We start from the raw sequence: 144,179 nt of genomic DNA, 5'->3' as shown, positions 1-144,179 counted from the left end.
AGGAAATGCTGCTGCTTTGTGGGGATACAGAGAGGAAAGAGAGAGAGGGGGTCAGACAGAGAGTGAGAAACAGTAAAACACAAAATACAGATAGATAGTAGATCAGTGTCAGTGAGTGTTTCATTGTGAGGAGAAGAAAATAGTTAGATTTACAATAGTGTGATAGAGAGATAGGTTTTAAAGAGAGATAGGAGTCAGTCAGTGTCAGTGTGTTAGTTAGGCAGGACAGGCAGACATTGCTGTGAGTGAGTGCTGCTGCAACTATACAATTCTTACATTAGTTTGTGAATCACCAATCTTCATCACATCATTCACAAATCTTCTTCAATGATATTAATCCCTGTGCTGATAGCATGCCGCAGCTCTCTGAAACAGACATCACAGATGTGATGTCACTCATTATTTTGCATATATCTAATAGTGCCACCAAAAATTATCTGTGTCCAGGTGACCATTTGTTTTCAAATAAATAGATGATAAATTTAAATCCTGGTGGTGATAGCGTGCCACTGCCTGCTTACACAGGCGTCACGGACGTGACCTCACTCATTGTTTTGCGTGGGGGATGTCCAGCTGTCGTGGTCCATGTCGGTACCAACGACAGAATAAATGGTAGGTGGAGGAGCCTTAAGAATAATTTTAAAGAACTAGGCTACAAGCTGAAGGGAAGGACCTCCAAGGTTGTATTCTCAGGAATACTGCCTGTGCCATGTGCATCACAGGAAAGACAGCGGGAACTCAGGGAGTTAAATGCATGGCTTAAATCTTGGTGTAGAGGAGAAGGATTTGGGTTCCTAGAGCACTGGGCTGACTTTTCATTGGGGTACAAACTGTATTCTGCAGATGATTTGCACCTAAATGGAAGGGGGTCCGCTGTGCTGGGGGAGAGAATTCTAGCTGGGGTGGCGGAGTATTTAAACTAGGGCTGAGGAGGGAGGTCAATGGGCTGAGGAGGGAGGTCAATGTAGAAAAAAAAGGGGTAGCCAGGTTAGAGAGGGGTCAGACTATATTGATGGGGGGAGAAACAGAATGTGGGGAGAGGACTAGACAACAGGATAAGGAGATCCTTTTGTTACAAAACAGCAGTGTAAATAAAAATGCCCAAATAATGTCAAATCACATTTCTGATAATAAAAGTGAAAAACTGAAAGGCAAGTTAAAGTGTATGTTCACAAATGGCAAAAGTCTAGCAAGCAAAATGGGGGAGCTGGAGGCCTTGGTACTGGAAGAAAATATAGATATAGTTGGTGTTGCTGAAACATGGCTGGACTCTTCACATGACTGGGCTGTAAATCTACAGGGTTTTACACTGTTTCGGAAAGACAGGACAAATAGGAAAGGCAGTGGTGTATGTCTGTATGTGAGAAGCGATATGAAGGTGAGTGTGAAAGAGAGAATAGTGGGTGAAGACTGTGAGGAGGTTGAAACCTTGTGGGTGGAACTAGAAAGGGAGGTAAACACTGAAAAAATTACTTTTGGTGTAATCTATAGACCCCCCAATATAACTGAGGAGATGGAAGGTCAGCTATATAAACAGATGGAGTAGGCTGCACAGGTGGGTACTGTAGTGATAATGAGAGATTTTAATTTCCGGGATATTAATTGGTGTCATGGTCCGGCTTCAACTGCAAAGGGGAGACATTTTCTCGACCTGTTGCAGGAAAAATTTATGGGCCAGTTTGTGGAAGACCCGACTAGAGGTGAAGCTCTGTTGGATCTGGTCATTTCTAATAATGCAGAGCTTGTTGGGAATGTCAATGTTCGTGAAAACCTCGGTAACAGTGATCACAATATAGTTACATTTTACCTATACTGTAAAAAACAAACGCAGGCTGGGAGGGCAAAAACATTTAATTTTAAGAAAGCCAATTTCCCCAGGATGAGAGCTGCAATTCAGGATATGGACTGGGAAGAACTAATGTCAAATAATGGAACAAATGATAAATGGGAGATTTTCAAATCTACTTTGGGTTATTATAGTGCAAAATTTATTCCTATAGGTAACAAGTATAAACGACTCAAATTAAACCCCACATGGCTTACACCTTCTGTGAAAGGGGCAATACATGACAAAAAAAGGGCATTTAAAATCTGTAAAAATGTAATAAAATTAGCAAAAATACAAAATGAAAGGCAGGTGGCCAAGGATAGTAAAACAAATCCCAAAAAATTCTTCAAGTATATAAATGCTAAAAAGCCAAGGTCTGAACATGTAGGACCCCTAGATAATGGTAATGGGGAGTTGGTCACAGGGGATCAAGAGAAGGCAGAGTTACTAAATGGGTTCTTTAGCTCTGTATATACAACTGAAGAAAGAGCAGCTGATGTAGCCGGTGCCAGTGCTGTTAATATATCAGTTGATATAATGAATTGGATGAATGTAGATATGGTCCAAGCTAAATAAAACACATGTACACAAGGCCCCGGGACCAGATGGGTTACACCCTAGTATTCTTAAAGAGCTTAGTTCAGTTATTTCTGTCCCCCTTTTCATAATATTCAGAGAATCTCTAGTGACTGGAATAGTGCCAAGGGACTGGCGCAGGGCAAATGTGGTGCCTATTTTCAAAAAGGGCTCTAGGTCTTCCCCGGGTAATTATAGACCAGTAAGCTTAACCCCTTCGCGCTCAGGTCAGTAATAGTACGTCCTGCTAAGTAGAACGTTCGCGCTCAGGTCAGTACTATTACTGACCTGAGTAAACACGGCACCATTTAATCCCGGCGCGTGCTTGAGCTGTGATAACTGCTGTTTCTGACAGCAGGCTATCACAGCTTAGTGTGCAGGGACCGATCGCGGTGGTCCCCGCCGATTAACCCCTTAGAAGCCGCGTTCAATAGCGATCGCGGCTTCTTAGGGGTTAAGCTGCCATCGCCGGCCTGCTACACGATAGCGGGCCGTGATGGCTACTATGGCAACCAGAATCCTAACAATGGACTCTGGCTACGCCATCGACGGAAGCCTAGTGGGTCCCGACAAAGTCAGGACCCACTATGCTTGCTGTCAGCGAACAGCTGACAGCTCTAATACACTGCACTACGTATGTAGTGCAGTGTATTAGAATAGCGATCAGAGCCTCCTGCCCTCATGTCCCCTAGTGGGACAAAGTAAAAAAAGGGTGAAAAAGTAAAAAAAAGTTGTGTAAAAATAAGAAAATAAAAGATTTAAAAGTAATAAAAGTAAAAGTCCCCCTTTTTCCCTTATCAGTTCTTTATTATTAATAAAAATATATAAATAAACAAATAAACTATACATAATTGGTATCGCCGCGTCCGTAACGTCCTGAACTACAAAACGATGTCGTTATTTATCCCGCGCGGTGAACGCCGTAAGAGAAAATAATAATAAACCGTACCACAATCACAATTGTTTGGTCACTTCACCTCCCAAAAAATGGAATAAAAAGAGATCAAAAAGTCGCACGTACCTAAAAATGGTACTGATCGAAACTACAGTTCGTTACGCAAAAAATAAGTCCTCGCACGACTTTCCTGATGGAAAAATAAAAACGTTCTGGCTCTTAGAATAAGGTAACACAAAAAGTGAATGATTGTTTACAAAACGTATTTTATTGTGCAAACGCCATAAGACATAAAATAAAACTATAAACATCTGGTATCGCCGTAATCGTATCGCCCCGCAGAATAAAGTGAATATGTCATTTATAGCGCACGGTGAACGCTGTAAAAAAAATGGAATAAAAAACAATAGTAAAATTGCTGTTTTTTTAGTCACCACGCCACCTAAAAATAGAATAAAAACTGATCAAAAAGTCGCATGCACCCCAAGAAAACTACAATGGATTCCTCAAGGTCTCTAGTTTCCAAAAAGGGGTCACTTTTGGGGGGTTTCCACTGTTTTAGCACCACAAGACCTCTTCAAACCGGACATGGTGCCTAATAAATTAAATTAATTAAATGTCACCTCTACTTTGCTCTAAATTCCTGTGAAACACCTAAAGGGTTAATAAACTTTTTAAATGCTGTTGTGAATACTTTGAGGGGTCTAGTTTCTGAAATGGGGTGTTTGATAGGGGTGTCTAATATATGGGCCCCTCAAAGCAACTTCAGAACTGAGCTGGAAACTAAAGAATAAAATAAAAATGAGGCAATACTTCGCTTCTTACATTATACTCATAATGAGCCGTGCCCACCCCGAGATGACCCCAGTTTTGACCGTTTGTATAAACGGAGACCCCTATTAGACCATTTCAGTGCCCGGTTTTCCCAAGCATTCACCCCCGAGAAGTGTATTTCTATAGATGAATCCCTGGTACATTTGAAAGGGAGGGTTCAATTCCGCCAGTACCTGCCGGGTAAGAGGGCAAGGTATGGCGTGAAGATGTATTAGCTGTGCGAGAGTGCATCAGGGTATACCTACAAATTTAGGATATATAAAGGGAAGGACACCAGTACTCAGCCCCCAGAATGCCCCCCCCCTTACTGGGAGTTAATACAAAAATTGTGTGGATTTGGTGCACCCACTGCTGGACCAGGGTTACCACCTCTACCTGGATAATTTTTATACCAGCGTCCCACTCTTCAACTGCCTCGCTTCCAGAAGTCCTGCGGCATGCGACACTGCTAGAAGAAATCTGAGAGGCCTCCCTAAGACTCTGCAGGGCAAACGCTCAGAAGGGGTGAGAGCAGGGCACAATCTAGCAGCAACATATTGTGTGTCAAGTACAAGACCAGGGAGATGCCACACCAGTACCCATGTACCTGTACGAGGTACCAGTACAGAGACCCCCAAACCAGACTGCATCCTGGACTACAATAGGTACATGGGAGGGGTGGACTTGTCAGATCAAGTCCTGAAGCCTTACAGTACTTCTGGAAGCGGGGCCACAAGCATCGTACCAGGGCAACACTTTTTAGGAGAAGTTCCCCAAACTGGCAAGAAGGGAAAAAGTCAAAAGAGGTGCAGAGTCTGCTATAAGAGGGGGATAAGGAAGGACACAATATATCAATGTGACGCGTGTCCCGAAAAACCAGAGCTCTGTATGAAAGAGTGTTTTAAAATTTATCATCCATCCCTTTATTTTTAATTTACCCCAGTTTTACTCGCTCTGATCCACTTCGCACAGCTTACCCCTCCTCATCTTTCCCCTCTGAGCCCTGCTGTATGCCCAGGCAGCTGATAACAGCCACATGTAGGGTATTGCCGTACCCGGGAGAGCCAACATTACAGTTTATGAGGTGTATATCTCCGGTGACGCATGCTGGGCACAATATATCGGACACTGAATTGGCATATATGTATAGAAAATTGCAAATTTCACTCTGCACCAACTGCTGCACATTATCTTTTACACAATACCTGTGGGGTCAAAATGCTCACTACACCTCTAGATGAATGCCTTAAGGGGTGTAGATTTTAAAACAGGGTCACTTCTTGGGGGTTTCAACTGTACTGGTACCTTAGGGGCTTCTGCGTACAAGACTTAGCACCAGAAAAGCTCCAGTAGGCCAAATGGTGGTCCTTTCCTTCTGAGTCCTGCCGTGTGCCCAGGCAGCTAATAACAGCCACATGTAGGGTATTGCCGTATCCGGGAGAGCCCACATTACAGTTTATGGGGTGTATGTCTCCGGTGGCACATGCTGGGCACAATATATCGGACACTGACATGGCATATATATATAGAAAATTGCAAATCTCACTCTGCACCATCTGCTGCGCATTATCTTTTACACAATACCTGTGGGGTCAAAATGCTCACTACACCTCTAGATGAATTCCTTAAGGGGTGTCGTTTTTAAAACGGGGTCACTTCTCGGGGGTTTCAACTGTACTGATACCTCAGGGGCTTCTGCACACACGACTTAGCACCAGAAAATTCCCAGTAGGCCACATGGTGGTCCTTTCCTTCTGAGCCCTCCCATGGGCCCAAACGGCAGTTTATCACCACAAATAGGGTATTTCCACACTCAGGACAAATTGGGCAACAAAATGCGGTATTTTATTCCTTGTGAAAATAAGAAATTTTGAGCCAAAACTACCTCTTATTGGAAAAAATATATATTTTTTTAATTCACAGCCCAATTCAAATAAATTCTGTGAAAAAACTGTGGGGTCTAAATGGTCACAACACCCATAAATAAATTCTTTGAGGGGTGTAGTTTCCAAAATGGGGTGACTTCTGGTGGGTTTCCATTGCTTTGATACCTTTGGGGCTCTGCAAATGCAACATGGCACCAGAAAACCAATCCAGCAAAATCTGGGCTCCAAAGAACACATAGCGCTCCTTTCCTTCTGAGGCCTCCCATGGGCCCAAACGGCAGTTTATGGCCACAAATAGGGTACTGCCGCACTCAGGACAAATTTGGCAACAAAATGGGGTATTTTATTCGTTGTGAAAATAAGACATTTTGAGCCAAAACTACATCTTATTGTAAAAAAGTTTTTTTTTTTAAATTCACAGCCCAATTCAAATAAGTTCTGTGAAAAAACTGTGGGGTCTAAATGGTCACAACACCCATAAATAAATTCCTTGAGGGGTTTTGTTTCCAAAATGGGGTCACTTTTGGTGGGTTTCCATTGCTTTGATACCTCTGGGGCTCTGCAAATGCGACATGGCACCCGAAAACCAATCCAGCAAAATCTGGACTCCTAAGAACACATAGCGCTCCTTTCCTTCTGAGCCCTCCCATGGGCCCAAACAGCAGTTTATCACCACAAATGGGGTATTGCCGCACTCAGGACAAATTGGGCAACAAAATGGGGCATTTTGTTCCCTGTGAAAATAAGAAATTCTGATCAAAAATGACATCTTATTGGAAAAATTGTCATTCTTTTAATTTCACAGCCCAATTCAAATACGCGCTGTGAAAAAACTACGGGGTCAAAATGGTAACAATAACCATAAATTAATTCCTTGAGGGGTGCAGTTTCCAAAATGGGGTCAGTTTTGGGGAATTCCTACTGTTTTGGCACCTCAACACCTCTCCAAACCTGGCATGCTGCCTAAAATATATGCTAATAAAAAAGCACCACCAAAATGCACTAGGTGCTTCTTTGCTTCTGGGGCTTGTGTTTTAGTCCACGAGCGCAGTAGAGCCACATGTGGGACATTTCTAAAAACTGCAGAATCTGGACAATACATATTTAGTTGTGTTTCTCTGGTAAAACCTTCTTTGTTACAGAAAAAAAAATAGAATAAAATTGAAATTCAGAAAGAAAAACGAAATTTGCAAATTTCACCTCCACTTTGCTTTAATTCCTGTGAAATGCCTGAAGGGTTAAAAAACTTTCTAAATGCTGTTTTGAATACTTTGCGGGGTCTAGTTTTTAAAATGGGGTGCTTTATGGCGGTTTCTAATACATAGGCCCCTCAAAGCCACTTCAGAACTGAACAGGTACCTTAAAAAAAAGGCTTTTGAAATTTTCTTAAAAATATGAGAAATTGCTGTTTATGTTCTAAGCCTTGTAACGTCCAAGAAAAATAAAATAATGTTCAAAAAACGATGCCAATCTAAAGTAGACATATGGGAAATGTGAACTAGTAACTATTTTGGGTGGTATAACCGTCTGTTTTTCAAGCAGATGCATTTAAATTCTGAAAAATTCTATTTTTTCTAAATTTTCTCTAAATTTTGCAATTTTTCTCAAATAAAGACTGAATCTATCGACCAAATTTTACCACGAACATGAAGCCCAATGTGTCACGAGAAAACAATCTCAGAATCGCTTGGATAGCTTTAAGCATTCCGACGTTATTACCACATAAAGTGAAATATGTCAGGAGAAAAAGTGGAATGATCCAGCGCTGAGTCCAGTCAGAGTTTTAAAAAGGAATCGATGTTCCCATCTTTATTGGGGTGAATGTATAAAATAGTGTAGAGACGCAATCCCAAAGAAGAGTGAGTAGGCAGTAGTGCCCTAGCCTACGCGTTTCGAGCAGCTCCTGTGCTCTTAATCATGGCAAATTTTTCTTTGCCATGATTAAGAGCACAGGAGCTGCTCGAAACGCGTAGGCTAGGGCACTACTGCCTACTCACTCTTCTTTGGGATTGCGTCTCTACACTATTTTATACATTCACCCCAATAAAGATGGGAACATCGATTCCTTTTTAAAACTCTGACTGGACTCAGCGCTGGATCATTCCACTTTTTCTCCATTGCACATACCGCCAGCCGTAGCGGAGATCCGAGTGAGGAGTCAAGAGACGCAACAAACTGGTGAGCTGGAGGTTTCCTCCCTTTACTATTTTCTTCTGAAATATGTCAGATTTGAAAAATGGGCTCTGAGCCTTAAGGCCCAAACTAGGCTGCGTCCTTAAGGGGTTAACATCCATCGTGGGGAAAATGTTTGAGGGGCTATTGAGGGACTATATACAGGATTATGTGACAATAAATAGTATTATAAGTGACAGCCAGCACGGTTTTACTAAAGACAGAAGTTGTCAAACAAACCTAATCTGTTTTTATGAAGAGGTGAGCAGAAGCCTAGACAGAGGGGCCGCTGTGGATATAGTGTTTTTGGACTTTGCATAGGCATTTGACACTGTCCCCCATAGACGCCTAATGGGTAAATTAAGGACTATAGGTTTAGAAAATATAGTTTGTAATTGGATTGAGAATTGGCTCAAGGACCGTATCCAGAGAGTTGTGGTCAATGATTCCTACTCTGAATGGTCCCCGGTTATAAGTGGTGTACCCCAGGGTTCAGTGCTGGGGTCACTATTATTCAACTTATTTATTAATGATATAGAGGATGGGATTAATAGCACTATTTCTATTTTTGCAGATGACACCAAGCTACGGAGTAATGTTCAGTCTATGGAAGATGTTCATGAATTGCAAGCGGATTTAAACAAACTAAGTGTTTGGGCATCCACTTGGCAGATGAAGTTTAATGTAGATAAATGTAAAGTTAAGCACATGGGTACGAACAACCTGCATGCATCATATGTCCTAGGGGGCGCTACACTGGGGGAGTCACTTGTTGAGAAGGATCTGGGTGTACTTGTAGATCATAAACTAAATAACAGCATGCAATGTCAATCAGCTGCTTCAAAGGCCAGCAGGATATTGTCGTGTATTAAAAGAGGCATGGACTCGCGGGACAGGGATGTAATATTGCCACTTTACAAAGCATTAGTGAGGCCTCATCTAGAATATGCAGTTCAGTTCTGGGCTCCAGTTCATAGAAAAGATGCCCTGGAGTTGGAAAAAATACGAAGAAGAGCAACGAAGCTAATTAGGGGCATTGAGAATTTAAGTTATGAGGAAAGATTAAAAGAATTAAACCTATTTAGCCTTGAAAAAAGACGACTAAGGGGGGACATGATTAATTTATATAAATATATTAATGGCACATACAAAAAATATGGTGAAATCCTGTTCCATGTAAAACCCCCTCAAAAAACAAGGGGGCACTCCCTCCGTCTGGAGAAAAAAAGGTTCAATCTGCAGAGGGGACAAGTCTTCGTTACTGTGAGAACTGTGAATTTATGGAATAGCCTACCGCAGGAGCCGTCACAGCAGGGACAGTAGATGGCTTTAAAAATGGGTTAGATAATTTCCTAGAACAAAAAAATATTAGCTCCTATGTGTAGAAATTTTTCCTTCCCTTTTCCCGTCCCTTGGTTGAACTTGATGGACATGTGTCTTTTTTCAGCCGTACTAACTATGTAACTATGTAACTATGGATGTTGCACTCTGGGTAAATTTAGAGGTGGGAATCATGAGGGGGGCAAGGAGCCCCTGCGATGGCGGACATAACATTGGTGCAACCTGTTGTTACCACCAGTTACCATCCTTTTACCCATAGCTATATATGTTGCTGTCACTTTGACATTATTAATGCAGTCTTGGCATTAAAGAGCTTGAAAGGGGTTGACTACCGTCTTAGAAGACCTCAAAGTGTCATACACAACTTTTCAGGGCAATCGGGGCACTTTTAATTTGCAACTAATTTATTGGGCCCAAAATGGACCCAAAACGAATATCGGAAAATTCGCTCTTCTCTTTTAGTGATACATCTTAGGAGGGGACCCCCAATCACATTTTTTCCCTGGAAGGAGAGCTTTGTGATCATTGAGGCATATCAATTGGGAGGACATGTACACCACTAACTAAGATGCATGAAAGGGTGCTTACTGCTTATATTATTCCTTTTATTATCTTATCACATATATTGAGTCATCTGCTGTTGTGGTCAACCACAGCACTGGTCTCCACAGGCATCACATGTGGGAGCTTTCCGTTGGCTAGTCTTATGATAAATCTGTATATAGTTTACCCTTTCTTGTGACTGTTGTTTATCAGCTTCCTCACATAAGATTGACTAAAGTAAATTACCAAAATTAATTGTGAGCAAAGACACTGCAGAGAATTTTGTGGTATTTAAATATAAGAAAGATAGACAGATAGATAGATAGATAGATAGATAGATAGATAGATAGATAGATAGATAGATAGATAGATAGATAGATAGATAGATAGATAGATAGATAGATAGATAGATAGATAGATAGATAGATAGATAGATAGATAGATAGATAGATAGATATTAGGTAGATGATAGATAGACAATATGTATTATATAGAATATATATTCTCAACGCTTTAACTCTGTTGAGGTAGATGTAAAAAGTGTATAACCATCCATCTCACCTCTTCATAGACAGCAGATATGATGTGTGACAATGTTCTCCTCTTTTCAGCCAGTGAATCTCCATTCTGTTCTGATGAAATTTTTTTCGGACTCGTGAGGAAATTAAATTTTGCAGCCGTTACTGGCCATAAATGAAAAAGCAGATCTTATATTTACGAAGCTTATGTGACTGGTGAAAGTAAATGAAATCCACGTAAAAAGTTTCCTTCTCTCTAAACCAGACTCTTACTGTTAGCCTAGAGGATGAATAGAGCAACTCCTAATACGTAGATTTAATAATCTGAAGGGATTTATTAAGTGGAGAGACGGACCTATGGACAAATGAATTTTTGTAGCCAAAAATCAGGTCCTAGCCAAGTTTCCAAAACATTTTGCTGGATAAACAGCCCATTGCCAACATCTAAACTCAGTTCTCATTCCATCTGTATTATGCTTAATTATGGAAAAAATAGCCTCTTGCTGCCAGGCTTATGAGGGCAATGAACACGTTCTTTGATAAGACTGTTATTGTAAGTCTGGTGGGATTTTGTCTCCTGGACGGAACTATCTAGATGAAATTCCAAGGGCTAACCCAGTATTACTGTCCTCAAATTGAAGCTCAATTTTTTTTATTTTAGCTTTGTGTTCCTTAAGAGATTGAAACTGGTGAAGCTTATGCGTCTTGGCTGCTTCTCAAAGGGAGATCTATGAGAGAATGTTCCTCTCCATGTGTCTACTGTCCATCTAGAGGATTAGCCGGATAGTGAATTTGATTTCATCCAATTAATTGAAGCTCTCTAAGTGCAGAAGCAGGAGCTCACGTCGAAAGTTTTCAGATGTTCAGACATTACTTCATGTTGGACTTGTAGAATCATTCATTTTATTTAAGATAAAATTAGATGGACCATCTCACGTTGATTTGAATCTATTCAATTTGTGAGATTAAAGGGGTTGTCCAGTTTCGAAGACCCACATTCATACACCCTATTAGGGAATTCTGAGTAAATAGAGGGGGGGGGGGTCCTCTGCTCAGGATCCTCATTTCTTTACCAGTGTGGAGAGCGGGTACAAAGAGTGTTTCCCTCTCTGGAGGACCTGTCCTGCATTACACAGACAACACATTGATATCAATGGACACTGCGTAATGATTAATTTCTCCTGTGGTGGTGCTGCAGGAAAACTGAACACTTACTGCCAGGTTTCCCCACAGATAAAAGCTGATTGCTGAGGGCCCAGCAAGGGGACACTGTGTGATCTGGATATTGTACCAAAGGTGAGTGAATGTCTCGAAATTTGCTTCAGGTCCGATTTGATCGAATCGACCATCCGATTCGGTCTGAATAAATTGCCCTGATAGCCCTGAAAACTCGTGTCTGACTCTCTTATGTCTTCTAGGACTATATCCAACTCCTTTCTGGCTTTTTAACATCAAGTCCGCATTTCTTGACCAGAGTGGAGAGCGGTTACAAAGAAAGTCTCTCGCTCTTGAGGACCTGTCCTGTATTACACAGACAACACATTGATATGAATGGACACTGTGTAATGATTAATTTCCGCTGTGGTGGCGCTGCAGTAAAATTGAAGACTTACTGCCAGGTTTCCCCACAGATAAAAGCTGATTGCTGAGGGCCCAGCAGGGGGTCTGGACCATATCCAACCCCTTTCAAGCTTTTTAACATCAAGATCGCATTAGTAAGGTTATCCACATATACCCTCATGATTGGCTGTCCTAGAGGGAAGGATAACCGCAGTGCATTTTGGGAACGCTGTCTGAAAGGCATTATGGGGAAGAACGCCCAATGTTATGTGATCCTTCTTCTAATCTGTTATATTACGTCTGGCACTTGCTGGCAGTCACATTTTTGCTGTGATTTGTGCGCCGTGAACCCCAAAAGATTTGAATCCGAAACTTTTGAGAAATTTGGATAAAATTTGATAAGTGTAGAATTGATCCGCTCATTTCTACAAGGAACCCTTCGAATAAGTAGGGACTGTCCAAAGAGGAAAACCCCTTTACAGAGGTTATCTAAGCTAGACAAATACCTTACAAAATGCAGCTGATCACTGCAGTTTGCTTAAGGCTTCGACATATGTCCAATGTAGTAACCTTAGGGTGGAGCATGTGAACTTTTTCTGCCCTGGACCACCAGGGACTTTAGCCTTAACCCTTCACTGTTTAGGAATTGTATGGTGGTATTATTTAGATACTGAATAGCAATTTTGATTGGTCTTTGAATGGCAGTATTGTGGGGGAAATATATGGCACGTCCTTTCGGCATACGTTTGGACGTATGCGCCGCCATTCCCTTTTTTCATCTTCTCAAGGAAACATCTAGTGCACAGTATGCAGATTTCTTGAATGGGACCTTATAGGCGACATATGCCACTGTATGGTATACAGTGGCATATTCAGGGATTTATGTTCGGTGCATATAACAGGAGATTTCCCCGACATATGTGCTGAGCATAAAGCCTGAACGCTATGTGAACATAGCATTTTTTTTTTGTATTAAATGCCAGTTTTGTTTATACATTGAAGGCAGTGGCGTAACTACCACCGTAGCAGCAGTAGCGGCTGCTACGGGGCCCGCGGCATGAGGGGGCCCGTGTCGCTCGCCGGCACGGGCCCCCACCATGGCCGGAGGCTCCGCTAGCAGCCGCTATGGCTGCTACAGCGGGACGCCACTGAACAGTACGGCAGAGCAGGGAGGTATCTCCCCGCTCTGCCATTAAAGAAAAGACATGTATCCCCTATGCACAGGACAGGGGATACATGTGTGATCGCTGGCATTGATAGGGAGAACGGGGGACTGAAAGTCCCCTGAAGTTCTCCATCACAAACCTCGGACTTCCGGGGTCTGTGTCGGCAGCTCCGTAGAAATGAATGGAGCGCCGGTCCCGCTTGTGCGCATGCGTGACCAGCGCTCCATTCATTTTTACAGAGCTGCGCAGACGCCGGAAATCAGAGGTTAGTCATGGAGAACTTCAGGGGGACTTTCGGTCCCCCGTTCTCCCTATCGCTGCCAGCGATCACACATGTCTCCCCTATCCTGTGGATATCCTGTGGAGAGGGGATACATGTCTTTTATTAGGACACATTGTAGGTCGCATTTTTTTGGGAGGGGGGACGCTGTATGGCGTTCCCTACAGGGGGGACGACGCTGTATGGCGTTCCCTACAGGGGAGACGACGCTGTATGGCATACCCTACAGGGGGGGGGACGCTGTATGGCATTCCCTACAGGGGGGGGGTGCGCTGTATGGCGTTCCCTACAGGGGGGGACACTGTATGGCGTTCCCTACAGGGGGGGACGCTGTATGGCGTTCCCTACAGGGGGGGCTGTATGGCATTCCCTACAGACCCCCCCTGTAGGGAACGCCATACAGACTCCCTGTAGGTAACGCCATACAGTCCCCCCGTAGATAACGCCATACAGTCCCCCCTCTAGATAACACCATACAGCCCCCTCTGTAGATAACGCCATGCAGTCCCCCTGTAGATAGCGCCATACAGCCCCCTGTAGATAGCGCCATACAGCCCCCCTGTAGATAGCGCCATACAGCCCCCCTGTAGATAGCGCCATACAGCCCCCCTGTAGATAGCGCCATACAGCCCCCCTGTAGATAGCGCCATACAGCCCCCCTGTAGATAGCGCCATACAGCCCCCTCTGTAGATATCTACAAAGGGCTGTATGGCGTTATCTACAGGGGGGCTGTATGGCGCTATCTACAGGGGGGCTGTATGGCGTTATCTATGGAGGGGGCTGTATGGCGTTATCTACGGGGGGGGCTGTATGGCGTTATCTACAGGGAGGCTGTATGGCGTTATCTACAGGGGGGCTGTATGGCGCCATCTACAGGGGGGACTGTGTGGCGTTATCTACAGGGGGGCTGTATGGCGCTATCTACAGGGGGGCTGTATGGCGCTATCTACAGGAGGGCTGTATTGCGTTATCTACAGGGGGGCTGTATGGCGTTATCTACGGGGGGTACTGTATGGCGTTACCTACAGGGGGGCTGTATGGCGTTATCTACAGGGGGGCTATATGGCGTTATCTATGGGGGGCTATATGGCGTTATCTACAGGGGGGCTGTATGGCGTTATCTACGGGGGGGCTGTATGGCGTTATCTATGGGGGGGGCTGTATGGCGTTATCAAAAGGGGGGGTTTGTAAAAAAGGCACTATCTACAAGGGGGGGGGGTTGTGTGACACCCAGCGGAGGGGGGGCCCCAGTCAAAAGTTTGCTATGGGGCCCAGTCTTTCCTAGTTACGCCCCTGATTGAAGGACACTATTGTGTGGGAAATATATAGTAGTCTTATGTGGGCAATACATGGTAGTATTATTTGGGTACCATACAGAAGTATTATTTAACATTGTGTGCCATTTTTCAAGTATAAACATTCAGGTAAAATTTTTATATGTATGTGTGTTTTATATATACAGGGTGGGCCATTTATATGGATACACCTAAATAAAATGGGAATGGTTGGTGATATTAACTTCCTGTTTGTGGCACATTAGTATATGGGAGGGGGGAAACTTTTCAAGCTGGGTGTTGACCATGGCGGCCATTTTGAAGTTGGCCATTTTGTATCCAACTTTAGTTTTTTCAATGGGAAGAGGGTCATGATACACATCAAACTTATCGAGAATTTCACAAGAAAAACAATGGTGTGCTTAGTTTTAACGTTACTTTATTCTTTCATGAGTTATTTACAAGTTTCTGACCACTTATAAAATGTGTCCAAAGTGCTGCCCATTGTGTATATGTATATATGTATATATATATATATATATATATATATATATATATATATATATGTATATATGTTCTTTGGCATGCATTATACGGTTGCAACAGGTCCAAGAGAGGCAGGATTCAGTTCATATAATGGGAACATAAAGCAAGTTAAACTCAATCTCTAGTTAAAAAGTGAAATCTTACATCCCCAAGTATTCCTTAGTGAGAGTGCCCCAGATCTGATGTGTCATATGGCATCGGTGGCGGATTATGTAGACCATTGGCCCTGGGCTGTTACCCAAATTTGGGCCCCCCTTCTCCACCGCTGCCCTGCCGCGCCGTAACTATTGTTAACATGACCTTTTTGTGCAAGCATTAACAAATGGGTGTTACGATTCCCCATGTCAAAGGGCTGTGTCCCTACATACTGATAGTCTCCAACTATCGCTGAGAGGGGAATGGTAACACGCATTTGTCTATCTAGGGCTGGCCTTAGGGGTGTGCGACTTGTACCATTGCACAGGGCTCATCACTCGAGTAGGTGGTAGGGGGCACTGCGCTGGCTCCCTTCCCCTGCTTGTTTCAGTAGCGCCCGGGCCCGGCGACTCAGCAGTCGCCTTTCCGCACGGGCGCTTCTTCAATCAGTGGCGTCACTACCGATGTAGCAGCCATAGCAGCTGCTAGCGGTGACACCGGGCATGAGGGCGCCTGTGGCGCCCTACCCATTGACAGCAGCACCGCAGCAGCCACGATAGCAGAGCAGAGGGGTATCTCCCTGCTCTGCTATCTACTAGTGGCCACTGTATTCCACTGTATTCTGGGATTCCGCTCCTGGACAGAGTGCTTGATGTCTCTGTCCATATATGGACAGTGACATCAGGGGCATCTCCTTAAGTGGAATCCCCACCCACAGCATTGCCGACTCTGTGACCGGGCATTCCACTCCAGGAGAAGCTTTTGACGTCACTGTCCATAAATGGACAGAGACGTCTGGGGCTTCTCCTGGAGTGGAATCCCCGATGCTGTGACTGGGATTACACTCCAGGAGGAGCCAGTGACGTCACTGTCCATAAATGGACACAGACGACAAGGGCTTCTCCTGGAGTGGAATCCCCGGTCATAGCGTCGGCAAAACTGTGGACGGGGATTCCGCTTCAGGAGTTGTCCCTGATGTCACTGTCCATATATGGACAGGGACATCAAAAGGAGCACTCCAGGAGCGGAATCCCCATCCACAGGGGGATTCCGCTCCTTCAGGGAACTACACTGGCGCTATCTACAGGAAGGGGGGTGTGCTATCTACAAGGGGGCTGTGTGGCACTACCTACTATGTTACTGTGTGGCACTACCTACAAGGGGGCTGTGTGGCACTACCTAAAAGGTGGCTGTGTGGCACTACCCACCAGGGGGCTGTGTAACGCTACCCACCAGGGGGCTGTGTGGAGTGGCACTACCTAATGGGTGCTGTGTGGAACTACCTACAAGAGGGCTTTGTGGCACTACCTACAGGGGGCTATGTTGCACTACCTACAGGGGGCTGTATGGCATTACCTACAATGGGGCTGTGTGGCACTATCTACAGGTGGCTTTGTGGCACTACCTACAAGGGGGCTGTGTCACTACTTTCAGGGGGCTGTGTGGCGCTATCTACAGGGGGCTGTGTGGCACTACCTACAAGGGGGTTGTCTGTCACTATCTACAGAGGGAATCTGTGAGTGGGGGGCTGATAGTCATTTTAATGTGAGTGCTGAGCTGATGGTCATTTTACTGTGAGTGGGAGCTGATGGTAGCTAAAGGCTCATGGGCCCCAATGCAAAAATTCTTACTGGGCCCCCCCCGCAAACTTCTCATGGCCGACGGTCCGCAGCTTTCAGCTGCATCGCTGGGTCTCCTAAGTGACCCAACAATGCAGCACTAGCAGCCGGGGGCGTCACTAAGGCTGGGTTCACACACCCTATTTACGGACGTAATTCGGGCGTTTTAGCATTGAATTACGTCCGAAAATGCGGCTCAAAAGCGTTGGCAAACATCTGAATGGGTCTTACGATGTTCTGTGCCGACGGTCATTTTTTTTACGCGCCGCTGTCAAAAGGCGGCGCGTAAAAAAGACGCCCGCATCAAAGAGGTGTCTGTCACTTCTTCAGACGTAAATGGTGCCGTTTTCCATGGACTCCATAGAAAAACAGCTCCAATAACGTCCGTAATGGACGCAGCGAAAGACGCCTGCACATGCCATTACGGTTGAAATTACGGTGCTGTTTTCTCCTGAAAACAGCACCGTAATTTCAGCCGTAACGGACGCTGCCGTGTGAACATACCCTCAGGGCTTAAAATGTCAGGGAAATAGCCCCAATACATATGTGTCCGCCCAAAAAAATGTGTGTATAGGAGACAGCATAGCATATCTATAGCACTACGACCCTATAAACTATGGATAGGATTAGATACAGTGGCTCAGCAGACAGTATCACACATGATAGGATTAGATACAGTGGCCCAGCAGACAGTATCACACATGATAGGATTAGATACAGTGGCTCAGCAGACAGTATCACACATGATAGGATTAGAGATAGGGCCCAGCAGACAGTATCACACATGATAGGATTAGATACAGTGGCTCAGCAGACAGTACCACACATGATAGGATTAGATACAGTGGCTCAGAAGGCAGTATCACACATGATAGGATTAGATACAGTGGCTCAGCAGACAGTATCACACATGATCGGGTAAGATATAGGGCCCAGCAGACAGTATCACACAAGATACGATTAGATACAGGGCCCAGCAGACAGTATCACACATGATTGGATTAGATACACAGCTCAGCAGACAGTATCACACATGATTGGATTAGATACAGGGCCCAACTCGCTGACATTGCGGCTCCAGCGCTGGACCCAGGATAGGTAAGAATAATAATTTTGCTTCTTTATGTGTTACTGATTATTTTTGTGTGTTTGTGTTTTTTTTACAGGTTCGGTTGTTGGACTTCTGATTCGAGGACTTCAATGACGGCGTTTTTTTATTCTCAATAAAATGGTTAATGAGGGTTGTGTTTTTTTATTTCAATAAAATATTTTTTCTATGTGCTTGTATCTTTTTAAACTTTATTATCACCGCCTTAGTAAAGGCCGCTGGCTGATTGACAACCTCCATTACCAAGGCGAGGCTTAATGTTAGCCGGTGCAGAGGCTACACTAAGCCCCATTATTACCCCGATACCCACCGCCACCAGGGGTACTGGGAAGAGCCGGGTACGAACCAGTACCCGACCATCTGTAGTGATGGGCAGGCACCGGGGTGGCCGCAGGCTGGTAGTATTAGGCTGGGGAAGGCCAAAAACAGTGGCCCTTCCCACCCTTGTAATGCTGCCTGCTGCTGCTGTGTTGTATCTGGCTGGTTATGAAAATTGGGGGGGACCCCACATCGTTCTTTCCAATAATTATTATTATTTTTTTTAAATGACGTGGGGTCCCCCCCATTTTTCATAACCAGCCAGATACAATAAAGTAGCAGCAGCCTAGCATCACCAGGGTAGGAAGGGCCACTGTTTTTGGCCTTTCCCCTCCTGACAATACAAGCCTGCGGCCACCCCAGTGGCCGACCATCACTACAGATTGTCATATACTGGATCGTACCCGACTCTTCCCAGCACCCCTGGTGGCGGTGGGTACCGGGGTAATAAAGGGGGTTAGTGTACTGTCTGTGGGACCCTGTATCTGAGCCTATCTCAAGGTAGGCTTAGAAACAGAGTCCAGCAGACAGTAATCTTATACAGTATAAGATTACTGTGTGCTCGGGCCCTGTATCTAAACCTACAGTGTGGTAGGCTTATATACATGGCCCATCAGACAGGATCACACATGGGCCATGTATCTAAGCCTACCATGTGATTGGCTTAGATACAGGGCCCAGCAGACAGGTTCATGCATGGGCCATGTATCTAAGCCTACCATGTGATTGGCTTAGATACAGGGCCCAGCAGACAGGATCACGCATGGGCCATGTATCTAAGCCTACCATGTGATTGGCTTAGATACAGGGCCCAGCTGACAGGATCACGCATGGGCCATGTATCTAAGCCTACCATGTGATTGGCTTAGATACAGGGCCCAGCAGACAGGATCACACATGGGCCATGTATCTAAGCCTACCATATGATTGGCTTAGATACGGGGCCCAGCAGACAGGATCACACAATCTGTGATGCTGTCTCATGGGCCCCCTAAGCCTGCTACATCGAAGGCTTAGGGGTTGTGCAGTCCCTAAACATTGATGGCCTATCCTCAGGATAGGCCATCAATAGCTGATGTGTCTCTCGGGACCCGCAAATCAGCTGTTTTGAAGGGGCCGCAGCACTCGTACGAGAGCTGCTTCCCCTTCATTTCACTACTCGCCCACACTGTGAATCGCCGACACGGATTCACAGTGTGACCGGAATGAAGTGACAGGAATGAAGGGGAGCAGCTCTCGTACGAGTGCTGTGGCCCCTTCAAAACAGCTGATTGGCGGGTCCCGAGAGTCGGACCCCGCCAGTCAGGGCTAACCTTACCTTTCTCTTCGGCCGCGGTGGGAGTTCTGTCGTCTCGATACTGTGCGCGGCGCATAGCGCTGTGACGTCATGCGCTGCGCACAGCGCTTGACGTCAGGACCTCCGCTGCGATCCGGAACCAGGAAGGTAAGTAAAGTATGTTACTATAGTAACAGGGGCCCGCGGCCCGAGTTACTATAGTAACTTTTTATTGATGTGGTGCGGGGGGCCGTGGGCCCCCTGGCTTCGGGGCCCGGTCGCAATTGCGACCGCTGCGACCCCTATAGCTACGCCAGTGGGAGGGGGCATTATACTGTGTGGGGGCTACTAAGCGGACTTTAAACTGTGTAGTGGTACTACAGGGGGCAATAAACTGTGTGTGGCACTTAGGCAGCATAATACTGTGTGGGCACAATTAGAGAACAAAATACTGTGTTCTTGAAGGGGTTATATTATATTATTAAATATTATTATTGTACTGTATGGGGGGCACTAAAGGGGCATTATACTGTGTGGGCACTATATAGGGCATTATACTGTGGGGGGCATTATACTTTTTTTATGGGTAATTTTTTTTATGATGAGGTGGGGTGCCGAAAGATAATTTCACACAGGGCACCATCTATCCTAAGGCTGGCCCTGTGTCTATCAGTCCTGGACTGCACAAAAACTTTTTGTGAAAGACAAGGATTTTCAATAATAAACATGTCAGGAGAGGTGACAGATTCTCTACAAATTCAGGAACACACAGGTGACATCTTCTCAGATTCTAGAAATTTTGTTCCTCTTTTCTTCTCCATCAGGTCCAGACTTCATGACGACTTCTCCCGGCCATGACCCATTTCTGAAGAATTTGCCACTCAGATGTCTCCCGCTCCTCACTTCTCCAACATTTCCACACCTATAAAATTCTCATGGTGCCACACACTTTGCCTCTAAATATAATAATAACCATACAATGCGCCCCATAATAAAAAAAAGTACCAAACACTGTGCCACTGAATATAATTGTGTCAAACACTGTAAAGTAAAGCACCACACACAGTGCCTCCTGTAGATAGCGCCACACACAGCCCCCTGTAAATAGGGCCATACACAGCCCACTGTAGCTAGCACCACACACAGCCCCTGTTGATAGCGCCACACATAGCCCTTGTAGATAGCTCCACACACAGCCCCTGTAGATAGCATCAGACACAACACTATAGATAGCGCCACAGACACTCCTTCTGTAGATAGTGCAACAACCCCCCGTAGATAGCACCCCCTTGTAGATAGCACCACACACACCACCCTGTAGATAGCGTCACACAAAACACAGACCTCATGTAGATAGCACCACACAGACCCATGTAGATAGTATCACACAGACCCCCTGTACATAGTGCCACACAGCCCAGTGTACATAGGGCCACACAGCCTCCTGTAGATAGTGCCACATAGCCCCCTGTAGATAGTGCCACACAGCCCCCTGTAGATAGTGACCCACACACCCTCTGTAGACAGCATCAAACACAGCTAACATGCAGATAGCGCCACACCCCAAATAGGTAGCGCCACACACCCCGGTAGATAGCATCACACACAGCCCCCAATAGATAGCACCACACACACACCCCTGTAGATAGCGCCACACATACACCTCCTACAGATAGCGCCACACAGCCCCCTGTAGATAGCATCACACAGGCCCCCTGTAGAGAGTGCCCCACAGCCCCCTGTAGATAGTGCCCCACATCTGCCCTGCAGATAGTGCCACACAGGGCCGGCCTTAGGGGTGTGCGACCTGTGCGAGTGCGTGTGTGTATAGTTATCAGAGTGTGGTGTTACATTATCTGTACTCAGAGAGTTGTCACTGTGTGTTATCTGTGATGTTGCATAGGACTGCATGTAACATCTACTACTATCTGTACTCAGAGAGTTATCACGGTGTTATCTGTGGTGTTACATAGCATCACACACAGCCACCCTGTAGATAGTGCCACACACAGACCCCCTATAAATAGCACCACACAGCCCACCCGATAGATAGCAACACACAGACCCCCTGTAGATAGCGCCACACACTGCCCCTGTAAATAGTGCCACACAGCCCCCTGTAGATAGCATCACACAGAGCCCCCTATAGATAGCATCACACACCCTCCGGTAGATAGCGCCCTAAACGCCCAATGTAGATAGCATCACACACAGCCCCCTTATAGATAGCATCACACAGCCTCCTGTAGCTAGAACCTCACAGACCCCCTGTAGATAGTGCACCACATACCTCCCTATAAATAGTGCCACACCCACCCTGAAGATAGTGCCACACCACCCTGAAAGATAGCATCACACACAGCCCCCTGTAGATAGTGCCCCACACCCGCCTGCAGATGGTGCCCCAGACCCCCTGTAGATAGCTTTACACACCCCCCTGTAGATAGTGGCACACAAAAACATGACAAAACTAAGATGTGGTCTTTGGGCAGCCGTGGTCCACCCAGGAGCCTTGGGTGACCGCACATAATGGGGATCTGCCACTGTGTGGCATTGTATGATAAGGCGGCAGTCCAAAACGTACTGTGGAGGTATTTAAGACTGAATGCCATACCATACTTCATGAAGTCCTGCAACAATTGTATTCTACAACTGAGGAAAGTAGAGGGAGGGTCAGATGAGTCCTTTTCAGCCAAACCCCAACCTTTTATCCAAAACGGGGAGATTTTGGTAATTAAAAATCAGAAATCTGTGGTTTAATCAGAGGTGACATCTACTCATGTTCATATCTTCTAGGTAGATCTTAACCCTTTAGGCCCTGTTAACACTGCATTTTTTGGTGTTGATTTTGACGTGGAAACCGCGTTGGAATCAGCGCCAAAAAACGGCTGAAATCGCCCACCATTGATTTCAATGGGAGGCAGAGGTGTCTTTTTCCCGTGCAGCTTTTAACTACTTGCGGGAAAAAAATGTTGCAAGTTCTTTCTTGCCGCATTTCCAATTACAATCAGTGGTCCAAAAATGCAGTGAAAACCGCGGCAAAAAAAAGCAGGCAAAAAAGCCTTAACTAATTTATTAACTTTGACCTATGTTCGTTTTTGGTTGGGAAGGAGTTAAATTATTGACATAAACCAGTCAACTGTTACAAAGTTACACATCACAATGTTCCACTATGAGATGATGGAGACCGCACTTGAGGCATCTGCACCAGTTGTTGCCATATCTCACATCAATCTGCCACAACTGGGACTAAATGTTGCCATTGTTAAATCCCAGCTATAAGTGTTAGAAAATCAGCCAAAATGAGGATAACGAAGGAGTAAAAAGTTGGCAGCGTAGAAATACCAAGAATGTGACATTAAACTACTCTCATCTTCACTCACAATGAGCATTTGTGAATCACTCGGGCAGTAACTCTGTGAAGACCATGGCGGGCCTGCCCTCTACGGGACATTGTACATATGTTGTGTTGTAGATAAGGGATAAGAAGCTCATTCTCACCACTGTGTATAAAAGGGCAAAATTATCATATTTCTCTGCAGAGAGTAAAATAGTAAAAAAATAAAATCAGATTTCTTAATAGGTTACACTGAATTATGTGAATTAAAAGAAAATAAATGAACTAAAAATTGTTATCAGATTTGTAGCTACAACTTTATTTTGCATTGTAGCAAAGTTTTATGTTATTTGTGTTGTTAAAACTATTAATAACTTAAAGCATACTTGACAGTATAATGTTCTTTGCACATATCAGTGGCATATACTGTGTATATATATATATATATATATATATATAAAATGAAACTTTGCAATATATCTTATTAGCAGGGGTGTGATGGTGCCAAAGCCCGCCAGGGTGATGCCCTGGAACTTTTTTTTGGCTTTCAGTGCGCGCTTAAAAAAGGCCTCCTGCACCCTACTACTTTCAAGTGCGTCTGCGTCCGTGGGATGGGGATACATTTAAATACTATGGTGGAGCAGGGAGTCGATGGTTGTCTGCCTCACCATTCACTTCAGGACTGTGGCCTATGAGGCACTGCAGTTTCAGTAAAGGCCAGCGCGATGACGACACTGCATTGGGTCTGTAGCCTGAGCTGCTCCATACATCGTGGAAACGGGGTTAAGTGAGTATTAATTTTATGACTATAATTGTACACGGGCACTATTACTTTGTGAAGGGCAGTGGCACTAAAATGGGCACTTTTACGGTCTTGGGGCTTAGTTAGGAGCACTATTACAGTGTGTGCGCACTAAAGGGGCACTATTAAAGTGCGGAGGGCTTTAAGGGGACACTTTTAATGTGTGCAGGGCACTAAGGGGTTACTATTATGATGTAGGGACAGTAGGGGGGCATTATTACTGTGTAGGAGAGGTAAGGTGCCACTAAGTCTGTCGAATTCCAAAACTTTTGGGTTTCCGCCGAACAAATCGTGGACACGGAGAGTGCCAACTGACGCTTTACAGATTAGAAAAATTGTCACATGACAATGCCTTGCAAGTAGCCTTCCCAGAATGCACTGCGGTAATCCCTCCCTCTACTCATATATGTTTCTGTCACATTACATGCTGGCTTGGCGTTAAAGAGCTTAAAAGCGGTCGGATTTTACTTGGATACCGTCCTAGAAGACATAAGACAGTCAGACAAAAGTTTTCACGACCAAATTGGACCCAAAATAAATTTCAGGACATTAGCTCTTCCCTAACTGTGATCCCTATTTAGCTGTAGAGGCAGCCGCCAAGAGGTGAAGAAGTAGAAGAAATAGAAGAATGTTGAGGATATTTCATAAATGGTTTTTGTTTATTGAACTTCCCCTTTAAGCATTCTATACTGCACTTTAACTATATTTACATAAATAGAGTGCTACTAAGGTTACAATAATGGTAAAAGCTGTAAAGAGCTAAAATATTTTGGATTAGCAGATTTTATACACATGTTACATATTTAGAAAAATCTTCCACTGTTCAATTGCTAAATCTTAAGATCCAGATGTTGTAACATGTTAATTTAGAGGGGTTATGAATATGTAGCCGAGACATGTGGTTCACATTAATTTTATTGTCAAATATAAATTTATCCAGACCCTAGTGCTCAGTGGGATTCAAAAATTAGATGTAGAACTTTCTAACAAATGTGAAAGAGAGAACTTTAAATGTTTTCCAGTCTTTACAAAGCATTTATGTGTTTTTAATTTCCAACTTGTTGGTGGCTGAATATCGAACAGAAAATGTTTGCAATGAATCACGCTGGATATTCACTTGCCTGCTTTACAAAGGGAATGTATCATCAGAAAATGCAATAATATTAAGACAGGTTTTATTATAAACATTTTTGATTTTTTTTTTAATATTTATGTGACTATCCATATAAAAAAAACCTGCAATTTTTCAGTTTCCACACTAATTACTAGAGCACATACAGCTGACAGTTCCAGTTTCCTGCAGCTCATTCGGCAGCTTTGCTGCATAGACTGGGACACAATGAGCAGTCATCTCATTATCATTAATGGGTGGGGATTTGGCTGGTCTATTGTGTTGCTGGAGGTCTAAATAATGCAGGATGTATACCATACACACAGATAAGGATGTATTCTATCCCTTCTGCATGACTGTAATAATCTATGACATTTCTGTCAATTGAGGGTATGTGCACACGATAACTGCATTTACGTCTGAAATTATGGAGCTGTTTTCAGGAGAAAACAGCTCCTGAATTTCAGACGTAATTGCTCGTACTCGCGTTTTGCGGGGCGTCCATTACGGACGTAATTTGGAGCTGTTCTTCATTGGATTCAATGAAAAACGGCTCCAATTACGGCCCAAGAAGTGTCCAGCACTTCTTTGACGAGGCTGTTATTTTACGCGCCGTCTTTTGACAGCGACGCGTAAAATTACAGGTCGTCGGCACAGTACATCGGCAAACCCATTGAAATGAATGGGCACATGTTTGCCGACGTATTGGAGCCGGGTTTTCAGGCGTAATTCGAGGCGTAAAACTAAAATTTAAAAATAAAAAATAAATAACTACAACTTTTTAAAAAAAACAACTATATGTGTACGTTCACAAGGGCTTATTTTCAGCCTCTAAACATCTGTCCATTGATTTCAATGGGAAAAACGGCGCTTCGTTCTGACGGGGCGTTTTTTAAATAAAATCCACCGTAAACAGAAATGCATGTCATTTCTTGAGCGGTTTTTGGAGCCGTTTTTCATGTATCAATAGAAAAACAGCTAAAAAAAAGCATCAAAAAACGTTTGATGCTTAAAAAACGGCTGAAAATCAGAGGCCGTTTTCCCTTGAAAACAGCTCCGTATTTTACAGCCTTTTTACTTAAGCGTGTGAACATAGCCTCTGAAACATTACCCATAAGAATAAATTCCAGTCTTACTTAAGACACTGCGTGATTTGTGAACATCTGAAATATACTTCTATATAAGCCCTGAATCAAGAGCACAGGACACGCCACCAAAACAACTGTTAAAATGCCTCCATGAACAGCACCATCACAGTGCCCCAAAGAAAAAGGCCAGTGCATTCTCCCTGTAGCAGATATTATGACCTACTTGTACCAGATATGGGCCTGCTACATTTCGGGAGCCCATTGGCTGGGAAGTCAGATGCATAATGCATGTCCTTAATGCAGATGCTGATGAATAGGTTGTGATTGGGAATTTCTATGCACCTTATTTTGGGCACTTAGCCATCAATAGACCCCCGTCACAAAAGGGTTTAATGCAATAGTCTTTGCATCGCTTAGGCCCCATGCACAAGACCGTAGTTTTCATTCATAATTACGGAACTGTAATTACTGATGAAATTGCGGACCCGTTGATTTCTATGGCCACGGACACCTTTCCATAAATTTACGGATGTGTGTCCGTGCCGAAGAAATGATCTGCAAAATATAGAACATGTCCACAATTGCGGAACAGACACCTCCATAGAAGTCTATGGGGGAGTCAAAATTCCAGATGGCTACGGAGGTACATCCTTAGCCGTCCGCAATTGTGAAAGTGTTGCTATGCAACGGAAGGGGATTTCCAAGGTTATTTTTTTGGCCTGCACAAAAGAGTAACCCTGGAGAGTGTCAAGAGTGTGCCAACATGTCCCTGACCAAAAGACAGGTGGAGCAGTTTAGGGCCTGTTCACTTCACCGTTCGCTTTCTGTTCCGGGGTTCCGTCAAAGGTTTCCGTCGGGTGAACCCCGTAACGGGAAGTCAAACTGAAACCACAGCTTCCATTTCAGTCACCATTGATATCAATGGAGACAGAAACATTGCTAATGGTTTCCGTTCATCACCATTCCGGCAGGTTGCCGTTTCTCCAACGGAATCAATAGCGCAGTCGACTGCGCTATTGATTCCGTCATTAAAGCGCAAACCTGCCAAATGGTGACGAACGGAAACCATTAGCAATGTTTCTGTCTCCATTGATATCAATGGTGACGGAAATGGAAGCTGTGGTTTCAGTTTGACTTTCCGTTGCGGGGTTCACCCGACGGAAACCTTCGACGGAACCCCAGAATGGAAAGCCAACGCTGATGTGAACAGGCCCTTATTCAAGCCATCCAGGACCGCCGAGACATATTGGATAAAAGGGTGGAGATAATAAGAGTACAAGGACACCTTATTGATGGACCAGGTGTGGACTGAGAGCTACTCGCAGAGGAATGGGAAACTGCGTCAAGAAAGCAGCGGGCCAAGCTATGTAAGTTGACACCCTAGCCCAAACTTTTTAACTTAAACCCCCCCCACCCTCTTGTTTTCTTTTCTGTTTTTTTCATACTTTGTTTTTTTTTACACAGGCAGTGCTGGAAAATTGTGGTGGAATACTTGCCGCAATCAATATAGGAGGGAGCTAAATTTGAAGGGGAAGAGCAGTGACGGGAGTCGTAGATTTTTTTTTTTTGATTTATACACGGAAAATCTGAGGTTCTTCATTGATGTGATAGACATTGGGTCATAAGTATATAATCTTATTTTTTTTAAAGCATGAGCCTATGCTATGTCACGCTGATACCTGTGCGACATAACATAATTTGATGTTGATCATTGTGTACACATAGGGCTATGCAATGTCGCACAAATACCTGTGTGACATAGCATACTCCCATCCGTCACATATGTGTAGCTAGGTGTGTCACTAAGGCTAGCTAATTTTTTTTGGAAATGGTAGGGCATAGTGCCAAAATATATTCTCTGTATTCAATCATAGAACTAGAGAGAGTTTTTAGGATGGGGAGGACTCCAATGAGAGTCTCCAGGTGCCGAACCCTCCCAGCCTGTTCAACAGCCGCTGGCAAAGGACCCAGAAGTTCCTGTGGACCCAAAAATGTACCCTACTCCACCCAGATCCAGAGGCCGCAAGCGGGGTCGCGGCCAGCAGGAGTCGAGGAACCTAATTGATGCCAGGTGCTGGCACACCTGTCCCGAAGATCTAAGGAGATGATGGAGGACACTTTTGGACATGTGGTGGCCATACACTTGAAGCAGGTGTCCCGTGACTGACAATTAAATTGCGAGTCGGCCATACTTGGGGTCCTGTAGGTATTCACCACCAGTCCTGTGCCGATGGAACTCCCTAATGCCATAGAGTTCCATCAGAGCAGGTTGGGTGGGCAAAACCCGTGAACAAACCTCCAAACTCCACCACCACCGAGGCAACCCTAACACAGGGGTTACTCCCACTCTTCTAAGCCCCTGTACTCCCAGGATAGGCCCATTTTTCAGACCCCCATCCCCTCTTATTGTTTTGGGCAATTTTCTAATTACCCATACTCAACACAAGGGTAGCACAGGGCAGGGTGGTGTTTGACCTTTAGGGTATGTTCACATGCTTAACAAAAAACGGCTGAAAATACGGAGCTGTTTTCAAGAGAAAGTAGCGTCTGATTTTCAGCCGGTTTTTAAGCAACTTGCATTTTTTGCGGCGCTTTTTATGGCCCTTTTTGGAGCTGTTTTTCTATCGAGTCAATGAAAAATGGCTCCAAAACCGGCTCAAGAAGTGACATGAACTTCTTTTTACGAGGCGTTTTTTTTACGCAGCGGTTTTTTCAAAAGTAAAAAATGCCCTGTGGGAACGGAACACAGTTTTTCCCCATTCAAATCAATGGGCAGATGTTTGGAGGCGTTTAGACCCGCATTTTTAGCCATTTTTCGGGGGGGGGGGGGGGGGTTTAGGGCCCAAAGGACTGCTGAAAATAGCCCGTGTGAACATTCCCTTAATATTTTTTTTATTATTATTAGTTATTTATTTTTTATTTTTATTTATATATTCTTGTATGAAAAAATGCTGATACTTTTATGTGTACGTATACTAGAATGTTTGTTTATATGTGCGCTGTATGTGTAATGTATGGGTACACGTTTATCCATCTTGGACATCGATATGCCATAAATGTCCAAGATGGAGAAACCCAATTCAACACCACAACACACCACACCACACCACACTGACCACATGTCTTCTTTTGAACTTACTTTAATCTTTCTCCTCGGTTGTTTTTTTAAGATTTTTTTTCCACACATTCTTTAGATATAATCAACATACATGAGGTATTGGTTTGTATATCTGAACACAATACCTATTCCCTTTTATTTTATTTTTTATTTTTTGTAAAGATGGTAATTTAAAAATATTTTTTAAAAAAATGGTTAAATATGACCAAAAAAAAGTGAGAATTGAAAAAAAATAAAATAAAATAAAAAAAAATAAAAAAAAAAATATATATATATATATATATATATATATATTGAAAATATGAAAAGAAAAAATTCAAAACAATTTTAGTTTACAATTTTTTTACAAAAATAAAAAAATTTAAAAATTAAAATAAAAAATATAAAAACATTTAAAAATGAAAAAAAAAAAAGCCATTGTGCAGAAATACTCATGCTCACAACCCACGTCAAGGGTTTCCATTCTCTTATGAGTCCATAACTAATAAATAAAACCAGGAACAACTAACTAGCTAAACAAAACATAAATTCCAGAACCAACACAGGAATGACAACTGTCCATATCCAACTATCTACCACCGTAGATTGCATCTATCTGCCAAGGAACCGCCCCAGCAGAGTACACAAAATAGTCCGCATAGAATTCCCGAGTCAACAGTCCAGCTGCTCCAGGTTTTCCATGCAGGGTGTTGTCCACATGGATGGTAGAAGTTGGAGGAAACGGCTCTAGGTCAATGTCAAGTGCAGGCTCATGAATCCTGCAGAAATTGTGAAGAATGACACTGGCTTGTATAACCAGCATCACGTTCTGTGTATCCATTTAAAGAGGGCTCTGGAATACCCGCCATTTGCTGCTCAGAATCCCGAAGACACACTCCACATACTGTCTCGCCCGGGTGAGTCGGTAATTAAAAATATGCCTCCTTTCATCCAAACCACAACACATGGGGGGAATGGCCGCAACACATGGGGGGAAAGACCAAAACCTTCATCTGCCACAATGACGTATGAGGCTGGAGACGCAGTCGATCCAGGCAGTTGTCTCAGTTATGGAACGGCGAGCTGGTTGGACTGAAGCCGTTCTCCCATTCTGGAAGCTCTGAAGATGCCAGCATCTGAAAAGCTTCCATAGGCCCCCATATCAACAATAACAAACTGGTAGTCGCTGTCAGTGAAGGCCAACAGCACCACCGAGAAATACTGTTTGTAATTGAAATATAGGGACCCTGAAGGAGACGGCTTCTTCACACGAAATTGGGAAACTGTGCTTAGTGGTAGAAGCCCTCAGCAATTCGAAGCCAATCTTGTGCCTTGGGCTGTGGCATCACTACCGCTCCCAGATGACATTGCAAGTCAGACGGATTATCTGAGAAATGATGGAGCACCCCAGCAGAAATTCAAAATGCAGGGATGCAAATGAGTTCCTTGTTGCCAGCAATCTGTTAAAAAAAGATAAAAAATAAATTAGTGCTAGCAGTACCAGGTTGACATTGCGGCAATGGGCATAGGTGACAACTACGGTTATACTACCTCTACCAGGGGGTGACATGGCCAAATATGGGCACAGGGGACGACTACTGTTATACTACCTGTACCAGGGTGTGACATGGGCAAAAATAGGCACAGGGGACAATTACGGTTATACTACCTGTAGCAGGGTGACATACCAGAATGGGGACAGGGGACAAATATGGTTATACTACCTGTAGCAGGGTAACATGGTGGCAATGGGCACAGGGGACAGGTGCTCTTTCCTGAGGGTGGTGATGTGCCATTCCTCCGGAGAGATGCACTGTCACATCGTGGTATCCTGGAAGGTGATTCCGGGACATAGGTCCGACAGCAGACGGTCAAAGCTTGCAATTGACATGCGGGAGAAGTTGTGAAACGTCTCTGGGTGCTGCCACAGGTCAGCGTACAGGGTGTGGAATTGCCCCTTGCTGGGCCTTTGGGAGACAATGGGGCAAACCCAGTACCTCCTCCTCTTCCTCAATGGTTTTTCTTCCAGCATAGCTTGCTGTCCGAATCGCCGAGAGACGAGCCAATCCAGAAGAGCATGATCTGCACGTTTGTAGGGCATCCTTGCAATAAAAGAAGCGTCAGAAACTAAACCTATATCAGCCCACAAATCCAACAGACCTCTCACAAACCACAAATGCCAGAGAAAATGTCGCCAGTGCGATCATGTGACCCTTTTTAAGGGGTTGATACATTTTTGTGACATAATTTGCAGCCTCGCTCTTATTTTTTCGGATCCGTTTGTATGGATGCACTACGTATGCACTACGGACCATATTTGTGGACACCGTGTCGCATATGCGGATGAGTTGCGGGGGACTTGCAGATGACTATGAATGACCACGGATGATGCCTTAAGCAACACTTGCGGTGCACCTCCACCATTAATTGTGCTTTTATTGGGGGGAGGGCAACAATATTACATTATTGCCTTCTATATGGCCCCATTTCTCCCTGATACTTCTCAAATGAATAATTTCCTTTATATTTCCATACAAAAGAGATTTCCAACATGAGGCTTTAACCCCTTCCCGCACACGGGCGTGACTGTACGTCCAAAATCTAAGTGAGTTCCCACACTCGGGCGTACAGTCACGCCCTGCAGATAAAGGAGCTGTGCGCGCTTTATCTTCAGCGGCTGTCAGCTGTTATACACAGCTGACATGCCGCTGCAATGGCTGCGATGGCTGTTACCGCCGATCGCAACCATTTAACCCCTTCAATGCGGCTGTCAATGACGTCCGCCGCATTGAAGTGGTTTACAGAGGGAGGGAGCTCCCTCTGTACTCCCCGGGCCTCCCCGCGATGGATCGCGGGTGGCGATTGTTGCTATGGCAATCAGGAAGCCGTTACTAGGCTTCCTGGTTGCCAAGGTACGGTAGCCTATTAGGTCCTGCCCGAGGCAGGACCTAATACGCTAACTGTCAAATGAAAAATGACAGTTACGATGCACTGCACTACATAAGTAGTGCAGTGTATTGTACCGGGGATCAGAAGACCAGAAGACCAGATCTTCAAGTCCCCAGGTCAGTGTAAAAGAAAAAGTGAAAAATGTAAAAAAAAATGTGAAAGAAAAATAAATAAATAAAAGTTAATAAATAAATAATAAAAAAAAAACACTTGCCCTGTTTCCCTGATCAACTCCTTTATTATTAGAAAAAAAATGAAAATATGAAAAAAAAACGATACATAATAGGTATCGCCGCGTTCGGAACGGCCTGATCTATAAAAATCTAAATTTTTTTTTACCGCACGGTAAAAGTGATCAAAAAGTTGCAAGTAACCCAAAATGGTACCAATAGAAACTACAGTTCGTCACGCATAAAACAAGCCATCCCGCAGCCATATCAACAAAAAAATAAAAAAGTTATGGCTGTCAGAAAATGGCGACACTAAAACATGATTTTTTTAGAAGAGTATTTTTATTGCAGGAACGTAGTGAAACGTAAAAAAACGATATCAATTTGGTGTCGCTGTAATCGTATCGCCCCGCAGAATAAAGTTAACATGTTGTTTATACTGCACGGTGAACACTGTAAAAAAAAAAAAAAGAAACGTGCTAGAATTGCTGTTTTTTGGTTTCCTCATCTCCCAAAAAATGGAATAAATAGTGATAAAAAAATCTCATGTCCCCCAAAATGGAACCAATAAAAATGACAGCTCGTTGCACAAAAAACGCGCAATCACACACGCCCTAACGGAAAAATAACACGTTATGACTCTCAAAACGCAATGATGCAAAATGATGCTAAATGACGGCCCAGACTCTTTTTTAGGTCCAGTAAAATTTCACTAAATACCCGACATCATCATTTGCTGGACCCCCCAGGTGGACCCCGTAGATGCAGCGGAGATGAGGAAACTTTAGGGCCTTGTGCGGCTTATAGGGCTAGTGAAGAAGTCAAAGATTAGGCAACACTGGAGCGCAGATATTTTGTATAATACCCAATAACCCGGCCTGTGCATAAAGGATTGGTTAAAAGTGACCACACCAATCCATGGATTATTCATTCACCCCATTATTACATCATTGTATTATGACCTGATGTACTCCGCCCAGTTTACATATACCCTGATGTACTCTACACAGCTTACATATACCCTGATGTACTCTACACAGTTTACATATACCCTGATCTACTCCGCACAGTTTACATATACCCTGATGTACTCCACACAGCTTACATATAACCTGATGTACTCCTCACAGATTACATATACCCTGATGTACTCCGCACAGCTTACATATACCCTGATGTACTCCGCGCAGCTTACATATACCCTGATGTACTCCGCGCAGCTTACATATACCCTGATGTACGCCGCACAGATTACATATACCCTGATGTACTCCGCACAGATTACATATACCCTGATGTACTCCGCACAGGTTACATATACCCTGATGTACTCCGCCCAGCTTACATATACCCTGATGTACTCCGCACAGCTTACATATACAGAAAAAATGGGACATTGATATCATCAAAAACCACAAAAAAGGCCATACTTACTAGGTAGGTGGGTGGGTGAAAACCCGTTCCCATCAGGACGCAGACGGGTCAAAGAATGCTGCAGAAGGAGTGTGCATTAAATAGTGATGGCCCCTCCCACTAGTCTTGAGGGGAGTGGCAAACTAAGTGCTCAAAGGTGTGCGATAAATGAGTGTCAGTGTAGTGCTAGGGTGTGAATGGATGGTAAAAAATAAATATGTATGTATGAAAGTGTCAGAACTGTAATAATGTAATAAAAATAAATAAATAAATAAATAAATAAAATAAATGTGATGAATAGGGGTCAGTGCTGTGAATAGTACATGGGGTGTCAGTACTATGTGTAATACGTGGAGGGATAATGTGCTGGTCGTCAGGCATGGCGTAACTTGCCGAATAACAGCCTATTTGTAACGCCGCTAGTGTTAGCTAAAGCGGGCTGCTCTGCATTCCAAACCAAACGCCAGCACATCATGCCCTCCCAGCATATAAGACCCGGCTGCGTCCTGAAAAAAAGTGTAGTATACGTAGTAAGAAATATCCATGAAACATGGGGTATTAGTTGTTATTTTGGCCAAAATACGCAAAGCTCGCAACCCAACGTCAAGGGTCCCCAGTGCCTTGCGAGTCCCTAACCAGAACTTTACGTTCCTAATTTAAAAACACAAACAGAAAAAATGGGACATTGATATCATCAAAAACCACAAAAAAGGCCATACTTACTAGGTAGGTGGGTGGGTGAAAACCCGTTCCCATCAGGACGCAGACGGGTCAAAGAATGCTGAAGAAGGAGTGTGCATTAAATAGTGATGGCCCCTCCCACTAGTCTTGAGGGGAGTGGCAAACTAAGTGCTCAAAGGTGTGCGATAAATGAGTGTCAGTGTAGTGCTAGGGTGTGAATGGATGGTAAAAAATAAATATGTATGTATGAAAGTGTCAGAACTGTAATAATGTAATAAAAATAAATAAATAAATAAATAAATAAAATAAATGTGATGAATAGGGGTCAGTGCTGTGAATAGTACATGGGGTGTCAGTACTATGTGTAATACGTGGAGGGATAATGTGCTGGTCGTCAGGCATGGCGTAACTTGCCGAATAACAGCCTATTTGTAACGCCGCTAGTGTTAGCTAAAGCGGGCTGCTCTGCATTCCAAACCAAACGCCAGCACATCATGCCCTCCCAGCATATAAGACCCGGCTGCGTCCTGAAAAAAAGTGTAGTATACGTAGTAAGAAATATCCATGAAACATGGGGTATTAGTTGTTATTTTGGCCAAAATACGCAAAGCTCGCAACCCAACGTCAAGGGTCCCCAGTGCCTTGCGAGTCCCTAACCAGAACTTTACGTTCCTAATTTAAAAAACACAAACAGAAAAAATGGGACATTGATATCATCAAAAACCACAAAAAAGGCCATACTTACTAGGTAGGTGGGTGGGTGAAAACCCGTTCCCATCAGGACGCAGACGGGTCAAAGAATGCTGAAGAAGGAGTGTGCATTAAATAGTGATGGCCCCTCCCACTAGTCTTGAGGGGAGTGGCAAACTAAGTGCTCAAAGGTGTGCGATAAATGAGTGTCAGTGTAGTGCTAGGGTGTGAATGGATGGTAAAAAATAAATATGTATGTATGAAAGTGTCAGAACTGTAATAATGTAATAAAAATAAATAAATAAATAAATAAATAAAATAAATGTGATGAATAGGGGTCAGTGCTGTGAATAGTACATGGGGTGTCAGTACTATGTGTAATACGTGGAGGGATAATGTGCTGGTCGTCAGGCATGGCGTAACTTGCCGAATAACAGCCTATTTGTAACGCCGCTAGTGTTAGCTAAAGCGGGCTGCTCTGCATTCCAAACCAAACGCCAGCACATCATGCCCTCCCAGCATATAAGACCCGGCTGCGTCCTGAAAAAAAGTGTAGTATACGTAGTAAGAAATATCCATGAAACATGGGGTATTAGTTGTTATTTTGGCCAAAATACGCAAAGCTCGCAACCCAACGTCAAGGGTCCCCAGTGCCTTGCGAGTCCCTAACCAGAACTTTACGTTCCTAATTTAAAAACACAAACAGAAAAAATGGGACATTGATATCATCAAAAACCACAAAAAAGGCCATACTTACTAGGTAGGTGGGTGGGTGAAAACCCGTTCCCATCAGGACGCAGACGGGTCAAAGAATGCTGAAGAAGGAGTGTGCATTAAATAGTGATGGCCCCTCCCACTAGTCTTGAGGGGAGTGGCAAACTAAGTGCTCAAAGGTGTGCGATAAATGAGTGTCAGTGTAGTGCTAGGGTGTGAATGGATGGTAAAAAATAAATATGTATGTATGAAAGTGTCAGAACTGTAATAATGTAATAAAAATAAATAAATAAATAAATAAATAAAATAAATGTGATGAATAGGGGTCAGTGCTGTGAATAGTACATGGGGTGTCAGTACTATGTGTAATACGTGGAGGGATAATGTGCTGGTCGTCAGGCATGGCGTAACTTGCCGAATAACAGCCTATTTGTAACGCCGCTAGTGTTAGCTAAAGCGGGCTGCTCTGCATTCCAAACCAAACGCCAGCACATCATGCCCTCCCAGCATATAAGACCCGGCTGCGTCCTGAAAAAAAGTGTAGTATACGTAGTAAGAAATATCCATGAAACATGGGGTATTAGTTGTTATTTTGGCCAAAATACGCAAAGCTCGCAACCCAACGTCAAGGGTCCCCAGTGCCTTGCGAGTCCCTAACCAGAACTTTACGTTCCTAATTTAAAAACACAAACAGAAAAAATGGGACATTGATATCATCAAAAACCACAAAAAAGGCCATACTTACTAGGTAGGTGGGTGGGTGAAAACCCGTTCCCATCAGGACGCAGACGGGTCAAAGAATGCTGAAGAAGGAGTGTGCATTAAATAGTGATGGCCCCTCCCACTAGTCTTGAGGGGAGTGGCAAACTAAGTGCTCAAAGGTGTGCGATAAATGAGTGTCAGTGTAGTGCTAGGGTGTGAATGGATGGTAAAAAATAAATATGTATGTATGAAAGTGTCAGAACTGTAATAATGTAATAAAAATAAATAAATAAATAAATAAATAAAATAAATGTGATGAATAGGGGTCAGTGCTGTGAATAGTACATGGGGTGTCAGTACTATGTGTAATACGTGGAGGGATAATGTGCTGGTCGTCAGGCATGGCGTAACTTGCCGAATAACAGCCTATTTGTAACGCCGCTAGTGTTAGCTAAAGCGGGCTGCTCTGCATTCCAAACCAAACGCCAGCACATCATGCCCTCCCAGCATATAAGACCCGGCTGCGTCCTGAAAAAAAGTGTAGTATACGTAGTAAGAAATATCCATGAAACATGGGGTATTAGTTGTTATTTTGGCCAAAATACGCAAAGCTCGCAACCCAACGTCAAGGGTCCCCAGTGCCTTGCGAGTCCCTAACCAGAACTTTACGTTCCTAATTTAAAAACACAAACAGAAAAAATGGGACATTGATATCATCAAAAACCACAAAAAAGGCCATACTTACTAGGTAGGTGGGTGGGTGAAAACCCGTTCCCATCAGGACGCAGACGGGTCAAAGAATGCTGAAGAAGGAGTGTGCATTAAATAGTGATGGCCCCTCCCACTAGTCTTGAGGGGAGTGGCAAACTAAGTGCTCAAAGGTGTGCGATAAATGAGTGTCAGTGTAGTGCTAGGGTGTGAATGGATGGTAAAAAATAAATATGTATGTATGAAAGTGTCAGAACTGTAATAATGTAATAAAAATAAATAAATAAATAAATAAATAAAATAAATGTGATGAATAGGGGTCAGTGCTGTGAATAGTACATGGGGTGTCAGTACTATGTGTAATACGTGGAGGGATAATGTGCTGGTCGTCAGGCATGGCGTAACTTGCCGAATAACAGCCTATTTGTAACGCCGCTAGTGTTAGCTAAAGCGGGCTGCTCTGCATTCCAAACCAAACGCCAGCACATCATGCCCTCCCAGCATATAAGACCCGGCTGCGTCCTGAAAAAAAGTGTAGTATACGTAGTAAGAAATATCCATGAAACATGGGGTATTAGTTGTTATTTTGGCCAAAATACGCAAAGCTCGCAACCCAACGTCAAGGGTCCCCAGTGCCTTGCGAGTCCCTAACCAGAACTTTACGTTCCTAATTTAAAAACACAAACAGAAAAAATGGGACATTGATATCATCAAAAACCACAAAAAAGGCCATACTTACTAGGTAGGTGGGTGGGTGAAAACCCGTTCCCATCAGGACGCAGACGGGTCAAAGAATGCTGAAGAAGGAGTGTGCATTAAATAGTGATGGCCCCTCCCACTAGTCTTGAGGGGAGTGGCAAACTAAGTGCTCAAAGGTGTGCGATAAATGAGTGTCAGTGTAGTGCTAGGGTGTGAATGGATGGTAAAAAATAAATATGTATGTATGAAAGTGTCAGAACTGTAATAATGTAATAAAAATAAATAAATAAATAAATAAAATAAATGTGATGAATAGGGGTCAGTGCTGTGAATAGTACATGGGGTGTCAGTACTATGTGTAATACGTGGAGGGATAATGTGCTGGTCGTCAGGCATGGCGTAACTTGCCGAATAACAGCCTATTTGTAACGCCGCTAGTGTTAGCTAAAGCGGGCTGCTCTGCATTCCAAACCAAACGCCAGCACATCATGCCCTCCCAGCATATAAGACCCGGCTGCGTCCTGAAAAAAAGTGTAGTATACGTAGTAAGAAATATCCATGAAACATGGGGTATTAGTTGTTATTTTGGCCAAAATACGCAAAGCTCGCAACCCAACGTCAAGGGTCCCCAGTGCCTTGCGAGTCCCTAACCAGAACTTTACGTTCCTAATTTAAAAACACAAACAGAAAAAATGGGACATTGATATCATCAAAAACCACAAAAAAGGCCATACTTACTAGGTAGGTGGGTGGGTGAAAACCCGTTCCCATCAGGACGCAGACGGGTCAAAGAATGCTGAAGAAGGAGTGTGCATTAAATAGTGATGGCCCCTCCCACTAGTCTTGAGGGGAGTGGCAAACTAAGTGCTCAAAGGTGTGCGATAAATGAGTGTCAGTGTAGTGCTAGGGTGTGAATGGATGGTAAAAAATAAATATGTATGTATGAAAGTGTCAGAACTGTAATAATGTAATAAAAATAAATAAATAAATAAATAAATAAAATAAATGTGATGAATAGGGGTCAGTGCTGTGAATAGTACATGGGGTGTCAGTACTATGTGTAATACGTGGAGGGATAATGTGCTGGTCGTCAGGCATGGCGTAACTTGCCGAATAACAGCCTATTTGTAACGCCGCTAGTGTTAGCTAAAGCGGGCTGCTCTGCATTCCAAACCAAACGCCAGCACATCATGCCCTCCCAGCATATAAGACCCGGCTGCGTCCTGAAAAAAAGTGTAGTATACGTAGTAAGAAATATCCATGAAACATGGGGTATTAGTTGTTATTTTGGCCAAAATACGCAAAGCTCGCAACCCAACGTCAAGGGTCCCCAGTGCCTTGCGAGTCCCTAACCAGAACTTTACGTTCCTAATTTAAAAACACAAACAGAAAAAATGGGACATTGATATCATCAAAAACCACAAAAAAGGCCATACTTACTAGGTAGGTGGGTGGGTGAAAACCCGTTCCCATCAGGACGCAGACGGGTCAAAGAATGCTGAAGAAGGAGTGTGCATTAAATAGTGATGGCCCCTCCCACTAGTCTTGAGGGGAGTGGCAAACTAAGTGCTCAAAGGTGTGCGATAAATGAGTGTCAGTGTAGTGCTAGGGTGTGAATGGATGGTAAAAAATAAATATGTATGTATGAAAGTGTCAGAACTGTAATAATGTAATAAAAATAAATAAATAAATAAATAAATAAAATAAATGTGATGAATAGGGGTCAGTGCTGTGAATAGTACATGGGGTGTCAGTACTATGTGTAATACGTGGAGGGATAATGTGCTGGTCGTCAGGCATGGCGTAACTTGCCGAATAACAGCCTATTTGTAACGCCGCTAGTGTTAGCTAAAGCGGGCTGCTCTGCATTCCAAACCAAACGCCAGCACATCATGCCCTCCCAGCATATAAGACCCGGCTGCGTCCTGAAAAAAAGTGTAGTATACGTAGTAAGAAATATCCATGAAACATGGGGTATTAGTTGTTATTTTGGCCAAAATACGCAAAGCTCGCAACCCAACGTCAAGGGTCCCCAGTGCCTTGCGAGTCCCTAACCAGAACTTTACGTTCCTAATTTAAAAACACAAACAGAAAAAATGGGACATTGATATCATCAAAAACCACAAAAAAGGCCATACTTACTAGGTAGGTGGGTGGGTGAAAACCCGTTCCCATCAGGACGCAGACGGGTCAAAGAATGCTGAAGAAGGAGTGTGCATTAAATAGTGATGGCCCCTCCCACTAGTCTTGAGGGGAGTGGCGGACTAAGTGCTCAAAGGTGTGCGATAAATGTGTGTCAGTGTAGTGCTAGGGTGTGAATGGATGGTAAAAAATAAATATGTATGTATGAAAGTGTCAGAACTGTAATAATGTAATAAAAATAAATAAATAAATAAATAAAATAAATGTGATGAATAGGGGTCAGTGCTGTGAATAGTACATGGGGTGTCAGTACTATGTGTAATACGTGGAGGGATAATGTGCTGGTCGTCAGGCATGGCGTAACTTGCCGAATAACAGCCTATTTGTAACGCCGCTAGTGTTAGCTAAAGCGGGCTGCTCTGCATTCCAAACCAAACGCCAGCACATCATGCCCTCCCAGCATATAAGACCCGGCTGCGTCCTGAAAAAAAGTGTAGTATACGTAGTAAGAAATATCCATGAAACATGGGGTATTAGTTGTTATTTTGGCCAAAATACGCAAAGCTCGCAACCCAACGTCAAGGGTCCCCAGTGCCTTGCGAGTCCCTAACCAGAACTTTACGTTCCTAATTTAAAAACACAAACAGAAAAAATGGGACATTGATATCATCAAAAACCACAAAAAAGGCCATACTTACTAGGTAGGTGGGTGGGTGAAAACCCGTTCCCATCAGGACGCAGACGGGTCAAAGAATGCTGAAGAAGGAGTGTGCATTAAATAGTGATGGCCCCTCCCACTAGTCTTGAGGGGAGTGGCAAACTAAGTGCTCAAAGGTGTGCGATAAATGAGTGTCAGTGTAGTGCTAGGGTGTGAATGGATGGTAAAAAATAAATATGTATGTATGAAAGTGTCAGAACTGTAATAATGTAATAAAAATAAATAAATAAATAAATAAATAAAATAAATGTGATGAATAGGGGTCAGTGCTGTGAATAGTACATGGGGTGTCAGTACTATGTGTAATACGTGGAGGGATAATGTGCTGGTCGTCAGGCATGGCGTATCTTGCCGAATAACAGCCTATTTGTAACGCCGCTAGTGTTAGCTAAAGCGGGCTGCTCTGCATTCCAAACCAAACGCCAGCACATCATGCCCTCCCAGCATATAAGACCCGGCTGCGTCCTGAAAAAAAGTGTAGTATACGTAGTAAGAAATATCCATGAAACATGGGGTATTAGTTGTTATTTTGGCCAAAATACGCAAAGCTCGCAACCCAACGTCAAGGGTCCCCAGTGCCTTGCGAGTCCCTAACCAGAACTTTACGTTCCTAATTTAAAAACACAAACAGAAAAAATGGGACATTGATATCATCAAAAACCACAAAAAAGGCCATACTTACTAGGTAGGTGGGTGGGTGAAAACCCGTTCCCATCAGGACGCAGACGGGTCAAAGAATGCTGAAGAAGGAGTGTGCATTAAATAGTGATGGCCCCTCCCACTAGTCTTGAGGGGAGTGGCAAACTAAGTGCTCAAAGGTGTGCGATAAATGAGTGTCAGTGTAGTGCTAGGGTGTGAATGGATGGTAAAAAATAAATATGTATGTATGAAAGTGTCAGAACTGTAATAATGTAATAAAAATAAATAAATAAATAAATAAATAAAATAAATGTGATGAATAGGGGTCAGTGCTGTGAATAGTACATGGGGTGTCAGTACTATGTGTAATACGTGGAGGGATAATGTGCTGGTCGTCAGGCATGGCGTAACTTGCCGAATAACAGCCTATTTGTAACGCCGCTAGTGTTAGCTAAAGCGGGCTGCTCTGCATTCCAAACCAAACGCCAGCACATCATGCCCTCCCAGCATATAAGACCCGGCTGCGTCCTGAAAAAAAGTGTAGTATACGTAGTAAGAAATATCCATGAAACATGGGGTATTAGTTGTTATTTTGGCCAAAATAACAACTAATACCCCATGTTTCATGGATATTTCTTACTACGTATACTACACTTTTTTTCAGGACGCAGCCGGGTCTTATATGCTGGGAGGGCATGATGTGCTGGCGTTTGGTTTGGAATGCAGAGCAGCCCGCTTTAGCTAACACTAGCGGCGTTACAAATAGGCTGTTATTCGGCAAGATACGCCATGCCTGACGACCAGCACATTATCCCTCCACGTATTACACATAGTACTGACACCCCATGTACTATTCACAGCACTGACCCCTATTCATCACATTTATTTTATTTATTTATTTATTTATTTATTTTTATTACATTATTACAGTTCTGACACTTTCATACATACATATTTATTTTTTACCATCCATTCACACCCTAGCACTACACTGACACTCATTTATCGCACACCTTTGAGCACTTAGTTTGCCACTCCCCTCAAGACTAGTGGGAGGGGCCATCACTATTTAATGCACACTCCTTCTTCAGCATTCTTTGACCCGTCTGCGTCCTGATGGGAACGGGTTTTCACCCACCCACCTACCTAGTAAGTATGGCCTTTTTTGTGGTTTTTGATGATATCAATGTCCCATTTTTTCTGTTTGTGTTTTTAAATTAGGAACGTAAAGTTCTGGTTAGGGACTCGCAAGGCACTGGGGACCCTTGACGTTGGGTTGCGAGCTTTGCGTATTTTGGCCAAAATAACAACTAATACCCCATGTTTCATGGATATTTCTTACTACGTATACTACACTTTTTTTCAGGACGCAGCCGGGTCTTATATGCTGGGAGGGCATGATGTGCTGGCGTTTGGTTTGGAATGCAGAGCAGCCCGCTTTAGCTAACACTAGCGGCGTTACAAATAGGCTGTTATTCGGCAAGTTACGCCATGCCTGACGACCAGCACATTATCCCTCCACGTATTACACATAGTACTGACACCCCATGTACTATTCACAGCACTGACCCCTATTCATCACATTTATTTTATTTATTTATTTATTTATTTTTATTACATTATTACAGTTCTGACACTTTCATACATACATATTTATTTTTTACCATCCATTCACACCCTAGCACTACACTGACACACATTTATCGCACACCTTTGAGCACTTAGTCCGCCACTCCCCTCAAGACTAGTGGGAGGGGCCATCACTATTTAATGCACACTCCTTCTTCAGCATTCTTTGACCCGTCTGCGTCCTGATGGGAACGGGTTTTCACCCACCCACCTACCTAGTAAGTATGGCCTTTTTTGTGGTTTTTGATGATATCAATGTCCCATTTTTTCTGTTTGTGTTTTTAAATTAGGAACGTAAAGTTCTGGTTAGGGACTCGCAAGGCACTGGGGACCCTTGACGTTGGGTTGCGAGCTTTGCGTATTTTGGCCAAAATAACAACTAATACCCCATGTTTCATGGATATTTCTTACTACGTATACTACACTTTTTTTCAGGACGCAGCCGGGTCTTATATGCTGGGAGGGCATGATGTGCTGGCGTTTGGTTTGGAATGCAGAGCAGCCCGCTTTAGCTAACACTAGCGGCGTTACAAATAGGCTGTTATTCGGCAAGTTACGCCATGCCTGACGACCAGCACATTATCCCTCCACGTATTACACATAGTACTGACACCCCATGTACTATTCACAGCACTGACCCCTATTCATCACATTTATTTTATTTATTTATTTATTTATTTATTTTTATTACATTATTACAGTTCTGACACTTTCATACATACATATTTATTTTTTACCATCCATTCACACCCTAGCACTACACTGACACTCATTTATCGCACACCTTTGAGCACTTAGTTTGCCACTCCCCTCAAGACTAGTGGGAGGGGCCATCACTATTTAATGCACACTCCTTCTTCAGCATTCTTTGACCCGTCTGCGTCCTGATGGGAACGGGTTTTCACCCACCCACCTACCTAGTAAGTATGGCCTTTTTTGTGGTTTTTGATGATATCAATGTCCCATTTTTTCTGTTTGTGTTTTTAAATTAGGAACGTAAAGTTCTGGTTAGGGACTCGCAAGGCACTGGGGACCCTTGACGTTGGGTTGCGAGCTTTGCGTATTTTGGCCAAAATAACAACTAATACCCCATGTTTCATGGATATTTCTTACTACGTATACTACACTTTTTTTCAGGACGCAGCCGGGTCTTATATGCTGGGAGGGCATGATGTGCTGGCGTTTGGTTTGGAATGCAGAGCAGCCCGCTTTAGCTAACACTAGCGGCGTTACAAATAGGCTGTTATTCGGCAAGTTACGCCATGCCTGACGACCAGCACATTATCCCTCCACGTATTACACATAGTACTGACACCCCATGTACTATTCACAGCACTGACCCCTATTCATCACATTTATTTTATTTATTTATTTATTTATTTATTTTTATTACATTATTACAGTTCTGACACTTTCATACATACATATTTATTTTTTACCATCCATTCACACCCTAGCACTACACTGACACTCATTTATCGCACACCTTTGAGCACTTAGTTTGCCACTCCCCTCAAGACTAGTGGGAGGGGCCATCACTATTTAATGCACACTCCTTCTTCAGCATTCTTTGACCCGTCTGCGTCCTGATGGGAACGGGTTTTCACCCACCCACCTACCTAGTAAGTATGGCCTTTTTTGTGGTTTTTGATGATATCAATGTCCCATTTTTTCTGTTTGTGTTTTTAAATTAGGAACGTAAAGTTCTGGTTAGGGACTCGCAAGGCACTGGGGACCCTTGACGTTGGGTTGCGAGCTTTGCGTATTTTGGCCAAAATAACAACTAATACCCCATGTTTCATGGATATTTCTTACTACGTATACTACACTTTTTTTCAGGACGCAGCCGGGTCTTATATGCTGGGAGGGCATGATGTGCTGGCGTTTGGTTTGGAATGCAGAGCAGCCCGCTTTAGCTAACACTAGCGGCGTTACAAATAGGCTGTTATTCGGCAAGTTACGCCATGCCTGACGACCAGCACATTATCCCTCCACGTATTACACATAGTACTGACACCCCATGTACTATTCACAGCACTGACCCCTATTCATCACATTTATTTTATTTATTTATTTATTTATTTTTATTACATTATTACAGTTCTGACACTTTCATACATACATATTTATTTTTTACCATCCATTCACACCCTAGCACTACACTGACACTCATTTATCGCACACCTTTGAGCACTTAGTTTGCCACTCCCCTCAAGACTAGTGGGAGGGGCCATCACTATTTAATGCACACTCCTTCTTCAGCATTCTTTGACCCGTCTGCGTCCTGATGGGAACGGGTTTTCACCCACCCACCTACCTAGTAAGTATGGCCTTTTTTGTGGTTTTTGATGATATCAATGTCCCATTTTTTCTGTTTGTGTTTTTAAATTAGGAACGTAAAGTTCTGGTTAGGGACTCGCAAGGCACTGGGGACCCTTGACGTTGGGTTGCGAGCTTTGCGTATTTTGGCCAAAATAACAACTAATACCCCATGTTTCATGGATATTTCTTACTACGTATACTACACTTTTTTTCAGGACGCAGCCGGGTCTTATATGCTGGGAGGGCATGATGTGCTGGCGTTTGGTTTGGAATGCAGAGCAGCCCGCTTTAGCTAACACTAGCGGCGTTACAAATAGGCTGTTATTCGGCAAGTTACGCCATGCCTGACGACCAGCACATTATCCCTCCACGTATTACACATAGTACTGACACCCCATGTACTATTCACAGCACTGACCCCTATTCATCACATTTATTTTATTTATTTATTTATTTATTTATTTATTTTTATTACATTATTACAGTTCTGACACTTTCATACATACATATTTATTTTTTACCATCCATTCACACCCTAGCACTACACTGACACTCATTTATCGCACACCTTTGAGCACTTAGTTTGCCACTCCCCTCAAGACTAGTGGGAGGGGCCATCACTATTTAATGCACACTCCTTCTTCAGCATTCTTTGACCCGTCTGCGTCCTGATGGGAACGGGTTTTCACCCACCCACCTACCTAGTAAGTATGGCCTTTTTTGTGGTTTTTGATGATATCAATGTCCCATTTTTTCTGTTTGTGTTTTTAAATTAGGAACGTAAAGTTCTGGTTAGGGACTCGCAAGGCACTGGGGACCCTTGACGTTGGGTTGCGAGCTTTGCGTATTTTGGCCAAAATAACAACTAATACCCCATGTTTCATGGATATTTCTTACTACGTATACTACACTTTTTTTCAGGACGCAGCCGGGTCTTATATGCTGGGAGGGCATGATGTGCTGGCGTTTGGTTTGGAATGCAGAGCAGCCCGCTTTAGCTAACACTAGCGGCGTTACAAATAGGCTGTTATTCGGCAAGATACGCCATGCCTGACGACCAGCACATTATCCCTCCACGTATTACACATAGTACTGACACCCCATGTACTATTCACAGCACTGACCCCTATTCATCACATTTATTTTATTTATTTATTTATTTTTATTACATTATTACAGTTCTGACACTTTCATACATACATATTTATTTTTTACCATCCATTCACACCCTAGCACTACACTGACACTCATTTATCGCACACCTTTGAGCACTTAGTTTGCCACTCCCCTCAAGACTAGTGGGAGGGGCCATCACTATTTAATGCACACTCCTTCTTCAGCATTCTTTGACCCGTCTGCGTCCTGATGGGAACGGGTTTTCACCCACCCACCTACCTAGTAAGTATGGCCTTTTTTGTGGTTTTTGATGATATCAATGTCCCATTTTTTCTGTTTGTGTTTTTAAATTAGGAACGTAAAGTTCTGGTTAGGGACTCGCAAGGCACTGGGGACCCTTGACGTTGGGTTGCGAGCTTTGCGTATTTTGGCCAAAATAACAACTAATACCCCATGTTTCATGGATATTTCTTACTACGTATACTACACTTTTTTTCAGGACGCAGCCGGGTCTTATATGCTGGGAGGGCATGATGTGCTGGCGTTTGGTTTGGAATGCAGAGCAGCCCGCTTTAGCTAACACTAGCGGCGTTACAAATAGGCTGTTATTCGGCAAGTTACGCCATGCCTGACGACCAGCACATTATCCCTCCACGTATTACACATAGTACTGACACCCCATGTACTATTCACAGCACTGACCCCTATTCATCACATTTATTTTATTTATTTATTTATTTATTTATTTTTATTACATTATTACAGTTCTGACACTTTCATACATACATATTTATTTTTTACCATCCATTCACACCCTAGCACTACACTGACACTCATTTATCGCACACCTTTGAGCACTTAGTTTGCCACTCCCCTCAAGACTAGTGGGAGGGGCCATCACTATTTAATGCACACTCCTTCTTCAGCATTCTTTGACCCGTCTGCGTCCTGATGGGAACGGGTTTTCACCCACCCACCTACCTAGTAAGTATGGCCTTTTTTGTGGTTTTTGATGATATCAATGTCCCATTTTTTCTGTTTGTGTTTTTAAATTAGGAACGTAAAGTTCTGGTTAGGGACTCGCAAGGCACTGGGGACCCTTGACGTTGGGTTGCGAGCTTTGCGTATTTTGGCCAAAATAACAACTAATACCCCATGTTTCATGGATATTTCTTACTACGTATGCTACACTTTTTTTCAGGACGCAGCCGGGTCTTATATGCTGGGAGGGCATGATGTGCTGGCGTTTGGTTTGGAATGCAGAGCAGCCCGCTTTAGCTAACACTAGCGGCGTTACAAATAGGCTGTTATTCGGCAAGTTACGCCATGCCTGACGACCAGCACATTATCCCTCCACGTATTACACATAGTACTGACACCCCATGTACTATTCACAGCACTGACCCCTATTCATCACATTTATTTTATTTATTTATTTATTTATTTTTATTACATTATTACAGTTCTGACACTTTCATACATACATATTTATTTTTTACCATCCATTCACACCCTAGCACTACACTGACACTCATTTATCGCACACCTTTGAGCACTTAGTTTGCCACTCCCCTCAAGACTAGTGGGAGGGGCCATCACTATTTAATGCACACTCCTTCTTCAGCATTCTTTGACCCGTCTGCGTCCTGATGGGAACGGGTTTTCACCCACCCACCTACCTAGTAAGTATGGCCTTTTTTGTGGTTTTTGATGATATCAATGTCCCATTTTTTCTGTTTGTGTTTTTAAATTAGGAACGTAAAGTTCTGGTTAGGGACTCGCAAGGCACTGGGGACCCTTGACGTTGGGTTGCGAGCTTTGCGTATTTTGGCCAAAATAACAACTAATACCCCATGTTTCATGGATATTTCTTACTACGTATACTACACTTTTTTTCAGGACGCAGCCGGGTCTTATATGCTGGGAGGGCATGATGTGCTGGCGTTTGGTTTGGAATGCAGAGCAGCCCGCTTTAGCTAACACTAGCGGCGTTACAAATAGGCTGTTATTCGGCAAGTTACGCCATGCCTGACGACCAGCACATTATCCCTCCACGTATTACACATAGTACTGACACCCCATGTACTATTCACAGCACTGACCCCTATTCATCACATTTATTTTATTTATTTATTTATTTATTTTTATTACATTATTACACAGTTCTGACACTTTCATACATACATATTTATTTTTTACCATCCATTCACACCCTAGCACTACACTGACACTCATTTATCGCACACCTTTGAGCACTTAGTTTGCCACTCCCCTCAAGACTAGTGGGAGGGGCCATCACTATTTAATGCACACTCCTTCTTCAGCATTCTTTGACCCGTCTGCGTCCTGATGGGAACGGGTTTTCACAGCTTACATATACCCTGATGTACTCCACACAGCTTACATATACCCTGATCTACTCCGCACAGATTACATATACCCTGATGTACTCCGCCCAGATTACATATACCCTGATGTACTCCACACAGCTTACATATACCCTGATCTACTCCGCACAGATTACATATACCCTGATGTACTCCTCACATATTACATATACCCTGATGTACTCCTCACATATTACATATACCCTGATGTACTCCTCACATATTACATATACCCTGATGTACTCCGCACAGTTTACATATACCCTGATCTACTCCGCACAGTTTACATATACCCCGATGTACTCCACACAGCTTACATATAACCTGATGTACTCCTCACAGATTACATATACCCTGATGTACTCCGCACAGCTTACATATACCCTGATGTACTCCGCACAGATTACATATACCCTGATGTACTCCGCACAGGTTACATATACCCTGATGTACTCCGCCCAGCTTACATATACCCTGATGTACTCCGCACAGCTTACATATACCCTGATGTACTCCACACAGCTTACATATACCCTGATCTACTCCGCACAGATTACATATACCCTGATGTACTCCGCCCAGATTACATATACCCTGATGTACTCCACACAGCTTACATATACCCTGATCTACTCCGCACAGATTACATATACCCTGATGTACTCCTCACATATTACATATACCCTGATGTACTCCTCACATATTACATATACCCTGATGTACTCCTCACATATTACATATACCCTGATGTACTCCTCACATATTACATATACCCTGATGTACTCCTCACATATTACATATACCCTGATGTACTCCGCACAGATTACATATACCCTGATGTACTCCGCACAGATTACATATACCCTGATGTACTCCGCCCAGATTACATATACCCTGATGTACTCCACACAGCTTACATATACCCTGATCTACTCCGCACAGATTACATATACCCTGATGTACTCCTCACATATTACATATACCCTGATGTACTCCTCACATATTACATATACCCTGATGTACTCCGCACAGATTACATATACCCTGATGTACTCCGCACAGATTACATATACCCTGATCTACTCTGCACAGATTACATATACCCTGATCTACTCCGCACAGATTACATATACCCTGATGTACTCCGCACAGATTACATATACCCTGATGTACTCCGCACAGATTACATATACCCTGATGTACTCCGCACAGCTTACATATACCCTGATGTACTCCTCACATATTACATATACCCTGATGTACTCCGCACAGCTTACATATACCCTGATGTACTCCGCACAGCTTACATATACTCTGATGTACTCCTCACATATTACATATACCCTGATGTACTCCTCACAGATTACATATACCCTGATGTACGCCGCACAGTTTACATATACCCTGATGTACTCCGCACAGATTACATATACCCTGATGTACTCCGCCCAGCTCACATATGCCCCCACATTTTAAGATAAAATACCACTAATACACCAAGCAAAATCTGCGCTTCAAAAGCCAAATGGTGGTCCAACTGAGCCTGGCAGTGTACCCAAACGGAAATTTATGACCACATATGGGGTATTCTGGAGAACCCGCTTAACAATTTATGGGATGTGTGTCTACGGTGGTACAAGCTGGGCACAACACATGGGGCACTGAAATGGCATATCTGTGGAAAACAGCAATTTTCAATCTGCAACATCTATTGTTTACTCATTTTTGCAAAACACTTGTGCGGTCAAAATGCTCACTACACCCCTAGATCAATTCTTTGAGGGATCTAGTTTCCAAAATGGGGTAATTTTTCGGGGGGTACCACTGTACTGGTACTGTAGCTCAATGCAACATGGTGTCAAAAAACGAATCTTATAAAATCTACACTCCAAATACTAAATGGCGCTCCTTCCCTTTAGAGCGTTGCTGTGTGTCCAAATAGCAGTTTATGACCACGTGTGGGGTATTTCCGTACTCCGGAGAAGTTGCTTTCCAAATGTTACGGTGCTTTTTCTCTTTTATTTGTTGAGAAAATGAAAAATTTTGAACCAATGCTCTGTCTTATTGGAAAATAATGTAATTTTTCATTTTCCTGCCCATTTGTAAAATCTATGAGACACCTGTGGAGTCAAAATGCTCACTACACCCCTAGATGAATTCCTCAATGGGTGTAGTTTGCCAAATGGAGTCACTTTTGGGTAGTTTCCACTGTACTGGTACCCAAGGGGCTTTGCAAAAGCGACATGGTGCAGAAAAACCAATCCAGCAAAATCTGCTCGCCAAATGGCGCTCCTTCCCTTCTGATCCCTGATATGTATTCATACAGTGGTTTATTACCACATGTGGGGTATTTCCGTACTCTGGAGAAGTTGCTTTACAAATGTTACGGTGATTTTTTTCCTTTATTTGATGAGAAAATGAAACATTTTGACCTAAAGCTACGTCTTAGTGGAACAAAATTTAATTTTTAATTTTTACTGCACAATTCTAATGAAATCTATGAAACACCTGGGGGGTCAAAATGCTCACTACACCCCTTGTTGAATTCCTCTAGGGGTGTAGTTTCCCAAATGGAGTCACTTTTGGGTAGTTTCCACTGTACTGGTACCTTGGGAGCTTTACAAATGAGACATGGTGCAGAGAAATTAATCCAGCAAAATCTGTACTCCAGAAGCTAAATGTCGCTCCTTCCCTTCTGAGCCCTGATGTGTATTCATACAGTGGTTTATTACCACATATGGGGTATTTCCGTACTCTGGAGAAGTTGCTTTACAAATGTTGGGGTGCTTTTCCTCATTTATTTGTTGAAAAAAATAAAAAATTCTGAGGTAAAGCTATATCTTATTGAAAAATAATGTCATTTTTCATTTTTACTACCCAATTCTAATGAAATCTATGAAACACCTGGGGGTCAAAATGATCACGACACCCCTAGATAAATTCCTCTAGGGGTGTAGTTTCCCAAATGGAGTCACTTTTGGGGGGTTTCCTTTGTTTTTGCACCACAAGACCTCTTTTAGCCTGACATGGTGCCTGAAATATAATTTAAGAGAAGGAAGGTCGAAAAATCTACAAGGTGCTCCTTTGCTTCTGGGGTCTTTGTTTCAGTCCAGTAGCGCACTAGGGCCACATGTGGGATATTTCTAAAAACTGCAGAATCAGGGCAATAAATGTTCAGTTGTGTTTCTCTTGTAAAAACCTTCGGTATTACAGGGAAAATGGATTAATATGTAATTTCTGCAAAAAAAAAAATTAAATTTGCAAATTTCCCTTCCACTTTGCTTTAATTCCTGTGACACGCATAAAGGGTTAAGAAACTTTCTAAATGCTGTTTTGAATACTTTAAGGGGTGCAGTTTTTTAAAATGGGGTGATTTGTGGGAGTTCCTAATATATAAGGCCCTCAAAGCTACTTCAGATCTGAACTGTTCCCTAAAAAAATAGCCTTTTCAAATTCTCTTGAAAATATGAGAAATTGCTGCTAAAGTTCTAAGCCTCGTAACGTTCTAGAAAAATAAAAGGATGTTCAAAAAATGATGCCAATCTAAATTAGACATATGGGGGATGCTAACTAGTCACTATTTTGTGTGGTATTACTATCTGTCTTACAAGCAGATACATTTGAATTTAGAAAAATGCTAATTTTTGCAAATTTTCTCTACATTTTGGTGTTTTCCACAAATAAATATTGAATTTATCGACCAAATTTTTTCACTAACATAAAGTACAATATGTCACGAGAAAACAATCTCAAAATCGCTTGGATAGGTAAAAGCATTCCAGAGTTATTACCACATAAAGTGACACATGTCAGATTTAAAAAATGAGGCTGTGTCATAAGGTCCAAAAGTGTCTGGGTCCTTAAGGGGTTAATTATATTTATATAGAGGGGTTATATGGCTTAGAAAACTCATGGTCAAATACCACATTAGGTCTCTTCCTCTGTTACATGGACAGCCCATTCATCGTAATGGGAACTGTGTAATGCTGCATTTCTCCTGTTGGGGCGCTGCAAGGGAATTGAACACTTGCTGAAAGGTTCCCCCTGCAGATTACTACTGATCCTTAGTAGTTCCAACAGAGGGAGATCCTATGATCCTATTTTTGGGAGACACCGCTAACAAAAAGGGGTTGTCAAAAGCAGTTAACCCTTTCAAGCACCTTTCATTAATATGATGTATGGGCATAAATTGCTACAGAAAAGCATTTTTTTTCAAAACAACACAATTCACATGATGTTTTTTTTCTCACAATTGATGGGGGCATGTGGGAAAATGCATTTTTCATGTTTTCGCCATGATGTCACGGCACATTACAGTTTACAACCACTATTCAGATTGTCAGATAACCATACAAGGAACTGTGAATAATCGCCATTATTCCATTTATAAATCGTCTTGTGTTTTGTAAAATTATTCAACTCCCACTATAAAAATCTATTTGCATTAATTAAAATAGAGATGACTTTCTGTATCTGCCATTGATTTTGATTAATAAAGAACGTCTGTTTTCAGAGCAACAATTAGGAGCGAATGTTAACCAGACGGTACAAAGGTCTAGAATGCCATTTAACGCAATGGGGTGAGTGTAGGATGAAAATGACATAACTATAAAGTAATATTAATGTAGTGGAAAATGATGATCCTCTTTTATCTTAAAAAGTTTTTATTTCACTAACTTTTTATTTTAGTATTAAAGGAGATGTATTAATCTGACAACTCAATTTACTTAAATTAATCCAGCCATGCCGAATAGATTATCACCACAGGTCCGACTTCTGAAACCCGCTGCTATCAGCTGTAATCGACAGGGAAAGTAGCGACCAGCCAGACATTTTACCTACAGCGGCCACTTCTGGAGAAATAGAGTATTACAGGGATGGGCCGGGTTCGACAAAGTGGGACCCGATACTTCATCTCTACCCACATCATTACGCCCATACACCCATATGGAATGGGGTTGTCTTAGTAGGCTTTACTTCACACAGCTAAATAGTTAAAGGGAAACTATCTCCTTCCTCTGCCTTCTATTTACTGTATTACCCTAGTTGGATTTTTGGGGACTTGCTATATAGATAGCCTGCAGGCAAGGAAAGGGGAAATGCAGTTAAGAAACAGTATTATAGTAATTATATTTTTTAGAATATGTAGTAATGATATTTGACTTCATTTGTCAGATCCGTGGCTAATGAATTTGACAATCACTTTTGTGAGCCAGAAATATTCTCATGATGTGTGGTCACTTCCCTTCCCCCACTCTCCTCAGGTCTTGCAAATTGAATTACTCATCCAAAAATTATGCTCACGTGACATCAATAATGGGGCTGGGAACAATAAGCACAAATATCACAATGTCCCCCGACCCCCTAAATTTTTTTTATATTAAATCAAATAACGGCAGAAATGCCACAATATTATATACCAAACGAAAAAGAAGGAGCACCAAACTACCAGAATATACACAAAATATAAAATATAGTTTATTAAATAACACAATATAAAAAATAACATACAGAGGCAAATAAAGAAGAAAATTTAAAAAATCAAAATAAAATAAGAGACAGCAGGTGTAAGGGGAAGGACCTGAGTGGGAATCCTATATGTCAATCCCTAATAGGCATAGTGTACTGGCATATGGAGAGTAGCTGATCACTAACTCACAGGTAGAGCAATCTTACTTCCACTATAATGTCACACCACATCATAAATACAACAGTGACCGATGGCATGTGAGCTTCAAAAGAGTATCTTACCCATATTATAAGCTTAATTGCACCACGCTGTATGCCCCAATGCACGTTTCACATATCGCCTCCTCAGGGGGTAGTGTTCTCACTAAAGAAGCCCACTGTTTTTTGTATGGAGTCTACCCCATGTGACCTCCCGTTGCCCAGTCGCCGGTAAAGTTTGGCGCATTCGCCAGATGACAGTTGTAGCGAATTCCCACCTGCTAACAACTCTACTTATGAGTTAGGGATCAGCTACTCTCCATATCCCAGTACACTATGCTTATTAGAGATTGACATATAGGATTCCTACACAGGTCCTTCCCTTTACACCTGCTGTCTCGTTTTTTATTTTATTTTTTACCTTTTTTTTCTTTATTTGCCTCTGTATGTAATTTTTTATTTTTTGTTATTTAATAAACTATATTATGTGTATATTCTGGTAGTTTTGGTGCTCCTTCTTTTTCGCTTGGTATAAAGTGCATTACTCAATAGAAGCCAGTGATGAACATGGATGAAAGCTCCTATAGATTGAAGAGAATAGGAACATACCCTGAGGCATGGTTCTTGGTATTAGTACTAGAAGGATTGTCCCTTAAAAACATAATAATTTTGGAGATATTCTGTAAAATTTCAGATTTGCTTGATTACTGAATTTATGTCCATGAACTATTCGGATCTGCAATAAGCAGAGTAAACATTCTCAAGATGGCTCGAAACACATAAGTATGCAGCTTGGCAAAGACACTGGAAACATGCTTAAAGTCTTGTCTACAAGTATGAAAGATAGAAAATGCAAACAATTCCAGGATAACGCAATTCCCATAAAATCTTCGAGACCGATCAGTTTTCTCTGTTGCTGTTTCATAGAAAGTAAAGCTTGACTGTAGTACTTTTAATATGGGACAGCAGTATTACTGACAAGCAATCTGGCATGGACTAATGGGCTTTTACCTATGGCAGACCAGGGGGCCTTTGTTAGGCCCCCAGCTGCCTTGGTAACCCATGGACGTCCCTATATAAGTTAAACTCATTGGATGCCGAAGCTCCTCTTGAGCGCAGAATCGAAGAGCTTAAACAGCCGGGATAGGAGTTCTCCGTGACCCCGGCAGTTGCGGCAGGAGCATGGCTGTGATGCAGCTGTCACAATCTCGTGGGTACATGAGAGCAGCACCCACGAGATCACAGTTACCGAAATATCTGAGCGGGATTAAGCAACTGGCAGAAACGGATATATCTGTCGGCGCTCGTTAATGGGTTTCAGGGGTTTTCCAATATATAAAACTCATGGCCTATCTTTAGGATAGCAAAAAAAAAAAAATCGAAGTTCTCAGCACCAATGAACTCCAGATACTTGCGCGGTCACACAGGGCACATCAGTTGCCCTTGCTGAAGGGGAGAGTCATAGAAAGTTTTGCACTCGAGGCTTGTGAACACCATGAATCTTAATATTATGTGTATAGCGGTATTATTTAGACATTGTGTAGCACTGTTATTAGATTACTTTATACAGTATATGGAGCTGTAATGTGGTCACTTTATGTTGATATTATTTGAACACTGTAAGGTGATATGTACTTGTGCAGCACTGCTACGTCTGCACTGTACATTATAATTTTTGCAGTGTATGGTGGTGGCGGCACTATATAGCCTTCTTATTTAGGCAACTGTATAATAGTGTTTATTTGCCAATGTATGGCACTGTTATTTTGGCTCTATACTATATGGTGATTGTAATTAGACACTGTATGTTTTTGTGTGCGCTGTATGACCACATGCCATATGGGGGGCATCAACAGAAGGTATTGCACAGGGCATCAGCCAACGTAAGACCAACCCTGGAAGCAAGGGTTCCAAGGTTCCTTGGATACCTAAGTAACTTCTATCCTCAGGATAGGCCATAATTATATGATCAGTGGAGGTCCCACCACCGGGACCTCCACCAATCAGCAGAGTTGGAGCATCTTGGCTCCATCACTGCAGTATCACCTTCACAGCGACGTCCATATGAATATGGCTATGCCTGGTACTACAGCTCAACCACAATCAGTGCCAATAACTTGAAAGGGCTGAGCTGCAATACCAGGCACAGCTACACTTGTAAGAATGTTGCTGTGCCAGGTATTGCAGTGAAGATCATACATTGAGGATCTATTCAAAGGATAGACCATCAATATTATATTTCGGAAAACTTTTTAACACAAGGTTAGGGCTCAACCAGCTACCTGTGTCCTTAAGATCACTGTAATGGCCGGGATCAAACATATCTCCAATCCCAGTCATTTAAGCCATTAGAAAGACGGGTTAACCTCCATCCCACCATGGTTGCCATGGAACCCTGAAGGTCATAATGAAGGCCCCCAGTTCTGCCATCTTTCCGGTCCTATTAAAGGAGTTGTCCCACCACAACATCTTATCACTTATACATAGCTCTGTACTCGGCTATACCGGCAGTCCCATAGAGAGTGGTTGCAGCGGCAGGGGGCATGCTCACTCAATAGTGAGCACCGCATCTGAGTGGTTTTAGAGGGAGGGAGGGAGATCCTTCTCTCCCCCCCCCACTGGCACCTCGCGTGCATCGCGGGGTGTCGATAGTTTCTATGGCAGCCTGGGGGCCTAACAAAGGCCACCAGGTCTGCCTCTAGTGAATGCCTGTTATTTTACACTGACAGGCATAATACACTGAAATACAGAAGTATTGCAGTGTATTTTAATATCAATCAAAAGATCGCACAGTAAAGTCCCCTAGTGGGACTAAAAAAAAAAGTTAAATAGAGTTGAAACAAATAAATAAAACTCAGTAAAAAAAAAAGTTAACATTTTTTTTAAAACCCACTTTATCCTCTTACAAAATACTTTATTATGAAAAAAAGTAAAAAGTAACTAACCCAACTATAAAATGATTACATTATTTAACCCGCACGGAGAATGCCGTAAAAAATTAAAAACAATGCCAGAATTGCTGGTTTCTGTTCATCCTACCTTCAAAAAAATTTGATAAAAAGTGATCAAAAGTCACATGTATTCCAAAATGGAGTAATATTGAAAAAAAAGTGTTTTTACTGTGTAAAAGTAGGAAGACATAAAAAAATCTATAAAAGGCTTCGTTCACATCTGCGCTAGGGCTCCGTTCTGACCATCTATCGGAGCTTTCTGTTGGAACGGAGGCCTGAAAGACACAAACGGAAACCGTCGTTTCAGTCACCATTGATTTCAAAGGTGACGGATTCGATGCCAATGGTTTCCGTCGACTACGCTATTGATTCCGTCAAAACGACGGAACCCTTGCACAACGGAGACAAATGGAAACCATTGGCACCGGATCCGTCACCATTGAACATACGGTTTCCGTTTGTGTCTGTCAGGGCTCCGTTCCGACGGAAAGCTTCAACGGAACGTCAAAACGGGGCCCAAGCGCAGATGTGAACGAAGCCTTAATTTGGTATCGCCACTATCGTAACGACCCGATGAATAAACTTAGTACGTTATTTATACCACACGGTAAACGGCGCAAAAAAAGAAAGGCAAAATTTCTGGGTTTTTTCCAGTACCCCACTAGAAAAGTTAATAAAAAGTTAATCAATTAATTATATGTACCCCAAAATGGTGCTATTAAAAAATACAACTTGTACCGGAAAAAAAAAGTCCTTATACATGTCAATGAAAAAATAAAAAGGTTATAGATCTTTGAATGCGACGGTAGAAAAACAAAAAAAATTGCTTGGTTATTAAGGTTTAAAATACCTTCGGTATTAAGGGGTTAAGCCCTGCCAGAGTTGGTAAATAGCATAATAAACTCTAATACAGGGGTGTATTGTATCTGTGATCAAATGATCGCTTGTTTAAGTTCCCTTTAAAATAAAAAACAATTAAATAAAGCTTTTAATAAAGAAAAATAATTTTAAATGTAAAAGTTAAAAAAAAAACTTTTCCCATTTCCCTCCTAAAGTAATGTCAAAAATAAAAAAACAATCATAATTGGCATCGCAGCATCCATAAGAGTCCAAACTATTCCAAGATAACATTATTTATTCCACACGGTGAATTCTGTAAAAAAACAAAAGAAAGAAACGGAATTGCTGTTTTTTAATCACCTCGCTTCCCAAATAAAATAGAATAAAAACTCATCGTATGTACCCACAAATGATACCAACAAAAACTATAGCTCGCCCCGCAAAAAAAACAGCTTTCACACCGCTCCATCGACAACAAAATAAAAAAAGTTATCCCTCTCAAATATGGCGACACAAAAAATATTTTTTTTTTTCTTTGCAATCATCATGGAAAAAATTATAAAAATATATTATCGCAGTAATCGTATTGACCAGCAGAATAAAGTTAACATGTCATTTTTGCCGCACGTGAATGCTATAAAAACTAAACCTAAAAAACAATGAAGGAATCACAGTTTTTTTCCTATTCCACTCCACAAATATTTTTGTTCAGTTTCTCAGTACTTACATAGTTACATAGTTACATTGTTAGTACGGTTGAAAAAAGACACATGTCCATCAAAGTTCAACCAAGTGATGGGAAAGAGAAGGGAAAAATGTCTACACATAGGAGCTAATATTTTTTTGTTCTAGGAAATTATCTAACCCTTTTTTATAGCCATCTCCTGTCCCTGCTGTGACGGCTCCTGCGGTGACTATTCCATAAATTCCCCGTTCTCACTGTAAAGAAGGCTTGTCGCCTCTGCAGGTTGAACCTTTTTCCCTTCCGAACGAGGGAGTGCCCCCTTGTTTTTTGAGGGGGTTTTACATGGAACAGGATTTCACCATATTTTTTGTATGTGCCATTCATATATTTATAGAAGTTAATCATGTCCCCCCTTAGGGCCCATGCACACGAACGTGCTTTTGCGGCCGCAATTCCGCTGAAAATCCACAGGAGAATTGCAGTCCCATTCATGCCTATGGGGCCATGCACACGACCGTGGTTTCCACGGTCTGTGCATGGCCCAGGAGCCTGGACCGCAGAAAGAACGGGCAAGTCTTATTACGGCTGTGTTCTGCGGTACAGGCTCATAGCAAATAATAGCCGCGGCCATGTGCACGGCCCACGATTTGCTGGCGGCTTGCGGGTGACACTCCACCCATGGAAAACCCGAAAAACACGGCCGTGCACATGGCTACGGTTGTGTGCATGAGGCCTTAGTCGTCTCTTTTCAAGGCTAAATAGGTTTAATTCTTTTAATCTTTCCTCATAACATAGATTCTCCATGCCCCTTATTAGCTTCCTTGCTCTTCTTTGTATTTTTTCATCCTTTCTATGAACTGTAGCCCAGAACTGAACTGCATATTCTAGATGAGGCCTCACTAATACTTTGTAAAGTGGTAATATTACATCCCTGTCCCGCGAGTCCATGCTTCTTTTAATACACGACAATATCTTGCTGGCCTTTGAAGCAGCTGATTGACACTGCATGCTGTTATTTAGTTTATGATTTACAAGTACACCCAGATCCTTCTCAACAAGTGACTCCCCCAGTGTAGCTCCCCCTAGGACATATGATGCATGCAGGTTGTTGGTATCCAGATGCATAACTTTACATTTATCTACATGATATTGGTACAATAAATGGTTTCATTAAAAACTACAGAAAATAAAAAGTCAAAAAATTACCGCAGCGGCAAGGGGTTAATATGCAAAACCAAAGGCTTAAAGGGAACCTGTCAGCAGAATTTCACGTATTAAATCTATTAACCTGGTGGCTGTGTGTGAAAAATAATTTTTATGTAACCTATAATTATCTTAGTCGGCTCTGTAGCTTTAGTATTCAGTTTTTTAGTGTTCTCGTGCCGTATGCTAATGAGTATAAAAGAATCATATCTTCATTCCTCAATTCTGTCCGAGTTGTCCCCGCCTCCTTACTTTTGATTGACAGCTCCTCCCCCCAGCACACACGAAATCCCACACATGCACATCGATGTCCTGTTCTGGTGCGTGCACACAACGGGACACCACATGTCAGGGGAGATTTCGACATTCAGGGTGTGCCAGTTTTCGGCGGTGGGCGGGCCTAAGAAGGGGAATGAACGAGACTACCGGATTATTACCATAGAAGGCGCAAAATGTTTGCAGACCGTTATTTACGATCGGAGCTGGAGTTTAGGAGAGGGGATAATGGCAATTAACTTTTGACAGCACCGGTCAGTGAGGAGTGAGTAGAGTTCCATAAGTAAAATGCTGGGGACAGGTTCCCTTTACGTCTTCGCTTAAAGGGGTTGTCCAGGCACGGACAACTGATCACCTTTCCACAGGATAGATGATCAGTATATCATCGTTGAGGTCCGACACCTGGACTCCGCACCAATCAGCTTCTGCGGCTGTCTGCGGGCATCGGACGTCCATGCCAGAAGCAGATGGCTCTGGTCACGGAATAGCGTCTGAACTGCAGTACTGCTCCTATTCAAGTGATATACAGTGGTTGGAGCCATCTGCTTCCGGCTCTGAATACTGCATACCCTGCATAACATCCGGAGCAGTCGGAGCAGCTGATCGGTGCGGGGTCCGGGTGTCGAACCCCCACCGATCATATACTGATGACCTATCCGGTGGCCATCAGTTGTCAGTGCCTGGAAAACCTCTTTAAAGGGAAAGAAAGGGTCAAAGTAACGTGAAAAAAAAAAAGATAATGATTAGAAGATAAAAGCCGGGGAGAGATTTGTTTACTTTGATAATTACAGACTTATAATGTACTCGTGTAATGTATGTTTAGTATTATTTCTATACATCTCTTATTATATTTCCCCCATTAAGCACGTTCATGCAAACTCTGCAAATGCTATAATGGAAAATAATAAAATTCTCAGTAACATATTGATGCTCAACTAAATAAAGAAAAACATCTTTCTTCAAAAAGCCATGTTCAGAGAGACTGGCCGCCATCCAGAAGTGTCAATAGAGAGGCCTTTATATCGTTGTCAGATGAGCATTATTAGTATTTGCATTAAACATTGCCATTAAAGCTCCGCACAGACTCCTTTTGTTACAACATAATACACAGTCATTTTGCTTTCTTGTTGCACTAAAACCAGTTTCAGATGGGAAATCTAAACCACTGATCTGGATACATATATTTCGCATAGCATAAGTAACCTTCATTTCTATAGCGCCAACATATTCCACAGCACTGTACAATCAGGAGAAGACATAAACCACAAATAACCATAAATATTAAGACTCAACATTATTTCCAAGTCAGCCATTTATGCCATAAATGTCTGATAGATGCGGGGCCCAGCTCACACGACCCCCGCGCCGCAAGTTTCGGCGACCATCGGCCACAGGTTCCAGGTGGGGGTTTAGTGGAGAAGGTGCCGCAGGTTCTGCTGTTTTTGTAATTCCCATACAACAGAGAGAAGAGAACCGTGCATACGCGTGACCCCCTCTCAAAAGTCCCTGCTTGGAATCGGCAGCTTGCACTTGCCGCACCAGGCAAAACGGGGGTCTTGTCACCCCCGTTCTCGATATAGGTGCGGATTCCAGAGCTATCAGACATTTTGATATGTCATAAATGTCTAGGTTGGGAATACATCTTTAATGGGGTCTCATGAAGAAAACCCTTGTCCATATGCTCTATTACGGACCCTCCAAAACGGAGAGCAGCTTTGAACGAGTGGCTCCCGTTCTGGCGGACTTGAGCCATCCTTGTATCATAAGGACGCACATTTAACTGAATGGCCACCTTGTAATATGACATTTTCCCAAGAGAAATGCCTGGCTTGCTGTGGCTTCTCCCGTCAAAATCAGCAATTTCCACAGTGTCGTGGGCCTAGGATGATAAGCTGGTTGCCCCATGGGCCATATCCTGAAAGGGGTTGTCACTGATGAGACAACCCCTTTAACAATGAAAAAAAAGAAACAGAATCCTGCCCATAAGATCTTACAACCTAAAGGAGGGGATGCCCATAAGAGCTTTAACGCTAAAGGAAATGATGGGAGTGACAGAAAAGATACACAGTGAAAATTTGATGCAATAGACCAGATTCTTGTATGTCCTATAGGGGACTATGAAAAAGGATATACACTGCATTCCAAATTATTATGCAAATGTTATTTTTCGCTGATTTTCCTAAATAGTCGATGCAAATGACAGTCAGTATAATCTTCAAGCCATCAACCGTTGGGGTATAATGCAAATTTTATTGAACAAATCTCCTAATGATAACAGATTTTTTTTTAGAAGTAAAAAACTCAGAATGCTTCACATTATTATGCACAACAGAGATCAGAACATTTTAAAGGTTGTAAAGAGAACTAAAATGGTAATTTGTTGAATTTGCAGCATCAGGAGGTCATATTTACAGAAATCAAAAGCTCTTTCAATAAAAAAAAACTTAGCAGGCCAAGTTACATGTTAACATAGGACCCCTTCTCTGATATCACCTTCACAATTCTTGCATCCATTGAATTTGTGAGTATTTGGACAGTTTCTGCTTCAATATCTTTGCAGGATGTCAGAATAGTCTCCCAAAGCTTCTGTTTTGATGTGAACTGCCTCCCACCCGCATAGATATTTTGCTTGAGGATGCTCCAAAGATTCACAATAGGGTTGAGGTCAGGGGAACATGGGGGCCACACCATGAGTTTAGATCCTTTTATGCCCATAGCAGCCAATGACACAGAGGTATTATTTGCAGCATGAGATGGTGCATTGTCATGCATGAAGATAATTTTGCTACGGAAAGCACGGTTCTTCTTTTTGTACCACGGAAGAAAGTGGTCAGTCATAAACTCTACGTACTTTGCAGAGGTCATTTTCACAACATCAGGGACCCTAAAGGGGCCTACCAGCTCTCTCCCCATGATTCCAGCACAAAACATGACTCCGCCACCTCCTTGCTGACGTCGCAGCCTTGTTGGGACATGGTGGCCATTCACCAACCATCCACTACTCCATCCATCTGGACCATCCAGGGTTGCACGGCGCTCATCGGTAGACAACACGGTTTTAAAATCAGTCTTTATGTATTTCTGAGCCCAGTGCAACCGTTTCTGCTTGTGAGCATTGTTTTGGGGTGGCCGAATAATAGCTTTATGAACACTTGCAAACCTCTGGAGGATCCTACACCTTGAGGTTCGCGGGACTCCAGAGGCACCAGCGGCTTCAAATACCTGTTTGCTGCTTTGCAATGGCATTTTAGCAGCTGCTTTTCTAATCCTATTAATTTGTCTGGCAGAAACCTTCCTCATTATGCCTTTATCTGAACTAACCTGTCTGTGCTCTGAATCAGCCACAAATCTTTTCACAGTACGATGATCAGGCTTAATTTTTCTTGAAATATCCAATGTTTTCATGCCTTAGTTTTGCCTGCTCCGGTCTGAGAGAGATATTGTGGGTATTTGAACCCAGAGGAACCACCATTAAATCTCGTTTAGCTCCGTAATTTCGCGAGATTTCGTTTCACTTGCCGGAATCTCACAAAAAAGATTCAGAAGTGTTAGGATTCTGAGTACACATGACATCCAGGCTGGATGGTCATGTGTATTCATTATCAGGACACTGTAGTAATGTTAGGGTTTGTGTATGAGGCTGCACATAGTGATATAACTATATCGCTAGTGCAGTGTAAATGAATGGAGAGGAGTGCATGATGCCGATTGGTCAGCGTCATGCACTCCTCTGTACAACGCCCACTTGGTCGAAAGTAAAAATACGCCCACTTGGGCATTAAGCAACTCATTAGCATAAACCAAAATCGCTCCTAACGTTGTGAAAATAGATCGTTTTTTTTAATAAAAAGCATTACTGTCACCTACATTACAGCGCCCATCTCCTTATAATGTGGTGACAGAGCCTCTTTAAATGTTCTCAAAAATATCTAAATTGAGCTTGTTATGATGAAATGATGGTATTCATGTATCCAGTAAACGTCTATTTTATTGACTTTCATCCTTCTATTACAACTTGATGTCAATTGGAATGCAAAGGAGTCAAACTGATGGGATTTTTTAATGATAATATGACATTCGATCCGGCCAAGAGAATTCACCCAGCTGTTTCCATTAAAATTGGAGACGCTGTGTCAGTATGAGAATTCGGGCCTGTGATTCACACAATTATCTCGATACATAGAGACAATGAGTTCTTTTATTGACTCTATTTCTACAGCCGTGACGGCCCTAAATAATAGTGATGTTTTATGGGTGACGTTATGATTGGTGTGCTGTGTAAATTTGCCTGCCAAATTCCATCTACTTAATAGAGACATTAGTAGATACAAAAAAAAACAAGACTACTATAAACATCGGGGACATCAAATAGTCTCACATGTGCTGGTAGAAGGAGCTGTAGGACTTGGCTGCACTTTGACCCACTGTAGAAGAAGACAAGTAAAGTAGATGACTACACTCAAGTATGAATAATGTATCCGAGAGATGATGTCAAGTAGGAGCTAGACAGAGAGGCAGGAGGGCAATTGCCTCAGGCCATACTTGTTCTTTTTGGGTGAGGTCATTACTGGAACCAAGATGAGGTTTCTTTCCACATATACTACAGATCAGCTCTTGTGGTGCGAACCTGTTCCATGATGTATTTTCTAAGAGAGGGGGGGGGGTTGTTAGCTCTAGCTCCAGAACTACATTTCTAAAGCATGAAAAAGCATTTTAACAACCAGCAACTGATGAAATGGTCACACAAACATCATGCCGGTATCCATCATATAAAAGGCAAAGAGAGACAATTGTCCCAGGGGCTTCACCATCTCACCCTTGCCAAGAACAATCTGAGAACATGTCCAGCTACAACAAGGTCCCTTAAAGGGGTATGCTCATCAGGGACATTTATGGCATAGCCACAGGATATGCCATAAATGTCAGTTAGATGCGGGTCCCACCTCTGGGACCTGCAATCAATATAGACACGAGCTACTCTGCTTCCGTAACTGCCATTCACTTCTATGAGAGTTACGGAAACAGCGTAGCTCAGCGATGGCTCTACAATGTTTTCTACTTACATTGTCAGAAATTAGTGGCAGCGGGAATAGAGAAAGGTAGAATAGGGTTTAGGGGGCCCTGTTCTAGAGAAAGACGTGCGCGTCCCAGAGGTGGGACCCGGGGGCGTAGCTAAAGGCTCATGGGCCCTGGTGCAAAAGTTCTGCATGGGGCCTGCCCCTGCATCCAACTTCTCTTTACACAGCCGGCCACAGCCTGTCCGTAACTTTCAGCTGCATCGCTGGGTATCTTAAGTGACCCAGCAATGCAGCACTAGCAGCAAGGGGCGTTGCTAAAGTCTTAAAAGGTTTTGTCCCCCCACAAAAAAAAATATATACATCGGAGCCAGCATATCTATATGACATACTTTAATAACACGGCAGGCTTAGAAACAGAGGCTCAGTTCTTTGTATGAAAGTATACATAAATAATGTAGTCACCAAATAACTGACAGATTTCTACAAAGAGAAAAGTGATAACAGCTACATTCAGTGACTCACAGGTGACATCTTCTCTGAGCGTAGTTGTTTACTTTTCCTTTACTTCTCTGGAACAGACCGCCAAGATGGCTTTTTCCAGGCCCGACTCCTCTGCACACAAACTTTTGATCCTGCTGCTACCTCCAATGCCCCTATGAGGCCTCCTACACAGAAATGGTGCCCCTCTTTGTGCCCCACTTACTTGTTTCCCTTTTATGTCCCACAGTAATAGTGCCCTCCATTCTGCCCCCACAAAGTAATAATACCCTCTCTGGGCCGCCACAAAGGGATTGCTGCCATCTATGTGTTCCTTCACAGTAAAAATTTCCCCTGGGTAGTTGATTATTTCATTCATTGCAAGCTATTCAAGAAAATGCTTCTAATACTAAATAATGTCTATTAAACCTGTAGGACAGCCATTTTTATTTATAGCTTCCCATGGATACGTCCACCAGCAGTGCTTCATATACACTGACACCTTGGACGTCCTGGCCCTCTGCAGTTGCCCTCCACACTCCTGAGCAGAGCTAAGTCACATATTCAGTCCTAAGGGTTTTCGTTTATATCACAGCTCTAGACCTCTGTGCTTGCCAGAAGTTGTCCTGTAATGTGCCATGTAATGACCCTCAGTAACCTTTAGCCCCCTTATCAGTATCTTGACCCTACCTTGCCTGGAGCTCTAAATTATGACACTAAAGGCCCTTTTACAGTGGGCAATTATCGGGCAAACGCTCGATCATCTGCTGATCGTATTGTTTAAAAAAACTGAAATATAATCGTTGTCGGCAGCACATTTCCGTGTGTAAACAGGGAGACGCGCTGCCGACATGATAATAATGTATGGGGACGAGCGATCGGAGTAATGAGTGGTCGTCCCCATACATAGCTACTTGGGACAGGAGAAAACGAGCGCCGATCATCGAGCTATTTCGTTGATCGGCGCTCGTTGCACCGGCTAAAATTGTCTGGTGTAATAGGGCCTTAAGAAACCTGTTATCACAGAGTCCGGTCTGCACTGCTACCACAGCTAAGTTCTCTCCTTCTTTAAGTAAACCCGTTTACTTACAGAACCAAGAGATGATTAACGGCAGCTACTACCTTACTATGGAAACGTGGTAGAGAAGCTCTGCCGGCACTCACATGGGAGCCGGCTGGAAGACTTCCTCCCATCCCCGAAACAGAAAGACAGCAAGCTTTAAACACAGGCTAGATAAGGGCAAAATAACAACATTTAACTTTGGGAATCAGGCTTGTTCTGCACCTACACATAGGGGAAAATAAGCTGTAATGTGCTTGAGCTCCTGCCTTACACAGCGCGATGTGTTGCATTGTGTGTATCTAGCATCCTCCTCCCCTGCCTCCTCCAAACAAGTGCCTCAGAGCACAAGAGAGGAGGAGACAGGGGAGGATTCTAGATACACCCGCTGCAGCACATCACACTGTGTAAAGAAGGAGTTAATTAAAGAAGTAATTTTACAGTCAGTCTTAGAGTGGCAATAGGGGCCCGTGGGCCACCCTGGCCTAGAGGCCCAGTCGCAATTGCGACCGCTGCGACCCCTATAGCAACGCTACTGGTTGGACCTGCATCTATCTGAAGTTTATGGCATATCCTGGGGATTTGCCATAAATGTCCCTGATAGGCAAACCCCTTTAAAGAAGTTGACCAGTTTAGAAAACCCATTTTCATGCACCCTATAAGGGAATTCTGAGTTAATAGAGGGCGGTCCTCTGTTTAGGATCCTCATCTATTGGGCAGACTGGAGAGTGGTTACATAGAGCATCTCTCGCCTTAGAGAACCTATGCTGCCCTGCATTACACAGACAACACAATGATTTAAATGGGCACTGTGTAATACTTAAATTCCCCTGAGGTGGTGCTGCAGGGGAATTAGACACTTGCTGCCAGGAATACCAGCATGAGGAAACTTTGTGATCTGTTTATTGTCCTTTCTAACAAGTAGGGATTGTCCAAAGTGAGTAACCCCTTCAAAGGTGTGCCAAAAAATGTGCACGTTATTTTTGCCAATTGATGTCAACAAGCAACAACTGCAACAAACCATAGCCCATTTGAGAAAACACTCAAATAAGCCCCCCCCCCAAAAGAACAAATTGGTTTTCAGATGCAACTAATAAATACAATTTAATGAAATTCAATTCACAACAATAAAACATCTGACCTCTGAAATGTTTTCACAAAACAAAAGGTTATTTGTGTACCCTTTAGTGATCAGCCTATTTTGGGCCTCAATGACGGAACAATTTTTTCAGTTTTTGATTGTCGTATTTCAAAAGACATAATTTTTTTTTTCTGCAGACACAGCCGTCTGAGGGTTTGATTTTTGAGGGACATATTTTTTAATGGCACCATTTTGGGGTACAAATAATTTATTGATTACCTTTTTTTGGGGGGTAATGGAAAAAAAACTAAAATGTCATCATTCTTCTTTTGCGTCTTAAATTTATGGCATTCACCGTGTGGTATAACTAAAATAATAACTTTATTCTGTGGGTCGTTACGATTACAGAGATTCGAAATTTATGTTTTTTTAATGTTTTACTACTTTTTACACCATAAAAACACTTAAAAAAAAAAAGTATTTGTTTTTGTGTGGCCATATTGTAAGAGTCATCACTTTTTTATTTTTCCGCCAATGTAGCTGTATGAGGGATTCTTTTTTGCAGTAAGACTTTTTGATCACTTTTTGAATTTTTTGGACGGTAGGATGAACAGAAAACGACAGGATGAATGTAATAGTTTTATTGTTCGGGCCGTTTGACGCAGCAACACCAATTATGTGTAGCTTTTTAAAAAATATTTTGCTTTATGGGGAAAATGGGAAAAGTTTTTTTTTAACTTTTAAGATTTTGTTGTACATAAAAAAAACTTTTATTTAACAGTTTTTTACTTTTTTATGAGACCCCCTAGGGGACTTGAACCAGTAAACGTTGGATACTAATGTATTGCAGTATATCGTGATCTCCACAAGCTTCTATTAAGTCCCGCATCTCGCAGGGATTAAAAGGAGCGAGAAGATGGCAGATGGCAGAACTGGGAGTCTTTACTAGGCCCCCAGCCTGCTATGACAATCATCGGCACTCCGCATTATTTCGCGTGGGAGCGATGGGACGTTGGAGGGGCCACCCCCCTCTTTCTAATTGTTTAGATGCTGTGGGCTCAGCCCATGAGCCTGCTCCATACTCCCGCTTTCCAGCTATGACGTAAGTATAGAGCAAATGTCGGGAAGGGGTTAATAACTGCCGTGAAAAACGTATGGGCGGTCATTAAGGGGTTAAAGGCTAGTGAGACTTTTGCATTGATTTTTTTTAATTCTTAATTTGTTTTCTAATTACAAAATTCTGCATCTTTATATATACTGTTCATTAAAAATTTCATCCTGTACGTAGCTGATGTTCTGCTGTTTCTGACATTGCTCCGACACCACACTGCTCCTGTCTGTGTCAGTTCTCTTTGCTATCCCCATCCGTTCTATCAGTGTTATCCCCCTCCATTCTCTCATTGTTAAGAGCTGCCCATACATTTAGGATAGCTGTTGGTTGAACGATAGCCAACAGATATTCAGACTGACTACCACGCTCGGCCGAGGATGCATGCATGTGTATTCAATGGGTAGAGGGGAATAATCCTCTGCTAGACAGCACTGAAAGCGACTTATCTCCTGTGGAACAAGTGATCTGGCATATAGAAATCCAACATACCTGATCCTTTTATCCCTTAACATCAGGGGGCAAGTCAGGCCACCCTCAATACACATCAGATAGTGGGCACCTTTAGAGATAGCAGCAGTGATGGGGAGGTGGTTATACACAGCAGATCTGAGTGTGAAGAGGAGGGAAAGCATCCAAGTGTTCAGGGGGGGCAGATCACGCAGGCTGTCAGTATCAAAGTGACGAAATGGAGGAAAGCACACAAGGAAAACTGCAAGAGGAGAGATCACAAATGCTGGGAATCAGGGCTGGATGGACGGGCAAATGCCAGATCGGCCGGTGAACAGTGGGCCGCCTAACGGCCACCAAAACAATCAGTGTCGGACAGTGGTGAACACAAGCACCAACATTACAATAACTGCTGCCTCCTGGTGCTTAAAACCACATATTTCCGAGATTTATTGCTTTGTACTCTGCAATGATGGGAAGGAGCACTGCAGAAATGAAGTATAGCGCTTTTTGGCCGAGCCACAGCTAATCAGCTCGAGTCTTGTTTTCTACACTGATGCCTCGCTCATTAGTGCACACCTCTGGCGCCGCAGAAGAAAAGGAGAATCAGTACCTGCATGTACAAATCAAACCTAACGCTGGTTGGCTGAGCATCAGCCAATCAGTGATAGGCTTGTTGTTTCTACTGCCCCCTGAGCACAGCTTCAGTCTGGCTCCCGAGGAAAAGGAGACTCCCGCCCCTGCCAGGCATGTTGCTGATGGCTGTTGCGCCAGCAGGTTTATTTCTTTATCTGCTTCAGCTTTATGTAAGCTGCACGCAGCCTTCTACAATGATGGGGTAGGGGGGCATAAGTGAGTGTAAAGGACATGGGTGATGCACACAGTATCTGCAAGCAGCCTGCTTGTGGGAGGGGGTCCAGATACTGTAGAGAAGAGGAGCTATAGGGTTGAAAGGGTGAGCATCATGTTATGGTTAATTTGAGCCACAGATGGGAGGAGATTTGTCAAAGGGGCGTGGATTCGTGGGCACATGGACGGGGCTTAGTGGTTGAGGGGGCATCTCAGGTATATAGATATGTACTGCCAGCATCCTGCATGTCAGTGTCTGAGAATCAGCAGTCTACAAAAGAAAGCAGGTAAATATAGCAATGTAAATGATGTGTTGGATTGATTTTTGTAGTGTGAATGTTTGGTGTAGTGTTAATAGTGTATGTCAATTGTATGAGTGAAATATGTAATTTGTGTGAGTTTTGTGTCTTCTTCTAATGTATTAGTGGCATTTGTGTGCGTGTTGTTTTCAATGTGAGTGTGAGTGGTATGTGTGGTATAGGTCTAGTGTGTAAGTGTTATTTGTGGTATGTGTTTAGCATTTGTGTGGTGTATGCGGTGTCTAGTGTGTGAGTGGTATAGGACTAGTGTGTAAGTGTTATGTGTGGTTTAGCATTTGTGTGGTATGCGGTATGTGTCTAGTGTAAGTAGTGTATGCGGTATGTGTCTAGTGTAAGTAGTGTATGTGTCTAGTGTAAGTAGTGTGTGGTATGTGTCTAGTGTGTGGTATGTATCTACTGTGCGAGTGGTATGGGTCTAGTATGTGAGTGGTGTGTGGCAGCATCTGTGCCAGGTGTGAGTAATGCGTGTTCAACATGTATCCTATATGTCTTAGGGGTGGCGAGAGGGGAGGATATATCCCAGGTGTGAGGGGTGTGTGTGCACATGTGTCCTAGGTGTGAGTGGTGTGCGCGCACATGTGTCCTAGGATTGAGTGGTATGTCTGCGCATGTGTCCTAGGTGTGACTGGCGCGAATGAGGCATTTGTCCAGCTTGTGGGTTGCATCTGTGTGTCATGGGTCCAGCATGTGTGTAATGGCAGGAAGGAGGTGAAGGGAACAAGTGAGCCCTAATCTACCCACCGCCCTGTCCCTGCCTACTTGCAACGACCCGCCCTAGGCGACGGGGTACAACTTGGCGTCGGTCCCTACGCTGTCTAAGTGCAAGGGAGTACAAACAGGGAACACGCAAGGGAATACAGTAGCCCACGGAACGCCGCGAGGAAAAGGAGCGGTGAATGAGCCAGTCAGGATCAGGAAGTAGTGGAGTATACAAACGGGAGCACGGAGCAGAAGCAAGCCAGGGGCAGAGCAACGCAGGATAAACGGAACAGAAGCACGGCAGAAGCAGGCTGGAGCAAGGCAGCAGTGGGGCCAGGAATCCAAGAAGAATAACAAGCAAGGAGGAAGAGAAAACGGCAGGTATAAATGGACAGGGGCGGAGCTAACTCTGACTGACCAGGCCGCGATAGGCTCTCCGACTCCTGAGCCTGCCACCCTGATTGGTGGGAGCAGGTGTCAGTCTCAGAGGTCTGGCCTCAGGTGTCGACTGATTAATCCTGGGAGTATACCCAGACGTAGTGCCTGGCAGATCCTTTACAGTACTCCCCCTTTTATGAGGGGCCACCGGACCCTTACTAAGAGGACCCGGTTTAGTGGGGAAGAGAAGGTGGAACCTCCTGATCAATACCCCAGAGTGAACATCTCGAGCAGGTACCCAAGTCCTCTCCTCCGGCCCGTATCCTCTCCAATGGACCAGGTACTGGAGGGAGCCCTGGATCATCCTACTGTCCACAATCTTGGCCACCTCGAATTCCACCCCCTCAGGGGTGAGAACGGGAACAGGAGGTTTCCTCAAGGGGGACCAGGACGGGGAGCAGCGTTTCAGGAGGGAGGCATGGAAGATGTCGTGTATGCGAAAGGATGGGGGCAGCTCCAGACGGAAGGATACAGGGTTGAGGACTTCAATGACCTTATAAGGCCCAATAAATCGGGGAGCAAACTTCCTGGACGGGACCTTAAGGCGCAAGTTCCTCGACGACAACCACACCAGATCCCCGACGACAAACCGGGGGTTAGCAGAACGTCTACAATCAGCCTGAATCTTTTGTACGCTCTGGGACGCCTCTAGGTTCTTCTGAACCTGGGCCCAGACTGTGCACAGTTCCCGATGAACGTCCTCTACCTCGGGATTATTGGAACAACCAGGGGAAACGGAGGAGAACCTAGGATTAAACCTGAAATTACAGAAAAACGGGGAGACCCCTGACGAGTTACTGACCCGGTTATTCAGGGAAAATTCGGCGAGGGGAAGGAATGAGACCCAATCAAATTGACAGTCAGAAATGAAACACCTTAAATATTGTTCCAGGGATTGGTTAGTCCTTTCCGTTTGGCCATTAGTTTCGGGATGGAAGGCGGAGGAGAAGGATAGATCAATCTCCAACTTTTTACAAAAAGCTCTCCAAAATAAGGAAACAAATTGTACCCCTCTGTCCGAAACGATATTGACTGTGGCCCCATGGAGACGCAGAATGTGTTTCACAAACAAAGAAGCTAACGTCTTGGCGTTAGGTAGTTTCTTAAGGGGCACAAAGTGGCACATCTTGCTGAAGCGGTCTACTACCACCCACACCACCGACTTGCCCTGAGATGGAGGCAAATCGGTGATAAAATCCATGGAGATATGGGTCCAAGGTCTCTGGGGAATGGGCAAGGAATGTAGTAAGCCCGCAGGTCGGGACCTAGGGGTCTTGGACCTAGCACAGACCTCACAAGCGGCGACGTAAGCCCTAACGTCTTTAGGCAACCCAGGCCACCAATAGTTTCTGGTAATGAGGAGTTTGGTACCCAAGATGCCAGGATGACCAGATAGAGCGGAGTCATGGTTTTCCCTGAGTACCCTTAGCCGGTATTGCAGGGGGACAAACAGTTTGTCCCCAGGGAGGTTCCCGGGAGCTGAACCTTGATCAGCAGCGATGTCAGAGGCTAAGTCAGAATCAGTGGCAGAAACAATTATACCAGGGGGTAAAATACAAGCAGGATCCTTCTCAGAAGGAGGATTAGCCATGAAACTACGTGACAGTGCATCAGCCTTAATATTTTTGGACCCAGCCCTATAGGTAACCAAGAAATTAAATCTAGTAAAGAATAGTGCCCAACGAGCTTGTCTAGGATTAAGCCTCCGAGCAGATTCTAGGAAAACCAGATTCTTGTGGTCAGTAAGGACCGTTACCTGGTGTCTGGCCCCCTCCAGAAGTGACGCCACTCTTCAAAACCCCATTTAATGGCTAAAAGTTTGCGGTTGCCAATATCATAGTTACACTCCGTGGGCGAAAACTTCCTAGAGAAGTAAGCACAGGGGCGGAGATGGGTGAGGGAACTGGTACCCTGGGACAAGACGGCCCCCACTCCCACCTCGGACGCGTCAACCTCCACAATAAATGGCTCCCTTTGGTTGGGCTGAACCAGCACGGGGGCCGAGATAAAGCACTTCTTGAGGGTCTCAAAAGCCTGGACGGCCTCAGGGGGCCAATGGAGGACATCAGCACCCTTGCGAGTGAGGTCCGTAAGAGACTTAGCGACGACCGAGAAGTTGGCAATAAATCTCCTGTAATAGTTAGCGAACCCCAAAAAACACTGTAGCGCCTTCAGGGAGGCAGGTTGGACCCATTCCGCCACAGCCTGAACCTTGGCAGGGTCCATGCGGAATTCATGAGGAGTGAGGATTTGACCTAAAAATGGTATCTCCTGTACCTCAAACACACATTTTTCGGTCTTCGCAAACAGATTATTTTCCCGAAGGACCTTCCTGACATGCTCCACGTGCGAGGACCAGTCCTTGGAAAACACCAGTATGTCATCAAGGTACACTACAAGAAAATTACCCAGGTAATCTCTCAGAATTTCATTAATAAAATTCTGGAAGACGGCAGGGGCATTACACAACCCAAAGGGCATGACTAGGTATTCGAAATGACCTTCGGGCGTGTTGAACGCAGTTTTCCACTCATCCCCCTCTTTGATGCGGATAAGGTTATATGCCCCCCGTAGATCGAACTTAGAGAACCATTGGGCCCCCTGAACCTGATTAAAAAGATCCGGAATCAAAGGAAGGGGATACTGGTTCCTTACTGTGACCTTATTCAAGTTCCGATAATCAATGCACGGCCTAAGACCACCATCCTTCTTCCCCACGAAGAAGAAGCCAGCACCTACAGGAGAAGTCGAGGAGCGAATGAAACCCTTGGCCAGGCATTCTTGGATATACTCCCTCATAGCTTTACGTTCAGGACATGAAAGATTAAATATCCTCCCCTTAGGAAGCTTGGCACCAGGCACCAAATCGATGGCGCAATCGTAATCTCTATGAGGGGGCAACACCTCGGAGGCCTCCTTAGAAAACACATCAGCGAAGTCCTGAACAAACTCAGGAAGCGTGTTTACCTCCTCCCAGGGAGAAATAGAGTTAACCGAAAGACATGACATCAGGCAATCACTACCCCATTTGGTGAGATCCCCAGTATTCCAATTAAACGTGGGATTATGCAGCTGCAACCAGGGAAGACCTAATACCAGATCGGACGATAATCCCTGCATCACCAGTACAGAGCACTGCTCCAAATGCATGGAGCCAACACGGAGTTCAAAAACAGGAGTATGCTGAGTAAAATAACCATTAGCAAGAGGAGTGGAGTCGATACCCACTACCGGGATAGGATAAGGTAAATCAATAAAAGGCATTTTTAGAGACATAGCAAATTCCACAGACATGATATTAGCAGATGAGCCCGAATCCACGAAGGCACTGCCAGTGGCAGACCGGCCAGCAAACGAGACCTGAAAGGGAAGCAAAATCTTATTGCGTTTAGTATTAACGGGAAATACCTGTGCGCCCAAGTGACCTCCCCGATGATCACTTAGGCGCAGAAGTTTTCCGGCTGCTTATTCTTGCGCCTGGGACAGGTGTTCAGTAGATGCTTGTCGTCCCCACAATAGAAGCAGAGACCATTCTTCCTGCGAAACTCTCTACGTTGTCGAGGGGACATGGAGGCCCCGAGTTGCATAGGTACCTCCGAGTCCTCCGTGGAAGAGCGAGGAGACGGGACCTCGGGGGGAATCGCAGGGCAGTCAGAGGGGAAAACATTGAAACGTTCAAGCTGACATTCCCTGAGACGTCGGTCAAGTCGTACTGCTAGGGCCATAACCTGGTCTAGGGAGTCAGAAGAGGGGTAGCTAACCAGCAGATCCTTCAGGGCGTCAGATAATCCTAACCTAAACTGGCACTTTAGGGCCGGGTCGTTCCACCGAGAAGCTACGCACCACTTTCTAAAATCAGAACAGTATTCCTCAACAGGTCTCCTACCCTGACGTAAGGTCACCAGCTGACTCTCGGCTAAGGCAGTCCTGTCAGTCTCGTCATAAATGAGACCGAGGGCAGAGAAAAACCGATCAACGGAGGAAAGTTCAGGGGCATCAGGAGCCAAGGAGAAGGCCCACTCTTGGGGCCCTTCCTGGAGTCGGGATATAATGATACCCAAACGCTGGTTCTTGGAACCTGAGGAGTGAGGTCATAGGCGGAAATAAAGTCTGCAACTCTCCCGGAAGGAGAGAAAAGTCTTACGGTCTCCTGAGAACCGGTCAGGTAACTTGAGGTTGGGTTCTAAAGGTGAGGTGAGGGGTACTACAAAGACAGCGTCAGACTGATTGACCCTCTGAGCCAGGGCCTGGACCTGTAGGGAGAGGCCCTGCATCTGCTGGGTCAGGGTCTCAAGGGGGTCCATGATAGCGTCAGCGTAGAAGAAATGGTAGACTAGGTAAGGGCTTGTTATTATGTAATGGCAGGAAGGAGGTGAAGGGAACAAGTGAGCCCTAATCTACCCACCGCCCTGTCCCTGCCTACTTGCAACGACCCGCCCTAGGCGACGGGGTACAACTTGGCGGCGGTCCCTACGCTGTCTAAGTGCAAGGGAGTACAAACAGGGAACACGCAAGGGAATACAGTAGCCCACGGAACGCCGCGAGGAAACGGAGCGGTGAATGAGCCAGTCAGGATCAGGAAGTAGTGGAGTATACAAACGGGAGCACGGAGCAGAAGCAAGCCAGGGGCAGAGCAACGCAGGATAAACGGAACAGAAGCACGGCAGAAGCAGGCTGGAGCAAGGCAGCAGTGGGGCCAGGAATCCAAGAAGAATAACAAGCAAGGAGGAAGAGGAAACGGCAGGTATAAATGGACAGGGGACGGAGCTAACTCTGACTGACCAGGCCGCGATAGGCTCTCCCACTCCTGAGCCTGCCACCCTGATTGGTGGGAGCAGGTGTCAGTCTCAGAGGTCTGGCCTCAGGTGTCGACTGATTAATCCTGGGAGTATACCCAGACGTAGTGCCTGGCAGATCCTTTACAATGTGAGTGTGTGTGTATATGGCTGAATATAAAATATAAATCATACTATTTAGTTGCAGTATGGTGATATTTTAGCATTGTATAATGGTATAATTTGCAATCCTTATATGTCAGTATTAGGCCAAGATCACGCAATCAAGATTTTATAAGGACTAAGTCCCTGATTCCACACCTAAATCCATGGGCCCCGATGCAAAAGGTCTTCTTGGGCCCCCCAAACTTCTCATGGCCGATGCCTCGCAGCTTTATATAGGGCCCAGCAGACAGTATCACACATGATGGGATTAGATACAGTAGCTCAGCAGACAGTATCACACATGATAGGATTAGATACAGTATCTCAGCAGACGGTATCACACATGATAGGATTAGATAAAGGGCCCAGCTCGCTGAAATTGCGGCTCCAGCGCTGGACCCAGGAAAGGTAAGTATAAGAATTATTTTCCTTACTAATTATTTTCCTGTTACTAATTATTTTTGTGCTTGTGTTTTTTTACAAGTTCGATTGTTGGACTACTTCGGATTAGAGGACGACTTCGATAACTGCATTTTTTTTATTCTCAATAAAAACAACGTTTGCAGTAGCGTTAAAGTTTAAAAAAAATACAAAGACAGAAAAAATAGATTTATTGAAATAAGAAAACCCACACAACCCTCATTAACCATTTTATTGAGAATAAAAAAGCCGTCATCAAAGTAGTCCTCGAATCCGACGTAGTCCAAGAACCGAACCTGTAAAAAAAAAAACAAAACATTAGTAAGGTCCTGTTCACATCACCGCTGCCCTTCCGTTGAGGGGTTCCGTCGGGTAACACCTCAACGGAAAGGCAAACTGAAACCTCCGCTTCCGTCTCCCTCACCATTGATCTCAATCGTTACGGAAGCGTTGCTAAAGGTTTCCGTTTGTAACCGTTGTGACAGGATTCAGTTGTTTTGCATTGTCGACTGCCCTATTGATTCCGCCAAAACAACGGAATCCGTTCACAACGGTGACAAATGGAAACCATTAGCAAAGTTTCCATCACCATTGAGATCAAGCTAAGGTTTCTGTTTGCCTTTCTGTTCAGGGGTTAACCCGACGGAAACCTCCGAAAGAACCCCTCAACGGAAGGGCAGCAGTGATGTGAATAGGGCCCTAGATACAGGGCCCATGTGCATGTGTGATACTGTTTGTTGGACCCTGTATCTAAGCCTAAGGTAGGCTTAGATACAGGTCCAGCAGACAGTAATCTTATGCAGTATAAGATTACTGGCTGCTGGGGCCCTGAATCTAAGCCTAACACATGGTAGGCTTAAAAGGGGTTGCCCTGTCCCTAAAATCAATAGCTGATGGGTCGGGTTCCGACTCCCGGGATCCCCGCCAATCAGCTGTTTTGAAGTGGGTGCAGAGCTCGTACGAGCGCTGCTTCCCTTTCATTTCCCTCACTTGCTCACACTGTGAATCGCTGACATGCCCAAGTCGGCGATTCAGTGTGAGAAAGTGACCGTAATGAAAGGGAAGTAGCGCTCGTATGAGCGGCTGCACCCACTTCAAAACTGCGGATTGGTGGGGGTCCCGGGTCTCGGACCCGACCCATCAGCTTCATTAAGACTGTAATATTAAACTTACCCAACTCTTCGGCTGCAGCGGAGGTCCTCACTCCATCAAGTGTAGGGATGATGTGCGCTGCGCACAGCGTCGTGACGTCAGAACCTCCGCTGCACTCTGGAAAGATGGGGGATAAGTACTGTCAGATACTATGGTAACAGGCGCCCGTGTAGTTTTTTACATAGGCCCCAGTTACTATAGTAACTTTTCATTGATGTGGTGCGGGGGAGCGCTGGTCCCCCTGGCTTCGGGGCCCGGTCGCAATTGCTACCGCTGCGACCCCTATAGTTACACCACTGCATAAATCCTTTTCAAATCCACCAACATTCTGCATCCATTGCAAGTGAATGGGCTATTTTATACCCAATTCACATGCAGCGGAAAAATGTCTGCTTGAATTTTTTTCCGCTCCGCAAAAAATATATCCTCTAGAATAATGAGCATGTTCATTATTCTTGTGGAAAAGCAGTGGATTTGTTGGAGTTGGAGCCATCGGCAACTATTCCTCTTTTCATTTACACCTGTTTTAATAAATCTCCCCATGTCTTGTATAGCTGAAAGGTGGTCCAATTTACTCCAGCCCAACACTGGCGGCTGCGTATGGCCAGCGGTGGGCCTGTGTGCTGACAAATGCCAGGGCTGATTTTATGTCCCAGTCCGGCCCTGCTGGAAATCATTCAGTTTCTGCAGGGGGAGTGAGGGGGGGATCACACACTCCTCAGCATCAGTGTTCGTCAGCACAGTTGAGAGTAGATCACACAGAGACTGTATTAGGAGAAAGCAGTACAGGAATGAAGCTGTGCTGATATATGAGAGCTAGTGAAGGCAGCAGCATCCTGGATTCACAGATCTCACAACCAGCATGTATTACTGGAAGGAACAAAAAGTCTGAAACTAAGAGCAGGTTGTACTCTGAATATCAGGGGGCCTGAAAATAAATGAAGGAATAAAAATTGCAGCCTGAAACCATGCAACTTTTTAACTCCTGGCGACCACTAACATATGTAATAATAAGTTTTTCCTTGTCTTTATAGTAATATAACATACAAAAATACTACAAAACATTGAATAATATATTCTCCTCCTATTACCTTCTATTTCATGGCAGTCCAAGATGTGCATAGAATCCTGTGAGGAAACCAATGGTAAAGGTAATTCCTGAGTCTTTTACAATGCTTGCTGATATATATTAACATACTTATGCTCCTGTTTGTCCAGCAGGTGGCAGCAGTAGATAAGGTAATGTTATAGAAATTCGCAGCTTGCAGCTTTCTATTATCAGTGTCACTTACGTTAATGTTTCACAACCAAGACATTTCTATCAATTACCAAAAAAAAAGTATTCTTGACACATGTTTGGGGTCTGCTGGGTGGAGGGGGGATTGAATGCTTTATTACTTCACACAGCAAACCCTTGAAGTGTAAAGGTCCTCTTACATGGCCCGTCCCGGCCGTTTAAACGAGCGCCGATCAACGAGACAGCTCGTTGATCGGCGCTCATTTGCTCCTGTCACAAGTAGCTAGTATGGGGATGAGCGGTCGTTACTCTGGTCGCTCGTCCTATTACATTACTATCATGTCGGCGGCGCGTCTCCCTGTTTATATAGGAGATGTGCTGCCAACAAAGATAATACTTTACACTTTTAGAACGATACGATCAGCAGGAATTTTAAGGCAGATTTTTTCTGTCTGCATAAAACTCTGTGTGAACTAGGCCTTAGACTGACAATGACTCCTCCTCCTTCGACCTCCGCTCTTGACTCTCGGGGCTGGACAAGCAGGCAGTGGGCGCGTATCCGACTGCTAAATGTGAGTGTCTCTGGCGGTTTCCTCGTTTGCTGTAATCTCCCGCAAGCGCCAATCTCACACTTGACCTAGCACTGACGCTTTGGATGTTCTTAGAGCTGGGAAAGGAGAAGATCCAATCCAAATAAGGCTCTGTTCATATCTGCGCCAGAGGATTTGGCATTTTTGCTAGACAAAATAATGCAGCACGCAGCGCTATTTTATCTGGCAAAATGACAAAAACCCGACAGCACCCATAAAAGTCAATAAGATCTGAGGGGCACCGTTGGTTTCGGTCATGCAAAGGATCTGCCGCTTCAGTTTTTCCCATTATTTTGGTCTGACTGTGCACGCTCTGTTTTATCATGCAAAGAAATTGCCTCCAAGTGTTGCCTCCATTGGGTTGTTGTCAACCCTATGAATAATACACGCCTAGCTATAGGGTGTGCAGATATAGCAGTCGCACCTGGGTCCTGGAGCCTACTAGAAATGGGCCCAAGGGCTCCTCTGCCACATAAGAAGTCACCAGTATTATAAATGGCACATGGTAGGTGAGGGGCCCTGTAACAGATTTTGTATGGGAGCCCAGTAGTTTCAAGTTAGGACCCTGGCTATACAATATATGTATACTATACTGTAATATACAATATGTGCTGACCCTATTGACCCAGCATTTACAGCGGTATATGTATTTTACATAGTGTGGGGAGACATTGGCAGCGTGTTTAACACAACCATTTACCCCTGAATGCCGGGGAGAGAGGAACACCAGGACAATTGATCAGCACAGGACATCTTCACAATGAGTAGTCCAGGAATATCCCAACAACCTGCAGTCTGGAAAAGCTGATAATCCAGAATCACAGAGTGCTGTGTGTCACGGGGCCAGCAGAGGATGATGTGAGCCCACTGTGTCACCCAGGGATTTAACGTGGGGCTAAACTGGGAAGCGGTCTACAGGGACCCCCGCCATTCACCCTTTAACTCCTTTACAGGGATCTGGAGTTTGCTGCTGGAGAACCCCAGGTCACTACCCCTGGAGAAGTCTCCCATGGAGACGACCAACATAAACAGGTGTGGTACAGAAATAGCTGACGGTATGGCAAAAGTCAGGGCAGGCAGCAGGTGGGCACTCTTGTTTGGTAAAAAAGAGATAACCCCTTTCATATAGAAGCTACCTACACCCTCGGCACACAGCTGATTTTGCAGGGGGAAGCCTTTTTTGACCAGGTGTAATATATTATTATATGGCGACCATTCACATGAATAGCCATCCATGTAATATATGGACGCAGTGGCGGACACAGACTGCTGAGGGCCCCTGTGCAAGCAAGAAGGGTATATGGGCCCCTTGCGCTTCAATATCTCATCATAAATCACCCCTTATGTCTCTCTTACAATCCATGAGTAATTGTTAGCTATACAATTCATTAGCGCAGGCATTTACATGCAATTTTACAGGTAGAAAAGGGCTGATTTAAGGTGACCATGGACCCCTTACCTACTGGGCCCCTGTGCAGCTGCACAGGTTGCACCAATGGTATGTCCGCCCCTGCATGGGCGGCTCAGGTCCATCAGAATAGGATCCACTCTGCCAGAGTGAGGGACCCCCCTCTGTGACATACATATGCCCAAAAATAACACATGGACAGGGGTTTTCTTCATGACCTTTAAGTTCGGTATTTGCTCTTATAGAATGGAAAAAATACATGGGAATTTACAACATGGTGAATACTAACTCATACTTGCTCACTAGATGGCGCTCTTCTACCTCTTTTCATGAATTGCATGTTTAGACCGTCTATAGGTAAAGGAGATGTTAAGTTTTCTATGTATTCATATAAAATGAGTAGGAAAATGTCTGCAATAAATACAACAATGTGCAAGTATCCATATAAATGGCCCACCCTGTACATTATTAGGGTATGTGCTCACAGCCTATTTTCGGGCCGTAAACGCCCGAAAAACGGGCGAAAAATCAGAAGCAGAACGAGTCCAAACATCTGCCCATTGATTTCAATGGGGAAACGGCGTTCTGTTCTGACGGAGCGTTTTTCGCTGCGTTTTTTTACGCATAAAAAAAGGGCGGCGAAAATGAAGTGCAGGTCACTTCTTGGGACTTTTTTGGAGCCGTTTTCCATAGACTCTATTGAAAAAAGCTCCAAAAACGGGCATAAAAAATGCTGCGAAAAACGCAGCAAAAATCGCGAGTAGCATGAAAAACGTCTGAAAATCAGGAGCTGTTTTCTCTTGAAAACAGCTCCGTATTTTGAGACGTTTTTGACTCTGCGTGTGAACATACCCTTACAGTACATACATTACGCAGACCTCAGGCTTTGTATATAACACGGTAAAGCCACAGTAAAAAAAAAAAAAGAGCCCCCTCTGTGTGCGGGCTCCACAATTAATAATGATCGCGGTAAGAATTTTATAAATATCTAGCAAATATCAAGAAAAAATAAGCCATTGGGGGAGATTTACTAAACAAAATGTGTCGTAATTCTAGTGGAAATTGCACCAATAAAGTGGAGTATATACCATGCGCCAAATTTATGATTTTTTTAATGCACTTTTTGCACCTTCTTTTTGAAAATGTTCAAGAAAAAAGGGTCAGGTTAAGAGGAGTCATGCAATGGCACAAACTACATATGTAGAGTACGCCAGTCATGAGGGGGTGTATATAAGATGAAACAAGGGAACATTTTGATAAATTTGGCCCAATTTGGGCTATTTTGTCCGGATGCATTTTACGACGCTATTGATAAATCTCCAAATTGTGTTTTCCATAAAATGGCAATATTCATTCTATAAAATATGTTCAGGTTGTGGGCGAGTAATGGTCAATAGAAACAGATCATAAATGACTCCTAAAAGAACAGTAGATAATGGGATAATGGGAAGAATCCAAAAATTCCAATATTTCTCCCCAAACCATCACAAAGCAACACAAGTCTTCCTATCCAGCCAACTACCAGCCTGATCTCATTGACATAACCAAGCAATGTCTTTTTAATATGTACTTGCCCATTGTATGTGTTCTAGAGCTATCCGTCCGTCCATCAACTCCATCCTGTCACGGACTACATGGTCTACTTCTCTTTGTCTAACCCCTGGCTTTCCCATTGACCATGGGCCACTAGGGGCAGCACTGCTACATCTCATGTGAACAATAGTGTTCAGAAAATCCAGAGGATCCATGTGAAAGTATATAAATATATAATGTAGGCTGATACGTCCAGAAGATTCATTTCATGGAGTTTACAGACTTCTCTTATAATACAATGTTGTTTTTTTTTGTTCTTTTCAGTAATATTCGAGAATCCTTGAATTAGACCACTGGAGGGAGCAGGAGGACTGGAAAATAAAAATGGATCTCCGGGGTTTAAGGAAAAGTCTCCAATGACGGGACGCAGGAATTTTTTTTTTATACCTGAGTTAGTAGAATTGTACTTAGAACGGTGCCCTGAATCTGTAGTCCCTGAATCTGTAGTCCCTGAATCTGTGGTCCCTGAATCTGTAGTCCCTGATTCTGTAGTTCCTGAATCTGTTCGTCCATAAACTCTATCGTGTTAACCTAGCTGTAGTTGAGTTGATAAAGCAAATTAATTATTGACTCATCCTTCTAAGACAGACACATATGATTCTTTTAGATTGCCCTCACCGAGCTCCCATTACAAAGACAGCCAAAATGTCACCGATAATATTCAACCGGTGTCCTCACATTGCCAGCCACAGTCAAACAGTCCCATAAGCACAACTTGAGCCTTCATTCATCCTATACAAATGCCAGCCACAGTGTCCCCATTACAGTGGCATCACCAGAGTACCCTTAGCAGAACTTCTTCCATGCGTACGTACTGGGTGACATGCTGATGCTTCAAGCTCGGAGATGATTGAAGAAATCGGTAAAAACGGTACTACTTGGCTGGAGAAGTACAGACCAGTGAAATAAGGTATCGTGCCTCCCAAATAAGTACATTTGGGGGTGTCCCCATTTCTGTAGAATTGATCACCTTCAGGAAATCTGCACGTCTCTGGCAGCCGTGACGTGTCCACCATACTTATATCACAACTCAACCCCATTGGCTGCTGCAGTCATATATTGTCATCCCGCTGAGGATGTAAACAAGATAAACTTGGGACAATGGCGCCAGCAGTTCATGGATGGCGTGGAAGTCAAATATTACTGTTTGCTATTTTTAACTGTTGGGAGGCATTTGGAGGCTATTTTTAATTCTAAGGAAACAACATAAAGGGGAAAAAGATGACATTAAATACACATGGGGTATTTGGAAGACAGGGACAATTTAAGCGGTTGGCAAATTTGGCAATTACCCATGGTCCCTTTCTTTTCTTAGGGGACCCCAGATATCAGGAACTCCGGGAGCAACCTGAATTTAACAGTGATCCATTCACTGCTCTAGATCACCAGGGATTATAAAATAAACTTCCTCAGTACCTAGACCACCAGGGAATTTGTAATTAACCCTCCCACTACCCTATACTGCCAGGTAATTTATAGTTGTTAGAAAAACTGTCTAAAAATAGGGAGTGAAGGGGTGGGGGCGGCATACTTTGCTTGGTGCCAAGGCTCCTGTAGGCCCAGAGCATTCACTTAAAACAAAGTCTCTAAAAAACAAGCGTAAAGTTTACTTAAATGAGTTGGGATAGGTAAAGGCAATCTGATACCAGGGCCTTTAGAGGACCTTATGTTATCTGGAGCTGCCCAGTTAAGATTTTTTTAGAATATTCTTAAGTGACAGTAATATGATGGCTGCCAAAAACAAGGAATAGCCTGAGAAAATACAGATATTAAACAGGTTCTGAATTCAGAAAACCCCTACGATCAGCAGTTATCACTGAGGGAAGATGTGGCTGGCTATACATTTACCCTGCAGCGGCCACTACAGGGGAATTGCAGTATTACATGATGACCATTTTAAATGCATAATCGGCAATGTAATACATGGACAGGCCGAGACCGCCAGAGCAGGAGCTGCTTTCTACTCTGCTCTAGTCAAGGGAGGCAGGTCCCAAGCAGGAGATCCCCTCTATGACATTAGTTCTCTGAATGAGACAATCCTTTTAAAAGTGTTATATGTCTATATTAGTTTTTCAAGCAAGATTCTGTGAAAACTCCCACATAATAACAGGATAATGCCGCACTGAATGCCCCATTATATGACATCAGCAAGCAGCACCTCGACTATACCCTTCTTAATTAGTATAATATAGAAATTTCAATGTATCATATTCAGAATATTGGGAATTCAATTGACTGATCAATTAACCAATGAAGTAACCCGCTAGAAAATCAATCAAGTAATGAGGCCAACATTTCATTTGACAGAAACTGTATAAAATATAATATATTTAAAACCAATCTCCAATTTTCTTCTCTTTGAAAAACGCTGTCTGGATTGTAATTCAGTATTAAGCATAACAATTATGGTGAAGAAAAAAAATAATTGTAAAACTAATTGACTTAAATAGAAATCATTAGTTTCAGGTGAATCATTAACATTTTAACGCTGGCTCTTTGCTTACATAATGTATAATCAAATACCCAGCGGCTGCCAAATGAATAGCATTTAGTTATTGATCAATATGCGGGCCGAAAATGTGATTATTCTTGGTAATAGCTATCTGCAGTATACTACAAAATATATATATATATATACATACGTATAAAGTTCTACTGGCTGCTGTTGGATCTGGTAGTAGATGGTGTCCAAAGTCCAACCTTCATACCTTAGTCGATGGGACTTACCCCCAAGAGGCCCACAGGGCCCAATAATGGTGTCCCATCATGCTCTGAGCTAGCGGTAGAGTCATTGACTTTCTCATAGACTGACATGATCGACAACTAGCCACATAGACATATATTTTATCATTACAACTAGAGATGAGCGAACTTATCAAAAGTTCGGTTCGGCTAGTTCGCCGAATTTCACAAAAAAGTTCGGTTCGGACCGAACTAGTTCTGACCGAACCTGTCACTTACGTGCGCCGAGCATGCTACTGTCCAGGGTGCTGATAGAGTTAATGGGCTGCACTAACTCTTTCAGCAACCTTCACAGTACATGCTCGGCGCGCGGAAAATACCATTTAAATGTAATAAAAAAATAAAAATTATACGTTCGTACTTACTTTCCTCCTGTCCGGCCTCCAGCGATGACGTTTCATCCCTTTCGCCGCTGCAGCCAATCACAGGCTGTAGTGGCGGTCACGCACGTCAGGATGACGCTTCATCCCACGTGACCGCCTCTGCAGCCAATCACAGGCTGCAGCGGCGACATGGATGAAACGTCATCGCTGGAGGCCGGACAGGAGGAAAGTAAGTATGAACGTATTATTATTATTTTTTGGCATGTATGTATGTTGGCATGTATGTATGTATGTATATCTGTGCATGTATGTTTGCATGTATGTTGGCATGTATGTATATATGTGCATGTTTGTATGTATATTTGCATGTATGTATGTATGTTTGCATGTATGTATTTTTGCATGTATGTTGTCATGTATGTATGTATGTTGTCATGTATGTATATATGTGCATGTGTGTATGTATATTTGTATGTATGTATGTATGTTTGCATGTATGTTTGCATGAATGTATGTTTGCATGTATGTATGCATGTTTGTATGTATATTTGCATGTGTGTATATATATATATGTATGTATGTTGTCATGTATGTATGTATGTTGTCATGTATGTATATATGTGCATGTATGTTGGCATGTATGTATATATGTGCATGTGTGTGTGTATGTATGTATATTTGCATGTATGTATGTATGTTGTCATGTATGTATGTATATATGTGCATGTATGTTTGCATGTATGTTGGCATGTATGTATACATGTGCATGTTTGTATGTATATTTGCATGTATATATGTTTGCATGTGTGTATGTATGTTTGCATGTATGTATGTTTGCATGTATGTATGTTGTCATGTATGTTTGTATGTATGTTGTCATGTATGTATGTATAGATGTGCATGTATGTATGTTTGCATGTTTTTATTTTTGCATGTATGTTTGCATGTATGTTTATATATATATGTGCATGTTTGTAATTATGTTTGCATGTATTTATGTTTGCATGTATATTTGTGCATGCTTGTATATATGTATGTATGTATCTTTGCATGTTTGTTTGTATGTATGTATGTTTTCATGTGTGTGTGTATGCATGTATGTATGATAGTTTGCATGTATATATGTGTGTATGTTTGCATGTATGTATATTTGCATGTATATATGTGCATGCTTGTATATATGTATGTATGTTTGTATATATGTATGTATATTTGTATATATGTATGTATGGCCATGTATGATACTGTCTGCTGGCGCCCTGTATCTAAGTCAACTTCACGGCAGGCTTCTATACATGGTATAACAGTCAGTATCACACATTAAACTGAATCTAAGCCTACGACATGTTTTATTTCATTATTTTTTTTCCCCACAGGTTTGGTGTTTGGACTACGTCGGTTTCGAGGACTACTTCGATGACGGTTTTTTTTCTACAATAAAATGGTTAATGAGGGTTGTGTTGGGGGTGCTTTATTTCAATAAAATATTTTATCTATATCTTTGTCTTTTTCTTTTCAAATTTTATTATTACCACTTTAGTAATGGCCGCTGTCTGAGTGACAACATCCATTACTAAGGCGAGGCTTAGTGTTAGCCGGTGCAGAGGCTAACACTAACCACCATTATTACCCAGGTACCCACCACCACCAGGGGTGCCGGGAAGAGCCAGGTACGATCCAGTACCCGACCATCTGTTGTGATGGTCGGGCCCTGGGGCGGCCGCAGGCTGGTATTATGAGGCTGGGAAGGGCCAAAAACAGTGGACCTTCCCACCCTTGTAATGCTAGGCTGCTGCTGCTGTGTTGTATCTGGCTGGTTATAAAAGTGGGGGGGACCCCACGTCATTTTTTTAAATTATTTATTTATTTACATTTTTTTTTTTAAAAAGACATGGGGTTCCACCCAATTTATCATAACCAGCCACATACAACAGTGTTATTAGCCTGGGAATGGACAAAACCAGTGGCCCTTCCCACCCATGTAATGCCAGACTGCTGCGGCCTTGTATATGGCTGGTTATTAAAAATGTGGGGGACCCGTCTATTGCTAAATTTGTTAAATTCCAAAAAAAAAACGACGTGGGGGTCCCCCCCATTTTTATAACCAGCCCGATACAACACAGCAGCAGCAGCCTAGCATTACAAGGGTGGGAAGGTCCACTGATTTTGGCCCTTCCCAGCCTCATAATACCAGCCTACGGCCGCCCCAGTACCCGACCATCACAACAGATGGTCGGGTACTGGATCGTACCAAGCTCTTCCCGGCACCCCTGGTGGTGGTGGGTACCGGGGTAATAATGGGTGGTTAGTGCTAGCCTCTGCACCGGCTAACACTAAGTACCGCCTTAATAATGGACGCTGTCAATCAGCCAACTGCCATTATCTAGGCACTAATAAAGTTTGAAAAAAAAACACAAAGACAATTCTTTTTTATTGAAATAAGAAATCCCCAACAAAACCCTCGTTAACCATTTTATTAAAATTTGAAAAAACGCAGATCTACGCAGTAGTCCAACGAATCGTAGACGTAGTCCAATCGGTACATCAAAATCTGCAACAACATAAAAAAACAGTTATCAATGTGAACAATACCAATACTTCTACTCACCTACACACATATATACACGCACACACAAACAAACAACCATACACAGACACACACATATATACACAAACACAACAAGATATACACACACACACACACACACACACACACACACACACACACACACACACACACACACACACACACACACATAAACAGACAAACACACACACATATACACAAACTCACACATATACAAACAAAAACACACATATCCAAACACACACACACACACAGTTATACACACATACACGAACACATATACACAAACACATATACAAACAAAAACACACATACCCAAACACACATATACACAAACACATATACACAAACACACCCATATATACACACAAACACACACCCATATACACACATATACACATATACAAAAACACACACAAACATCTACACACAAACATATACACAAATACACCCATATATACACAAACATATACACAAAACACATATACACAAACACACCCATATATACACACACACATATAAAAACAAAAACAGACAGTCACATACCCAAACACACATATATACACAAACACACACATACACAAACACGGTTTCTTTTAAATGCTGCTGGGGAACCCGCTCGATCCACTATATAAGGCTGCGCTACAGTGCAGCATTTAAAAGAAACAGGATCCTGACCTGTCCATAGAGTTTAAGGCAGCACAGAGTATTTCAGGAGATGAGCGTGCAGATTCAGTGCTGCTGCGAACTCTGCTCTTACCATTACGTAGCTCTCAGTCTGTTACCTCTCCTCCACTCCTGTCCTCCAGAACACCTTCACATGATTGGCAAGTCACCACGTAATGGTAAGAGCAGAGTTCACAGCAGCACAGAGTATTTCAGGAGATGAGCGTGCGGATCTTGTGCGGGGTGGTGACTTGCCAATCATGTGAAGGTGTTATTGAGGACAGGAGTGGAGGAGAGGTAACAGACTGAGCTACGTAATGGTAAGAGCAGAGTTCACAGCAGCACTGAATCTGCACGCTCCTCTCCTGAAATACTCTGTGCTGCTGTGAACTCTGTTCTTACCATTACGTAGCTTAGTCTGTTACATCTCCTCCACACCTGTCCTCTATAACACGTTCACATGATTGGCAAGTCACCACCACGCACAAGATCCGCACGCTCATCTCCTGAAATACTCTGTGCTGCTGTGAACTCTGCTCTTACCATTACGTGGTGACTTGCCAATCATGTGAAGGTGTTCTTGAGGACAGGAGTGGAGGAGAGATAACAGACTGAGAGCTACGTAATGGTAAGAGCAGAGTTCACAACAGCACTGAATCTGCACGCTCATCTCCTGAAATACTCTGTGCTGCCTTAAACTCTGTGGACAGGTCAGGATCCTGTTTCTTTTAAATGCTGCACTGTAGCGCAGCCTTATATAGTGGATCGAGCGGGTTCCCTAGCAGCATTTAAAAGAAACAGGATCCTGACCTGTCCACAGAGTTTAAGGCAGCACAGATTATTTCAGGAGATGAGCACGGGCAGCCGTTCGTTTTTCCGAGCCGTGCTCCCATCATGCACACGACCGTAAAAACACCCGTTATTGCGGGTCGTAATTACGACCCGCAATAACGGGCTCATAGACTTCTGTTACCCACGGGTACCTTTCCGTATTCTCACGGGAAGGTGCCCGTGCCGTTAAAAAAATAGAACATGTTCTATTTTTCTATTTTACGGGCCGTGCTGCTATAATTATAATGACAGCACGGTTCGCAAAAGCGGCCGGCTGCCCGTGGCCGGCCGGCCGTGCTCGTAGTTACGAGTCGTAATTACGAGCACGGCCCGTAAAATAAAAAAATAGAACATGTTCTATCTTTTTAACGGCACGGGCACCTTCCCGTGAGAAAACGGGAAGGTACCCGTGGCTAACAGAAGTCTATGGGCCCGCTATTTCGGGTCGTAATTACGACCCGTGATAACGGGTGTTTTTATGGTCGTGTGCATGAGGCCCCGTAATGACGGGTGGCTACATGTGTGCACCCGTCATTACGGCAGCGTTGCTAGGCGACGTCAGTAAGGGTATGTGCACACACACTAATTACGTCCGTAATTGACGGACGTATTTCGGCCGCAAGTACCGGACCGAACACCCTGCAGGGAGCCGGGCTCCTAGCATCATATTTATATACGATGCTAGGAGTCCCTGCCTCTCCGTGGAACTACTGTCCCGTACTGAAAACATGATTACAGTACGGGACAGTTGTCCTGCAGAGAGGCAGGGACTCCTAGCATCGTACATAAGTATGATGCTAGGAGCCCGGCTCCCTGCACTGTGTTCGGTCCGGTACTTGCGGCCGAAATACGTCCGTCATTTACGGACGTAATTAGTGTGTGTGCACATACACTAAATAGTCACTGTTCAGGGTGCTGAAAGAGTTAACTGATCGGCAGTAACTGTTTCAGTACCCTGGACAGTGACTACCGATCACAGTACCTGTAAAAAAAAAGACGTTCATACTTACCGAGAACTTTCTGCTTCCTCCAGTCCGGTCTCCTGGCCGTTGCCTTGGTGACGCGTCCCTCTCGACATCCGGCCCGACATTCCTTGATGACGATGCAGCCTTGTGAGCGCTGCAGCCAATCACAGGCTGCCGCGGCCTCTGCAGCCAATCACAGGCTGCAGAGGCCTCTGCAGCCAATCACAGGCTGCCGCGTCAGAAAAGGTCGGACTGGAGGAAGAAGAGGGACTCGTCAACAAGACAACGACCGGGTACGTATGAAATGCTTTTTATTTTATTTTTAATCAGCAGCCTCTTTTCTCTATCAGTGATTGATAGAGATAAGTGGCTGCCGATTTGTATAATGTTTTTGACCGGGTTCGGTCAAAACGGGTTCGGCCGAACCCGGTGAAGTTCGGATTCGCTGCGAACCGAACTTTACCGGAAGTTCGGACCGAAACCGGGTTCGGTTGTCCCGGTTCGCTCATCTCTAATTACAACCATGTGCGAACGTCAGTAGTCCCATATATCTTATCACCAGAGATCAGGCAACTGAATATTCCACAAGCAAAGCTTGTGGAACAACAGATGTTGATCTCTGCGTCTACCATTAAGCACCTGCAAACTGGACATGGACCTGAATAGGGACCATATACTGACATAAAGCACCAGCTTAAAATCCCAGCACAAATACTCTATTGGAGTGGTGTTTGAGACAATATGGAGTCTACTAGCTTGCATATATTTCTTGGCACTATTCGAAGACCTGAGTATATGTGTAGGGCTAGGGGAAGGATTCCAAGCTATGCTATGAGGCCCTGAGAACTTAGGCTATGCCTTCGGCAGGAGTACATGGTCAGTGACCACAGACCCAGGTCAAAATTGTGAATTTATAAATCAATGGTTATTGTTTTAAGGAGGATCTGTCACTAGTTTATTAATTCTCTATCTCCTAACTAATCTAATAGTCGCTATTATGCTGATAACTACAGTGTAATTTTTTTTTCAAAAACATTTATTATTTGCAAGGTTCTGTGTTTTTTTTTTTTTCTAAATATACTAATTTGGCTATACTTGCCAAATAGGAGGTTACTCTTTTTTTTCACTCTGGGCGGTGTAATCTTTTCTGTAGACGCTGTCCAATCGTCATACAGATTCTCCCCCGTCCCTGCTCAGCAACACAGCCTGATCATATAGTATACAGATTCCATTCCTGACGTTGTTTTCAACTGGTGATCATGGCCGGCCTTAGCTATGTACAACACGTGCGGTAGCACAGGGCGCGGGCCGCCATGCTGTAAGGGGGCGCCAGCAGGTGAATTTCTCCCGCTCTGTGGCTACTGCTCGGGGCCTCAGCGGGTCAGGTGTCACTCACTGACCTCACTCCTGGCTTCCCCGCGCCGCGACTACTGCTCCCCCTCCTCATCTTACTTCCTGAGTGATGATCAGGTGTGATGAATCAGGCCTCACTACTCTGTAGAGCCTGCTCTGTGGCTTGAATAGCAAGTGGTTTGTATATTAAGTGGAGTTCCAAAAACCGGAGTTCAAAAGAGGAGTTAAAGCCCAAGTAAGTGCTCTTCTACTTCTTTATCTTTTTGATTAACACCTGTTCGCTGTTTTTTTTTTTAGCAACAAAGCTAATAAGGGGCATGGAGAATTTAAGTTATGAGGAAAGATTGAAAGAATTAAACCTATTTAGCCTTGAGAAAAGACGACTAAGGGGGGACATGATTAACTTATATAAATATATTAATGGCACATACAAAAAATATGGTGATATCCTGTTCCTTGTAAAACCCGCTCAAAAAACAAGGGGGCACTCCCTCCGTCTGGAGAAAAAAAGGTTCAAGCTGCAGAGGCGACAAGCCTTCTTTACTGTGAGAACTGTGAATCTATGGAATAGCCTACCGCAGGAGCTGGTCACAGCAGGGACAGTAGATGGCTTTAAAAAAGGGTTAGATAATTTCCTAGAACAAAAAAATATTAGCTCCTATGTGTAGAAATTTTTCCTTCCCTTTTTCCTTTCCCTTGGTTGAACTTGATGGACATGTGTCTTTTTTCAGCCGTACTAACTATGTAACTATGTAACTATGTAACTATGACATCACTCAGGACGCAAGACAGGGAGGAGACTATCTTACCATGCGGTCCTGCTCTGGCTATTTCCCCAGGGCTCCGTTCCAGCAGCAACAGCGGACACAGTGCACTAAGAAGCCCAGCAGGTCAGTCAGACTGTGGGGCTTTGGTTGTATGGGGGCACTGATGAGGGTCTAAAAATGGCAAATGGGCAGAGGATTCAGTGCCACCTTGGTGCCCATTTGCCACTTATTGCCCCTTTAGTGTCCTGTTCAGTGCCCCTTCGATGCCCATTTGCCATTTATTGCCCATTTATTGTTCTTCTGTGACAGAGGGTGCTAAAGGGGCAGTAAATGGCAAATATGCATCAAGGAGGCAATGAACATAAGGACACTAAAGGGGAAATAAGTGGAAAATGGGCACCAAGATGGAACTGAACGACACTGTTAATAAATGGCAGATGGGCACATTGTTCAGTTGCTCCATAGTGCACATTTACTATTTGTTGCCTTTTTAGACCCTGTGCACATTACATTAAAGAGGTTAAAAATAAATTCTGTTGAAGCAGTAGAGAAGTTAAAATAAAAAAGAACTTATACTTACCTCTCTCCTCCCAGACGTTCCTGCGCTGGGGGCTCCCATCACCTCTGTTCACTGTTTGTATACAGAGCAGCTGCAGCGGTGATGTACTATCGACGTGATGTCACCACTGTAGCCGCTCTGTATACAAACCGAGAACAGAGGTGACGGGAGCCCCCAACTCAGGAACGTCTGGGAAGAGACAGGTAAGCATGGGCTGCTTTCTTATTTTAACCCTTCAGGACTGAGACATTTATTGCTTTTTCATTTAAGTTTTTCACTACCCGCCTTCCTAGAGCCATAACTTTTTTTTATTTTTCCGTCAATAGGATGGTGGTTATTTTTTGCGGCATGTGTTGTAGTTTCTATTGGTAGCATTTAAAGTACCATATAATGTACTGGGAAAGTGAAAAAATTATTCTTTGTGGGCTGAAATTAGAAAAAAACTGTGATTCCTCCATAGTTTTTTGGGTTTCGATTTTACGGCTTTCATCGTGCGGTAAAAACGACAACTTAGCTTTATTCTGCGGCTCAATATGATTACGGTGATACCAAATTTATATAGGTTTTTTATATATTTTACTACTTTTACAATGAAAACTATTTGTGCTATTTTATGTAGTGGCGTCCAGTAAAAAAAATTATACTTCATGTTTTTTGTGTCCATTTAATGTATGCGCCAGGAGCTTTTCCGCTGCATTTGATAAATGGACAGGCACGACGTAATGTGAAAACAGCCTTACCAAAACATAGGCCTTGTGCAAACTGTGCTAAAAACGGCGGAAAAATCGGAAGCAGAACGCCTCCAAACATCTGCCGATTGGGAAAACGGCGTTATGTTCCGACGGGGCGTTTTTTACACGGCTGTTTTAAAAAAACTGCCGCGGAAAAATACGGCCATGAAAAAGAAGTGCATGTCACATCTTCAGCCGTTTTTGGGGACGTTTTTCATAGACTCTATAGAAAAACAGCTCTAAAAACGCAGCGAACAACGTAACTTTGAATAAAAAACGGCTGAAAATCAGTAGCTGTTTTCCCTTGAAAACAGCTCTGTATTTTTAGATGTTTTTTACATTGTGCGTGCACATACCCTTAACCCCTTAGTGACCAGCCCATTTTAGGCCTTAATGACCAAGCTATTTTATTTGTTTTTCTATAGTCGCATTCAAAGAGCTATAACGTTCTTATTTTTTGTCTACATAGCTGTATGAGGACTTGTTTTTTGCGGGATTAGTTGTGCTTTTTAATAGCACCATTTTTGGGTACATATAATTTTTATATTAACTTTTATTAACCTTTTTGAGGGGGATTATAAAAAAAAACTGAAATTCCGCCATTGTTCTATGCGTTTTTAAATTGACGCCGTTCACTATGCGACGTAAATAACATGTTACCTTTATTCTATGGGTCGGTACGATTACGGCGATACCACATATGTAGAGGTTTTTTTATGTTTTACGACTTTTGCACAATAAAAACACTTTTGAACTAAAATGATTTGTTTTTGCATCGTCGCTTTCCAAGAGCCGTAATTTTTTTATTTTTCCATCAATGTAGTGATTTTTTGGGCTTGTTTTCTGCGGGACAAGACGTAGTTTTGAATGGTACTGTTTTGGGGTACATGGGACTTATTGATTCATTTTTATTATGACTTTTTTGGGGGGCAATGGAAAAAAATTGCAATTTCGCCATAGTTTTTTGCGTTTTTTTTTTACGGTGTTCACTTTGCGGTTTAAATTACATATTAACTTTATTAATGGAGTCATTACGGTCGCGGCGATACCAGATATGTGTACTTTTTTTTTTTTTTACACTTTTACTAAATAAAACCACTTTTTATGGAAAAAAATGGTTTTATTTATTTTTTTACTGTACTTTTTATTATTAATCTTTATGTCACATTTATTACTTCTTTTATTAGTCCCACTAGGGGACTTTACTGTGCGATGTTCCGATCGCTGCTATAATGCTCTGGTATACTTCGTATACCAGAGCATTATTGCCTGTCAGTGTAAATCTGACAGGCAATCTGTTAGGACGTGCCTCCGGCGCGTCCTAACAGGAATATGTCCAGGGCAGACCTGGGGGCTTTTATCAGTCCCCCGGCTGCCATGACACCCCATCGGAGACCCGCGATTGCATTCGCGGGCCGCCGATGGGTGACAGAGGGAGCGCACTCCCTCTATAAACAAAGTTAAATGCCGCGGTCGCTATTGACGGCGGCATTTAACGGGTTAAACGGCCGCGATCGAAGTAAACTTTGATCGCGGGCATTGGAGCAGGAGCTCAGCTGTCATCAGACAGCAGAGCCCCGGCTCCTGCCTGCACGGGAGACCCGTGCAGGACTTAGACTAGGCTGACGTGAAAAGGCGTCAGCCTAGCCTAAAGCCCATTAGTGAATCACGTAAAAAGGCGTATTAGTGGTCACTAAGGGGTTAAAAACACTAGTGTTTTTGTAAAGTTCTTTTTAAACTACATGCGCTTTTGACGCGTATTCATCGAGTTTCTTGCCGCTCAATCAGAACTCCCATTGACTATAGAAATTAGGTGCGATTGTGGCGCATTTTCGGCACGTTTTACGTGCCAAAGAATTGACCTGACACTACTTTTTTTACTCTACACATTTTTAAACAAAACGTATCGTATGCACTAATGGCGCGCTATACCATTGATGTCAATGGGACGCTTAAGTCAAGCATTTCTTGACGCGTTTTTCAGCGTGACCATTGCACAAACAAAAGCACCAAATTTCGACAATACATAACAATGATAAATGGAGTGGGGGGCACCAAAGGGCAATTCCGCACAGGGCACCCTGTAGCCTAAGGCCGGCTCTGCTGGTGATACCTCCACTTGTTTCACATCTAGAACTGCGATTATATGAATCTCATCTTTCATATGCCACCGAAACTGCTATTCTAGGTGGTCCACAGCCGGAGATATAGCTATTTGAAGTGATCCCCCTTCCCTCCAGCCTCAGTCTTTCACACTATGTGAAGCAGCTTCATTCTGATAGGACAGCGTCAGAGGCTGTGAGGTAGCTCCACCTCAGGTGAATCGCTGCTGTTGACTCCCACTTGTCTAGTATAGCCTAATTTGCATATTTAGAAAAAATCTCATAACTTTTAAAATAATAAACTTTTTGGGACACAATTTTCACTAGCATTATCAGTGTAAGGCTGGGTTCACATGACCATGTTACGTCCGTAATGGACGGAACGTATTTCGGCCGGAAGTCCGGGACCGAACACAGTGCAGGGAGCCGGGCTCCTAGCATCATAGTTATGTACGATGCTAGGAGTCCCTGCCTCGCTGCAGGACAACTGTCCCGTACTGAAAACATGATTTCAGTACGGGACAGTTGTCCTGCAGCGAGGCAGGGACTCCTAGCATTGTACATAACTATGATGCTAGGAGCCCGGCTCCCTGCACTGTGTTCGGTCCGGGATTAGCGGCCGAAATATGTTCATTACGGACATAATACGGACATAATACGGACATAATGTGCTCGTGTGAATCCAGCCTGACAGCGCGTATTAGATTAGCTAGGAGCAGTGGCGTAACTATAGGGGTTGCAGCGGTCGCAATTGCCCGCGGCCCCCCGCACCACATTAATGAAAAGTTACTATAGTAACTGGGGTCTATGTAATAAACTATACGGGCCCCATTAATATAGCAACTGACTACTTATATTCCTCCTTCCGGAGTGCAGTGGCGGTCCTGACGTCACAGCGCTGTGCACAACATCCTGACCACGGATGGAGTTAGGACCTCAGCTGCAGCCAAAAAGGAGGGTAAGAAAGTGGGAGGAAGGACGTTTTATTTGGTGGATTGGAGGCTATTTGGTCCAGAGGAGAGGTCTTGGGAGCCAGAGGAGAACATCGATGCTCCTATCCTCGTGAAGAAGTTTCTCTCCCTCTCTGGTCCCAAGAAGAGGGGGCGTAAGAGGGGGATACTGTAATGTCTATGGCCGCGAACCGTCGTCCTGACACCCTCTGACGGCCCCGGCCATGGACGTGTGAGTTCCCTCCTGAGAGACGCCGGCACTCACTTCCTGGTCGCTGGTGATTTAGGCAATTAACCCGATAAATGTGGTGCTCGATTGCGATTACCACCTTTAGGGGGTTTGTAGCACATCAGCAGCCCCCATGCGATTGTGGGGGCTGCTGATGCTTGTGATGGCATCCGGAGTCCAGGCAACGGCCTCCGGGTCTGCCATGTATGGAAGCCTATGAGGACCAGCCTCGTAGACTTACTGTCAGAGTGACTGTGATGTCACACTGACAGTTGGAATACGTTACACTACCTAGGTAGTGTAATGTTTTATAAAAGTGTAAAAATAAAAGTTTTTTTTTCCTATAATAAGTCATTTATTATAGGAAAAAAATGAAAACGTTAAAAAAAGTACACATATTTGGTATCACCGTGTTCGTAACAATCCAAACTATGAAACTAGAATGTTATTTTTTCCGCACGGTGAACGCCGCAAACAAAATAAATGGAAAACTATGTCAGCATCACTATTTTTCGGTCACCCCCCCTCCCAAGATAAAGAATAAAAAGTGATCAAAAAGTCGCATTTACCCCAAAATAGTGCCAATAATAACTACAACCTGTCCCGCGAAAAAACAAGACCTCCCACAGCTTTTTTGACGAAAAAATAAAAAAGTTACGGCTCAGAATAGCGTGTCTCAGAAAATTAATTATTTTATAGAAACGTAATTGTATTGTGCAAACGCTGCAAAACTTAAAAAAAAACTATACACATATGATATCGCCATAATGGTACTGACCCGCAGAATAAAGTAAAATGTAATTTATTGCGCATGGTGAACGCTGTAAGGAATAAAGAATTTAAAGCGCCAAAATCGCAGTTTTTTGGTCACCTTAGCGCTAAAAAAGATCCTGTGGGGTCAAAATGCTCACTATACCCCTAGAAAAATTCCTTGAGAGGTGTAGTTTCCAAAATAGGGTCACTTTTGGGGGGTTTCCACTGTTTTGGTCGCTCCGGGCATTGCAAACCCGACATGGCACTGAAAACCAATCCAGCAAAATCTGCGCTCCAAAATCCAAAAGGCGCTCCTTCCCTCCTGAGCCCTGCTGTGGGTCCAAACAGCAGTTTATGACCACATATGGGGTATTTCCGTAATCAGGAGAAATTGCTATACAAATGTTGGGGTGCTTTTGATGCCTTGAGGGGTGTAGTTTCCAAAATGGGGTCACTTTTGGTGGGTTTCGACTGATTAGGTACCACAAGTCCTCTTCAAACCTGAAATGGTGCCTAAAATATATTCATATAAAAGGAGGCCCCAAAATCCACTAGGTGCTCCTTTGCTTCTGAGGCCGGTGTTTCAGTCCATTAGAACACTAGGGCCACATGTTGGATATTTCTAAAAACTGCAGAATCTGGGCAATAACTATTGAGTTGCATTGCTCTGGTAAAACCTTCTGTGTTACTGATTTTTTTTAATTACAAATGAATTTAGGCAAAAAAAAGGAAATTTGTAAATTTCACCTCTACTTTGCCTTAATTCCTGTGAAACGCCTAAAGGGTTAAAATACTTTCTGAATGTGGTTTTGAATACCTTGAGGGTGCAGTTTTCAAAATGAGGTGATTTATGGGGACTTTCTAAGACAGAAGGCCCTCAAAGCCACTTCAGAACTGAACTGGTCCCTGAAAAAATGGCCTATTGAAATTTTCTTGAAAATATGAGAAATTGCTGCTAAAGTTCTAAGCCTTGTAACGTCCTAGAAAAATAAAAGGTCGTGAAAAAAACCAATGCAAACATAAAGTAGACATATGGGGGATGTTAACTAGTAACTATTTTGTGTGGTATTACTATCTGTTTTACAAGCAAATACATTTACATTTTGAAAAATGCTAATTTCTAGATGGACCTGGTTTATTGGGGAAACGAAGGTGGAACCTCCTGACCAATACCCCAGCGTGAACATCCCGGGCGGGTACCCAAGTCCTCTCCTCAGGCCCGTATCCTTTCCAATGGACCAGGTACTGGAGGGAGCCTTGGACCATCTTGCTGTCCACAATCTTGGCCACCTCGAATTCTACCCCCTCAGGGGTGAGAACGGGGACAGGAGGTTTCCTCGAGGGAGCCAAGGACGGGGAGCAGCGTTTAAGGAGGGAGGCATGAAACACGTTGTGTACTCGAAAAGATGGGGGCAACTCCAGTCGGAAGGAGACAGGATTGAAGACTTCAATGACCTTGTACGGCCCTATAAACCGGGGAGCAAACTTCTTGGACGGGACTTTAAGGCGCAAGTTCTTAGACGATAGCCAGACCAGATCCCCGACCATAAACAAGGGGTTAGCAGAACGTCTTCTGTCTGCCTGAGTTTTTTGTATGCTCTGGGACGCCTCTAGGTTCTTCTGAACCTGGGTCCAGACTGTGCACAGTTCCCGATGAACGACCTCTACCTCGAGATTGTTGGAACTACCAGGTGAAACGGAGGAGAACCCTGGATTAAACACAAAATTACAGAAAAAGGGGGAGACCCCTGACGAGTTACTGACCCGGTTATTAAGGGAAAATTCGGCGAGGGGAATGAAGACGACCCAATCATATTGACAGTCAGAGATAAAACACCTTAAATATTGTTCTAGAGACTGATTAGTCCTCTCGGTTTGGCCATTAGTTACAGGATGGAAGGCAGAGGAGAAGGACAGATCAATCTCCAACTTTTTACAGAAGGCTCTCCAAAACAAAGAAACAAATTGTACCCCTCTGTCAGAAACAATATTGACAGGGACCCCATGGAGACGCAGGATGTGTTTGACAAACAAGGTAGCTAACGTCTTAGCATTGGGTAGTTTTTTGAGGGGCACAAAGTGGCACATCTTACTGAAGCGGTCTACTACAACCCACACCACCGATTTGCCTTGAGATGGAGGCAAATCGGTGATAAAATCCATGGAGATATGGATCCAAGGTCTCTGGGGAATGGGCAAAGAACGTAGTAAGCCCACTGGTCGGGACCTGGGAGTCTTGGACCTAGCACAAACCTCACAAGCGGCGACGTAGGCCTTAACGTCTTTAGGCAACCCAGGCCACCAATAGTTTCTGGCAATGAGATGCTTGGTACCCAGGATGCCTGGATGACCAGATAGTGCGGAGTCATGATTTTCCCTAAGTACCCTTAGCCGGAATTGCAGGGGAACAAACAGCTTGTTCTCAGGAAGGTTCCCGGGAGCTGAACCTTGATCAGCAGCAATTTCAGAGACTAAATCAGAATCAATAGAGGAAATGATTATACCTGGAGGCAAAATACAAGCAGGATCTTCCTCCGAAGGAGGGCTGGCCATGAAGCTACGCGACAGTGCATCAGCCTTAATATTTTTAGACCCAGCCCTATAGGTAACCAAAAAGTTGAATCTGGTAAAAAATAACGCCCATCGAGCTTGTCTCGGGTTTAGCCTCCGGGCAGATTCTAGGAAAACCAGATTCTTGTGGTCGGTAAGGACCGTTACCTGGTGCCTAGCCCCCTCCAGGAAGTTGCGCCACTCTTCAAATGCCCATTTAATGGCTAAGAGTTTGTGGTTGCCAATATCATAGTTACTCTCAGTGTGCGAAAACTTCCTGGAGAAGTAGGCACAGGGACGGAGATGGGTGAGGGACCTGGTACCCTGGGACAAGACAGCACCCACTCCCACCTCGGAGGCGTCAACCTCCACGATAAATGTCTCCATTTGGTTGGGCTGAACCAACACCGGGGCCGAGATAAAGCACTTCTTAAGGACCTCAAAAGCCTGGACAGCCTCAGGAGGCCAGCGGAGGAGATCAGCACCCTTGCGAGTGAGGTCCGTAAGAGGCTTACGATGACCGAGAAGTTAGCAATAAATCTCCTGTAATAATTAGCGAACCCCAAGATGCACTGAAACGCCTTCAGGGAGGCAGGTTGGACCCATTCCGCCACAGCCTGGACCTTGGCGGGGTCCATGCGGAATTCATGAGGAGTGAGGATTTGACCCAAAAATGGTATCTCCTGCACCCCAAACACACATTTTTCGGTCTTCGCAAACAGTTTGTTTTCCCGAAGGACCTGGAGCACCTTCCTGACATGCTCAATGTGGGAGGACCAGTCCTTGGAAAACACAAGTATGTCATCAAGGTACACTACAAGAAATACCCCCTGGTAATCTCTTAAAATCTCATTTATGAAATTCTGGAAGACCGCGGGAGCATTACACAACCCAAAGGGCATGACGAGATATTCGAAATGACCTTCGGGCGTGTTAAACGCAGTCTTCCACTCATCCCCCTCTTTGATGCGGATAAGGTTATACTCCCCCCGTAGATCAAACTTAGAGAACCATTGGGCCCCCTGAACCTGATTAAAGAGATCAGGAATCAAAGGAAGGGGATACTGGTTCCTTACAGTGACCTTATTCAAGTTACGGTAGTCAATGCATGGCCTAAGACCACCATCCTTCTTCCCTACGAAGAAGAAGCCAGCACCTACCGGAGAAGTAGAGGGGCGAATGTAACCCTTGGCCAGGCATTCCTGGATATACTCTCTCATGGCTTCACGTTCGGGACAAGAGAGATTAAATATCCTACCCTAAGGGAGCTTAGCTCCTGGTACCAAATCGATAGCACAATCGTATTCTCTATGAGGAGGTAACACTTCGGAGGCCTCCTTAGAGAAAACATCAGCGAAGTCCTGAACAAACTCAGGTAGCGCGTTCACCTCCTCAGGGGGAGAAATAGAATTAACAGAAAAACATGACGTCAAGCATTCATTACCCCATTTGGTAAGATCCCCAGTATTCCAGTCAAACGTGGGATTATGCAACTGCAACCAGGGAAGGCCTAAAAACAAATCGGACGATAATCCCTGCATCAACAGTACAGAGCACTGCTCCAAATGCATGGAGCCAACAAGGAGTTCAAAAACAGGGGTATGCTGTGTAAAATAACCATTAGCAAGAGGAGTGGAGTCGATACCCACTACCGGGACAGGTTTAGGCAAATCAATCAAAGGCATAGCTAGAGACATAGCAAATTCCACAGACATGATATTAGCAGACGACCCTGAATCCACGAAGGCACTGCCGGTAGCAGACCTACCACCAAAAGAGACCTGAAAGGGAAGCAAGATTTTATTAAGTTTCATATTTACGGGAAATACCTGTGCGCCCAAGTGACCTCCCCGATGATCACTTAGGCGCGGAAGTTTTCCGGCTGCTTATTCTTATGCCTAGGACAGGTGTTCACTTGATGCTTGTCATCCCCACAATAGAAACAGAGACCATTCTTCCTGCGGAACTCTCTACGTTGTTGGGGGGACACGGAGGCCCCGAGTTGCATAAGTACCTCCGAGTCTTGCGTGGAAGAACGAAGCAACGGAACCTCGGGAGGTATCATGGGGGAGTCAAAGGAGAAAACACAAAAATGTTCACGTTGTCGTTCCCTGAGACGTCGGTCAAGTCGTACCGCTAAAGCCATAACCTGGTCAGAAGAGGGATAGCTAACTAGCAGGTCTTTCAGGGCGTTCGACAGACCCAACCTAAACTGGCACCTTAAGGCAGGGTCATTCCACCGAGAAGCTACGGACCACTTCCTAAAGTCAGAGCAGTACTCCTCAACAGGTCTCTTACCCTGACGTAAGGTCACCAGCTGACTCTCGGCAAAGGCAGTCCTGTCAGTCTCGTCATAAATGAGTCCGAGGGCAGAAAAGAAAAGATCAACGGAGGAAAGTTCAGGGGCGTCAGGAGCCAAGGAGAAGGCCCATTCTTGGGGCCCTTCCTGGAGCCGGGACATAATTATACCCACCCGCTGGCTCTCAGAACCTGAGGAGTCGGGCTTTAAACGAAAATAGAGCCTACAGCTCTCCCGAAAGGAGAGAAAAGTCTTCCGGTCCCCTGAGAACCGGTCAGGCAACTTGAGGTGGGGTTCAAGAGGTGAGGTGAGGGGCATTACCATGGTAGCATCAGGCTGGTTGACCCTCTGAGCCAGGGCCTGGACCTGTAGGGAGAGACCCTGCATTTGCTGAACCAGGGTCTCAAGGGGGTCCATAGTAGTGTGAGGGACCAGGGTAGAGTAGGTATATGGGCTTGTGATTATGTAATGATGGGGGTAAGGAAACAGACAAGTGAGCCCTAATCTACCCGCCACTCAGTCCCTGCCTACTTGCAACGACACGCCCTATGCGACGGGGTACAACTGGGCCACGGTCCCTACGCTCAATAAGTGCCCTACAGACAAACAGACAAGGGTACACAGAAGCAAGGGAAAAGGGGCAGTTGCCCACGGCAACACCGTGAGCAACAAGAGTGGTGAACGAGCCGAGTAAAACCCGGAGTGTACGAGGTACCAAACGCAGAGCAGGAGAGTAGTGAACAAGCCGAGTCAAACCAGGAGTGTACGAGGTACCAAACGCAGAGCAGGAGAGTAGTCAGTAAGCCAGGGTCAATATGAAGCAGGGTCAAATGGTTCAGGAAGCTGCAGCAGGGCCAGGAAACAAAACGAGAAGAATCACAAGCAAGGAGGAACAGGAAAGGCAGGTATAAATAGACAGAGGGCGGGAGCTAGCTCCGTCTGGCCAGGCTGTGATAGGCTCTCCCACTCCTAAGCCTGCCATCCTGAGTGGTGGAAGATGGAGTCAGTCTCACAGACATAGAAGCAGGTGCAGACTGATTACCTATGGGCGTGGATACAGAAGCTGTGCCTGGCAGATCCTTAACAGAATCGCTTGGATAGGCAAAAGCATTCCGGAGTTATTACCACATAAAGTGACACATATCAGATTTGAAAAAATTATCTGTGTCCAGAAGGCCAAAACAGGCTGCGTCCTAAAGGGGTTAACAGTCTTTAGACATTGTGATAACTAATACATTTCAGGTTGTCCTGTCTGTTTGACCAACATCACACAGCACTGTCCATGGAATGTGTCCTTTCATGTCCTTATCTCCACTTACAAACTAATCTCACACACACATTCAAGAGGTACACTGTCTGACCAAAATGATGTGGACACCTGATCATCACCCCTATATCAGCTTGTTGAACTACCCATTCCAAACCGATGGGCATTACTATGGAGTTGGGCCCCTTTTTAGAGATTTTAAAAGAATCTACACTTCTGGGAAGGTTTTTAACAAGATTTTGGAGTGTATCTGTTGGAATTTGTGCCCGTTCATCCAGAAGATCATTTGTGAAGCCAGGCACTGATGTCGGGGGGAGAAGTTGTGACTCGCAATTAGCATTTCAATTTATCTCAAAGGAGTTGGATGGGGTTGCACAGAGGCAGCCACTCAAGTTCCTCCACACCAAAGTCTTGACCCCATGTACTTATGAAGCTCACTGTGTGTACGGGGCACAGTCATGCTGGAAAAGGTAAGGGCCGAACCCCAAACTATTACCACAAAGTTGGAGGCTACAATTGTGTAAAATATAGTTTTATTCAGAAGCAATAACATGACCCTTCACTGGAAATAAGAGACCAAATCCAGAAAAACAGCCTCAGACCATTACCCCTCCTCCACCAAATCTTACAGTAGTCACTATACATTCCGGTAGGTAGCGTTCTCCTGGCACCTGCCATATCCAGATTCTTCCATCAATATCATTCAGATAATGAGTCTAAACTTCTCACTCCAGAGAACACGCTGCTCCAGAGTCCAGTGGCGGCGGCTTTACACCACTCCAACTGCCGGGGATCTTAGGCTTGTGTGCACTGATCAAAGAAACCCATTTTGTGTAGCTCCGGACACACAGTTTTGATGCTGATGTCACTTTCAGATGCAGTGCGGATCTCTGTTGTGAGGGAGACAACAGAGGATAAGAGATAGTTACACCTCATACACTTAAGCACTCGGAGGCCCCGGTTTGTGAGTTTGCTTGCTGTACCGCTTTGTGGCTGAGCTGTTGACGCTTCCACTTCACAATAATAATGCTTTCAGATGACATGGGCAGACTTAACAGAACAGAAATTTCACAAACTGACTTGTGCCAAAGGTGTAAAATTGTGCCACGTGTAAATTCACTCAGCTATTCAGTACGACCCACACTACTGCCAATGTTTTTCTATAGAAGCTGCATGGCCGTGTGCTTGATTTTTATGTACCTGTTTGCAATGGATATGGTTGAAACACCTGATCTTAATAATTAGTGATATTCACATAATTTTGGCCATATAGTGTCATTAAATATTGAGCCAATTGACCTAACGGCATAATATTAGACTATTGGAGTAGGTGAAAGAACCCATAGAAAACTCATGCAAGCATTGGGAAAATCCTACTGCAAGGTAACCATGATAACAAAAGAAAAAGTATTACAGAAAGTCCGCGTTTCCAATGCGTTAGTTGGTACAAATTTAGTTGATCCAGGTGCTGCAGGTGCTTGTAAATACTTCCAATGAGGTCCTGTGTCGATAGCAGGTATACAAGGTAATGGTGGTGAACAATGAAAGATGTATCCAGCACTCGATATAAAAGTTAAATGGTTTATTTGGTCATTTTAAAACAGAAGGTTTAAAACAAAGATCCCGGGACCACGCTTACGCGTTTCGGACCACTAGGGTCCTTAATCATAGCTATTGCTATGGTCCAGGGATCTTTGTTTTAAACCTTCTATTTTAAAATGACCGAATAAACCATTTAACTTTTATATCGAGTGCTGGATACGTCTTCCATTGTTCACCTCCATTACCTAACAATGATAAGCACTGAATCCCTATGCTACCAAACAAATGGCTACTTACGCGTAGAGTCTAGTAAAGTCTTGTGGACATTGCTGTTGTCTACTCCATATTTTGTCTCCTAGCTGTATCAATGGACAATGCTGATATTTGACAGAACCATTCCTGTTGTTAAGAGGATACATATGAGCAGAAAACCAACAGTGAATAGAGGGGGTAGTGAGTCAAAAAATACCAACAAGTTTTACCGTTGTTGTAGTGACTCATCCTGGACATCACACAGTAGATGTTGAGTGCAAGTGTCCCTATAAGATACATATATTGTACACTGTGCCCTGCGATGGATAGAAATTATATTTGTAGACTATAAGGGTTTCCACACCAAACCTGTGCACAAAGGTCAAGGAGAGAACTAATTTATTTAAATAAAATCGTGAATATCCAGTCAATATTTTCCATTATAATTTAATTGATCGATCTTGTGTGCAAATAAGTAGTAAAAGTCTACTCCTTATTATGCAGAGCAGTGAGCCGAGTATATTTATGGGTGACTAACTGGTTAAATGGAAGATTTCATGCAAACGTGTATTAAGGTAGCTTTACCTTCGTTGGTATAAAGAACACTCTCTACGCTAATAAAGTAATTGCAATCTTTAAAGGGAATACGAGCTACTTCACGGGACCATTCATCATATTCACCCAACAGTGACATATTTTACATATTCAGATAAAAATTCAAACCAAGTAATGGCAGCTGTTTGATAAATTCTAAGGACTCGGAGCGGCTTCCTAAAAATCGCTAGAAATAATAAGACTATATTAAAAAATGTTCCTATACCAGAAAGCTAGACACATGTGTAGGTAAAGGGTCTTTACTGATGGTGCCCATTAAGAGGCCTAATTTGAAGCTCCTTTGTCCCAATGCAAAATCTGTAACAGGGCTCCCACCTCCCATGTGCCATTTATAATACTGGTGTCTTCTTACATGGCAGAAGGGTCTTTTGGCCTCCTCAGGCGTCAGGTTTGGGTGCGTCTGTTACCTCTGCACCCCCTATAGCTATGCCCCTGTGTCCATTTATAGTGCAGAGTGTAAGAGATCCTCCTTGACATCACAATTAATCTGACTTTTGGCCCTCTCGGGCTGCTGGGACATAAATTTGGGTCTTCTAGACATATCTTTGTGGCCAGTCCACTAAGACCATCCACAGTTACCAGCTGGTTTTCATATGACAAAGTTTCTGGTCTTATCTAAAATAAGTTGCCCCCAAATTAGACTCTTTATCAATAGCTTTGGTTGGACTGCACTATTTTACATACGGTAACTGGTGAGGGACTATGGTAGTCACTGGGATTTCTATAACTAACTAGAATGTTTTTTGGAGTTATCCAGACAACTAACCTTCTTAAATTTGCTATGTGAAGTTAAAGACCCACCTAGGCAAATCGTGTCTCTGGTGTATGTCCTATTGTTTTTTGAAAATTTGGAACCTGATATTGACAGAACTTAAGCTAGTGAGGAATGGCTAACATTTTTTGAATGTTCTCAACCATGTTCTCAACCATCCAAGACTTGTTGGGTGTGTATGTTCCTCTACACTTTACCACACATACTGTATGGGATTGACAGTTTTAGAAAAAGGCTCATATGACTTTGGATGGCAGCCTTCCCAAAATGCACTGCGGCTGACCATCCATGTACCAACATATATTGCTTTCACTTTGACATTACTAATTCTGGCTTTGCGTTAAAGAGCTTGAAAGGGGTTGGTACAGTCCTAGAAGACATCAGAGAGTCAGACACAGGTTTTCAGGGCAATCTGGGCACTTGCGATTCGCGGCTAATTTATTCAGACCCAAAACAAATTTCAGGGAAATTTACTCATCTCTATTAAGTAGCTTAATGTTATAATGTGAATGAAGGACCTATTGTACTTTGGTTCAGACTTTACTAACCAGTATTTTGAGACATTAAAGGGAAGGTGTCATGAATTTTTTTTTTATTCAATTGCTTTTAGTATGATATTAAAATAAATTTTATTTATTTGTGTTCTTGTGTTCTACTTTTTACTTTTTTCTTACTTTTACTTCTCTATGGGGGCTGCCATTTTTTTTCCAGCTCTGTATGTGTCGATTAATGACACATACAGAGATGGAATACGGCACATACAACCCCATAGAGAATGCGAACGGGAGCCGTTCCATTCACTACAGCGTATGCCGTCTGTGTGGGAACGGTGCATGCGCCGCTCCCACACAGACCAAAAGGAAGGTCTTTGGCAGAGCGAAATCTGGCACCATTTTCATGTGGACCAGAAGCCGCGGCCGGACAGTAAGATGACGACTTCCGGCCGCAGCTTCCGGCCATATGTTCAAGGAAGCGAAATCCTGCACCTGTGCATTCAGTGTGTTATCCTACGCACGCTTATAATCGAGCCCTCTACTCCTGTTTGGCTTTACTGTGTGACAGAGCATGCATCGGCGCTTGTGCAGTCACTTAGTGAAGCTGGAGTGGAGCAGAGGGCTCGATTCTGCGCAAGTGTTGGACATTACACTAAATGCATAAGATTTGGAGTGAGATTCGGAGGATGTTGGGGGTGGACGTAGTTGCCAGTTATCGGCATGGAGGTAGGGTTACAGGATGGTCAGAGCCATCCTGGTGACAGTTCATTTCCATAGCAAGGAGAATAACTTCTAATGTTGATTTCACAGGTACATCGATGATTTTACTATTTAGATTGACTGCTACTACTGAAATGTTCTGTTATTTTAGGTGGATAAATGCTTGTGATAGGTCCCTTTTGAAAGGAACACTCCAGGAAAAACTGATATGCTGTGTTATGTGCAGGGCCTGAGGGGGCAATGCATGACATCTAAGTATAGCAGAGTATATCAGTTTTTCCTGGAGTGTTCCATATACACACACACACACACACACACTCACACAAACATACATATATATATATATATATATATATATATATATATATACACATATTCAGTTAGGTCCAGAATTATTTGGACGGTGACACACTTCATGATTTGGGCTCTGCATGCCACCACATTGTATTTGTAATGAAACAACTGAGATGCAATTGAAGGGTAAACTTTCAGGTTTAATTCAAGCGGTTGAACAAAAATATCCTGTGAAATGTTTCAGAATTGCCACCATTTTTCTACACAGCCTCCTCATTTCAGGGGCTCAAAAGTAATTGGACAAATTAATATTACCATAAATAAAATGTTTTTTTTAATACTTTGTAGAGAATCCTTTGCAGGCAATGACTTCCATTTCTATTTTTATTTATATTTTTTACACATTTTTTATTTATTTTTTATTATTTTTTATTTTTCATTTATTTCATTAATTTATTTATATATTTCTCTCATTTATATTTATTACTTTTTCCCTTTGTGCTATGCATACTTTGATCAAATTTATCCAAACTTTACATCATCATTTTGGCACTTGCAATCTAATTTAATATATTATACATGTATACACTTTTTCCCTTATGGTTTATGTCGCTCCATCTTCTGTTCAGTGCGCATGCGCGGCCTGTCAGTCTGGGTCTTCGCTGCCTCTGTCGGTGACTCCCGTCTTCTGGGGTCCGAGTTCGTGCCTGGGATGTTGATACGCCGGAACTTTTGTCCGGCTGTCCATGTCCCTGGCCGGACTGGGCTGCGGGACACGTGACCCTCGTCTCTGTTCCGGTTCCGGCGGCTGACACTCCGGACTGTCGGGCCGCGACGCATCATGTGTCAATAGTGATTTTTAGCAGCTTCAGCTGCCCCCCTGGTGTTTGATTGGTCTTTGACTGTTTAAATGATGTCTCTTCACTTTCTGACACCACCCCCAGACGAAGGCTCGGGGGCCGAAACGCGCGTCGGGGTTGATGCCAGACAGTGTTGACTGTGACATGGGTAAGACGTCCTGCTTTATCTTAGAGCCTCCAATTGATCTGCTTTGTTGTTTCTTCATGTATATATCCTTTGATGTTTACATATGTGTGAGTGGACTGGTGCTGTATTCAAACTCCTGCATCTGGTTGTTATCAATATGTACCGCCTGGTGTGGTCTTCACCCATTATACTGGATACATGACTTTGTGCACTATAGCTACACTCACATTTATTTATTTATTTATTTATTTATCTACTCATTCATGAATTAGGAATTGTCAATTTTTTTCCCTTTGTCACTTTGTTATTGAATGTATTATAACTTTAACATTGCATATATCACTGTCTGGTATCCTTTCCATACTGTGGCCATCATCTTTAACTTTTAAATGTTTTTTTTGTTCTTTGTTCTAATAAAACTTGTTATTCTTAATCAAACCTTGGTGTGTCGGACTCCGTTTCTAGGTTCATAATGACTGCCTGAAGTCTGGAACCCATGGACATCACCAGACGCTGGGTTTCCTCCTCTGTGATGGTGTGCACCGGCCTTTACTGCCACTGTCTTCAGTTGTTGCTTGTTTGTGGGTCTTTCTGCCTTAAGTTTTGTCTTAAGCAAGTGAAATGCTTGATCAGATTGAGATCTGGTGATTGACTTGGCCATTGCAGAATATTCCACTTCTTTGCCTTAAAAAACTCCTAGGTTGCTTTTGCAGTATGTTTTGAGTCATTGTCCATCTGTCCTGTGAAGCGACGTCCAATCAACCTTGCTGCATTTGGTTGAATCTGAGCAGAAAGTATATCCATTTGGACAGTGATGTTAGTGGCTCTCTCTAGGAGCGGAATCCCTGGCCGACACTCTGGCTGGGGATTCCGCTACTGGAGAAGCCCCTGGTGTCACTATCTATATATGGTAGACATAGTATAGATATACAGGGGTGCGCTACTAGTCCTTGGCCTGACGAAGACACATGTCCTGTGTTGAAACGCGTTGCCTATATTTAATAAATCAAGGAATTTACCATTGTTAACCGTTTACTTACTAGTAGCGCTCCCCTGTATATCCATACTTTTTTCTTCCAATTCTACTATTACATTGCGGTACCACGTTTCCATGTTACCGGCATCTGGATTGGGGAGCAGCAGATGTTTGTTTTAATTCTTACATGCTTACATCAGTGTTGTACCTGACTTGTACAACCTGCAAAGGTGAGCGGTATCACCTTCCTTTATATTTGTTCTACCTTATCCATCAGGTTCATCTTGCACCATGTGGCGCTGTGTACTCTTTTTTTTTCCCTTAGGTTTGACTATCCATATATGGACAGTGACATCAGGGGCTACTCATGGAGCGGAATCCCCGCTCTGGCAGGGGATTCCACTTTTAGAGTTAACCCCTGACGCCACTGTCTATATATGGACAGAGACATCAGGTTCTCCCTATAGGAGCAGAATCCCCGGCTAAAGAGATTACGCTCCTACAGGGTGCTACAGTGGTGCTATTTACAGGAAGGGGGTGCCATTTATGGGGGGTGGCACTATCTGCTGGGGGGATGTTGCTAAATACAGGGGGAATGTTGCTATCTACAGGGGGTGGTGCTATGTACAGGGGTCTAGCGCTATTTGCAGGGGTTGGCACTATATACGGGAGGTATGGCGCTATCTAAATGGGGGTGCTATATACAGGGGGTGTGACACTGTCTACATGGGCACTGTGACATTATATTGGCACTACCTATAGGGGACACTGTAATGCTATCTACATGGGATCTGTGTGTGTAGCACTAGGTGGGCACTATCTACAGGGAGAACTGTGGTAGTATGCAGACACTGTGGCACTATTTATAGTGGGCACTATCTATGTGGGCACTGGCACTATCTATGTGGGCAATGTGGCACTACAGTGGTATTGCGTCACTATCTACTATCGTCACCATCTACTATTTAAAACACAGAATTATTTAGAAAATGAAAGCCTCATAAGTCTTGTAAAAAAACAAAGTAAAAATAGTTGTGTTATTCAAAGCGGTTCCAAAGATATTATTCTTTAAAGAAGTGCATATCAAAAATGGAAAATTTGACCTGGACACAGGGGCATCAATGACCCTTGGTTATGAAAGGGTTAATGAGGGAATAGCCCGTGTAGCCCATTAAATAGCTTTGAGATAATTGTCCAATTACCTTTAGTCCCTTGAAAAAGAGTCAACTATATATTAAAGAGCTGTAATTCCTAAACCCTTCCTCAAATTAGGATGTGAATACCCTCAAATTAAGTCTGCACTTTAAGCTCATATTGATTATATAACTGTATATTTAATATGTTTTGGTAAACAGCTAAAATGCCAAAACTTGTGTCACTGTCCAAATAATTCTGGACCTAACTGTATATATTGAGTCCACCCACCTCAAGGAATTAAAATAACTAAAAAAGTCTTCCACTCCAAAGAGAAACTCTTTTCATTCATAGAAACTTATAAGTACATTATAATTAGAGATATCAGGGAAAATTTGTCTTCAATTTTCTATCACAGAGCCGTATTTGCCAGTCAACAGAGGCAGAAATGTTGTAATATAGATCCGTATTTCTGCCTCCATTTTCTTATATAGGGCAAATAAGGCTCAATAATAGAAGACGCGGAGAAAACCCACAAAAAGCGTCATTAAATCCAGGATAAAGGCCTTGCTTGTTAGTTTGAATTACATATGATTCAATTAAGTGTTACAAATAAAATGTGGTTTGCTCATCTAGCTAATACTCTGGTCATATCTGGTTTGCAATGTAATAGAGACTAAGAAGCTGTTTTTAAGGCCCCCTTACATACTGGGCCCCTTGTGCAACTGTACAAGTATGGTTTGTCCGCCCCTGGTTGGGAACCATTTTCGGATATATACAGAGAACATCTACGTATATCCAACACATCCCATGAATACAGATGTAGCCATTTTGTCACCCACTAAACTTGTCACTCACTGAATTGCATTGTTAAAAAAAAAAATACCCTCTGAACACATGCCAAATAGACACTATTTTGATATACATTGGCCCATTATACCAAGTGGACATGCTCGGCATATTCAGATGAAGTCATCTTTATCTTGACTCTTGGTAACTTGCTGCAACGTGATATCACACAACAAAAGTGTAATGTCGGGGTAGAGAGACAGACAGGTGAGCCCTAATCTACCCGCCACTCAGTCCCTGCCTACTTGCATAGCCCATCCTAGGCGACGGCGTACAACTGGGCAACGGTCCCTACGCTCAATAAGTGCACGACAGACAAACAGACAAGGGTACACAGAAGCTAAGGGAAATGGGGCAGTTGCCCACGGCAACACCGTGAGCAACAAGAGTAGGGAACGAGCCTCATAGCAGGAGAGTAGTCAGTAAAGCCAGGGTCAATTTGAAGCAGAGGTCAATAGTACTAGCTGGAACAGCAGAGCCGGGAAACAAGACAGAATCACAGGCAAAGGAAGAGCAGGAAATGAAGGTATAAATAGACCGAGGACGGGAGCTAGCTCTGTCTGGCCCGGCTGTGATAGGTTCTCCCACTCCTCAGCCTACCAGCCTGAGTGGTAGCAGATCGAGTCACTCTATAAGATGCAGATGCAGACTGATTAACCACGGGCGTTGACACAGAATCTGTGTCTGGCAGATCCTTTACAGTACCCCCCCTTTTATGAGGGGCCACTGGACCCTTTCTAGGTGGACCTGGCTTATTTGGGAACCGAAGATGGAACCTCCTGAGCAATACCCCAGCGTGAACATCCTGGGTGGGTACCCAAGTCCTCTCCTCAGGCCTGTATCCTCTCCAATAGACCAGGTTCTGGAGGGAGCCTTGGACCATCCTGCTGTCCACAATCTTGGCCACCTCGAATTCTACCCCTTCAGGGGTGAGAACAGGGACCGGAGGTTTCCTCGAGGTAGCCAAGGACGGGGAGCAGCGTTTCAGGAAGGAGGCATGAAATACGTCGTGTATTTGAAAATACGGGGGTAACTCCAGCCGGAAGGAGACAGGGTTAAGGACCTCAATGACCTTATACGGCCCTATATACCGGGTAGCAGATTTTTTGGACGGAACTTTAAGACGCAAATTTTTTGAAGACAGCCACACCAGATCCCCGACCACAAACAAGGGGTTAGCAGAACGTCTTCTATCTGCCTGAGTATTTTGTATGCTCTGGGATGTCTCTAGGTTCTTCTGAACCTGGGCCTAGACTGTGCACAGTTCCCGATGAACTACATCTACCTCGGGATTGTTGGAACCACCAGGTGAAACGAAGGAGAACTGTGGATTAAACCCAAAATTACAGAAAAAGGGGGAGACCCCTGACGAGTTACTGACCCGGTTATTAAGGGAAAATTCGGCGAGGGAAATGAAGGAGACCCAATCATATTGACAATGCCCATCGAGCTTGTCTCGGGTTTAGCCTCCGGGCAGATTCTAAGAAAACCAGATTCTTGTGGTCAGTAAGGACCGTTACCTGGTGCCTAGCCCCCTCCAAGAAGTGGCGACACACTTCAAATGCCCATTTAATGGCTAAAAGTTCGCGCTTGTCCACGTCATAGTTACTCTCAGTGGGCGAGAACTTCCTGGAGACGTAGGCACAGGGACAGAGATGGGTGAGGGACCTGGTACCCTGGGACAAGACAGCACCCACTCCCAACTCGAAGGCGTCAACCTCCACAATGAATGGCTCCATTTGGTTAGGCTGAATCTGCACTGGGGCAGAGATAAAGCACTTCTTAAGGATCTCAAAAGCCTGGACCGCCTTCGGAGGCCAGTGGAGGAGATCCGCACCTTCGCGAGTAAGATCCGTAAGAGGCTTAGCGATGACCGAGAAGTTAGCAATAAATCTCCTGTAATAATTAGCAAACCCCAGGAAGCACTGTAACGCCTTCAGGAAGGCAGGTTGGACCCATTTTGCCACAGCCTGAATCTTGGCAGTGTCCATGCGGAATTCATTAGGAGTAAGGATTTGACCCAAAAATGCTATCTCCTGCACCCCAAACACACATTTTTCGGATTTAGCAAAGAGTTTGTTTTCCCGAAGGGCCTGGAGCACCTTCCTGACATGCTCAATGTGGGAGGACCAGTCATTGGAAAACACAAGTATGTCATCAAGGTACACTACTAGAAATACCCCCAGGTAGTCTCTTAAAATCTCATTTATCAAATTCTGGAAGACCGTGGGAGCATTACACAACCCAAGGGCATGACGAGGTATTCGAAATGACATTCGGGCGTGTTAAACGCAGTCTTCCACTCCTCCCCTTCTCTGATTCGGATAAGGTTATAAGCCCCCCGAAGATCAAACTTAGAGAACCATTGGGCCCCCTGAACCTGATTGAAGAGATCAGGAATCAAAGGAAGGGGATACTGGTTCCTTACAGTAACCTTATTCAAGTTTCGGTAATCGATGCACGGCCTAAGACTACCATCCCTCTTCCCTACGAAGAAGAAGCCAGCACCTACCGGAGACGTAAAGGGGCGAATGTAACCCTTGGCCAGGCTTTCCTGGATATATTCTCTCATGGCCTCACGTTCGGGACAAGAGTGATTACAAATCCTACCCTAGACTTCCGGTGGGCGGGGCATCTAGGTAGCCGCGTTTTAGCTGAGCTCCCGCAGGCTGCCACGAACACGGCCCGGCTGATGGGACACCGGAGCTGCACAGGGCAGGAGCAGAGGAGCCCGGTCTGCTGAGTCGCGGGAGCGACACAAGGGCACTGGAAGTCGGCCCGGAGAGCGGGCACAGAGACGCGGCGCGCAGTGGTGAGGCTGGACTCCGCCATCTTGGAGAGCGGACCACGTGGCGCTTCCCCTGCAGGGGGGGACCAGAGAGAGGACACACAGAGGAAAGAGGGGAGTCGGTGGGCAAGCCGATCCAGACCGGCACAGATAAGTGAAACGGGTGGGGGGGGGAGGCGCACATCTACCTATCCCCTTGCTAGGAGACCCTGCCACACAGTTAATACACCCTGCAGGCCACTGAGGACCCTATAACCCCCACATATAGCGATAAGACTGTTCTCTATATCTCTGCATCCACTCCCCACTAGGAGGGGACAAAGTCTGTGTGGCAAACCATACTCTGCAACACTGTATTGACGCTTAATTTACATCTTTCTGCTGGCATCGCTACTACCTCACTCCTGGGATGTATGTTTGGTCTTCTGAGCGACCCTCTCCTGCTTTTGATGATCTCTATGCTGCTGTATATGTGAGTTGAACGGCCCTCCCCCACGGTGCACTTGTCCCGTATATAAAAGCTCTCGACCTGCCTGGCCTCTACCGTCTGCTGGATGGACAAGTACTTACATAAATCTGGGCAAGCTAGAGCCACCCAATCCTCCTCGATGGCGCTTCCTTCTGCCTCGACAACCTCCACTATGCAGTCTACACAGCGGAAAAACGGAAAGGGCTCATCAAAGGGTCCGGCCGTGGCGGCCGCACAGTCACACCAGGAGACGCCTTCCGGCGGGTCAGTGTCTGGGACATAAGACCGCCAAATCTCTCAGGGCCTCCGAGTCCGTCCTCACAAGCATCGCTAATGCACACCCAGGCCGCTGAAGTGGCACAAGAGGTATCACGCCTTATCATCCCTATCTTTGACAAAAGATTGGACCTTTTACAATCCTCTATTAACACGGTGTTGGCTCAGGTGACCGCAAATTCCCAGAAGCTGGGGGACTTGGAGACCAGAACCATGTCCTGTGAGACGGAGGTGACTCGTCTGGAGGGTCTAACCACCCATCAAGATGCCCTTATTCACACACTGCAAGAAAAATTAGATGATTTGGAAAATCGAGAAAGGCACAATAATCTGCAATTCGTCGGTATCCCGGAGGATGTTACAGCGGAAACACTTGCCAAGTATTTGTCTACTGATCTGCCCAGGGTTCTTGGTGTTCAAACGCCGGAAGATCCCCTGTCCATTGAGCGGGCCCACCGCCTGGGGCAGAGGAGAGACCAGGGTGGAGGGGGCAGGCCGAGGGCTGTCATAGCCCGCTACCATAACTGGACTGTTAGAGAATGGATCCTCAGGGCGTACAGACAGGCCCCGGAGCTTCGGGTCCAAGGCCACAAAATCCTACTGTTTCAGGACTTTTCCATTCAAGTGTCCCAGAAGCGTAAAGCTTTCATGCCAATCTGTAAACATCTCCATGACCACAATATCAGCTGCTATATCCGGCAAAATTACATGTGGTGGAGAATGGCCGGGCCCGGCTGTACGACTCCCCGGAGGAAGCTGCCAGAAGATATCCTCCAGTGGTGGCGGACTGATATATATTCATTATACTGTGGCGGAGTCTGTTCATTTTCTGGCCTATTGGCTTCTGGTTGGTTAAATGGGTCGTGAGATCCTTGGTTTGCTCTATGGAAGCTATCTGTGTTTTTCCGCCTGTAGATGGTGGAGTGTTTATAGTACCCATCTTACTCAATGTAATGAATTTTCTTGTATGATGATGTTATTTTGTTTTTGGGTTAGGTTTTCATGCTTGCCGCCTCTCTCTTTTAGGTTACCTGTAGCCTTTTGTGACCGGAAACAGTCCCCCCGTTCTTGTATGCTGACTACACTTCGCGCTCGCTGGGACGGGAAGTGGCGTCGTAATAGCGTTTGGATCATATTGACAGAAGTCATACGTCTAGACACAGGATGAGTACCCTAATAAGCACATCACATGAGTCCCATACACCCCCTACCCTACACATAGTGTCATGGAATGTGGCAGGTCTGAATACCCCTGAAAAACGGCGCAAAGTGTTCGCACATATAAAGCGCCCACGCGCAGATATCATCTGTTTGCAGGAAACTCACTGGAGAACGGACCACTATGTTCCAATCCGGGCCTCCTGGTTAGATACGCCAGTGGTCTCCACGTACTCCACCAAGACACGTGGGGTCGCTGTATATTTCAGGAAAGGCCAGCCATACTCCATCCAGGATAGGTACTCTGACCCTGATGGCCGTTTTGTGTGCATCCGACTTACTGTAGCTGACAAATCTTACTCTCTCCTTAACATTTACGCCCCCAACCTGACGACTGACGGTTTTTACCCTAAGCTACTGGAATTCTTGTTGCAATGGGAATGCTCGGACCTGATTGTGGCTGGAGACTATAATTTAGCTTCTTACCCTCCCCTAGATAGATCGGGTGTAGACCATGCTGACTCTCCTCCCAATTCGCAAATGGCCTTCTTCATGGAACATCTCTGCTTATGTGACCCCTGGAGACTCCATAATCTGCAAGTGAGAGACTATACTTTTTACTCTGCAGTACACAACTCTTTTTCTAGAATTGATTACATAATGCTCACTACAGACTTGTTCTCAAGAGTGACACGGAAAGATATCCGACCCATCGCCATATCAGATTACGCTCTTGTGTCCCTAACCTTAGAGGGGCTGCCCCCTATGCCCCGGACGAACTTGTGGAGATTCCCATCGTATCTCTATGAGTCAGAGGACTTCAGAAGCTATCTAAAAACACACTGGAATAATTATATCCACGATCATATCCAGCAGCTAGATGACGTAACCTTGATATGGCTGGCCTCTAAAGCAGTGATGAGGGGGCATATAATAAGTTATGTAAACTTAAAGCGTAAACGAACACAGGCCCAACTTCTTGATTTACAATCTAATCTCCTTAGAGCACAATCCATACACGCGGGCAACCCCACCCCTGGCTCTAAAAAAGAGTTCTGAGATGCGCAGGGCTTGCTGAATACCTTCTTACAGGGGCACGCAATGTGGCAGGTGAAGGCCTCCCAAAACAAATTATACAGGTGGGGGAACAGGGTAGGATCCCTACTGGCATATCTCACGTGACCCCCACGCAATACGGGCCGTGTGCTTTTGGCAAGGGACACACGCTCAGGGGCACTACACTCGGAAACGGAGAAAATTGAAGCAACATTTGCGGAGTACTATGAAGACCTCTACAGGGCAGCTCCCACTGATATGTCAAAAGTGAAGGCCTTTTTGGTAACTCTTTCCATGCCAAGTGTCTCGGAGGAACAAAACACGCTTTTAGAGGCGGACATCTCGGAAGAGGAAGTCCGCCTAGCTATCTCCTCTTCACATAACCACAAATCCCCAGGGCCGGACGGTTTTCCGATAGAGTACTACAAGATGCTATCTCCAGACATAGTCCCACATCTTACTGGATTACTCAACGACATTTATCGTAACAACCTGGTAGTAGACTCGTTTTTTGACTCTCGAACCATAATTATCCCTAAACCGAATAAGGACCCAGTCTTACCCCAGTCCTACAGACCTATCTCCCTGCTTAATCAGGACTACAAACTCCTGTCCAAAATTTTAGCGGATCGTATACAGACATTCCTTCCCGCAATCGCCCACCCTTCCCAGATGGGGTTCGTCTCTGGCAGATACTCCTCTAAAAGCATTCGGGTGGTAATTGCTGCGACGGTGCGGGCCCAGGAGGCTGACCAACTTCCGACCATGCTGCTCAGTCTAGATGCTGAAAAAGCTTTTGATAAGGTCTCTTGGCCCTTTTTAAACGAGACGCTGCGTGGTAGGAATTTTGGTCAGACCTTTCTGACGTATCTGCACTCCTTACAGACGCAGGCCACTACGAATCTATTTATTAACGGACACCTTTCTCAGACTATAGATTTATTCTGGGGCACGAAACAGGGCTGCCCCGTCTCCCCCATCCTATTCAACACGTCATTAGACCCCCTATTATACCACATTTCCTCGTCATCCACGTTCAGGGTTATACATCTGGGGAGATACGAATTGAAGATGACGGCATATGCGGACGATCTTCTTCTTGTACTCAAGGATCCCAGGCACACTTTGTCCCTGGCCCTGGAGGAGCTACAAACGCTGGGGAAACTTTCTGGCTACACCCTGAACGTGGATAAAAGTGAAGCCCTAATTCTAAAAGGCCCTTGCACGCCCCTATGGTCATCGCAGTTCTCCCTGAAATGGTGCCTTTCCTCGATAAAATACCTGGGAATTGAGATTACTAGAGTGCCTTCTGCCCTTTATAACTGCAATATTTCTAAATATCTTGTAGCCTTGGAATCTACATTGAAATCGTGGCAACACTTCTCTCTCTCATTCATGGGCAGGGCAAATTTACTGAAAATGGTGGAATTCCCTAAACTTCTTTATTTATTTCAATCCCTGCCTGTGTATTTGAGACCGAAGGATGAAAAGCTTATAAATAAACTCTACAGGGAATTTATCTGGGCGGGGGGTCGGCCGAGAATCTCATTTCATGTTTTGCAACAAATAGATTTAACGGCGGTCTGAACTTCCCCAATATTAGGACTTATAACTTAGCGGCATTAGCCAGGGTTATATCGGACTGGGCACAAGGCACATCATACTATACCACCCCCCAGGTGGATCAGTGGATCATATGCTTTTCAAATGCACTAAGTCGCCTGAGATGACTTTATGTTGTTATTTTGTTGTGTTATGCGAAAAAAAATAATAAAAAATTAAAAAAATCCTACCCTTAGGGAGCTTAGCTCCTGGTACCAAATCGATTGCGCAATCGTATTCTCTATGAGAAGGTAACACTTTGGAGGCCTTTTTAGAAAAAACATCAGCGAAGTCCTGAATAAACTCAGGTAGAGTGTTCACCTCTTCAGGGTGAGAAATAAAATTAACAGAAAAACAGGACGTCATGCATTCATTACCCCATTTGGTAAGATCCCCTGTATTCCAGTTAAACGTGGGATTATGCATCTGCAACCAGGGAAGGCCTAAAACCAAATCGGACGATAATCCCTGCATCCCCAGTACAGAGCACTGCTCCAAATGAATGGAGCCAACAATGAGTTCAAAAACAGGGGTATGCTGCGTAAAATAACCATTAGCAAGTGGAGTGGAGTCGATACCCACTACCGGGACAGGTTTAGGCAAATCAATCAATGGCATAGCTAGAGACATAGCAAATTCCACAGACATAATATTAGCAGAAGACCCTGAATCCACGAAGGCACTGCCGGTGGCAGACCTACCCTCAAAAGAGACCTGAAAGGGAAGCAAGATCTTATTAGGTTTCATATTTACGGGAAATACCTGTGCGCCCAAGCGACCTCCCCGATGGTTTCTTAGGCGCGGAAGTTCTTCCGGCTGCTTATTCTTACACCTTGGACAGTTGTTCACTTGATGCTTGTCATCCCCACAGTAGAAGCAGAGACCATTCTTCCTGCGGAGCTCTCTATGTTGTTGGGGAGACACGGAGGCCCCGAGTTGCATTGATTCATCCGAGATTCCCGTGGAAGAAGGAAGCAGTGGAAACTCGGGAGCCATCATGGGGGAGCCAGAGGAGAAGGCACAAAAACGTTTCTAGTTGTCGTTCCCTGAGACGTCGGTCAAGTCGTACCGCTAAAGCCATAACCTGATCTAGAGAGTCAGAAGAGGGATAGCTAACTAATGGGTCTTTCAGGGCGTTCGACAGAACCAATCTAAACCGGCACCTCAAGGCAGGGTCATTCCACCAAGAAGCTACACACCACTTCCTAATGTCAGAACAGTACTCCTCAATGGGTCTCTTACCCTGACGTAAGATCACCAGCTGTCTCTCGGCAAAGGCAGTCTTGTCAGTCTCGTCATAGATGAGCCCGAGGTCAGAAAAGAAAAGATCAACGGAGGAGAGTTCAGGGGCGTCAGGAGCCAAGGAGAAGGCCCATTCTTGGGGGCCGTCCTGGAGCCGGGACATAATTATACCCACTCGCTGGCTCTCAGAACCTGAGGAGTGGGGCCTTAGATGGAAATAGAGTCTACAACTCTCCTGAAAAGAGAAAAATTTCTTCCGGTCCCCTGAGAACCGGTCAGGCAACTTGAGGTGGGGTTCAAGAGGTGAGGTGGAGGGCACTACCTGTTTAGCATCACGCTGGTTGCACCTCTGAGCCAGGGCTTGGACCTGTAGGGAGAGACCCTGCATTTGCTGAGCCAGGGTCTCAAGGGGGTCAATGTTGTGTAGGAACCACGGTAGAAAAGGTATATGGGCCTGTGATTATGTAATGTCGGGGTAGGGAGACAGACAGATGAGCCCTAATCTACCCGCCACTCAGTCCCTGCCTACTTGCACGGCCCATCCTAGGCGACGGCGTACAACTGGGCGACGGTCCCTACGCTCAATAAGTGCACGACAGACAAACAGACAAGGGTACTCAGAAGCTAAGGGAAATGGGGCAGTTGCCCACGGCAACACCGTGAGCAACAAGAGTAGTGAACGAGCTGAGTCAAACCAGGAGTGTACGTGGTACCAAACGCAGAGCAGGAGCCTAGTCAGTAAAGCCAGGGTCAATTTGAAGCAGAGGTCAATAGTACTAGCTGGAACAGCAGGGCCAGGAAACAAGACAGAATCACAGGCAAAGGAAGAGCAGGAAATGAAGGTATAAATAGACCGAGGGCGGGAGCTAGCTCCATCTGGCCAGGCTGTTATAGGTTTTCCCACTCCTCAGCCTACCAGCCTGAGTGGTAGCAAATCGAGTCACTCTATCAGACCTAGGAGCAGATGCAGACTGATTAACCATGGGCGTCGACACAGAAGCTGTGTCTGGCAGATCCTTTACAAAAAGCCATTGAAAAAGTCAAGACAAACTTTCTTGATACTGTGTAATTAATGCATTAACCCCTTCCTGACATTTGACGTATCCATACGCCAATGTCGGGTTGGGGAAGTATGGAACGGGCTCACGGAGTGAACCGGCTCCATACGATGCGGGTGTCTGCTGTTTCTTACAGCCGACACTTCAGCGTAACGAGCGGCATCGCATTCGAGCGCGATCCTGCTAGTTTAACTCTGTAAATGCCGCCGTAATTAGCATTTAAATCGTTAAAAAGAGGGTGGCAACCCCCTCTAACAGCTCATCGCAACCCCCCGCAACGCAATCGCGGGGGGGGGGGGGATGGCTGCTACAGCCTGGGGGCCTAATGAAGGCCCCCAGGTCCGCCATCTTTGTGCTCCTATTAAGCCTGTCAGAATCTGTCATTAAGCCTGTCAGAATCACAATATACTGCAATACACTAGCATTGTAGTATATCGTGCAAGCGATCTAACGATCGCTGGTTGAAGTCCCCTAGGGGCACTAATAAAAAAAGTAAAAATGAGTCAAATAAAGGGTTTTTTTATGTAAAAAAAAAAGTAAAATTAGTTCAAAAAACCCCCCTATTCCACTAGAGCATAGTAAAAATGAAATAAATAAACATAATTGGTATTGCCGCGTCCGTAAAAGTCTGATCTATTACAGTATATCATTATTTAACACGCACGGTGAACGCCGTAAAAAATATTTCCTCATCTCCCACAAAAAATTTAATAAAAAGTGATCAAAGATCGCATGTACCCCAAAATGGTATTATTAAAAACTACAGCTTATCCTGCAAAAAAATAAGCCCTCATACCACTTAATTGACGGAAAAATAAAAAAATTATGGCTCTCGGAATTTGGCGACACAAAATATTTTTTTTTTTTTTACACTTAGGTTTTTACTTGTAAAAGTAGTAAAATATAGAAAAAACTATATATATTTGATATTGCCGTAATCGTTTTGACTCACAGAATAAAGTTAGGATGTTGTTTTAATTGCATAGTGAATTCCGTTAAAACGGACGCGAAAAAAACCAATGGAGGAATCACAGTTTTTTTCATTTTTTACCCCACAAATAATTTTTTCCCCGTTTCCTAGTACATTATATGGCACAATAAATGGTGCTACGAAAAACTACAACTCGTCAAGCCCTCATAGTACTATATCGACGGAAAAATAAACAAGTTATGGCTTTTGGAATGTGGGGAGGAAAAAACGAAAATGAAAATTTGAAAAAGGGCTGCGGCGGGAAGGGGTTAAAAGTCAAGATAAAGATGGCTACATCTGTATTGTATGTTGGAAGCATTTACCCTATGCTTACGAAGGGGAAAGGTGAGATTTGAATAGAGCCTAACATGTTTCTGGTGAGATTTATATAATTATTAAAGTCAATCCCTATAGACAACCAAGGACCGAGAAATCATATGTAGAAAGCAGCTCAGGGAACACTGGGATCAAACGGTTCAGAATAGAAAAGCCCAGCACCAGCGAATGTGAGTAAAAACTTTTGCTTAAAATAGTTCAAATCCGAACTGAATATAGTACATAAGTCCGCTTGAACTTGAACCTAAACGTCAAAAATTTTTAAGTGTGAGCTCAAGTATAGAATAATAATTAAAAAAAAGTTCACACCAACATCTAAAACCAGATAAGATGTGTAGCCAGTCCTAACTAATGCGGGCAATTAGTGCTAAAGCCTATTGAGTGACTTCTAATGAGCACTAATATGCTTAACTACCGTTTAATGCTATAAATTTACACTTCCGAGAACTTCACTGTACTTACTTGGATTGTGAATCTTCTGTGGAAAAACACAAAAAATTTTTAAAAAGTTATTAAAAAAGTATTGTTGTCCACTGGGAAATGTTGGAATTTATATAGTTAGTAATAAGTAATATTAAACTCATTCTATTAAGAAGAAAGGCAATGAAAAGCCCCCCGATGATCACAATGAAGACCCTGAATCATTTTTAATTGATCCCATGATTAGATGTTATTGGATAAATGAAATAGGTGATAGTTCAGCAGATCGTCGCCCTTTGTTAAATGTGGACGTCAATAGACAATTCATATAGATGATACTAACTACCATCAAAGGAGTGATAGACTCTTTATTGATAGATAAATCTTAGACAGACAGAACAAATGGTAGTTAACTGGCCATGCATGACATTAACGGAGATGAGCTAGGAGCAGCCTTGCAGGCATGTTAGTTTAGCGAGATGAGATAACCATATGTAGTGAGATTAATTTCTAAACTTACAAGGTCAAATTCGAAATGATATTGAGAGAAAAGTTGAGCTGAGATGTAAATGAGGTTGGAATATAAAGATACAAACAACCCAATATGGGCTACATAGGGTTATCCTATGAATTCTACATAATGATCCTCTTCGTTTTCAGAAGATCCCCGAGAGCCCACACACATTGCAATTTTATAATATATGGCAACCTTTAAATGTTGATTTACTCATAAGGCAAAATTCCCATGTTATTTCATCCCTGATTGTGTTGTGCATCTCTCTTACAGTTAGGGTAAGGCCACACGGTGTGACCCTGACACGGTCGCAACACGGCCAACAACCGCGCCGGCACCATGTTCGCTGTCAAATAGCCTGTTAGTGGCACGTTAATGCTGGTAAAACATCCCTTTATTTGCAAAATCGTGCGGCCATGAATTAATACAACCTTTATGGCCGCACGATTTTGCAGTTTACAACAAATTACCCCCTATCTGTAGGGTAAGGGGTAACTTGCTGATCGGTAGCTGTCTGACAGCTCGGACCCCCACCGTTTACGAGAACGGGGAGCCCAAAGTTGCCCGAACCCCAAGTTTCGGGCTCATGCGCACTGCCGCTCCATTCATTCTCTATGGCAGCACCGGAAAAAAACGAACACTGCACTGGGCTATCTCTGGCGCTCCTATAGAGAATGAGTGCGCATGAATGACCTGCCGCTTGGTTCCAACTTTGGGTTTGGGCAACTTCGGGCTCCCCGTTCTCGAAAACGGTGGGTGTCCGAGCTGTCAGACACCTACCGATCAGCAAGTTACCCCTTACCCTACAGATAGGGGGTAACTTATTGTAACCGGGATACCCCTTAACAAGGTATTTGACAGCTGCGCCTAACATAGGGCCAGCACGGTTGTTGGCCACGACGCGACCGTGTCAGGGGTTGCTCCATGTTGCCTTACACTTAGAAGATTCCCTCAAATATATGCTGATCACAAGAAGTCTAAAAAATTGCAGATTTGTCCATCCTTACGTTTGTCTTGAATTGCGTTGAGTTTACAATCTTGCACCATCCAGTAAAAAACTGACTGTATGCATTAAAATTATATTTTTTTAACATGGGAGTCTTTGGGCGATGAATGGCGTCCATTGCCCATAGACTCCCCTATTATAAAAACGTATACGTTTTAAAGGATCTGCCTGACACAGCTTCTGTGTCGACGCCCGTGGTTAATCAGTCTGCACCTGCTCCTAGGTCTGATAGAGTGACTTGATCTGCTACCACTCAGGCTGGTAGGCTCAGGAGTGGGAGAACCTATCACAGCCTGGCCAGACGGTTCTAGCTCCCGCCCTCGGTCTATTTATACCTTCATTTCCTGCTTGTCTTTGCCTGTGATTCTATCCTGTTTCCTGGCTCTGCTGCTCCTGCTATTATTATTGACCCTGCTTCATTTTGAGCCTGGCTTTACTGACTACGCTCCTGCTCTGCGTTTGGTACCTCGTTCGCTCCTGGTTTGACTGAGCTCATTCTTTACGCCTGTTGCTCACGGTGTTGCCGTGGGCAACTGCCCCATTTCCCTTAGCTTCTGTGTACCCTTGTCTGTTTGTCTGTCATGCACATATTGAGCGTAGGGACCATCGCCCAGTTGTACGCAGTTGCCTAGGATGGGCCGTGCAAGTAGGCAGGTACTAAGTGGCGGGTAGATTAGGGCTCACCTGTCTGTCTCCCTACCTCGTCATTACAATACGTTTCTCTACCGGGTGGCTGAGACGTCAACTTGTTTTCACATAGTAGTGTATGGGTGACTGATGGCATCTGTCAGAGGTATTCATTTTTTCCCTTTTTTTTAACATCTCGTGCCATATATCTTGGGTTATGTCAGATTAATAGAGAAAGTAAGGTAGAACACATCTCTAGTACCATCAGCAATCAGCTGTAATCTGCATGAGATCCTGACAAGGAGTGTCCAATTCCTCAGCAGCGCCACCACAGGAGAAAATAAACATTACATGGTGGACTTTGAAATCAATGGGCAGTCCACGTAATGCAGAGATGGGTCAGGTACCCCAAAGAGACAAACACTCTTTGCAGCTACTTTAAAGGGGTTGTCCAGTTTGGGGGCTGTTTTTCCACATGATAGGTCATCAGTACATGATCGGTGGGGCCCGACAGCCGGTCCTCGCACTGATCAGCTGTTCTGGCTTCCTCCAAGCACTGGAAGCTGTAAAGGGGTCGGTGCCGGAAGCAAAAGGCTCCGACCACTGTATAGCGGCCGTGCTGAGTTACTGCAGATCTGCTCCTATTCATTTAAATAGGAGCAGAGCTGCAGTACTGAAGCGCGGCCGCTATACAGTGGTCGGAGCCATCTGCTGTATAGCTTCCGGCACCCGGAGGCAGCCGGGACAGCTGATCGGTGTGGTGTCCAGGTTTTGGACCCCCACCGATCATATACTGATAACCTATCCTGTACGCATGGTCTTCCTAAACGGGGAGGTGAGCAGGCATGAGAAGGACAGCTCAGAATTCACAGCTTTGAATACAGAAATAAAAGAAAAAACAAAAATAATAAATGACTGGAATTTGTCCGATCGAAGCCACTTATAGTTGTGAGTATGTCTTTTTTTATTCCTAATCAAGGTGTTGTTGTTGTTGTTGTACATACCCTGCTGCAAATTTGATTGCTGGATTGTGTATATGATAGAAGCGCAGGGATGCTCCTGGCTGCAGGTGCACATGTAGAAATTATCCACGGATACGTCCACAAACCCTTTTGCATAGACGTGTGAGTTTTTACCCCCTTTATAATGGTAACAACCACTTAATTTTTTGTGAAAATGTAGACTGAATAAAAAAACCTGCCCTGTATTTATTATGAAAGGGAATTAAAAAAATAATTATAATCCATCTGTCCCCTACTTTTACTAACCTACATTTGGTAGGTTAGTAAGAAGTAGGGGATAGATGGATGGCAATATGATTGCAGAATTAGACTACACAGGATTTTTTGTAGTCTGTTACCATGGAGACACATAAGTCTGCCTAGGAGCTGTAGATACAAAATGGTAGTTTTTTTTTTAGACTATTTGAAAAGTTGCTTGATTTATAATTTTAGATGTTTTGAAGCAATAAAAAAAATTGATTGTGAGAGTGGACATGACATTGTACACCTTCTGTCTACTAACTGTTCCCTAGGCTACATGGTGACACCTGATGCATGTCTGTGCTTTTAGCAGAAACCAAGATGCAATTCTGCATTGATCTTCATGATGCCCGTGGCTGAAAATTGACCTCAACTTGTCCTCGGTATCAGTTCTAGGTTAATCTGAATAAAAAGCCGAATTGTTCTACTAGTTATAGAAGTAAAAGTTCCCAAACACCATGTAGCTAAGAATCAAATCTCTAGCGTGTCCATTATTCCACTACTTCATTTTTCAGCTCCTGGACTGTAAGCTTCTACGGGCAGAGACATGTTCTGGTTAATGCCTCATGAAAAAAGCCATGAATAAGGACGCTGCAGTCGTCCGAAGCGCGTAGCCACCGCCTATACCCACTAACCACATCTTGTACCTGGAATATATATTTTCGATTTTAATACATTTATGGAAGAAAATTTGGAATGGAGCTTCCTTTTTAACTACAATACCTGTTTTGGTGCTGGACCCATTTATTGCACTTCTCTCTGTTTCCATGCCGTGTGCCGACACGGGGATCCGGGCGCAGCCAGCGGTGTGACTCTGCTTCAAGGTGAGCTGGAGGATTTCTCCTATAAACATTCTATCCATAATGCCACTGTATGTAACATGTTTGTACCACGACCCCCTCGATATATATCATTTTTTAATATGTTATTGCCTTAAGTATTCTTGTTAGGTCAATAGCATTTTAGGTATTATCCTAATACCATCAACCATCAAGTAATTCAACTTTTTCAGCCACCCTTGCGTCTCTGACCATTCCTTTGTATTTACTGATGGCTCTTTGCTGTTAAACAGCCGATACCCTCCCTTCACAGCTTTATTTCTTTCCAATTAATACATTTAAAGTGTCTGTGAGAATTTGATTGATAATCGTAATAACAGCCCTCTTATGCAGACCTGTCCAACACCTAAGAAATGATAATACCCCAATCTGCATGATAGGACGGAGCGTCTCCTTTCACCACTGTGCACCTCTGAATTATTGCTGGGAGCGAGCTGTTTGGTTGAGTGTAATTTGAATACAGATTAGCTGCCCCAGTGTTCCAGAGCTTTGGCATTATCATTACTGGGGACAGTAATTTGACTGATGAACACATAGGTTATCGCAAGGTCATCACCTTCACGGCATAGAATGGCCCATCTTCTCAATTTTGGAGGTGTGGAGAGCAAAGCTTTCAATAGCAAAATTAAGTCTTGTAATTAACTTGTCCAATAAGTTATTGAATAAATCCTTTACTAATTAAAGAACCAATATGCCTTTTTGTTCTAAGATCATGAAAGACTTTATTAAAATCAATGAGGTAGCATTAGCTTAACAGTATTTCTTAACATGAATTAAAGTACTTGATCCAATTATACACAGGCAGTATACACTCCAGACAATAATCTGGGAACTCGTTTCTGAATTGTACAATGTCACCTAATGGCATATTAATAAAATTATTAGTGTGGTGATCTGCAGTATTTTTTTGTTTTTTTATTGCAGAATACTAATAATGGTGTATTTGGATGCTTAGATAAAATACACAAAACTCCTCACACAATGTAAAGCGGCCTCGGCCAGTGCTAGTCCCTAAGTTGATGATCTTGAACTAAAAAGCTTCTGATCAGGGGTATAGCTATAGACGGTGCAGAGGTAGCAGTTGCACCATGGACGTGGCACCCTAGGGGTCCCAAGAGCCCAGGTGTCACATAAGAAAACATCAGTATTATAAATTGCACATGGTAGGTCGGGGACCCTGCTATAGATTTTACATTGGGGTCCACAATTCTTTTCGAAATTTACAGGGAAATTGATCACTATGCTCAACTCAGATGTAGATGAAACATTTGTGGTTTCACTAAGGGCTTCCCACTAATACCTCAAATAATTTAAGGAGGTTGCACGACACTGAGGAAAGTTCCAGTCTCATAGCTACCCACCTATAAATGTCTTCACGTCTGTAACAAGGCCAATAAATATTATAAATTGTAGCAATTGAACTAAGAAAGTTCCGCCCCCGCTTTATCCAACCCATGTCAGAGCTTTGACAACAATTCCATATTTTACAAGACCTAAATGAAGGCAATTGCCTGTCAGCATCTGGAATCAGATTCAAAGTCCAGTGGCTGAAACAATTTGGATGGAGGATGATAAAAAGTGAAATAGTCAAGTAACAGTCCATATTCAGTACACAGATAAGCGGCAATAGTTTATAGCGTAAACAGAGACATGGTGGGAAAACAATAAAAGTTCAATACAGGAATGAGCAGCAACAGTTAGTGGAGTAAGGGCCTGTTCACATCACCGTTGCCCTTCTTTGGAGGGGTTCCATCGGGTTAACCCCTCAACGAAACAGCAAACGGAAACCTCAGCTTCCGTTTCCCTCACCATTGAACCCAATGGTGACAGAAAGCTAGCTAATGGTTTCCGTCTGACACTGTGGTGACAGGGTTCCGTTTTTTTCGGACGGAATCAATAGCACAGTCGACTGTGCTATTGATTGCATCAAAATGATGAAACCCTGTCACAACAGTGACAGACAGAAACCATTTCTGTCACCATTGGGTTCAATGGTGAGGGAAACGGAAGCGGAGGTTTCCGTTTGCCTATCCGTTGAGGGGTTAACCTGACAGAAACCTCAGACGGAACCCCTCAGTAGAAACGAATGCTGATGTGAACACACCCTAAGGCAGCAAAGACCTAGACTGGAGGCAGGATGCGCAACAGTCTGGCAAAGAGAAAGTGCAAGGGCCAGGCTTATATTGGAAGCCAAAAGGGTCAGACTAATCAGGCAAACAAGGACAGAAATTGTGAGAGGCAAGAACTAAGAGAACCTAGACAATAGATTCAGAGCAGGAGCTATCCATCATCCCTGATAGCAAAATGAGAACAGTTGTTGCCTGGGATGCAAGAGTTTCTGGGTTCAATTCCTGGCAATCCTGTAAGTGAATGCTATCCTTTGGAAATAAAAGTTCATTTTCACAAATGATGGTGGCAGCTAAAACATCCATGTGAGGTGAACATATTATGAAATTAAAATCTAAGGGAAAACATCTGGTTGGTTTAATGGCTATTATTCAATTGTTCAAGTTCTTCCTGTTCCTGTTCTTCAAGTTTCTTCGGTTTACTTATATAAGGGCTAAACTACATTAGAAACACTATCAAACTGACATTTTAAAGAGGCTCTGTCACCACATTATAATTGCCCTATCTTCTACATAATCTGATCGGCGCTGTAATGTAGATAACAACAGTGGTTTTTATTTTGAAAAACAATCATTTTTGAGCAAGTTACGAACAATTTTAGATTTATGATAATTCGTTTCTTAATGACCAACTGGGCGTTTTTTAAAGGGAATGTGTCGCTAGAAAAATTTTTTTTTTCCAGTTAAACAGTTAGTATATAAATAATTACACATTATTTTAATTTTTTAAATTTTTTCACAAGTCAGGAAATATTATAAATTAGATTCTAATTTAGAACATTTCCATGTGCTGGTCACTAGAGGGAGCAATTCCCAAAATTGCAGGATTGGCAATGTGGTAAAGCAAACTCATTGCTTTATGCTACAAAACTGGAGAAGACACACTCGCTCTAGTGTCCTCACACAATCCCTCCTCCTTTATCCTGGCTAGTGCCAGGAGAAAGGAGGGGGTTGAATGTTCAAACTTCCTACACTGTGTGCCGCCATTTTTTGAGCGAATGCACAGTGTAGGAGGATTAGATACAGTAGTAATCAGACAGTATAACACGAACATACACACACACATCACATACACAAACATAACTTACCTGCTACTGCCACTGTTGTTATCTACATTACAGCGCCGATCAGATTATGTAGGAGATAGGGCACTTATAATCTGGTGACAGAGCCTCTTAAAAATCATATAAGAGACTATTGTCTAATAGATGGGGTTCCCTGTTTAGGATCCTCATCAACCAGAGCAGAGAGCGGCTTCAAAGAGCATCTCTCACTGTTGAGGACCCAGAATGTCCAGGCATTACACCAACAGTGGCATAGATTTCAATGACAACTATGTAATGCTTAATTTCCCCTGTTATGGCGCTGTAGGGATATTGAACACTTGCCGCCATATTACTCCACAGATTACAGTTAATTGCTGGGGGTGCCAGCTGCAGGCAGTCAGCTGTAATCTGTGATCATCTTGAAATCAGTTGACCCTACTAAAAAAAAAAGGATTTATTCAAAGCGGAGAACCCCTTTAAGGCGTATTTGATTTTTTTTTTAGTTCATCTTCTTCTTCCTGTTTTACTTAAGCCATAGTGTTATATTTAATTCCTTTGTATATCAGCAGTCAGTCTATTAGATAAAAATCAAAGACATTTAGTAAGACATTTTTTTTGTAGAAAACTACTATTATTAATGAAGAATGGAACATTAGACATGAGAACAAAGAAAAAGCTAAAAGCTGAAATTCTTACCTAATGAATATAATCACTGAATCATTGACACAATTTGGCTCTTAAAATAGAATCATCATTAAGATGTTATCTCCTAAACATATATATTCCGTCTGAATAAAGATTACCCTCTGTTATCTCGCAAAACATCCCACTTCACTTAGCTCAAATGATAATCTGATAGTCGCAAAAACATCTGCCTTTGTCCTTGAATTTATATGGCTCAATGAGATGTGAAATCAATAGAAATACTGTACTTTAAGGCAAAAAAAATAATTATTATATGTCAAATTTTTTACCACTTTTGGAGAAAATATTTTTGGGTGTTCACCACTGGCACCGCTATAGAATTATGAAAAAATCGAGGAGATTAATCGATGCAAAACTATGGTTTTTGAGGGCCGAGTAAATATATTTGGGCATAAAGAGTGCCTAAATATTGCATCTAAATTAAAATATATTGTGTCTTATTTATTACAATGCCGAAGTGAAGACTAAGTAAGATCACCAGGGTCTGGGTGAACCATTAGGTCACCAGGGTTCCCAGTGCACCACTGGGCCATTCAAGGGCATGTCTCCATGCTTGTCCACCATGGAGTTGCCTTTTTCCTTTTTGGCTGCCAGGTATTAGATGTTCGTCCAAAAGATTGAATGCTTTTTTGGGTGGAAACAAAGGAATAGACGTTATTCCATGATATTACAAAGAAAAAATTATCTTGCCAATGCCATGACGTCCAAGCTTATAAATTTGGAAGTTTATTGTTTTAATTGGAGAATTCTTCTACTGTGACTAGGTATAAGTTTACATGCTGGTCCACCAAGGAATAGATGTCATCTTATTGGGCCTCCAGGTATTGCATACTTGACTGATGGGAAAACATAGAATGAGAACTTTACGTTGGTTCATGAATGGTCATGAAATGTTGTCTGGACTTGATCAAGGAATTTTAGAAGCAAACTAATTTTTTTTTTCCATCTCATAAAGCGTGACCGCATTTTCATCAATCTTTTAATATGTCATAGAGACATATCAAAAGTTTGGATCGGTTGGGGTGCGGGTGCTGAGACCCTTACCGTCACTGAAACTAAGGTGCTAAGGGCTGAGCGCTCTGAACCTTTAGGGCTGTGATCAGCGCTCCTCGTCAGCCTGAAGACAGCTCATATAGACGTTCAATGTAAGCCATCTTCAACCTCATGAGAAGCGCTGATCACAGACCCCCACCGATCAAAACTTGGTTCAGCTTCTCTAGCCCCTGGTGAGAAAAAGCAGCACTTTGTGAGTGGCTCTCTCCGACCAGGCGAATACAAGTGGGACCCCAATTATTGACGTTCGAATACCATAATAAGGCCATGGAAAGATGTCTTCTTCATGAGACAATTCCTTTAAGTGGCTATTGCTCAAATTTCCATTTTGCAGATATAGGCCTTATGCCCATGGGCATATTACATATCCGTGTTGAATGGATCTATACTACAATGGCCAAATATTGTACAGATGTAATCATATTTATCTTGACTTGTAACGCATTAAATACACAGTTCCAAGAAGCTTTAACTTAACTTTTTCAATGTCTTTTGCTGTGTGATGTCACGCTGCAGCAAGTTATCAGAGTCAAGATAAACTTGGCTACATCTGTACCTCCTATTTATGTAGTTTTCATTTCGTCATGATTTTCACCTATAGGGACTCAAAACAACTGCATACGTCAATGAGGCCTATTACTAATAATTACAATCTTTATCCTACTGATAAAAATAAAATAAAAAATTGCTCCAATCTTAACCTTTAGCCAACCTTACCGCCCATGAGAATGCACTGTAGCTGGATAGGAAGAATGCCAAAGATTACTTTCCTAGTATTTAATATAGTATATTTATCACATTAAAAGTCTCCTTCATAGCACGATTCTGGAATAAGGAACTTCATGTAATGCGTAATCATATTATTCTCCAAAAATCTATATTCAATTCTGGAGTGGAGTTAGTTATATGGTGTAATACGCTAACATACACACAGATGAATACAAGATGCATCAAAAGATTTAAGGCACCTGTTGTGTATATAAAAGAGTTATATCTTGTTTATTGTACAGTATAAAATCACAGCAGTGATTTATAAGGCCACTTGTCCATTGCAGGGGAAATCTCATTTCAATCATAAATGGCGTGAGTTGATTTAAGAATTCATTCTTTAATAGTTCTGCAATGTTCAAATTTAAACTCATTCAATTCATCAGCAGAATATTCAATATGGGGCGCAGGAAACTCATTTAAGCAAACAGCGACTTTTAATATAAATTTTCCAGGAGATTTCTTCATCGATTCAGCAGTTTAGTGCAAAATGATTTGTGCGATACATTTTCAAGGATCAATGCGAGCTGACTCAATGGGTAATATAAAACAATCATCATACCACGTACACAAAAACGTCCCCGTGAACTTTGACATAGCAATGAACGACCCCGTGAATGGAAAAAATGTCTGCTGCAGTAATAGATTTTTATACTCATGTATATTTTTTATTAGGGGCTGGTGAACTTTTCATATACAGTATATATGTATATAAAATGATGTGACATAGTTTTGCATAGACCCACTATATACATGCAGATTAAGTGGTTTTTCAGGAATTAGCATGACTGAAGTATCAATTTGTGATCTATAGGGGGCCAACCTATAGGGCTGTGGCACTCTGTGGAGCACTGCAGCCCCTTCACCGCAGTACCAAGTAAATAGGGCTGAGCTCAATACCAGGGACAGCTGCATGGATATTAGGGGTGCTGAGTCGGGTACACTTCTTCCTGCTAATCAATGAAGTTCCTTGGCAGGACAACTCATTCCAACCAATTGACCAGACTCGCATTGGGAGGCGGTGCAAGACCCCACAGACTATTTCAGAGTATTCATGATGTGCATTGTCCAATGATATAGACAACTGTGTGATTGTTAAATCGAACCAGCATAATCCTCTAGTGATCTCTATAAAGATGAATGCCATGAGAACATTACATTCAACTTAAAAAAACTGGGCATCAGGTTTGAATTAGCCACTTTACTAGACCAACAGCGATGATGGAATTGACCTCTCACAACCCTCATCCCTTCAATTCACTATACAACTAAGAATTCTATCCTAGACTATCTGGGATTCCATCATCTGGTAGACCAGCATAGATGCTGGTATCAATCTCTCAATGCACTGGACCACCAGGAATGTCACATTCTCCTCTTCACTACTTTAGAATTCCATTCTGGAATGAGTCTCTTTATTATATATTATATTGGTAGCTATGACTAAGAACTGAGAAGTTCGAAACGCGTAAGCGCTCTCTGCCCGGGATTTTAATCACTTGTTTTATCATCATTTGATACCTATAAACAGCCTTGCATTTTTACATTCCATCATGTGCTGTACCCTTCACTGTTTTCCTTGGATCCTTGCCTACCTCCGACGTAGATCCCCTGCCTGAGCACTGATTGATGATGGGACGTGGCGTCTTCACTTTGCATGAGTGGTGAGCGGACCGATTTTTCTTTTCCTTTTACCTTTATTATATAGACCACCCAAAATAAAATATATTAATCACTATGCTATCCTAGATCACCAGGACAATTATTATTAACCCCTAAGCTATCTCACACCACAAGAAATATTCAGTATTAAACATTAACCCACCCCAGTTTTAGAGGTTTCGCCAAATTATTTAGGTGGCATACAGACAATGAATAATTTGCTACACTGTATGATCCAATCTCCTTTTTGGCATCTGTGCCTTAAAGGTTTGAAATATTATTGTGGTTCTGACAGTAGAGGTTCAAAAATTTGGTCTTGTTGGGAGACTCATAAATTCTTTGGGTGGCCATGATTCTTCTAAGTCGGCCCAGATGGATCACACAATGATGACGATAAATGTTATTTTTCAGTAAAAGCCTTTAAAGCAGGAGTGCACAATCTGCAAGCCCCGGGGACTGCATGTGGCCTGCATGTCTGTTCTGTGTGGCCCCTAACTGTCAGGACACAGACATGCCTATCTGTGTCCCAATAGTTCTAAAAGACACGGCTGTCAAACGACAACAGCATACGTGTCAAAATCTGGAAGCAGATTTGGAGTCCAGTGTCTGAAACTATCCAGAATGTGGGAGATAATAGCAAGAGTAGTCAAGTAACAGTCCAGGTTCGGTACACAGATAAGCAGCAAAAGTTTGAAGCGTGAGGCAGAGATGTGGGTAGGAATCAGTCCAAGTTCGGTACACAGATAAGCAGCAAAAGGTTATAGAGTAAGGCAGATGCATAGTCAAGAAACAAACTAAATTCAGTACACAAATAAGCAGCAATAGTTTGTAGACTAAACCAGACTAGACTCGGGAAGCTTAATTGTCTGGCCAGGAGGAAGAGCCAGGACCAGGCTTATAGGAAGCCAAAAGGGTCAGACTAATCAGGCAAGAAATCGAGAATCAAAGCGAGAATCAAGAAAATAGATTCGGCATTGGAGCCATCAAACAGCACCAGTAGCTCAATGAGAAGAGCTACTACCAAGGACACAGGAGTTCTTGGGTTCCAATCTTTCAGAGACAGAGGGCGTCATTAGACAGAATCTATGTTCTCTCCTGATTATAGATGTCAGTGCAGATTTTCGAAAATGCATATGAGCATCCTTTTTTTCCCAGAGTTTTAATAAAGCAGCGGTGCGCAACTGCTGTTACTTGGAGGGTGCTGTGTGGTTGGCACTACAGGGGGTACTGTGTGGCTGTCACTGGTATGGGAGTTGCAAGACTGGTATTCTCTCTTTGGTGCTTTTAAATCCCTGTGTCATGCACTGCCCTCAGGTTCTGCACTAAGCAAAACTTGTTACGTTATTTTTGCCCAGAGTGTTTTTAACCCCTTCTCGCCATTTCACGTACAGTTACGTGATGGGAGATGGTCTTTTCCCGCAACTCCACGTAACTGTACGTGAAACAGATGGAGCTGGCTCAGGAGCTGAGCCAGCAACATCACCGCCGGGTGTCAGCTGTATGTTACAGCTGGCACCCTGAGGTATCGGCCAGGACCGGAGCTAGCCTCCGATCCGACCGATTAACCCCTCACATGCTGCGTTCAATAGAGATCGCAGCATGTGAGGAGTTTATAGCCACCGGCACCCCAGCAACGTGATCGCTGGGCTGCCGGTGGCTGCAAAGGCAATCGGAGGGGTAATACTTACCTCCCGATCTGCCAGTAATGGAATCCTCCTATGCCCCGTCGTCAGCGGGGCCCAGAAGGCTTCCGGTACCATCAGCAAGATGGCGCCGGCTCAGCTTCCGGCTCAGAAACTGAGCCGGCGTCATCAGCAGTGGGTGTCCTCTGTATGTTACAGTGGACATCCCACTGTAAAGGCAGGAACCGGAGCCAGCTCCGATTCCTGTCATTAACCCCTTCAATGCAGCGATTCAATGCAATCGCTGCATCAAAGTGGTTTGTATGAAATCGGCAGCCCTGCCATGCGATGGCAAGGCTGGCGACTGTTACTATGGCAACAGGATGCCTAACAATGGCTTCCTATCTGCCATTACAGAAGCCGATTAGGCCCCGCCCGGAGGCGGAGCCTGATCGGCTTGCTGTCAGTGAACAACTGACAGTTCTAATACATTGCACTACATAGGTAGTGCAATGTATTAGAACATCAAACAAACAGTTGGACCTTCAAGTCCCCTAGTGGGACTAAAGAAAAGTGTAAAAAAAGTTAAAATAAAAGTTGTAAAAAATACAATAAAAGTTTCAAATAATAACATAAAACACAATCGCCCTTTTTACATTATCAAGTCATTTATTATTGAAAAAAATAATAAAGCCATACATATTTGGTATCGCAGCGACCGTAACGACCTTAAGTTTAAAAATATTATGTTATTTATTCCGCACAGTGAACGCCGTAAAAAAAAAACGAAAAAATACTGACATAATTGCTATTTTTTGGTCACTTTGTCTTCCAAAAATTGAAATATAAAGTGATCAAAACGTTGCATGTACCCAAAAATGGTGTCTATAAAAACTATAACTCGTCTCGCTAAAAACAAGCCCTCATACAGCTCCGTCGACGAAAAAATTAAAACCGTTATGGCTCTCACAACTTGGCGACAGATAAAATCCATTCTCTTTACAATAGTTATTTTATTGTGCAAAAAGTTGTAAAACATAAAAAGTGCTATAAATTAGGTATCACCGGAATCTGACTGACCCGCAGAATAAAGGTAACATGTAATTTATAATGCATGGTGAACGCTGTATAAAAAGAATTAAAAAAATATGCCAGAATTGCTGTTTTTTGGTCACCTTGCCTCCCAAAAAAAAAAGGATAACAAGTGATCAAAAAGTCACATGTACCCCAAAATGTTACCAATAAAAACTACAGCTCGTCCCGCGAAAAAAACCAGCCGTCATACCACTACGTCTATGAAAAAATAAAATTAGTTAAGGCTCCAATAAGCCAGGAAATAAAAATATGCAGTTGTGCCGGCCCGAGGGGAACATTTCTTCTGTTTCAAGTGGCGAATTATCAAGGCCACTAAAATTAGGGAACCAGGAAGGGGAGAGCCCAAACATATCTGCTGGAAGGGAGGGCGCCCGTATCATACCAGGACAACACTTCCCAGCAAAATTCCTCAAACTTCAAAGATCCCGAGTGTGGACCAAAAGGGGTATAAGTAAAGACCATTTATTAGTGCGACACCGGCCTGTGCAGAAAGGATTGTGTCACAGCGTAACACACATCTATGGATCATTTTATTGTTTTTTTTTACCCCATTATTATACCACCTGACTATGCCCCTTATATACTCCGCCCGGCTTACATGTACACCCACATTATAAACGGAAACACCAGTAAGACTCCAAACAAAACTACTACAAGCAAAATCCACGCTCCAATAGCCAAATGGCGCTACCTCCCTTCTGAACCCTACAGTGTGCCCAAACACCAGTTTACTTCCACATATATGGCATCGGCATACCCGGGAGGACCCTTTTAACAATTTTTGGGGTGTGTGTCTCCAGTGGCACAAGCTGGGCGCCACATATTGGTATATCTATGGAAAAAAATCCCCTTTTCACTCTGCAACATAAAGTGCACACCAATTTCTTACAATCACCTGTGGGGTTAATATGCACATTAGACCCCTAGGTGAATACCTTGAGGGGTGTAGTTTCCAAAATGGGGTCACTTCTGGGGAGGATCCACTGTTTTGGTCCCACAGGGACTTTGCAAATGCAACATAGCGCCCAGAAACCAATCCAGCAAAATCTGTACTCCAAAAGCCAAATGGCGCTCCTTCCCTTCTGAGCCCTACTCTGTGCCCAAACAACAGTTTATGACCACATATGTAGTATTGCCGTACACAGGAGAAGTTGCGTTACAAGTGTTGGGGTGTTTTTTTCATTTATTTGTTGATAAAATGAAACATTTTCAGCTAAAACTACGTCTTATTGAAGAAAAAGGATTTTTTTTATTTTCTCTGCCCAATTCTAATAAAATCTATGAAACATCTGTGGGGTCAAAATGCTCACTACACCCCTAGATGAATTCCTCAAGGGGTGTAGTTTCGTGAATCGAGTCACTTTTGGGGAGTTTCCACTGTACTGGTACCTTAGGAGCTTTTCAAAAGTGACATGGTGTCAAGAAACCAATCCAGCAAAATCTGTGCTCCAAAAGCCAAATGGCGCTCCTTCTGTTCTGATCCTTGCCATGTGCCCAAACAGCAGTTTATGACCACAAATTTTTTTTTTTATTTTCTCTGCCCAATTCTAATAAAATCTATGAAACATCTGTGGAGTCAAAATGCTCACTACACCCCTAGATGGATTCTTTAAGGGGTGTAGTTTCCTAAATGGAGTCACTTTTTTGGTGAATTCACTGTTTTGGCCCCTTAGGGGCTTTGCAAATTCGACGTGGCCTCCGCAAACCATTCCTGCTAAATTTGAGCTCCAAAAGCCAAATGGCGCTCTTTCCCTTCTAAGCCCTGCCGTGTGTCCAAACAGCCATTTATTACCACATGCAGGGTATTGTTTTACTCGGGAGAAATTGCTTTACAAAACTAGTGGTGCATTTTCTCCTTTTAGTCCTTGTGGAAATTAGAAAAAATTAGCTAAACCTACATCTTCTTTGAAAGAATGTAGATTTTCATTTTCACGGCCTAATTCCAATAATTTCTGCAAAAAACCTGCGGGGTCAAAATGCTCACTATACCCCTAGATAATTTCCTCAAGGGGTATAGTTTCCAAAATGGGGTCACTTTTGGGGGATTTCCACTGTTTTGGCACCGCAAGAGCCTTTCAAACCTGACATGGTGCCTAAAATATTTTCTTATAAAAAGGAGGCCCCAAAATCCTCTAGGTGTTCCTTTGTTTCTGAGGCCTGTGCTTCAGTCAATAAGTGCACTAGGGCCACATGTAGGATATTTCTAAAAACTGCAGAATCTGGGCAATAGATATTGAGTTGTGTTTCTCTGGTAAAACTTTCTGTGTTACAAAAAAAATAGATGAAAAATGAATTTCTGCAACAAAAAAAAAAGAAATTTGAACATTTCACATCTACTTTGCCTTAATTCCTGTGAAACATCTAAAGGGTTAAGAAACTTTCTAATTGCTGTTTTGAATACTTTTAGGGGTGACGTTTTTAAAATTGGGTGACTTATCGAGGGTTTCTAATATATAAGTCTCTAAAATCCACTTCACAACTGAACTGGTCCCTGTAAAAATAGCATTTTGACATTTTCTTTAAAATGTGAGAAATTGCTGCTAAAGTTCTAAGCCCTGTGATGTCATAGAAAAATAAAAGGATGTTCTAAAAACAATGCCAATCTAAAGTAGACATATTTTGGGATGTTAATTAGCAACAATTTTGTGTGGTATTACTATACGTCTTACAAGCAGATACATATAAATTTACAAAAATGCTAATTTTTGCAATTTTTCGCTAAATTTTGGTGTTTTTCACAAATAAATACTTAATTTATCAAGCTAATTTTGGCAGTAACTTAAAGTCCAATGTGTCACGAGAAAACAATCTCAGAATCACTTGGATAGGTAAAAGCATTCCGAAGTTATTACCAAATAAAGTGAAACATGTCAGATTTGAAAAAATTGGCTGTTTCCTGAAGGCCAAAACAGGCTGTGTCCTTAAGGGGTTAAGAGGTACAGTATTCCCTGTTCGGTGCTGCAGACTGGAGAAGATAAGGTGGAGAACCTTGGAATTTTTTGGAGTTGCGGCTTGCTTAGCTGATTCTGGGACTCTTTACCTGTTAGACATTTATGGAATATACTGTTGATATGCCAACAATGTCCCAGATGGAGAAACCTTCTTAAGACTTACTGCAGTTCTTGGGAGCTGTACAATCTGGCAATGTGGCCCTCAGACCCAAAAAGGTTGTTCACCCCTGCTTTAAAGGATATGTGCACCTATAGTTATTTTTTGTTATATCACTGAAATATTTGACAGGGCCACAGAGCTTGCTAAGTACTGTTGATGGCATGCAGTCATACTGATTTCAATGGGACTGCTGCCAGCATAACTTGGACATATGGAAAAATTTACATTAAGTTGAAGGGACAAGGCACTCAGGAGCGCTCCATAAACCCGTTATACTTAGAGACCTCAGGTAATGTTATTATCAGATATGGTACCACATAGTAAACGTAGCTTAAAGGTACACACATTCAAGGGTTAAACGTACATAACTAAGATTTCTAGATCTTACAAGTTGGAAAATATCTGTGTGATCAACTGCTCATGTATCCAAAGACAAGGCATGTGTCTCATTAATATCATTAAGACTTTTAAAGAGGATATTCTGTATGTATATTATATGGCAAAAAGTATATGGGCACCCCTCCTAATTATTCAGCTAAGGTGTTAGAGCCACAACCATTGTAAACAGGTGAATAAATTACTGCACACAGTCATGTAATTTCCATAGATAAACATTGGTCGTCGTTTGGGTCATACTGAAGAGCTTAGTGACAATGCGGAACTGTCATAGGATGTCGCCTTTACCTCAAGTCAGTTAATGAAATTTCCGATCTGCTAGTTCTGCCCCGGTCACCTTTAAGTGCTAATATTGTGAAGTGGATGCATCTAGGAGTAACAACAGCTCAGCCACAAACTGGTACATCACGAAAACTCACAGAACAGGGCCAATGAGTGTTGAAGCATGTGGCACGTAAAAATCACCAATCCTTTGTTGTATAAGTCACTACATAGATCCACATTGCCTCTGCAAGTAACATATGCAAATGAACGGGTTACCACAAAGCAGTAGACCATGCAAACTCACAGAGTAGGGTAGGGTAATGTCAATGTTCCAAAAGACAAGGATCTCTTTAAGCTTGAATACATAGGAAGAACCGCTGGGAGCAACTGCAGGGCTAGGCGTTTTTGTGTAGCGGTTCAGGACCGTAGGCTTCAGGAGGGACCCATGAAAGGGTCTGAGGAACCTGGGAGCAAACTTGTATGATCGCACCCTCAGCCGAATATTCCTTGAGGATAGCCAGCCTTTGGTACCTGGAAGATACAGAGGTGGCTCTCTTCTTTTAGCATCTGCTTTTAGCTTCATGCGATCGACTGCCTGCAGAATAGCGGACCGGGTCTGCTGCAAGACCTGTAGAAAATCTGCACATGCAGAGTCAGCTGCGGGTACCTGGGATGTAGCCGGAACAGGAAAAGGAATTTGTGAATGTTGGCCGTAAACAATGAAGAACGGTGTAGGAGCAATGGACTCACTTGTGTGGTTGTTGTACGAGAACTCGGCCTATGGAAGAAGCATTCTGAAGAAAAGTCCAACTTCACGTCTAGGAGTTTACAGAGGGCTCTCCAGGATTTCGAGGTGAACTGAAGAGGCACGATATGAAGAGGCAAGCCATACAAATGGAAGATGTGCTGGATGAAGAGATTCGCCAGTCGAGGAGCAGAAGGTAGGCCGGTCAGCGGGATAACGTGAG

Source organism: Rhinoderma darwinii, chromosome 1 (assembly GCF_050947455.1).
Source record: "Rhinoderma darwinii isolate aRhiDar2 chromosome 1, aRhiDar2.hap1, whole genome shotgun sequence".
Lineage (NCBI taxonomy): Eukaryota > Metazoa > Chordata > Amphibia > Anura > Rhinodermatidae > Rhinoderma > Rhinoderma darwinii.
The sequence above is the reverse complement of the archived record's forward strand: the minus strand, read 5'-3'. Positions refer to the sequence as shown.